The sequence below is a fragment of the Coregonus clupeaformis genome, chromosome 20 (genome assembly GCF_020615455.1).
Source record: "Coregonus clupeaformis isolate EN_2021a chromosome 20, ASM2061545v1, whole genome shotgun sequence".
Taxonomy (NCBI): domain Eukaryota; kingdom Metazoa; phylum Chordata; class Actinopteri; order Salmoniformes; family Salmonidae; genus Coregonus; species Coregonus clupeaformis.
The window spans coordinates 18,458,947-18,603,125 of NC_059211.1; the positions used below are offsets into that span (position 1 = coordinate 18,458,947).

A 144,179-nucleotide genomic window follows, 5' to 3' on the forward strand; every position below is an offset into this window, starting at 1 on the left:
TTCAATAGGTTTTTCCCCTCATCAATCAATGACAAAGCAAAAACAGGTTTTTAGAAAAAACTGAAATATCACATTTACATAAGTATTCAGACCCTTTACTCAGTACTTTGTTGAAGCATCTTTGGCAGCGATTACAGCCTTGATTCTTGGGTATGACGCTACAGGTTTGGCACACCTGTATTTGTGGAGTTTCTCCCATTCTTCTCTGCAGATCCTCTCAAGCTCTGTGAGGTTGAAAAACATCCCCACAGCATGATGCTGCCACCACCTTGCTTCACCATAGGGATGGTGCCAGGTTTCCTCCAGACGTGACGCTTGGCATTCAGGCCAAAGAGTTTAATCTTGGTTTCATCAGACCAGAGAATCTTGTTTCTCATGGTCTGAGAGTCTTTAGGTGCCTTTTGGCAAACTCCAAGCGGGCTGTCATGTGCCTTTTACTGAGGAGTGGCTTCCGTCTAGTCACTCTACCATAAAGACCTGATTGGTGGAGTGCTGCAGAGATGGTTGTCCTTCTGGAAGGTTCTCCCATCTCCACAGAGGAACTCTAGAGCGCTGTCAGAGTGACTATCGGGTTCTTGGTCCTTGGGGACCTTCAATGCTGCATACATTATGTGCCTTTCCAAATCATGTCCAATCAATTGAATTTACCACAGGTGGACTCCAATCAAGTTGTAGAAACATCTCAAGGATGATAAATGGAAACAGGATGCACCTGAGCACAATTTCGAGTCTCATAGCAAAGGGTCTGAATACTTATGTAAATAAGGTATTTCTGTTTTTTATTTTTAATACATTTGCCAAAAAAATAGAAAAACCTGTTTTTGCTTTGTCATCATGGGGTATTGTGTGTAGATTGATGAGGTGGGACAAAAATTACATCAATTTTAGAATAAGGCTGTTACGTAACAAAATGTGGAAAACGTCAAGGGGTCTGAATACTTTATGAATTGCCCTGCAGTTTTGTATGATTCAAAATATACTTCAAACTGTTCAAGACGCAGTCCGGGATCTTAAGCACAACAAATTCGTAACATATTGTTTTAATTGGATTCGTAACATATCATATGAATTGCAAAAAAAAAAAAAAAGAATGTCATGGATGACGTAGTACACAATTGGATGATGTAGCACACAAAAAAAAGGGACCCATTTTGGCTCGTTAGCACCACTTTCAAAACTACTGGAGCATCACTTTAAGTCTATGCATACAACCCTAAATCAAAACATGAATGTGTAAAAAATTATCAGTCAAAACTTTCCTCTCCAAAAACTACTAACTTCTGTGAACTACTATTAGCAACTACTCTATCCCATGTTTAAAAATAGACATTAAAAAAAATATATAATGTCAATAGACAAACTACATTTTTATGGACACAAAACATGATTTAACCTTGGCTAGTCACTATCAATTTAACATTTTCCTTTTTTGGCCCCAAAAATCCTATTAGCTTATAAAAGTAATAAATAAGCCCAGGAAATAAAGTGCAATCTATTTCCTAGTGTTACATATTTACAAAACAAAATCCTGGATAAAGTGAAATCTACAAAACAAAATCAATGTGGCGATTCGTTTGAGTTCCTTCAGAGGGGAAATACGATTTTGCCCAAACATTTCCTTCCTTCAACAGTGAGTGTCAAGGTGCATCCTTGGAAGATATGGCTGCATGAAATGATTCCAGGAAATGTCACTTCCTTAGCTTCCCTTTCTGGGGGTTAGAGTCTACTGCGGTATCCCCAACCTTATCCGAGGCAGGCCTGTCTTTGTGCAAAGCAGCTGTCGCTTCTGGTGCCTTACTGGAGACGTTCACCATGAGAGAGACATCCTTAACCAGCTGCTGGGTGCCAATGTTGTTATCGGTAGAGTCGGGCTCCTGTCTCTCGTCGTCTTCCTCCTCTCCGTCTGAGCACGGCTCCCAGTCGTCCTGCTCCTCACTCTCCGTCGAGCCCTGCACAGCAATCTGAGGCACCAGGGTGAAGCGTTTCACCTCAGTCACCTCCTCGCTGGGTTGGGACATGGGTGTCCAGGAGGCTGCCCGCTGTTGGAGCCGGTTGGCTCCAGGGGCAGTGAGCATCACGGTGAACGTGGGGCTGGTCTTCTGGTCGTCAGGCTCGTCAAAGCTCACCTCCTGCACCGCCTCCTGCTTCTTGAAGGAGTCACGGCGCTCCGAAAGGTTGAGCTTCCTCATCACCACCAATTGCTCTGAGCGCTCCGCTGCCCAGTCCCTCAGCCTCTGGCATCCCCCGTACCCCCCCAGCAGCCTCCCGTGGTCCCCGAGGTAGGAGATCCCTCCGCCGCAGACCCCCTCCACCTCCACGTCCTCGCCCTCGCCCTGGAAAGGCACCTCCAACGTGTGCCTGCGGTGGGGGTACGACTTCTTGTCAACATGGTAGGCGCTGGAGAGCCTCTCAGCCGACTGCACCCTCTTGAGGAGGGGGGAGCGGGGCGGCTCTGCGCTGCGGGGGCGCACACAATGGCGGACAATGGTGGGGGGGGACAAAGTCTTGCCATGGACTGTGTGGAAGGTCTTCGTGATGCCAGGGAGGGGAGAGGGGGAGCGCTGGGGTGACAGAGGCTGGGGGGAGGAGTTGCAGGCCAGGGGGGACGGGGGGATGCTGCTGGTGGACTTGCGGCGGCCCACCTTGGTGTAGCGCTGGATACTAAGCTTGGAGCCCAGGCCATGCAGGGAGCTGGGCCGGATGTGTGCAGCCGGGGAGCTGGGAGAGCTGGAGCAGGGAGAAGTGCTCTGTGGAGAGTTGGTGTCTGAGGGAGAGGTCAATACAGAGTAAGTTTACAGTCTACCTCAAATGGGCTATTGCATTGTCATGGACTAAGACATTTGGACAAATATATATGGCAAGCAAAATGGGGAGATAAAGGTTAGTAGTAACAGTATTTATTTTTATTTATTTTATTTTAGCAGACGCTCTTATCCAGAGCGACTTACAGTTAGTGAGTGCATACATTTTCATACTGCCCCCCGTGGGAAACGAACCCACAACCCTGGCGTTGCAAGCGCCATGCTCTACCAACTGAGCTACAGGGGACTACAGTAGTAGTTTTAGTAGTAGCCTAGTAATACAGTAGTGACTGTAGCCATAGTAGTAATAGTGACAGTAGTTGGCTAGTAGTCATAGTCACAGTTACAGTGCTAGTAGCAACAGTGCTGCAGGAGTGTGGGCCTTGTCTTACCTGCAGCCTGGTGGTCGGGGGCAGGACTGCGGCAGGGGGTGGAGGGGCCAGGTGACATGCTGTGTGTGGGGGAGCCTGGCAGGCTCTCGCTGGACGACACAGAGTGGTGCTGCAGTCCAGAGTTGAAGCTGCGGCTGCTGTGAATCACCGTGCTCTGCTTGGACAGCTTCTTCAGGATGCTCCGCCGCCTAGGTCAGTCAGTGGTTACAAAGAGTTATGAAGGGCTATGAAGGAGTTGCGAAGGGTTTTGAAGGGTAAATAGAGCCATAACATTATTAGTATAGTATGTGATTCACAGCCTGAGATTATTTTTCTGTATGCTGCAACAAAAAAAAACGAATTGAGTATAATTTTGTTTTCTAATTGAACTGGTTGCATGATAATATCTATCAGGGTTAGGTCAACTTGTTTCACGATGATGACAGTAGAGTAATACAAATTAGAAAGGATACTCTGTAACTTATGTTTCTTAACTTAGTCAAGGCTTAGATTTATAACTCCATTTTGAAAAAAGGCAATACTGGTGAGGTATGAAGTTTGTTGTCATCCATGCAGTAGTGTGTAGTGATCTCGATTGAACACTGGGGAGAAATTCACATCAACGGGCATCAAGTTTCTTGGTGTCCACATCACTAAGGATCTATCATGGTTCACACACACCAACACATGCCTCCTCCCCCTCAGGAGGCTGAAAAGATTTGGCATGGGCCCTAAGATCCTCAAAACGTTATACAGCTGCACCATTGAGAGGATCTTGACTGGCTGCATCACCGCTTGGTATGGCAACTGCTTGGCACCTGACCGCAGGGCGCTATCGAGGGTAGTGCGTATGGCCCAGTACATCACTGGGGCCGAGCTTCCTGCCATCCAGGACCTCTATACCAGGCATTGTCAGAGGAAGGCCCAATAAAGACTCCAGCCACTCAATTCATAGACAGTTCTCTCTGCTACCGCACAGCAAGCGGTACTGATGTCTGGAACCAACAGGACCCCGAACAGCTTCTACCCCTAAGCCATAAGACTGCTAAATAGTTAGTTAAATAGTTAACCAAATAGCTACTCAGACTATCTGCATTGACCCTATTTGCATGAACTTTTTAGACTCGTCACATACGCTGCTGCTACTGTTTATTATCTATCACTTTATTCCTAGTTAAATGTACATACAGTTGAAGTCGGAAGTTTACATACACCTTAGCCAAATACAGTTGAAGTCGGAAGTTTACATACACCTTAGCCAAATACATCAAAAGAAATCAAAAGAAATCAGCCAAGACCTCAGAAAAAATATTGTAGACCTCCACAAGTCTGGTTCATCCTTGGGAGCAATTTCCAAACGCCTGAAGGTACCACGTTCATCTGTACAAACAATAGTACGCAAGTATAAACACCATGGGACCACACAGCCATTATACCGCTCAGGAAGGAGACGCTTTCTGTCTCCTAGAGATGAACGTACTTTGGTGCGAAAAGTGCAAATCAATCCCAGAACAACAGCAAAGGACCTTGTGAAGATGCTGGAGGAAACAGGTACAAAATTATCTATATCCACAGTAAAACGAGTCCTATATCGACATAACCTGAAAGGCCGCTCAGCAAGGAAGAAGGCACTGCTCCAAAACCGCCATAAAAAATCCAGACTACGGTTTGCAACTGCACATGGGGACAAAGATCCTACTTTTTGGAGAAATGTCCTCTGGTCTGATGAAACAAAAATATAACTGTTTGGCCATAATGACCATCGTTATGTTTGGAGGAAAAAGGGGGTGCCTTGCAAGCCGAAGAACACCATCCCAACCGTGAAGCACGGGGTGGCAGCATCATGCTGTGGGGGTGATTTGCTGCAGGAGGGACTGGTGCACTTCACAAAATAGATGGCATCGTGAGGAAGGAAAATTATGTGGATATATTGAAGCAACATCTCAAGACATCAGTCAGGAAGTTAAAACTTGGTCGCAAATGGGTCTTCCAAATGGACAATGACCCCAAGCATACTTCCAAAGTTGTGGTATTGGAGTGGCCATCACAAAGCCCTGACCTCAATCCTATAGAACATTTGTGGGCAGAACTGAAGAAGCGTGTGCGAGCAAGGAGGCCTACAAACCTGACTCAGTTACACCAGCTCTGTCAGGAGGAATGGGCCAAAATCCACCCAACTTATTGTGGGAAGCTTGTGGAAGGCTACCCGACACGTTTGACCCAAGTTAAACCATTTTTACTAGGATTAAATGTCAGGAATTGTGAAAAGCTGAGTTTAAATGTATTTGGCTAAGGTGTATGTAAACTTCCGACTTCAACTGTAGCTAAATTACTTTGTACCCATGCACATTGACTCGGTACTGGTACCTCATGTATATAGCCAAGTTATCGTTACTCATCATGTATTTATTATTACTTTTATTGTTACGCGTTTTACTTTTCTATTATTTCTCTGTTTTCTTTCTCTTTGCATTGTTGGGAAGGACCCGTAAGGAAGCATGTTTCTGTTAGTCTACACCTGTTGCTTACGAAGCATGTGACAAATACAATTTGATTTAGAATAGTGACTTTTGAAGTACGACTCTTGCTGGATGTATTTATATAAAATTGATGTGAATATATCATAACAATGGCAATACGGCAGCAATATTCCATTAAATTGAATCAGCACAAAACGTTTTCCCTCACCTGTCCTGATTGTCTCTTCTCTTGCTTTTCTTGCTGCGTCTTGCCATCTTTCCCTTGTGGCTGGTCTTTCGAGCCGGCCCAACCTTAATAGACGTGTTCTCCAATGCTGTAGTCTGAAGGGCCACCTTGCCACCACTCTGTTGGTGTTTCATTGGTATTGATTAAAGTTCTTATAATATCTCCCAACAGTGTTGGTATAGGTTGACAATAGGTATTGGTTTGAGGGTGTGTATTGTTTCTGTACCTTCAGAAGCAGCTCCATCATCTCTGTGTGGACCAGGCCCTGCACTGACTCTCCATTCACGTGAGTGATGAGGTCACCGGCCCTCAGTCCTGCCTCGTGGGCTGGGCTGTCATCTTCAACACTCTAAAACAAAAGTGGTTTATTATTATCACAATTACTCAAAAGTCTGTGTGGGATGATGCCGCCTTTTATTATGTAACTATTGGCTAATTCGGGAGCAGGATACCAAAGGGCACTCACCGAGACCATGTGGTGCACAGTGTAGACGTCGCTGTCGCCCATGTAGACGCGGATGGCCTGCATGGTGAAGCCGTACTTCTTCCCTGAGCTGTGGATGACGATGGGTGGCCGCAGGCTTCTGAGGCTAAGCGACAGGTCACGGCTGGGGGACGAGTCGCGGGACGAATGATTGGACGAGAGCGAGCGCGAAGAGATGGGGCTGGGCTGTAGGCCGCCGGGCATGTCATCTGGAATGGTACACAAAGGATGAGTTCAAGTTCAGGAAACGAGAAAAAGCATGGTGCAATGGTTGAATTTAGAACAAGAGACTGCTCTTGTTTAGCATTAGCTCTGTGCAAACATACCTGCCATACCACACCCTATTCAGCGATATTTGCCTGCTGGGCACTAGCAACCCTGTATGACTAACTTACACTACATATACAAAAGCATCTTCAAATTAGTGGATTCGGCTATTTCAGCCACACCCGTTGCTGACAGCTGTATAAAATCGAGCACCCAGCCATGCAATCTCCATAGACAAACATTGGCAGTAGACTGGCCTTACTGAAGAACTCAATGACTTTCAAAATGGCACCGTCATAGGATGCCACCTTTCCAACAAGTCAGTAAGTCACATTTCTGCCCTGCTAGAGCTGCCCATGTCAACTATAAGTGCTGTTATTGTGAAGTGGAAACGCCTAGGAGCAACAACGGCTCAGCCGTGAAGTGGTAGGCCACACAAGCTCACAGAACGGGACCACCAAGTGCTGAAGCACGTAGCGCATAAAAATCGTCTGTCCTCGGTTGCAACACTCACTATCGAGTTCCAAACTGTCTCTGGAAGCAACGCCAGTGCAATAACTGTTTGTTGGGAGCTTCATGAAATGGGTTTCCATGGTCGAGCAGCCACACACAAGCCTAATATCACCATGCGTAATGCCAAGCGTCGGCTGGAATGGTGTAAAGCTCGCTGCCATTGTACTGTGGAGCAGTGGAAACGCATTCTCTGGAGTGATGAATCACGCTTCACCATCTGGCAATCCGACGGGCGAATCTGGGTTAGACGTATGCCAGGAGAACTCTACCTGCCCCAATGCATAGTGCCAGCTGTAAAGTTGGGTGGAGGAGGAATAATGGTCTGGGGCTGTTTTTCATGCCCCCTTAGTTCCAGTGAAGGGAAATATTAACGCTACAGCATACAATGACATTCTAGAAGATTCTGTGCTTCCAACTTTGTGGCAACAGTTTGGGGAAGGCCCTTTCCTGTTTCAGCATGACAATGCCCCCGTGCACAAAGCGAGGTCCATACAGAAATGGTTTGTCGAGATCGATGTGGAAGAACTTGACTGGCCTGCACAGAGCCCTGACCTCAACTCCATCGAACACCTTTGGGATGAATTGGAACGCAGACTGCAAGCCAGGCCTAATCGCCCAACATCAGTGCCTGACCTCACTAATGCTCGTGGCTGAATGAAAGAAAGTCCCCGCAGCAATGTTCCAACATCTAGTGGAAAGCCTTCCCAGAAGAGTGGAGGCTGTTATAGCAGCAAAGGGGGGGATCAACTCTACTTTAATGCCCATGATTTTGGAATGAGATGTTCGACGAGCAGGTGTCCATGTAGTGTATTTCCCTTCTAAACCGTTACCGCGGAGCCCAGAGGAAGCTCCGATGACATTGGTATTAACCTGCAGCAGTGTTGGGATTAGTTACTTATAAAAAATTGTATTCATTACATTTAACAAAAGTAACACATTACTTTACAATATATACACCACCAGTCAACAGTTGACACACCTACTCATTCAAGGGGTTTTCTTTAGTTTTACTATTTTCTACATTGTAGAATAATAGTGAAGACATCAAAACTATGAAATAGCACATATGGAATCATGTAGTAACCAAATAGCCACCCTTTGCCTTGATGACAGCTTTGTACACTCTTGGCATTCTCTCAACAAGCTTCATGAGGTAGTCACCTGGAATGCATTTCAATTAACAGGTGTGCCTTCTTAAAAGTTAACATGTGGAATTTATTTCTGTCTTAATGCGTTTGAGCCAATCAGTTGTGTTGTGACAAGGTAGGGGGGCTATACAGAAGATAGCCCTATTTGGTAAAAGACCAAGTCTATATTATGGCAAGAACAGCTCAAATAAGCAAAGAGAAACGACAGTCCATCATTACTTTAAGACATGAAGGTCAGACAATACGGAACGTTTAACGTTTCTTCAAGTGCAGTCGCAAAAACCATCAAGCGCTATGATGAAACTGGCTCTCATGAGGACCGCCACAGGAATGGAAGACCCAGAGTTACCTCTGCTGCAGAGAATAAGTTAATTAGAGTTACCAGCCTCAGAAATTGCAGCCCAAATAAATGCTTCACAGAGTTCAAGAAACAGACACATCTCAACATCAACTGTTCAGAGGGGACTGTGTGATTCAGGCATTCATGGTCGAATTGTTGCAAAGAAACCACTACTAAAGGACACCAATAAGAAGAAGAGACCTGCTTGGGCCAAGAAACACAGGCAATGGACATTAGACCGGTGGAAATGTGTCCTTTGGTCTGGAGTAAAATGGGAGATTTTTGGTTCCAACCACTGTGTCTTTGTGAGACGCAGTGTGGGTGAACAGATGATCTCCGCATGTGTAGTTCCCACCGTAAAGCATGGAGGAGGTGTTATGGTGTGGGGGTGCTTTGCTGGTGACACTGTCTGTGATTTATTTAGAATTCAAGGCACACTTAACCACCATGTCTACCACAGCATTCTGCAGTGATACGCCATCCCATCTGGTTTGGGCTTAGTGGGACTATCATTTGTTTTTCAACAGGACAATGACCCAACACACCTCCAGGCTGTGTAAGGGCTATTTTACCAAGAAGGAGAGTGATGGAGTGCCACATCAGATGACCTGGCCTCCACAATCCCCCGACCTCAACCCAATTGAGATGGTTTGGGATGAGTCGGACCGCAGAGTGAAGGAAAAGCAGCCAACAAGTGCTCAGCCTATGTGGGAACTCCTTCAAGACTTTTGGAAAAGCATTCCAGGTGAAGCTGGTTGAGAGAATGCCAAGAGTTTGCAAAGCTGTCATCAAGGCAAAGGGTGACTATTTGAAGAATCTCAAATATAAAATATATTTTGATTTGTTTAACACTTTTTTGGTTACTACATGATTCCATATGTGTTATTTCATAGTTTTGATGTCTTCACTATTATTCTACAATGTAAAAAATAGTCCCCCAAAAAAACTTGAATACGTAGGTGTCCAAACCTTTGACTGGTACTGTGTATATATTTTTATTGTAATAATTGTTTTATCTATACTTTTTTCCCCCCTACCCTTCTACCATCCCTACCCTAAATGGAGTAAACTAACAGACAACAATACTTATACTGCTACTTACAGATATTTTGCTCACACCTACGGTACCTGTAGCTACATGTATTCCTAATTTCCTCTTTCTTCAAGTGCTGGATTTTCACCCACAGTGGTCAATCCACCATCCATTCTGATCTTAACTCCAACACTCCAATGTCTACAGATTACTTTACAATATTAGTTTGTGAGGAAAGTATTGTGTTATACTACTAGTTATATTACTTTGCGTTACTTTCATGAAAAAAACCACACATTCTATAGGAGGGAACAAGGCCGTGTGCACTCTAAAAGAGATAGGCTATTTACTAACTCAGGTCTTATCACTAGTTTGTCCTTTTATCTGTGGTGCTGCTTTCCTGTGCTAGTATACACACCATATATACTGTAAGCCAACCATCTGTACAGATTTCCTATCTTTTCATTCAAAATCTCTCTCTCTAGCTGCCTGTTCTGGTTATAGAGCACACGTACACAGACCCATAGAAATGTATAGAGGGCACACTTGCCACTACACAGGAAAGCCGTCTATGGCCTTTGTATTTGCATTTCTTTTTGCATTTTAGTCATTTAGCAGACACTCTTATCCAGAGCGACTTACAGTTAGTGAGTGCATACATTCTTTATTTTTATTTTTTTCATACTGGCCCCCCGTGGGAAACGAACCCACAACCCTGGCGTTGCAAACACCATGCTCTACCAACTGATCCTACATCCCTGCCGGCCATTCCCTCCCCTACCTTGGACGACGCTGGGCCAATTGTGCGCCGCCCCATGGGTCTCCCGGTCGCGGCCGGCTACGACAGAGCCTGGATTCGAACCAGGATCTCTAGTGGCACAGCTAGCACTGCGATGCAGTGCCTTAGACCACTGCGCCACTCAGGAATCTCGGGAATCTTCTGTTTTCACAGAAGTGATCAATGGCAAAGATCAGAGGTGCACCCTCTATACATTTCTATGGACATCAACTCATCATTACATTTCTCCAAACCAGGGAGATGGTTCAAGATTGACGTCGAAATTGGACGTCTATCCATGTCCTGAGGATGTCGGGAAATGCCTTCAAAACTGGCCACTATGGGCAACAGTGAGCGCTATTACCACCAAGTAGGCTTGGGTTTTGCTAGGGTGTTGTGGACAGAGGTGGTGGATAAGTGTTATCCCATGACTCTGGATCAGAAGTTTGCATGTTCGATCCCAGTCGTGGACACTGGTTTTACATTTTTTGTTTTAACCCTATCCCAAACCTTACCTTAACCATTTGGAATGAGTGCTTAAACTTAACCCTTGAATTCGAAATTTGATGTTTGGAGAAATGGAACGATACAGCACAGCAGGAGTCAACACAGTGTGTCAGAAACACTGAAATTTGACGTTTGGAGGAATTTATAAATTTGATGTTTGGAGAAACGTGGATAAACATCTAATTTTACAGTGAGACTGTGAGAGCTTGTTGCCTTCCTCCGCTTGCTCGAGAACTAAATGAGGAAACAAGTCGAGATCAGATCATGGAAACACGTGCCCGGTAGAGATATGATTCTGAAAGTAACGCACGTGTTGTTTGACAAAGTAACTGTAATAATATTACCCAATTTGAAAAAGTAACCCATTACTTTACTCCGTTACTCATAAAAGTAATCCGATTACGTAACGATTTACTTTTGTAACGCATTACCCCCAACACAGACCTGCAGTGATGATGAGAGACAGGGCGGAGATGGAGGCAGACTTGACGACTTTGCCCCCAAGCCTCTGTCGGTCTGGTGTCGGTCTGTCTGGTGTCTGTCTATCTGGTGTCTGTCTATCTGGTGTCTCCAGCTGGTTCCCAAAGCGTTGGGGGGCCCTGTGGTTCCTGGGGGAAGAGTGTTTCGCCCCGGTGCTGTTGCTACGAATACGGATCCGATGAAGGTTTGACACGACCACCTCAGCTGTAATACACAGGAATAAGGGTATAAATCCAATGGTGACCAAAATCGGCAATGTTTGAAGTATCTTTGCAAATAATTTTGTCTGGATGGAAGCTCACTCTCAACACAAGAGAAACTCTGTGTTTGTGCATAGATTGCTTTTGTTTTGACTGTTTGCCATTTGATTAGTCTGCACCCGACTTAATCCTGAATCCTCCTATCAACAAAAAGCAATATCACACAAATCTGTTTGTTTTTATGAGTAATGTTTCATAAGAAATTAAATATCTTATGTCACATCATGGGCAATAATTCAATTTTTGTTGGTTTCCATGAGGCTGTGCAAACTTGAACAAGAGTGGAGGGGCTTGGGACTGAGCTCACCTTCGTCGTCTGTGGAGAAGGCGAAGCGGGGCATGGTCTCCAGACTGTGGGTGCTGCTCATCACCAGGGGGCTGGTGCCCCTCTCAGAATGGAAGGAATTGGACGAGGCCCGAGGGCGCAGGCTGCATCACATCAACGGCAGTGTCAGTTAGGAGGAGAAGGGGCAATGGTGACACATACTATCTACAGCTAGAATAGTCATTTATGCCGTGTGTACCCATTGGATGCACACACTCTATTCAGCAACATTTCTTAACTTTTCAGAATTAATCATAATTTGATGCACTTTCACCAACTGTTCAGCAGTGCTTCCGATAAGGACGTATTTTAACTCCTACACAGGGAATCCTAACAGAAACAGAGAGCTACAAACTCGTCCTGGCTCTGCTCACCTGCCCCTGCGATCTTGGTGCTGGCGTTCCTGTCTCTGGATGTCTCCTCCCGGGAAGGGTGTGAAACGCCCATCCCAGCCCTCCTTGTCCTCACTGTGGCTGCGGTCTGATGAGAAGCTCAGGTTGGACGGTGTGGCCAGATGTTCTGTGCTGCTGTACACCTGAAAGCATGGAGTAGCCACATTAGCTAGGGTGGCCAAGTTTGGTGAACTTGGCTCCAACAAAACAGTTTTTTCTCTCTCAGAGATTTAAGGAGTTTTCCATTATATTGTTTTTATAAAGAATTGCTCAACAAACTACTAATATTATTGACATTTCTTTATCTGTTCTGTGACAAAATTACTAATATTTGAAAAGGTATGTTCCGAACCTTGCTGAAGCGGTTTGACCAGGAGGAAAACTGACGGATTTCCAGGGAAGACTCTTCATCGTTGGTTTCGTCATCCTCATCTGAGGCCAAATGGTGGTAACGCTCTGAGCGAGCTGAAAACATGAAAACGCAAAATGCGTGGAACTCAGGAACAGGGACCGTACCATAAAATCCAACCAGGATATTTAGTGTATTTCAGGAAAACATATAATTTTCATTAAACATAATTGACTAATGAAAATATCAATCAGCATTAGACAGACATGAAGAGCAAATATCACTACATCTGCAGAGATATACTGGCAATAGAAGGAAATGGATCTTTGTCTTAATAAGACCACTTGTGAAGGACTGCCCATACTGTCAAAGTAGCTGGTGTCGTCCTCCGCTTCCAGTTGAGGGATGAATTCTGCTTTCAGTCGGAGTAGTCCGTTCCAGTCCAGACGCAAGAAAAAGGGGTGTTGTTTGACCTCAGATGCTCCTCCTAGAACAATATATATTTTTTCGATTACGGTCATGTGTGCAAACCTCAGAACAATAGCCAACAGCAAAACGTCAGACTAGGATGTTGGGAAATGAAGACGAGGGCTCGGTTCCAATATCTAGACTAGCAATAGGGCTCTAGCAATAGCATTCTAAGTGGGATACTAGAATGGACATTGGAACGTAGTTGTGTGGTCTACGAACCTGTCCCCAGGCGCTCTAGAGGGCCCTGCCTCAGCAGCCGTGTGATCATGTCCTGGGCGTCTGCAGGTAAAGCCTCATCCCCACCGGGCCAGATGATGTCATCTGTACATCGAGCAAGCACACGTTAATGAGAGGATCTCCACATTGAACACAATTAAAGAAAGCCTATATAGTGTACATATTCCATCAATGGATACTTACCACTGACAACCTGCCCAAAGAGTTCCTCGGGTGTGTCCCCAAAGAAGGGCACACATCCTACCAGGAACTCATACAGGATGACTCCCATGGCCCACCAGTCTACTGGCTTCCCATAGCCCTGTCTCAGTATCACCTCTGGGGCTATGTACTCTGGGGTGCCACACACCTAGAAAACCACACCAATAATATTCAGTTATACCGTAACATTTGCATTCAGATTTTTTTAACACATTGGAGTTTAGTTACACAGTAGTTATGAGATGGTACACCTATACTGGGTTGAGTATTTGAAAGTATTTGACCTATGCATTTGACCCTGGTGTGAGTGTGTGCATGTGTATGTATGTGTTCAAGAAACGTGCCTTGCATTTCGGTATATTGTTTTCCTATGCCTTATTATGGAGCTGAATGTATTTATAGTGAAAGGACATAAAAAGGGTTAAGCGGTTGAAAAGCACCGACTCACCTGTTTGTCGATGAACTCCCTGGTGTCTTTCTCCATGTGACCCTCGTAAAGGTTAGTGGTCATGTTCATCAGGCCAATTCTGGACAGGCCAAAGTCAGTCAATTTGATGTGGCCCATAGAAGTGATCAACAAGCTGCAGGTAGGATGGAGAAAAATGTTCAAGCTAAATTCTCTTCGACTTAAGGTACAGTGCCTTCAGAAAGTATTCACACCCCTTGACTTTCTCCACATTTTGTTGTGTTACAGCCTGAATTTTAAATGGATTACATTGAGATTTTGAGTCACTGGCCTACACACAATACCCCATAATGTCAAAGTGGAATTATGTTTTTAGAAATGTCTACACTTTTTTTTCCCAAAGCTGTAATGTCTTGAGTAAATAAGTATTCAACCCCTTTGTTATGGCAAGCCTAAATAAGTTCAGGAGTAAAAATGTGCTTAACAAGTCACATAATAATTTGCATGGATTCACTCCGTGTGCAATAACAATGTTTAGCATGATTTTTGAATGACTACCTCATCTCTGTACCCCACACATACAATTATCTGTAAGGTCCCGGAGTCGAGCAGTGAATTTCAAACACAGATTCAACCACAAAGACCAGGGAGTTTTTCCAATGCCTCGCAAAGAAGGGCACCTATTGGTAGATTGGTTAAAAAAAAAAGCAGACATTGAATATCCCTTTAAACATGGTGAAGTTATTAATTACACTTTGAATGGTGTACACCAATACACCCAGTCTCTACAAAGATACAGGTGTCCTTCCTAATGCCTAAGTTGCCGGAGAGGAAGGAAACCGCTCAGGGATTTCACCATGAGGCCAACGGTGACTTTAAAACAGTTACAGAGTTTAATGGCTGTGATAGAAGAAAACTAAAGATGGATAAACAACATTGTAAATGCTCCACAATACTAACCTAAATGACAGAGTGAAAAGAAGGAAGCCTGTACAGAATAAAAATATTCCAAAACATGCATCCTGTTTGCAATAAGGCACTTAAGTAAAACCGGAAAAAAATGTGGCCTGAATACAAAGTGTTATGTTTGGGGCAAATTCAGTTCCACTCTACATATTTTCAAGCATGGTGGTGGCTACACCATGTTATGTGTATGCTTGTCATCGGCAAAGACTAGGGAGTTTTTTTGGTAAAAAAAAACAAACGGAATAGAGCTAAGCACAGGCAAAATCCTAGAGAAAAACCTGGTTCAGTCTGCTTTCCAACAGACACTGGGAGACAAATTCACCTTTCAGCAGGACAATAACCTAAAACACATGGCCAAATATATACTGGAGTTGCTTACCAAGACGACATTGAATGTTCCTGAGTGGCCTAGTTACAGTTTTGACTTAAATCGTCTTGAAAATCTATGGCAAGAGTTGAAAATGGCTGTCTAGCAATGATCAACAACCAACTTGAAAAGAGCTTGAAGAATTAAAAAAATAATAATGTGCAAATATTATACAATCCAGGTGTGCAAAGCTCTTAGAGACTTGCCCAGAAAGACTCACAGCTGTAATCCCTGCCAAAGGTGATACTAACATGTATTGACTCAGGGGTGTGAATACTTATGTAAATTAGATATTTCTGTATTTAATTTTCAATAAATGTGCAAAAATTAAAAAATATGTTTTCACTTTGTCCTTATGGGGTATTGTGTGTAGATGAGTGAGAGAAACAAATCTACTGAATCCATTTTGAACTCAGGCTGTAACACAACACAATGTGGAGTATGAATACTTTCTGAAGACACTGTATGTAAAGACGTTTAAAGCCTGTTCTGGACTCACTTGTCAGGTTTTAGGTCTCTATGAACGATGCCGTAGTTGTGAAGGTACTCCAAGGCCAGCACAGTCTCAGCAAAGTACATCCGGGTCATGTCCACAGGAAGGGGGCCCATGTTCTTCAGCAGGTTAGCACAGTCCCCACCTGCAAGAGATAATCAACAGTTATGCTAAAGCTAGGAGAAATCATGAGTGGAACAAATTCGCCTTTCCAACTATACTGAACAATAATATGAACGCAACATGTAAAGTGTTGGTCCCATGTTTCATGAGCTGAAATAAAAAATCCCAGAAACTTTCCATACAGACAGAAAAGCTTATTTCTCTCAAATTTGGTGCACAAATTTGTTTACATCCCTGTTAGTGAGCATTTCTACTTTGCCAAGATAATCGATCCATTTGACAGGTGTGGCATATCAAGAATCTGATTAAACAGCATGATCATTAGACAGGTGCACCTTATAATATAATGGCCACTCTAAAATGTGCAGTTTTCTCACACAACACAATGCCACAGACATCACAGACTGTAGGAATGTCCACCAGAGCTGTTGCCAGAGAATTGAATGTTCATTTCTCTACCATCAGCTGCCTGCAACATCGTTTTAGAGAATTTGGCAGTACGTCCAACCGGCCTCACAACCGCAGACCACTTGTAACCACGCCAGCCCAGGACCTCCACATCCGGCTTCTTCACCTGCGGGATCATCTGAGACCAGTCACCCAGACAGCTGATAAAACTAAGGAGTATTTATGTCTGCAATAAAACGCCTTTGTGGGGAAAAACTAATTCTGATTGGCTGGGCCTGGCTCCAAAGTGGGTGGGCCTATGCCCTCCCAGGCCCACCCATGGCTGCACCCCTACCCAGTCATGTGAAATCCATAGATTAGGGCCTAATGAATTTATTTCAATTGACTGATTTCCTTTTATGAACTGTAACTCAGTATTTTTGTTCAGTATATTTCCATTCCAACATGACAAACAACAGAGTCATGATAAACTTATCGCTTTTGGGGTAGAAAATCATATGACATTACCTTCCACATACTCCATCACCATGCACAGGTGGCGTCGTGTCTCGAAGGAGCAGAACATGGAGACCACAAAGGGGTTCTCAGCGAAGGTCAGGATGTCCCGCTCCACAAACACCTGCTGGATCTGGTTCCTCAGGACCAGGTTTTGCCTGTTGATCTTCTTCATGGCGAAACGCTGCCGAGTGTCTCTGTGTCGGACCAGGTATACAGCCCTGCCAACCACCACAGGACAGGAGCCATGTCATAAAATACCTCCACATTGATAATCCATGACTACAGGGATAGTTCAATCCATGAAAGTGGAATTGTAGTTAATTTTCAATACTTCTCTAAATGTTTACTAACCTTGACAGAAGTCTACAGTTCGCCTTTTAATGTTAACCTTTAACTGACTATAACTGAGGTGACAGAGCGCATTGATTTAAAATCTAATTGGGAGTCCATGTTTTCAGTGATCAGTGTGGTTAACCACTTGCCTGTTTGGCGCTTACCCATAGGCTCCATTACTGATGAGTTTGATGGTTTCAAAGTCACTCTCCAGTGGTTTCCTTCGCATTGGGGTGAGTGCCTGGGGACACTTGTTCTGCTGCAAACAGTGCAAACAATAAGAGAAGTTAAGTGGCAGGCATTATACAAAAGGTGCCGGGGGACCCATTAACCCACTGGTGCCAGTATGACTACATAGCAAGTCTTCCAAATAACGTCATGTAAATAAAGCTGCTATCAGGACTTATGTTAATTGAAAGTTCAGTTTATGTGATTCTGTTGGCAATCTCATCCTAAAAACCTAGTACATTACAGGCAAGCTAATGCCCAATTCACATCGTGACATATTTCATTACGAGGTACGTCATCTTAACGCAATCCCTTTCTGCTACCGGACGGAGAGCATAGGGTTCCACAACGCAAGACAAAATGGAGGAGAGTGTCTCATCTGAGATAGCATTTATTTGGGAGATTGCAAAATAGGACCCTTTCATTCAAGACAGGAAAAACATATTGTTTCAGGTGATAATAAAACATGTTTCGTTTAGTTACTTTTTCCTCAACTTCTTTCTCTAACATTCTAGCAAGTCAAGCTAGCTTACAAAGCAACTAGCTAGCTAACTAAAAGCTAGGCTCGGTTGAAGATACTGTAGCTAGTGATCTCCACCTAATAATTATTATCAAAAACAAAAGTAATTACCATCACAATAAACTAAAACAGTCATATAATAGAATTGGCTTAACAGCCAACATTACTACTAAAATAGTACTCACTTATAGGAATGGGTAATTGTTTAAAAGTTGCTAATTATCCCATAAAGCCATCGCCGAAAACCACATATATTTTCATCTTGTTCTGTGGTTTGGTAACTTCCTGTTCTATTGACAGACTTTGGCTGCACTGAAGACGAAGCATAGTTTGGAAAAAGTCAAAGTGTGCGCCATCCGTTTCGCAACGGAGCCTTGAACCGCAAGGGGGTGCTGCAATACCACTCCGTTGCGGAAGGTTCCCATTGAAATGAATGACATCCGGCGCAATGCAACGGACTGCTCAGATGGAATGTGAATGAGGTATAACTCCTTACCTCCACAGATTCATCAGACTCCAATGTCATTGATGGAGCAGACTCATACTGTTCAAGCTGTACCATATCTAAAAGAGCAGGGTAGAAATATATGATTTAACAGCAATGCATGATATTGATTTGTACTGGATGTCTGTCTCAAGTGTGGGAAATTCAGGTCAATGTTATGGCAAAAGATACACCAATACCTTCGAGGGGGTCGCGAGTCAAGCCCAGTTGGTTGATGATGTAACGTGGAATATCCGTCTTGATGCCCTGGCCCTCCTTGGCATGACCCTCGGCTGCCTCCAGCAGACGATAGAACTCTTCCGGGTCAAATTCCTGCCAATGACATCCAAGGCCCATTAGATTAGATTGGATTAAGGTAAATAAAATCACTTAGTCATGAAAGAGCTTATTGGTGATACAGTGGCTTAAAAACCAGCGACAAAACAGATTAAGAGAGACTGCTTTCCAACGCTCTCGACAGAATCAATCGCATTTCCAATCAGAATGAGATTTTCTCTCCGTCTCACCAGGCACTCGAGCAGCCTCGCCGGTCGGGATATGATGATGAGAATCTTCTTCACCAGCTGGGTGATGACAGATACCTCCTCGCTCTCCGAGCGATCGTACGCCTGAAATGCAAAGCCAAAATGTTGTTAGCTTCTGAACAGAGCATAACATGGAGATGATCAACTCCTCTCAAAAACAGAGGAGCCTTTTTATCTCTTTCGCCATAGCAAGAGCGCAACCACATAGCATTAAAGCCAACATACTACGTCCAAACCAACCTAGCTACCTGCAGCATGACCACAGAATGCATTATTTGCAGACATAGGCCCTGTCTAGAAAAAAACCCTAGCCCCTAGGCACTTCTTTAGATCTGAGAGGACTGAATAAGTAAAATGGCGATAATTCCACCCAAGTGCCTAGAGGAAAGGGGCTACGGGTTGTTCTTCATACTTCAGTGGATAATCAATTCCAGAGAATAAATGACCCCCTCCTTAGGAGCATCTGGCAGAACGCCCAGAATATATTCTATAAATTAAGATAGGAGATGGTGCCTGACACATGCCGGAACCAACCCTATGAACTATGCAACATGTCTGTAAGCAGTATATAAGAGATCTAACGGGACTGCCCCAGGGGAGCTCACTTCAGACCGGTACTTTATGCATCTAAGTTTGACTGTGACCACTCCAGCTTGCTATTAATAAACAATGACTCATTTATTTATTTTAAAAAAACAACTTCCTTTCCTTACCTCTCTACTGGCCGTGGTTAATCCCTACCACATACATGTGAACTCAGGCCCGGTCCTGGTTGATATGCCGCCCTAGGCGAGACCAAAAAATTGCAGCGCTCCTCCTTTATTTTTATTTTATTTAACCTTTATTTAACTAGGCAAGTCAGTTAAGAACAAATTCTTATTTACAATGACGGCCTACACCGGCCAAACCCGGACGACGCTGGGCCAATTGTGCACCGCCCTATGGGACTCCCAATCACAGCCGGTTGTGATACAGCCTGGAATTGAACCAGGGGGTCTGTAGTGACGCCTCAAGCACTGAGATGCAGTGCCTTAGACCGCTGCGCCACTCGGGAGATTGACTTCGCGTATCCCTCTGAAGAATTTCCACGACAACACATTTGAAATAAGACAAATATAAGCACCCACCAAATTATTATTATGTTTTAGTTTGTATACCAGGATCAATAGGGAGAATTGCATTGGCTTTTGATTCACTGTCCTTCTGAGGCCAGTTGCAAGTGACTGGACAGCTGGGCACAATGTACAGACACCAGACCTGGGTTCAAATACATGTATTTAATTATTTGTTATTTAAATACTTATTTTCTGTGTATTTGAGTATTTTCAAATAATGTGGCCGAAATCTACTACTATTTGAAGTATTTTCAAATAATTTCCTATTTAGCCTAATACTTATTTACAAATACATTATTTCAAATTCTCCTACGACCTAGGTTCAAATGCATGGAAGTATTTATTTGTATTTGAAAATACACTGTGTATTTGAGTATTTTCAAATACATGCCAATACTTTCTTGGCGTATTTACAAATACATTCCAATATTCAACTACTTGCATTTTCCAAAGAAAATATCTGAATACTGACTTTTAAATGTATGTGAAAGTAATCGAAATAATTGAAATAGTATTTGAACTCAGGTTTGACACACACACAAAGAGGACAACTAACTACACTGAACAAAAATATAAACGCAACATGTAAAGTGTTGGTCCCATGTTTCATGAGCTGAAATAAAGGATCCCAGAAATTGTCCATACGCACAAAAATATTATTTATCTAAAATTTTGGCAACAAATTTGTTTACATCCCTGTTAGTGAGCATTTGTCCTTTGCCAAGATAATCCACCACTTTACAGGTGTGGCATATCAAGAAGCTGATTAAACAGCATGATCATTACACAGGTGCACCTTGTGCTGGGGACAATAAAAGGCCACTCCAAAATGTGCAGTTTTGTCACATAACACAATGCCACAGATGTCTCAAGTTGAGGGAGCGTGCAATTGGCATGCTGACTGCAGGAATGTCCACCACAGCTGTGGCCAGCGAATTGAATGTTCATTTCTCTACCATAAGCCACCTCCAACGTCATTTTAGAGAATTTGTCAGTACACCCAACTGGCCTCACAACCACAGACCACGTGCATGACGTTGTGTGGGCGAGTGGTTTGCTGATGTCTACGTTATGAACAGGGTGCCCCATGAATGCACAGAGATACCGTGACGAGATCCTGAGGCCCATTGTCATGCCATTCATCCGCCGCCATCACCTTATGTTTCAGCATGATAATGCACAGCCCAATGTTGCAAGGATCTGTACACAATTCCTGGAAGCTGAAAATGTTCCAGTTCTTCCATGGCCTGCATACTCACCAGACATGTCACCCATTGATCATGTTTGGGATGCTCTGGATCGACAGGTACGGCAGCGTATTCCAGTTCCCGCCAATATCTACTCTGGCTAGAGGAGCTCTGGATAGGGGAGCTCTGGCTATGGCTAGAGGAGCTATGGCTAGAGGAGCTCTGGATAGAGGAGCTCTGGATAGAGGCTCTAAACACAGAACAATGGTGCAGTGCGATAACTCTGAATTAAAAATGCAAAACCTGAAATATGTTGCGCATCACAGAAAGACATCTAGCTGGAAACAACCCCACATGAGACAGCCTCAGTCATGCTCAGTGGCCTCCGTGAGGGAAAATCTGATTCATTAAAAAAGCAAGAAGGAAAAACAAAACAAACCGAGGCAATGAGGACGAACATCTGAAAAAGGAGGAGAAAAGCAACGTGTCCTCCTGAACAGATGGGTTAAACGTGGCCAGTAATATTATACACACACGCGTATCCCCAAGATAATGAGTCAGAGAGGACGTTACATCAACAAACGAGAATATTCCTTGGCTGTATTCTGAGGGCCTCCTGATTCAAATGGTGAGTCATCATCCTAGCCTAGAGTTTTTCCTAGCCACCGTGCTTCTACACCTGCATTACTAGCTGTTTGGGGTTTTAGGCTGGGTTTCTGTAAAGCACTTCGAGATATTAGCTGATGTAAGAAGGGCTATATAAAATAAAATTGATTGATTGATCATTGGCTGCACTAGTGAAACCATACAAATAACATGCCATCCAAAAACAACTTATTTATTCCTCAGGGGGTTGACATAATATGCAAATCATAAAACAACTGGATGCCCAAGGGTAGTCTGAGGAAACACATTTTAGACTTAAGTGCTGGCAGTTATGGTCCGATCACACTGATAAACCTAGACGCAAAGATATTTGTGGATATCCCACCTCGTGGAGCAGCTTCTCCAGCTTCTCCTGCAGCTCCACAAAGTAGCGTGAGGTGACCACACCAGTGTGGGACTTGTCCAGACAGTCTCGGACCAGCTCCACCAGCTGGTGCTGGATGAAGCCCAGCACGCCATCGGACAGTGGGAGGGTGCTGTCTGGGGAGCAGGCGGTGACAATATCCAGCAAGCGCTCCTCCATCTGCGCTGTGGCCTAAAGGGATAGCAAACACACACAACATTATACAAAACAAAACACACCTAAGCATTAGTTTAGTAAGTGAAAATAGTGAAAATACATTTCATCAAAGCCTGCAACCAAGTGTAATCCTTCAGTAGCACCCAAACAGGACATGGGAAGACATTTCAGGGTAACCACGGCTAAGTGGTCCTTCTGGAGCATCCAATACTGCTAAATATCTTCAGACATTTTATGGTGACCATGGTTAGTCCAAGTACAACGTTCAGAAAGTCAGATAAGTCAGAGTAATCACATTCCCCAGAAGCAGACAGGAAATAAGCTTTCTGATTATGGCAAATACAAACAGACATTGCTTCCTGTACAACAAAGATTGAGGTGAGAACATGACGTACCTTCGGAAACCGTTCTTTGTAAACATGGTTCATCATGACGATCTCATTATCGAATGAACCCACTGTTCTTCCGGGGCTAAAACAGAAAAGGACACAAAGCTTGTCAATTTCTTTATTCCAATCCAACCAAATGGACTGACAGAGCTCGCAAAAATCTGTGAAGCAGTCGGCAATTGACATTCTTATTGGATGGGTGCAATATTTTGAATAATGGCTAAAATTATCATCCCAAGTGAAGATTCATTGTGGAATAGTGAATTTGCAACATTCTGACAAAGATAAAAACCTAATCCCTTCAAAACATCTAAATCAACACATTTTATTTAGCTTCCAAGCTCATTTCCTGTTTTACTTTGGATTTTTTTTTAACTCTTCCGTATTAGGTAAGACAACAGCTGGTGTAAGATATGGACCACATCTACACTGTCTGTCTGGCCCATGTAACAGACAGACAGGGCCTTTCCTCTCCTGTCTTCCCCCCTAATCTCATCGTCCAAGAGTTAGGGGTACGGAGCAGAAATGCACCCCATCCACATTTTTTGTTGCAATGAAAGAGGCTTCTGTTGCAGCAGATGGCCTGCAGCCTGACCACCACACACTGCAGCTCCGCCCCCAACTTGGCCCCCCGAGAACCTCCAGCTTAGCTGGTCCCCGCAGTGCTCTGCACCCACCCACCCACCCACCCACCCACCCACGCCATGCCACGACAACACAGGGAGCTCGGGCGGCGCATGGTACACAACGCTGCTCGCCTTAAGCCACGCAGTAACACCACGCTCTGCATCCTTCCCTGTCTGTGTAGGCTAATCTATGCTTAATCGGACCCTACGAGAGTCCCACAAATTGGTGCAGTATGTTACTTATTACAAAACAGGCTCATTTTCTACAGTATTATACTGTTATAATAATATATATATATATATATATATATATATATATATATATATATATATATATATATATATATTTTATAATATTATTGTATTAAACTGCATCCCCACTGCGTAGTGGGTTTAGCTAGAGATCAACTTGAGGCATACTGAACATTGGCAAATGCAAAATACTTTGCTTTACTTTGTTACAGGACTGAATACATTTTGACTGTCCACACTGGCAGAACTGGCAGCAGGGTTGGATTGTACAAAGCAGGATCACTAACTAGCTAACTCATTGATTCTGCTTTGTGAAACAGCCCCCAGGTAAGGGGATGTAGATTAATACATTGTCTCCGTTCGTCAGTTCACTGTGTAAACACTCCACTGACTCATGCTCTCGTCCACACCTACAGTTGAAGTCGGAAGTTTACATACACCTTAGCCAAATGCATTTAAACTCAGTTTTTCACAATTCCTGACATTTAATCCTAGTAAAAATTCCGTCTTGGGTCAGTTAGGATCACCACTTTATTTTAAGAATGTGAAATGTCAGAATAATAGTAGAGAGAATGATTTATTTAAGCTTTTATTTCTTTCATCACATTCCCAGTGGGTCAGAAGTTTACATACACTCAATTAGTATTTGGTAGCATTGCCTTTAAATTGTTTTACTTGGGTCAAACGTTTCGGGTAGCCTTCCACAAGCTTCCCACAATAAGTTGGGTGAATTTTGGCCCATTCCTCCTGACAGAGCTGGTGTAACTGAGTCAGGTTTGTAGGCCTCCTTGCTTGCACACGCTTTTTTAGTTCTGCCCACACATTTTCTATAGGATTGAGGTCAGGGCTTTGTGATGGCCACTCCAATACCTTGACTTTGTTGTCCTTAAGCCATTTTTCCACAACTTTGGAAGTATGCTTGGGGTCACTGTCCATTTGGAAGACCCATTTGCGACCAAGCTTTATCTTCCTGACTGATGTCTTGAGATGTTGCTTCAATATATCCACATAATTTTCCTTCCTCATGATGCCATCTATTTTGTGAAGTGCACCATTCCCTCCTGCAGCAAAGCACTCCCACAGCATGATGCTGCCACCCCCGTGCTTCACAGTTGGGATGGTGTTTTTCAGCTTGCAAGCTACCCCCTTTTTCCTCCAAACATAACAATGATCATTATGGCCAAACAGTTCTATTTTTGTTTCATCACACCAGAGGACATTTCTCCAAAAAGTACAATCTTTGTCCCCATGTGCAATTGCAAACCGTAGTCTGGCTTTTTTATGGCGGTTTTGGAGCAATGGCTTCTTCCTTGCTGAGCGGCCTTTCAGGTTATGTCGATATAGGACTTGTTTTACTGTGGATATAGATACTTTTGTACCTGTTTCTTCCAGCATCTTCACAAGGTCCTTTGCTGTTGTTCTGGGATTGATTTGCACTTTTCGCACCAAAGTACGTTCATCTCTAGGAGACAGAACACGTCTCCTTCCAGAGCGGTATGTCGGCTGCGTGGTCCCATGGTGTTTATACTTGCGTACTATTGTTTGTACAGATGAACGTGGTACCTTCAGGCATTTGGAAATTGCTCCCAAGGATGAACCAGACTTGTTGGGGTCTAGAATTTGTTTTCTGAGGTCTTGGCTGATTTCTTTTGATTTTCCCATGATGTCAAGCAAAGAGGCACCGAGTTTGAAGGTAGGCCTTGAAATACATCCACAGGTACATCTCCAATTGACTCAAATGATTTCAATTAGCCTATCAGAAGCTTCTAAAGCCATGACATAATTCTCTGGAATTTTCCAAGCTGTTTAAAGGCACAGTCAACTTAGTGTATGTAAACTTCTGACCCACTGGAATTGTGATACAGTGAATTATAAGTGAAATAATCTGTCTGTAAACAATTGTTGGAAAAAGTACTTGTGTCATGCACAAAGTAGATGTCCTAACCGACTTGCCAAAACTATAGTTTGTTAACAAGAAATGTGTGGAGTGGTTGAAAAACAAGTTTTAATGACTCCATCCTAAGTGTATGTAAACTTCTGACTTCAACTGTAGGTTCTCTAGCACAACACAAAGGGAGACAAGTTAATTAAGAACCAGGCATAACAATGAGATCCTGGTACTGTACAGTCAAATCTGGGTTTGACTTAATACATCGTTTTTGAAGATGTACCAATTTGCATGTAATAACTTCCCATGTCTGACAAAAAAAACAACTCCACAAAAATGTACGGAGGGTGACGATGCATTAAATCTCATTTTGATGATATAGCACATTACAGTTAAGGCGAGGGGTAACGGACGGCTACCTGAGGCTGCGGGAGCGAGGGCGCATGAACGGCGAGGGTCGCACTTCCTCGTCGGTCACGCTCTCCGAGCTACGGAAGTGCTTGAACAGGAAATGGAGCTCGTCTTGAGTGGGCTGGTAGGGAAGCTGGTGCAGGCGCTCCTGGGAAGAGGAGGAGGACTGGAGGAAAATAAGTACTTTTAACATTCAAAAGCCAACACTTTATCCTGAAGGATGGAGGATCTGTATCATAATTAGGACAAGATAACGGCTATTTAATGTGGCTTTTGAGGCTGTGAGTAACATTTTTTTCTGATAATTTTTCTGAGATGAAAGGCACACTCTGGCAGCTCCTGGCAATCAGTCCGATTTTTTACCCCATGGGTCCTGAATAGCAGTAGATCATGGTGACTTGGCGAGCCGCATCTGTGATGCCCCTTTTCTGCCTGCACATAAAGAGGGCACTGAGCATCACTGAAAGGCCTATTGTCCTAGTCTGAACTTGCCGCATGTGCTGAGCTTTCCCTTATAAAACTACTCACAATGGAGGAACACATGGCCTGTTCTCATCTCAGACCCTCATCTAATTTTTTCACCACCACCTTCCTTCTCCTTCAGAATGGAGACCTTTGATTTTTCACTTTGTCTAATGTAATCCTCCTACCGCAGGGATCATCAACTAAATTCAGTCTTGGGACAATTTTTTTCTTGAGCGGATGGTCAGGGGGCCGGAACATAATAACAAATAATTTGAAGTCCAAACATATATAATATTTGGCTAAAACAATTATTTTAAACCTTGTATACAATCACATACAGTGGGGAAAACAAGTATTTGATACAGTGCCGATTTTGCAGGTTTTCCTACTTACAAAGCATGTAGAGGTCTGTAATTTTTATCATAGGTACACTTCAACTGTAAGAGACGGGATCTAAAACAGAAATCCAGAAAATCACGTTGTATGATTTTTAAGTAATTAATTTGTATTTTATATAAGTATTTGATCACCTACCAACCAGTAAGAATTATGGCTCTCACAGACCTGTTCGTTTTTCTTTAAGAAGCCCGCCTGTTCTCCACTCATTACCTGTATTAACTGCACCTGTTTGAACTCGTTACCTGTATAAAAGACACCTCTCCACACACTCAATCAAACAGACTCCAACCTCTCCACAATGGCCAAGACCAAAGAGCTGTGTAAGGACATCAGGGATAAAATTGTAGACCTGCACAAGGCTGGGATGGGCTACAGGACAATAGGCAAGCAGCTTGGTGAGAAGGCTACAACTGTTGGCGCAATTATTTGATAATGGAAGAAGTTCAAGATGACGGTCAGTCACCCTCGGTCTGGGGCTCCATGCAAGATCTCACCTCGTGGGGCATCAATGATCATGAGGAAGGTGAGGGATCAGCCCAGAACTACACGGCAGGACCTGGTCAATGACCTGAAGAGAGCTGGGACCACAGTCTCAAAGAAAACTATTAGTAACACACTACGCCGTCATGGATTAAAATCCTGCAGCGCACGCAAGGTCCCCCTGCTCAAGCCAGCGCATGTCCAGGCCCGTCTGAAGTTTGCCAATGACCATCTGGATGATCCAGAGGAGGAATGGGAGAAGGTAATGTGGTCTGATGAGACATAAATATAGCTTTTTGGTCTAAACTCCACTCGCCGTGTTTGGAGGAAGAAGAAGGATGAGTACAACCCCAAGAACACCATCCCAACCGTGAAGCATGGAGGTGGAAACATCATTCTTTGGGGAAGCTTTTCTGCAAAGGGGACAGGACGACTGCACCGTATTGAGGGGAGGATGGATGGGGCCATGTATCGCGAGATCTTGGCCAACAACCTCCTTCCCTCAGTAAGAGCATTGAAGATGGGTTGTGGCTGGGTCTTCCAGCATGACAACGACCGAAACACACAGCCAGGGCAACTAAGGAGTGGCTCCGTAAGAAGCATCTCAAGGTCCTGGAGTGGCCTAGCCAGTCTCCAGACCTGAACCCAATAGAAAATCTTTGGAGGGGAGCTGAAAGTCCGTATTGCCCAGCGACAGCCCCGAAACCTGAAGGATCTGGAGAAGGTCTGTATGGAGGAGTGGGCCAAAATCCCTGCTGCAGTGTGTGCAAACCTGGTCAAGACCTACAGGAAACATATGATCTCTGTAATTGTAAACAAAGGTTTCTGTACCAAATATTAAGTTCTGCTTTTCTGATGTATCAAATACTTATGTCATACAATAAAATGCAAATGAATTACTTAAAAATCATACAATGTGATTTTCTGGATTTTTGTTTTAGATCCCGTCTCTCACAGTTGAAGTGTACCTATGATAAAAATTACAGACCTCTACATGCTTTGTAAGTAGGAAAACCTGCAAAATCGGCAGTGTATCAAATACTTGTTCTCCCCACTGTATATCTCTCAATTATGCGTGGGAATACTTTGGAACAGATTTACAAAATGTAAATAAGTTGGAGCTGATTTGCTGGTGTTTTTACGGTCTTCATTAAAAAAAAAAAAAATCACATTCAGGCCGAATTGGGCTGCCAGTTGGGGAACCCTGTCCTACTGTCTCATGCAGCACGTTTAGAGTGAAAATGTACTAAGTTTGTCTGTCAGAAACGTAGATGCTGGTGGATTTGTGAGCAGAAGAGTTTGTGTTGGGGAGCAGAGACCTAATCTCTCACCAGTCGCTATAAAGCCCCCACAGTTTTATTCTCTCATATAGAATATTTGATGTTTACGTCTTATTCTGTTACTGCTTAACAATGACCAATATCCGCAGGGTAAGTAAAATATAAGAAGAGGGCATTTGAGTGCGCACCGCTGAGGCACAGGACCATTGATAATGCTCTTTGAAGAATCATATCATATTACAAGCACAAATACAGAACATTAGCTCATCACGTCACACTTGAATACATACATGTACTATGGGCCCATTATCACTGGACATTATCCACCGCAGGCTAGGAGCCAAACATGATGACTCATTCAGGCACATGATTCTTCAAGATGGGATTTGTCCCGTTTGGTCACATGTTCACAGCGTTGTCTTTTTCAGCCTCAGATGCATTTCTTATCCTATTTAGATCTTGTTTAATGGTTTATATGGTGTTGTGAAACTTCATATGGACACTGGGAGCTGGGTGAGGGTTAGAGACTTACAGAGACTGTGGAACTAGGGGGGTTGGTTCCGTAGCCGGAGGAGGGCAGGGACGCCAATGACCATCTTCTGCCTTCCGCTCTGGAGAAAAACAGACACACGTTGTTATGTAACCTATACATTTTCAGATCATATCCCAAACTCCCTTATAACACGTTACGTCTTCCCCGCACTACATTGAAAGCCTTGTGTATTGTTATTACTCTGTTGTTTGTGATGTATTATACATTCAGGGATTTTGTAATGTGTAATCACTATGCACTTGTTACAATGTACAGTCAGGTCCATAATTATTGGCACCCTTGATAAAGATGAGCAACAAAGACTATATCAAATAAATAATACAAATACTGAGCTATATTGTATGCAAAGAAATAGGAAATTATGTGATTTTATACTACTACAATTGCTCAGAGAAATAGATTATGTTTAACAAGTAATCAAACAAATCTATAGAAGATAGGGGTGACAATTATTGTCGCCCCTGTTTTTAATACTCCAGCACCTTCCCCTTGCGAGGATAACAACACAGAGCCTTCTTCTAAAATGTTTTATGAGAACACGTTGGGAGGGATCTTAAGACCATTCCTCCATACAGAATCTTTCGAGATCCTTGATGTCCTTCGTCTGTTCTTATGGACTGCCCTCTAATTCAAACCACAAGTTTTCAATGAGGTTCAAGTCCGGACACTGAGATGGCCATTGCAAAATGTTGATTTTGTGGTCAATTAACCATTTCTTTGTGGTTTTTGATAAGTGCTTGGGGTTATTGTCTTGCTGGAAAACCCACTTGCAGCCAACTGTCACCCTCCTGGCAGAGGCAACCATGTTTTTGTCTAAAATGTCCTGGTACTTGGTAAAGTTCATGATGCCGTTTCTAAAGTCCCCTATATAGAGGACCTGTGTGGTTCTGGTACTCATTCCATTTTCACTTATGAATCGATCTGTGGACACCGTATATCGAAATGGCTTGCATTCAGCGGTAGCCCTGGTTCTCATGGACTCATGAGTGTATCTCTTCCGCCTGTGTGACATAGAATGTGAAATCTGACAGCACTTAAACCTGGGATGTCCCTCCTACCATTTCATTCGCTCTTTCCCTTCTGTCAATCAACTCCTGGCTGAGCCCTACGTCACAGCCACTGACAAAGCACATGCCTGGAACCTTACATCGTACCCAGCAGGAGAGTGGTTTATCAATTTATAGCCAACTTTATCAACGTAATCTAAAATAATTCATAGATTTTAAAGAAAAAACACTTTCTGCATATGGTTCTGTTTTTCCAACACCAAATTCACCACTGGTGTGCGTGGCCAAAGAGCTCTATTTTCATGTCATCTGACCATAGCACCGGTTCCAATCCAAGTAGCAATGCAGTTTATCAAACTCCAGGCGGTGCTATGGTCAGATGGCATGAAAATAGAGCCATTTGGCCATGCACACCAGTGGTGGGTTTGGCGTCAAAACGGACGCATACGCATAAAAGTACCTCATACCTACGGTAAAATATGGTGGTGCATCTCTGATGTTATGTCTATTTTGCTTTCATTGGTCCTGTGGCCAGTGAACGGCATCATTGACCTTAATAGCTCAATATAGCTGCAACATACAGTTGAAGTCAGAAGTTTACATACACTTAGGTTGGAGTCATTAAAACTTGTTTTTCAACCACTCCACAAATTTCTTGTTAACAAACTATAGTTTTGACAAATCGGTTAGGACATCTACTTTGTGCATGACACAAGTAATTTTTCCAACAATTGTTTACAGACAGATTATTTCACTTATAATTCACTGTACCACAGTTCCAGTGGGTCAGAAGTTTACATACACTAAGTTTACTGTGCCTTTAAACAGCTTGGAAAATTCCAGAGAATGATGTCATGGCGTTAGAAGCTTTTGATAGGCTAATTGACATCATTTGAGTCAATTGGAGGTGTACCTGTGGATGTATTTCAAGGCCTATCTTCAAACTCAGTGCCTCCTTGCATGACATCATGGGAAAATCAAAAGAAAAATCAGCCAAGACCTCAGAAAAAATATTGTAGACCTCCACAAGTCTGGTTCATCCTTGGGAGCAATTTCCAAACACCTGAAGGTACCACATTCATCTGTACAAACAATAGTACGCAAGTATAAACACCATAGGATCACGCAGCCGTCATACCGCTCAGGAAGGAGACGCGTTCTGTCTCCTAGAGATTAACGTACTTTGGTGCGAAAAGTGCAAATCAATCCCAGAACAACAGCAAAGGACCTTGTGAAGATGCTGGAGGAAACAGGTACAAAAGTATCTATATCCGCAGTAAAACTAGTCCTATATCGACATAACCTGAAAGGCCGCTCAGCAAGGAAGAAGCCATTGCTCCAAAACAGCCATAAAAAAACCAGACTACGGTTTGCAACTGCATATGGGGACAAAGATCTTACTTTTTTGAGAAATGTCCTCTGGTCTGATGAAACAAAAATATAACTGTTTGGCCATAATGACCATCGTTATGTTTGGAGGAAAAAGGGGGTCCCTTGTAGGCCGAAGAACACCATCCCAACCGTGAAGCACGGGGGTGGCAGCATCATGCTGTGGGGGTGCTTTGCTGCAGGAGGGACTGGTGCACTTCACAAAATAGATGGCATCATCCATTTCTACAATGATTAAATGTCAGGAATTGTGAAATAATGAGTTTAAATGTATTTGGCTAATGTGTATGTAAACCTGCGACTTCAACTGTAGCTACAATAATAGCTCAAATATAGCTCAGTATTTCTATTATTTATTTCACACAAACTTTTTTGCTGTTCTTTATCAAGGGTGCAAATAATTATGGACCTGACTGTATCTGGGCTGATGAAGGACAGATTTTATCTTTCAGAAAATGTGGTTATCAAAATACAGTGCATTCGGAAAGTATTCAGACCCCTTCACTTTTTCCACATTTTGTTACGTTACTGCCTTATTCTAAAATGGAATAAATCGTTTTTTCCATCAGTCTACACACAATACCTCATAATGACAAAGCAAAAACAGTTGTTTTTATAATATTTTTGCAAATGTATTAATAAATAAAAACCACAAATATCACATTTACATAAGTATTCAGACCCTTTACTCAGTACTTTGTTGAAGCACCTTTGGCAGCGATTACAGCCTCGAGTCTTCTTTGGTATGACACTAAAAGCTTGGCACATCTGTATTTGGGGAGTTTCTCCCATTCTTCTCTGTAGATCCTCTCAAGCTCTGACAGGTTGGATGGGGAGCTATTTTCAGGTCTCTCTAGGGATGTTCGATCATGTTCAAGTCAGAGCTGCTGAAAGGATCTCTCTGTACTTTGCTCCGTTCATCTTTCCCTCGATCCGGACTAGTCTCCAAGTCCCTGCCGCTGAAAAACATCCCCACAGCACGATGCTGCCACCACGCTTCACCGTAGGGATGGTGCCAGGTTTCCTCCAGACGTGACGCTTGGCATTCAGGCCAAAGAGTTCAATCTTGGTTTCATCAGACCAGAGAATCTTGTTTCTCATGGTCTGAGAATCCATTAGGTGACTTTTGGCAAACTCCAAGCGGGCTGTCATGTGCCTTTTACTGAGGAGTGGCTTCTGTCTGGCCACTCTACCATAATGACCTGATTGGTGGAGTGCTGCAGAGATGGTTGTCCTTCTGGAAGGTTCTCCCATCTCCACAGAGGAACTGTTGAGCTCTGTCAGAGTGACCATCGGGTTCTTGGTCACCTCCACGAACAAGGCCCTTCTCCCCCGATTGCTCAGTTTGACTGGGCGGCCAGCTCTAGGAAGAGTCTTGGTGGTTCCAAACTTCTTCCATTTAAGAATTATGTAGGCCACTGTGTTCTTGGGGACCTTCAATGCTGCAGACATTATTTGGTACCCATCCTCGGATCTGTGCCTCGACACAATCCTGTCTCGGAGCTCTACGGACAATTCATTCAACCTCATGGACTGTTTTTTGCTCTGACATGCACTGTCAACTGTGGGACCTTATATAGACAGGTGTGTGCCTTTCCAAATCATGTCCAATCAATTTAATTTACCACTGGTGGACTCCAATCAAGTTGTAGAAACATCTCAAGGATGGTCAATGGAAACAGGATGTACCTGAGCTCAATTTCAAGCCTCATAGCAAAGGGTCTGAATAATTATGTAAATAAGGTATTTCTGTTTTAATTTTGTACTTTTTTGCAAACAAATCTAAAAACCTGTTTTCGCTTAGTCATTATGGCGTATTGTGTGTCGATTGATGAAAAAAAAATATTTTAATCAATTTTAGAATAAGGCTGTAACATAACAAAATGTGGAAAAAGTGAAGAGGTCTGAATACTTTCCGAATGCACTGTATAGAGGCAAGGAATGAGAAAGGCATGAAGGACAACAGGATAAGAGAAAGACCTACCTGTCAGTGCGAGCCATGTGGCTGAGGTCACGACAGCAGGAGAGAAGCAAAAGAGAGATTAAGGGTGAACATTTTAAACTGTTAAGGGTTAAGTTGGCATCTTTCTACGGTCTCATGCTTAGATTGAACATGACTGCGATAGTGAGCCACTGACCTGTGACATTTAATTTGACGAATGAAGTCTGACACAATTGGCTTAGGTGTCAGTCTTCATTTGTCTAGCATGGGGAGTACAGGAACTCAACACGAATTCAAAGAGCAAAAAAAAAAATGCTGTAGCACTTATTTGCTCTTTCTAAAAACCAGGGATACGGGCAATAGAAATGATCAGGGGGCTGAAATTATAAGGGTCTTATAATTTCAGTGCAGTGGAGTTATTTTTCAGCCCATATCAAATTTCCAGAGACATTGTGTAAAACCATGTATTTTACTATCAAAACTGGGTTGAAGAAAAATCATATTTCTATACATGTTGCATAACCAATAATGTGATGTGCCTTTATTCTAAATAAGACACTTATTCCCATGTTTTCACAGGATGTATCAAATGTTCAAGACAGCTGTTGCCATCAGGAATCAAAGCCAGGGTTGTGAATAAAGGGATGTTGAGTAACTGCGAGCACACTGCTGGCTAAATACGGTTTTAAAGGGGATCAAAATGAAAGCCTACTAAAAACAAATCTGTCCAGCTTAAAGGATTCAGCATCTCCTAGTTGAACGTTATGACTTTTCCAGCCTGAAAACAGTTTCCTGATGGCAACAGTTGTCTACAGTCTTCAACATTGGGTACATCCTCTTAATGCGAAAACATTGGAATAAGACTCTGATTTAGTATAAAGGCACATCCATTATTGGTTTCTGCAATGTCTTGATTTCTGTGTGGAAACATGTTTGTATGTTTTAAAAATGCCTGATGTTTGCAGGTGTCTGTTCGTATTTAAAATGTTCTTGTATTTATGTTCACCTGCCCGGGGACTTCAACACATATTTTCTCACGTATACTGAGACTAACATTTTTGTCCCTGCTCAAATAAACGTAACAAATAAATGTATTTTATAAAATACACACTTCAATCAACAGTCATTTACTTTATATTTAAATCTCTTCACACACACACACACCTTATCTGAGCAAGGAGGAAGCTAACCTAGCAGGAAGGATGTGATCTCCACTCTGACTCAACCAACCACAGCCTCCAGCCTAGGCCATGGCTCAAAGCTCCCTGCTTTATTTACAGTGCCTTCAGAAAGTATTCACACCCATGGACCTTTTCCACATTTTGTTGTGTTACAGCCTGAATTTAAACTGTATTACATGTAGATGTTGTGTCACTGGCCTACACACAATACCCCATAATGTCAACGTGGAATTATGTTGACACATTTTTACAAATTAATTTAAAATGAAAAGTTGAAAGGTCTTGAGTCAATAAGTATACAACCCCTTTGTTATGGCAAGCCTAAATAGGTTCAGGAGTAAAAATGTGCTTAACAAGTCACATAATACGTTGCATGGACAATAATAGTGTTTAACATGATCTTTGAATGACTACCTCATCTCTGTACCCCACACATACAATTATCTGTAAGGACCCTCAGTCGAGCAGTGAATTTCAAACACAGATTCAACCACAAAGACCAGGGAGGTTTTCCAATGCCTTGCAAAGAAGGGCACCTATTTGTAGATGGGTAGAAAATCTCAGAAAATATATTGTAGACCTCCACAAGTCTGGTTCATCCTTGGGAGCAATTTCCAAACGCCTGAAGGTACCACGTTCATCTGTACAAACAATTGTACGCAAGTATAAACACCATGGGTCCACGCAGCCGTCATACCACTCAGGAAGGAGACGCGTTCTGCCTCCTAGAGATTAACGTACTTTGGTGCGAAAAGTGCAAATCAATCCCAAAACAACAGCAAAGGACCTGAAAGGCCGCTCAGCAAGGAAGAAGCCATTGCTCCAAAACAGCCATAAAAAAAACAGACTTCGGTTTGCAACTGCACTTGGGGATAAAGATCTTACTTTTTGGAGAAATGTCCTCTGGTCTGATTAAACAAAAATAGAACTGTTTGGCCATAATGACCATCGTTATGTTTGGAGGAAAAAGGGGGTTCCTTGCAAGCCGTAGAACACCAACCCAACCGTGAAACACGGGAGTGGCAGGATCATGCTGTGGATGTGCTTTGCTGCAGGAGGGACTGGTGCACTTCACAAAATAGATGGCATCATGGGAAAGGAAAATTATGTGGATATATTGAAGCAAAACCTCTCAGTCAGGAGGTCAAAGCTTGGTCACTAATGGGTCTTCCAAATGGACAATGACCCCAAGCATACTTCCAAAGTTGTGGCAAAATGGCTTAAGGACAACAAAGTCAAGGTATTGGAGTGGCCATCACAAAGCCCTGACCTCAATCCTATAGAACATTTGTGGGCTGAACTGAAAAAGCGTGTGCGAGCAAGGAGGCCTACAAACCTGACTCAGTTCCACCAGTTCTGTCAGGAGGAATGGGCCAAAATTCACCCAACTTATTGTGGGAAGCTTGTGGAAGGCTACCCGAAACGCTTAACCCAAGTAAAACAATTTAAAGGCAATGCTACCAACTACTAATTGAGTATGTAAACTTCTGACCCACTGGGAAAGTGATGAAAGAAATAAAAGCTGAAATAAATCATTCTCTCTACTATTATTCTGACATTTCACATTCTTAAAATAAAGTGGTGATCCTAACTGACCTAAGACAGGGATTTTTTACTAGGATTAAATGTCAGGAATTGTGAAAAACTGAGTTTAAATGTATTTGGCTAAGGTATATGTAAACTTCCGACTTCAACTGTACATTCAGTAATCTTGCTCTGATTTGTCATCCTGAGGGTCCCAGAGATAAAATGTAGCATAGTTTTGTTTGATAAAATCCATTTTTATATTCAAATGCAGGAACTGGGTTCTACAGTTTGACCCCCTGCTGTCTCTGGCTCCATATTTTCTGTAGGAAGCTAATGATCCATCATGTATGACATTCCTGGGAGTATGTAAACTTAAATGTATTATTACCATAGCATTTTTGTATGTTCTTTATAGTTATGTACTTGAAAATGTATAAATTACACCTAGATTCCTACATCACAGTCTGGCCTTTCTCTTGCATTTCAAAGCTGATGCAACAAAACAAAAAATTGAAAACGCATGTTTTTTTGTTTGTATTATCTTTTACCAGATCTAATGTGTTATATTCGCCTACATTAATTTCAGATTTCCACAAACTTCAAAGTGTTTCCTTTCAAATGGTATCAAGAACATGCATATTCTTGCTTCAGTTCCTGAGCTACAGGCAGTTAGATTTGGGTATGTCATTTTAGGCGAAAATTTAAAAAAAGAGTCCTATCCTTAAGAGGTTTTAATGATTTACAATAAGCATTCCAACATCATTTTGTTCTGTCAGTTGCAGAGTCTTGCAATCAGGCATGATGCATTTGTAATTTGGCTGCACCCCTTGCTTTGAAGTGAAATGTTGGCAATGCATTGAGTGTGACATCATTGCTAAACCCACAACAAATGGCAAGAGAGATGCAAGTAAATGTTGAAAGGGAGGAATCAGAGGAGTCAACTCTCTCTCAACCTTTTGTGCGTGCAAGAACGCTGGTCGGTCCGTCGATAATGTCACGATTCGCTGTTCTGAGGTGTTCGAGTAACGTAAATGTTTTTCAAGGGATAAGGACCAATATAGACAGGTGCAAGAAAGGTTGAGAAAGACTGGTCTACTACTGTAAAGTAAATAAGTAGAGGTGGTCTGAAGGTAGGGGAAAATTGCCCTTAGAATCCGGACGAACCCACACAAATAAACATCCAGAGAGCTTAAGTATAACAGGGTCCACATACTAGGGTTGAATATTTTCCAAATGTTCCATCCCGAGAATAAATCACTTTTCTCCCGGGTAACCCGGTATTTCCTGCCAAAACCGGAAGTGTCATTCAAAAGCATTATAAAGCATATACATATGTCTGGATTAGATTAGAGCATTTTATGAGTCCAAGCCCAAAAAAGCCCAAATTATTGTGCCGTTATCCAATAGATATATGATATAGCATACATTACGCATGACAGAAAAACATAAAAGGCCATAGATGTAGCTAGCTATATGCTCTCTTGGGTAAATAAATTAACCTAGCTCCAGTAGGCTAATCTTTTTGAGTGTGAACTGTATTACTGTACTGTATTATACGGACTGGAATTACGCACATCGTTCAAACCATGATAAAGTTCAGAGAACATGCGATTCTGGTGCAGCACATGCGGCCTACAAGGTGACAAGTATAGGCTAGCGAATTAGATTTTAATTTTTAAATATGATAGGGCCTATTTGTATAATCAGTAGGCTGACGCATATATACCTTTCATAATATTTCCCCTAATGTTATTAGCCTACCTCCGCTTTCTCTCTCTATTGCTGCTTCATTCCATCCTCGCTTTCAACAGTTACATGAAATACGTTTTTGTTGTCCTTATCTTCATCATTCTAATGACATCCTTGAATAATATAGGACTAGAATTAGATGCAGAAGGCTTTCACTTCTCCTCACGAAGATTGAATGGTTATGGGTCTGAATAAATAACTGCTATATCCTACTGCCATCTTTCAAACTACCTGTGAGTTCTGTTGGCTGCTGTATTTAACATTCAGCAAAAAAAGAGCTTGTGTTCCTCTTCGAATTGTCTATTGGTATAAGAAATGCACAAAAAAATAAAAAAAAGAATGTCCAGCAAGCTATTCTAGTCTAGCTTTTCCTGCATGGGACTCCAAGAGCTAAGGAGTGTTTTTTTAAAGAGAGGCCAGCAGAGCACAGGTGTGTGCGTATTGCACAAGAGACAGAGGCTATAAATCAGAAGCTTATTATGCATAACCCATCATTAATTACCTAAATATAAGGCTAATACTGCATTGAATGTATTACCTGAAAGAGGTAGGCTAGGGCATATATATATATATATATATATATATATATATATATATATATATATATATATATATATATATATATAGTGGGGGAAAAAAGTATTTAGTCAGCCACCAATTGTGCAAGTTCTCCCACTTAAAAAGATGAGCGAGGCCTGTAATTTTCATCATAGGTACACGTCAACTATGACAGACAAATTGAGAAAAAAAATCCAGAAAATCACATTGTAGGATTTTTTATGAATTTATTTGCAAATTATGGTGGAAAATAAGTATTCGGTCACCTACAAACAAGCAAGATTTCTGGCTCTCACAGACCTGTAACTTCTTCTTTAAGAGGCTCCTCTGTCCTCCACTCGTTACCTGTATTAATGGCAGCTGTTTGAACTTGTTATCAGTATAAAATACACCTGTCCACAACCTCAAACAGTCACACTCCAAACTCCACTATGGCCAAGACCAAAGAGCTGTCAAAGGACACCAGAAACAAAATTGTAGACCTGCACCAGGCTGGGAAGACTGAATCTGCAATAGGTAAGCAGCTTGGTTTGAAGAAATCAACTGTGGGAGCAATTATTAGGAAATGGAAGACATACAAGACCACTGATAATCTCCCTCGATCTGGGGCTCCACGCAAGATCTCACCCTGTGGGGTCAAAATGATCACAAGAACGGTGAGCAAAAATCACAGAACCACACGGGGGACCTAGTGAATGACCTGCAGAGAGCTGGGACCAAAGTAACAAAGCCTACCATCAGTAACACACTACGCCGCCAGGGACTCAAATCCTGCAGTGCAAGACGTGTCCCCCTGCTTAAGCCAGTACATGTCCAGGCCCGTCTGAAGTTTGCTAGAGTGCATTTGGATGATCCAGAAGAGGATTGGGAGAATGTCATATGGTCAGATGAAACCAAAATATAACTTTTTGGTAAAAACTCAACTCGTCGTGTTTGGAGGACAAAGAATGCTGAGTTGCATCCAAAGAACACCATACCTACTGTGAAGCATGGGGGTGGAAACATCATGCGTTGGGGCTGTTTTTCTGCAAAGGGACCAGGACGACTGATCCGTGTAAAGGAAAGAATGAATGGGGCCATGTATCGTGAGATTTTGAGTGAAAACCTCCTTCCATCAGCAAGGGCATTGAAGATGAAACGTGGCTGGGTCTTTCAGCATGACAATGATCCCAAACACACCGCGGGGCAACGAAGGAGTGGCTTCGTAAGAAGCATTTCAAGGTCCTGGAGTGGCCTAGCCAGTCTCCAGATCTCAACACCATAGAAAATCTTTGGAGGGAGTTGAAAGTCTGTGTTGCCCAGCGACAGCCCCAAAACATCACTGCTCTAGAGGAGATCTGCATGGAGGAATGGGCCAAAATACCAGCAACAGTGTGTGAAAACCTTGTGAAGACTTACAGAAAACGTTTGACCTGTGTCATTGCCAACAAAGCGTATATAACAAAGTATTGAGAAACTTTTGTTATTGACCAAATACTTATTTTCCACCATAATTTGCAAATAAATTCATTAAAAATCCTACAATGTGATTTTCTTGATTTTTTTTCCTCATTTTGTCTGTCATAGTTGACATGTACCTATGATGAAAATTACAGGACTCTCTCATCTTTTTAAGTGGGAGAACTTGCACAATTAGTGGCTGACTAAATACTTTTTTCCCCCACTGTATATATCAATCTAGAACAGGATTATCTATATAGATGCAATTTGAATGGAGCTGATGGAGATAGAGAGAGAAAGACTGTGAGAGAGTGCTCGCACGTGCACTGATTTAAAGTAACAATATTCGCGTGATAGGCTGTTTTAAAACTCTGCAGCTGCAATTTAAAAAATTATCATCTTTACAATTAAAAAACAAGGTGCCCCCGAAAGCCAGATGGAGATTGGTGAATTAGATGAGCATCTGATGTTTACATTCCTGTGGCATAGGCTATGCTGCAGCAAATGCAGGCCTACCTGTCACAATAAAAAAGTTACCATGATGAGATGATAGGTCTACATGCATTGTGAACTGAAATGGGCTGTCTGTCCCCACCATGAGCGTTGATGAGTGATCATGCAGAGAGCAGAGAGAATGCTGTAGAGAACCAAGATTTCGACATCTCATATAATTTAACAGTTCAATTTCACGCCATGCTTTCATATAAATAATTTATTATAATTGACTGGTTTCTCGCAGTTATTTATTCCGGGAAAAGGGAGTGGTTAATCTCGGTAACCGGGTTTCCGCCATTCAACCCTACCACATACCTGCGAGCAAATGGGAAGTTGAGGGAGGCACCGGTGGACACATTTCGGGGGCTGTCTATGGGACTGCATGCAGCTGAAAAGAAACAAGGGATGATTACCATCATTACAATTAATTAAGCTTGGATAATAAGAATAGGTAATTATAGCGATTGAAACCCTTTAAATATTTTGAATAAGGATGAGGCAAACTCTATGGAGGCAAGTCTCAGGTACTGTAAGTAGATAGACTGAATAATATCTCAAATAGGTCTGGTTTATGGTGCCAAACATAGTAGCAGTTACCATCAAAGGTCATTAATCGAGAGGAGGCTATGCGCCGTTGTGAAGTATAATTTTGTTTGTCGAGACACAAGAGTTCATTAACATGGGAGCATTTTGCTACCAATTAAACTGTAAACATAATGAACGCTTAGTTGTGCCCTCTAACCAGATAAGTCTCGACATGATAGAACTTGAAAGAGAATGTCTGCACATCTCTGGAATGTAGGGCCCTCGTACATAACTCTATTCATAGGGTGCACCTGCTTGACAACCAGAAGTGATAGAGTGCCTTCAGAAAGTATTCATACCCCTTGACTTAATCCACATTTTGTTGTGTTATAGCCTGAATTCAAAAGTTATTAAATAGATTTTTCCCCATGATGACAAAGCGAAAACATGTTCTTAGAAATGTTTGCAAATTTATTGAAAATGAAATACAGAAATATCTCATTTACATAAATATTCACACCCCTGAGTCAATACATGTTCCAGTAACCTTTGGCAGGGATTACAGCTGTGAGTCTTTCTGGGTAAGTCTCCAAGAGCTTTGCACACCTGGATTGTACAATATTTGCACATTATTCTTTAAGCTCTGTCAAGTTGGTTGTTGATCATTGCTAGACAGCCATTTTCAAGTCTTGCCATAGATTTTCAAGCTGATTTAAGTCAAAACTGTAACTAAGCCACTCAGGAACATTCAATGTTGTCTTGGTAAGCAACTGCAGTTTATATTTGGCCATGTGTTTAAGGTTATTGTCCTGCTGAAAGGTGAATTTGTCTCCCAATGTCCGTTGGAAAGCACACTGAACCAGGTATTCCTCTAGGATTTTGCCTGTGCTTAGCTCTATTCCGTTTCTTTTTATTCTAAAAAACTCCCTAGTCCTTGCAGATGACAAGCATACACATACCATGATGCAGCCATCCCTGTGCTTGAAAATATGAAAAGTGGTACTCAGTGATGTGTTGTGTTGGATTTGCCCCAAACATAACGCTTTGTATTCAGGACACAAAGTTCATTTCTTTGCCACATTTTTTTCAGTTTTACTTTAGTGCCTTATTGCAAACAGGATGCATATTTTTGAATATTTTTTTATCTGTACAGGCGTCCTTCTTTTCACTCTGTCATTTAGGTTGGTATTGTGGAGTAACTACAATGTTGTTGATCCATCCTCAGTTTTCTCCTAACACAGCCAGGAAACTCTGTTTTAAAGTCACCATTGGCTTCATGGTGAAATCTCTGAGCGGTTTCCTTACCCTCCGGCAGCTGAGTTAGGAAGGACACCTGTATCTTTGTAGTGACTGGGTGTATTGATACACCATCCAAAGTGTAATTAATAACTTCACCATGCTCAAAGGGATTTCAATGTCTGTTTGTTTTTTTACCCATCTACCAATAGCTGCCCTTCTTTGCGAGGAATTGGAAAACCTCCCTGGTCTTTGTGGTTGAATCTGTGTATGAAATTCACTGCGCGACTTAAGGACCTTACAGATAATTTATGTGTGGGGTAGAGAGATGAGGTAGTCATTCAAAAATAATGTTAAACACTATTATTGCACACAGAGTGAGTCCATGCATCTTATTATGTGACTTCTTAAGCACAGTTTTACTCCTGAACTTAATTTAGGCCTGCCATAACAAAGGGGTTGAATACTTATTGACTCAAGACATTTCAGCTTTTCATTTTTTATTAATTTGTCAAAATGTCTAAAACCATAATTCCACTTTGACACTATGGGGTATTGTGTGTAGGCCAGTGACACAAAATCTCAATCTAATCCATTTTAAATGTAGGCTGTAACACAACAAAATGTGGAAACAGTAAAGGGGTGTGAATACTTTCTGAAGGCACTGTATCCCATTGATTTAAATGCTAAAACCCACCCCTTTACCGAAGAACCAATTTGTAGAACGTGTAGCTCAGTTGGTAGAGCATGGCGCTTGCAACGCCAGGGTTTTGGGTTCGACTCCCACGGGGGGCCAGTATGAAAATGTATGCTAAATGACTAAAATGTAAAATGTATCCTCCTTTATTTTCTACAATCAGCACAGCATATATCTACAAATGCTTTGAGGTCCCAATGGTAGCGAGACAAATCCAAAATATTGATAGTTGCACTTGCTATGTTGTAGTAGGACAGCCTACTCTAAAACATTCAAACGTGTAAATGTGTAGGTATAGGTCTACGTAGTGTACTACAGGCTACAAAAACAGGCTACATACATTGGAGACAAACTTCTCTTCCTGTGATGGTTCTTACCGGTATGGACGGAGAGTGGGGAGAGAGGGCGTGACAGAGTGGGCGAAGGTGTCCCCAGGCCAAGACTCTTCCTGTTGCTGCTCCGGCAACTGTGTAACACAAACAGGGACAGAGATGTCAGTCACCAGCTACAAAACACTTCAGTCATCCATCTGGCAGTGCTTCAAAACATGAATTAGTTCCGCTTTCAAATAGCAATAGGAATAGTTCAAGTGATGTCATAAAAATGTCTTTAAGCACAGCAAATAAACCTGTCTATGCCAGAGGGGGGAAAAGATAATCAAAAACAGTTTTGTTTCTATTCTGGGAGGGGCAAAGATGCACTGCTTTCAAAGTGAGTAACTGGCTATGACTAGCAAGCAATGGAGGGATTTTTCTGCCATTGAAATCCTTGGGCGGGCCGCCTAAGTGTTTTTTGGGGTTGCCTAAGTCCAAACAGTGTAATAAACAAACGCTGTCTAAACTTGTAAACTTAAACAACTAAAACGAGATAGTATGTAGAAAAGATAACGGATGCATATAATCACCAAAATAAAAGCTAGACCGTCAGAATTGAAATGTCCAAAAACAATGAATTTAGCAGTATTCATTTTGTTATTATGTTTCAGCAAAATAACACAGCATTATCTATGAAATAATGCATAGAATTGCAGGAAACTAACTTTAAAACTGCAAAACTCTCTCTCAAAACTTCAATATAACCAAAATCAACACAATTGCCAATGGCTGTTTTTAATAACTGTGAAACAACAAAATATGAGGGTGAAACACTTGTATAACCAAAAGTCCACAAAAAATCAACCACTTTGAGCACAGGCCTATGTGCATCAACAGAAGGCATACTCACAGACAGAGTCAGACAGTTTATTATAAAGACTGTGAGGAGGAGTCAAGTAAATCATCTCCTCGATTTGAGCAGAAGGGGCACAATAAGGGTCAATAAAGCACAGATGAGCATCACTTAGATTGACCTATAAGAAGAGGCGGCATTAGGGCAGCAAGTAGCCTAGCGGTTAGAGCGTTGGGCCAAATCCCAGAGTCGACAAGGTGATAAATCTGTCGTGTTCCCTTGAGCAAAGCACTTAACCCTATAATTGTTCCAGGATCACCGTTGATAATGGCAGACCCTGGCCGTGACCCGACTCTCCAAGGGGTGTCTTGGGATATGCATAAAACATTTCCAATTCACACATGTGTATTAATACACACTTGAACATGTGTGAAATAGGACAAATATCAAATATAAGCACCCATCAAATTATTATATGAGACTGCCACAGGCCTACCAGATCTAGGATGTTTTGCACAGCAGTGAGCAACCCAAAATTCTACGTGAAACAGGAATATGCCTATTTATTCTGCACAGTCTCATTGTTTTGAATGGCTGTACTTAGGTCATGAATTATTTAATAAATAACTGTTTTGTTCCCTTTTTGTTATAACAGTATTACAGACTTAAACACGAATAACCTATAGGCCTATTTGTTTTGCCTTTTCCATAACTATATTGCAGTCAACGATAAATATCAACAATCAGCACATTTTCTAAGCACTGACCAAGCACTGAAACAAAAACAATGGGGATAAGACAGCGCATAGCATCAATATCGAAACCAAATGGCAGCCAATGAATGAGCGTCAACATCGGCTATGTTATCAGTTACAAAGTAATGACAAACATGTTTTTATCTAGTTACATTGTTTCTGAATGTGTGAAATGGACACAATGTAAGTTGAGGTCAAGCATGCGTCCATCTGGATGGCCATCTGGACCATACACGGGTTATTTCAGAGACTTCAGCAAGGCCAATACAAGAAAATATCCGTAAAAAAAGAATACAAAACACATTCAAAGGAAAATAATTTGCTGCTGTTGAGCTTTGTTACATGCCTACATAAACCAGAACCTTTCCTACCTTTTTGATCGTTTTAGCATTGATCCTGTTACAAAATGAGACTTGTTGTGGGTTGGCACTGCGGTCCAGTAACATGGATCCGACATGGTGGATGTTGTTTAGAACGAAAAAGAACACAAATTCCGATCCAAAATAAATATTTATTTAATCTCCTTCTAGATGGTAGATACAGGCCCCGAAAATGGAAGCCACAAAACCACGGGTATACCCTCCATCGCCGTGGCAGTCTATTGTGTTCCCTAGACTAGCTAGTCAGCTTGGCTATCACCACTTCATTAAACTTCTTCATGACTTAGGAAGACAGCTTTCAGTGCCACCGTCGCTTTATTTTGCCTCATATCCAAGCACCTAGGCCTACATCTTCTGCCTGGATAGTGGTCCCGGTGGACATGGGCTACTCGCTCTGCTGACAAAACTCCATCGTTGACTGATAGCTTACGACCACACAGTAGACTTTTCACTAGTATTCTGTTAGTAGCACAAACAATGACGTCACTTCCGTGTTAATGAGGAAACCTTTCAAATAAAAGCCCCCATTTCAAAACATAGCAGAATCTACACTGAACAGAAATATAGACGCAACATGTAAAGTGTTGGTCCCATGTTTCATGAGCTGAAATAAAAGATCCCAGAAATTGACCATATGCATAAAAAGCTTATTTCTCTCAAATGTTGTGACACATTTGTTTACATCCCTGTTAGTGAGCATTCCTCCTTTGCCAAAATAATCCATCCACCTGACAGGTGTGGCATATCAATAAGCTAATTAAACAGCTTGATCATTACACAGGTGCACCTTGTGCTGGGGACAATAAAAGGCCACTCTAAAATGTGCAGTTTTGTCACAAAACACAATGCCACAGATGTCTCAAGTTTTGAGGGAGCGTGCAATTGGCATACTGACTGCAGGAATGTCAACCAGAGCTGTTGCCAGAGGATGAAATGTTAATTTCTCTACCATAAGCCGCCTCCAACGTCATTTTAGAGAATTTGGCAGTACGTCCAAACGGCCTCACAACCCGCAGACCAAGTGTATGGTGTCGTGTGGCAGAGCGGTTTGCGGATGTCAACGTTGTGAATAAAGTGCCCCATGGTGGCGGTGGGGTTATGGTATGGGCAGGCATAAGCTACGGACAACGAACACAATTGCATTTTATTGATGGCAATTTGAATGCTCAGCGATACTGTGACAAGATCCTGAGGCCAGTGGTGGAAAAAGTACCCAATTGTCATACTTGAGTAAAAGTAAAAGATACCTTAATAGAAAATGACTCAAGTAAAAGTGAAAGTCACCCAGTAAAATACTACTTGAGTAAAAGTCTAAAAGTATTTGGTTTTAAATATACTTAAGTATCAAAAGTAAATGTAATTGCTAAAAGTTACTTAATTATCAAAAGCAAAAGTAAAAGTATAAGTCATTTCAAATTCCTTATATTAAGTAAACCAGACGGCACCATTTTCTTGTTTTTTTAATTTACGGATAGCCAGGGGCACGCTCCAACACTCAGACATAATTACAAATGGCAGTAGGGATGACCAGGGATGTTCTCTTGATTAGTTTGTGAATTTGAAAATGTTCCTGTCCTGCTAAGAATTCAAAATGTAATGAGTACTTTTGGGTGTCAGGGAAAATGTATAGAGTAAAAAGTACATAATTTTATTTAGGAATGTAGTGAAGTAAAAGTAAAAGTTGACTTAAGCCAGTACATGTCCAGGCCCGTCTGAAGTTTGCTAGAGTGCATTTGGATGATCCAGAAGAGGATTGGGAGAATGTCATATGGTCAGATGAAACCAAAATAGAACTTTTTGGTAAAAACTCAACTCGTCATGTTTGGAAGACAAAGAATGCTGAGTTGCATCCAAAGAACACCATACCTACTGTGAAGCATGGGGGTGGAAACATCATGCTTTGCGGCTGTTTTTCTGCAAAGGGACCAGGACGACTGATCCGTGTAAAGGAAAGAATGAATGGGGCCATGTATCGTGAGATTTTGAGTGAAAACCTCCTTCCATCAGCAAGGGCATTGAAGATGAAACGTGGCTGGGTCTTTCAGCATGACATGATCCCAAACACACCGCCCGGGCAACGAAGGAGTGGCTTCATAAGAAGCATTTCAAGGTCCTGGAGTGGCCTAGCCAGTCTCCAGATCTCAACCCCATAGAAAATCTTTGGAGGGAGTTGAAAGTCCGTGTTGCCCAGCGACAACCCCAAAACATCACTGCTCTAGAGGAGACCTGCATGGAGGAATGGGCCAAAATACCAGCAACAGTGTGTGAAAACCTTGTGAAGACTTACAGAAAACGTTTGACCTGTGTCATTGCCAACAAAGGGTATATAACAAAGTATTGAGAAACTTTTGTTATTGACCAAATACTTATTTTCCACCATAATTTGCAAATAAATTCATAAAAAATCCTACAATGTGATTTTCTGGATTTTCTTTTCTCATTTTGTCTGTCATATATGACGTGTACCTATGATGAAAATTACAGGCCTCTCTCATCTTTTTAAGTGGGAGAACTTGCACAATTGGTGGCTGACTAAATACTTTTTTTCCCCACTGTAGATTCTACAGACCCTACTGAGTACTCCCAACCCCACTTTTACATCGGCACAGAGTAGTTTTTTCATATGCAGTGCACATACAGTGAGGGAAAAAAGTATTTGATCCCCTGCTGATTTTGTACGTTTGCCCACTGACAAATAAATGATCAGTCTATAATTTTAATGGTAGGTTTATTTGAACAGTGAGAGACAGAAAAACAACAACAAAATCCAGAAAAACGCATGTCAAAAATATTATGAATTGATTTGCATTTTAATGAGGGAAATAAGTATTTGACCCCTCTGCAAAACATGACTTAGTACTTGGTGGCAAAACCCTTGTTGGCAATCACAGAGGTCAGACGTTTCTTGTAGTTGGCCACCAGGTTTCCACACATCTCAGGAGGGATTTTGTCCCACTCCTCTTTGCAGATATTCTCCAAGTCATTAAGGTTTTGAGGCTGACGTTTGGCAACTCGAACCTTCAGCTCCCTCCACAGATTTTCTATGGGATTAAGGTCTGGAAACTGGCTAGGCCACTCCAGGACCTTAATGTGCTTCTTCTTGAGCTACTCATTTGTTGCCTTGGCCGTGTGTTTTGGGTCATTGTCATGCTGGAATACCCATCCACGACCCATTTTCAATGCCCTGGCTGAGGGAAGGAGGTTCTCACCCAAGATTTGACGGTACATGGCCCCGTCCATCGTCCCTTTGATGCAGTGAAGTTGTCCTGTCCCCTTAGCAGAAAACCACCCCCAAAGCATAATGTTTCCACCTCCATGTTTGACGGTGGGGATGGTGTTCTTGGGGTCATAGGCAGCATTTCTCTTCCTCCAAACACGGCGAGTTGAGTTGATGCCAAAGAGCTCGATTTTGGTCTCATCTGACCACAACACTTTCACCCAGTTCTCCTCTGAATCATTCATTCAGAACTTCAGACGGGCATGTATATGTGCTTTCTTGAGCAGGGGGACCAGTCCTTCATGGCGTAGTGTGTTACCAATTGTTTTCTTGGTGACTATGGTCCCAGCTGCCTTGAGATCATTGACAAGATCCTCCCGTGTAGTTCTGGGCTGATTCCTCACCGTTCTCATGATCATTGCAACTCCACGAGGTGAGATCTTACATGGAGCCCCAGGCCGAGGGAGATTGACAGTTCTTTTGTGTTTCTTCCATTTGCGAATAATCGCACCAACTGTTGTCACCTTCTCACCAAGCTGCTTGGCGACGGTCTTGTAGCCCATTCCAGCCTTGTGTAGGTATACAATCTTGTCCCTGACATCCTTGGAGAGCTCTTTGGTCTTGGCCATGGTGGAGAGTTTGGAATCTGATTGATTGATTGCTTCTGTGGACAGGTGTCTTTTATACAGGTAACAAGCTGAGAACAAGCCAGGCTCTGTCGCAGCCGGCCGCGACCGGGAGACCCATGGGCGGCACACAATTGGCCCAGCGTTGTCCAGGGTAGGGGAGGGAATGGCCGGCAGGGATGTAGCTCAGTTGATAGAGTATGGCGTTTGCAACGCCAGGGTTGTGGGTTCGATTCCCACGGGGGGCCAGTATATAAAAAAAAATTTATTCACTAACTGTAAGTCGCTCTGGATAAGAGCGTCTGCTAAATGACTAAAATGTAAATGTAAAATTAGGAGCACTACCTTTAAGAGTGTGCTCCTAATCTTAGCTCGTTACCTGTATAAAATACACCTGGGAGCCAGAATCCTTTCTGATTGAAAACATGCGTTTTTCTGGATTTTTTTGTTGTTATTCTGTCTCTCACTGTTCAAATAAACCTACCATTAAAATTATAGACTGATCATTTCTTTGTCAGTGGGCAAACGTACAAAATCAGCAGGGGATCAAATACTTTTTTCCCTCACTGTACCTCTGCTGCTGAGGATAAGTTCATTAGAGTTACCAGCCTCAGAAATTGCAGCCCAAATAAATGCTTCACAGAGTTCAAGTGACACATCTCAACATCAACTGTTCAGAGGGGACTGTGTGAATCACTCCCTCATGGTCGAATTGCTGCTAAGAAACCACTACTAGCCCTATTTAGTAAAAGACCAAGTCCATATTACGGCAAGAACAGCTCAAATAAGCAAAGAGAAACGACAGTCCGTCATTACTTTAAGACATGAAGGTCAGTCAATACGGAACATTTCAAGAACTTTGAAAGTTTCTTCAAGTGCAGTCGCAAAAACCATCAAGCGCTATGATGAAACTGGCTCTCATGAGGACCACCACAGTAATGCAAGACCCAGAGTTACCTCTGCTGCAGAGGATAAGTTCATTAGAGTTACCAGCCTCAGAAATTGCAGCCCAAATAAATGCTTCACAGAGTTCAAGTAACAGACACATCTCAAAATCAACTGTTCAGAGGAGACTGTGTGAATCAGGCCTTCATGGTCGAATTGCTGCTAAGAAACCACTACTAAAGGACATCAATGAGAAGAAGAGACCTGCTTGGGCCAAGAAACACAAGCAATGGACATTAGACCAGTGGAAACGTGTCCTTTGGTCTGGAGTCCAAATTGGAGATTTTTGGTTCAAAACGCAGTGTCTTTGTGAGACACGGTGTGGGTGAATGGATGATCTCTGCATGTGTAGTTCCCACCGTAAAGCATAGAGGAGGAGGTGTTATGGTGTGGGGGTGCTTTGCTGGTGACACTGTCTGTGATTTATTTAGAATTCAAGGCACACTTAACCAGCATGGCTACCACAGCATTCTACAGCGATACACCATCCCATTTGGTTTGGGCTTAGTGGGACTATCATTTGTTTTTCAACAGAACAATGAACCAACACACCTCCAGGCTGTGTAAGGGCTATTTTACCAAGAAGGAGAGTGATGGAGTTCTGTGTCAGATGACCTGGCCTCCACAATCACCCGACCTTAACCCAATTGAGATGGTTTGGGATGAGTCAGACGGCAGAGTGAACGAAAAGCAGCCAACAAGTGCTCAGTATATGTGGGAACTCCTTCAAGACTGTTGGAAAAGCATTCCAAGTGAAGCTGGTTGAGAGAATGCCAAGAGTGTGCAAAGCTGTCATCAAGGCAAAGGGTGGCTATTTGAAGAATCTCAAATATATAATATATTTTGATTTGTTTAACACTTTTTTGGTTACTACATGATTCCATATGTGTTATTTCTTAGTTTTGGTGTCTTCACTATTATTCTACAATGTAGAAAATAGTACAAATAAAGAAAAACACTTGAATGAGTAGGTCTGTCCAAACTTTTGACTGGTACTGTATATATATATATATATATATATATATATATATATATATATATATATATATATATACACACATACATATACATATACATATATACACATATATACACATACATATACACACATATATACACACATATATATATACACATACATATATACACAAATACACACACATATGTATATACACACATATATATAAACACATATATATATATACACACATTTATATATATATATATATATACACATATACATGTATATATACACACATATATATATATACACATACACATATATATACACACATATACACATATATATACACATGTATATATACACATATATACACATACACACATATATACATATACATATATACATGTATATATACACACATATATATATACATATATACACATATATACACATACATACAGTGAGGGAAAAAAGTATTTGATCCCCTGCTGATTTTGTACGTTTGCCCACTGACAAAGACATGATCAATCTATAATTTTAATGGTAGGTTTATTTGAACAGTGAGAGACAGAATAACAACAACAAAATCCAGAAAAACGCATGTCAAAAATGTTTTAAATTGATTTGCATTTTAATGAGGGAAATAAGTATTTGACCCCCTCTCAATCAGAAAGATTTCTGGCTCCCAGGTGTCTTTTATACAGGTAACGAGCTGAGATTAGGAGCACACTCTTAAAGGGAGTGCTCCTAATCTCAGTTTATTACCTGTATAAAAGACACCTGTCCACAGAAGCAATCAATCAATCAGATTCCAAACTCTCCACCATGGCCAAGACCAAAGAGCTCTCCAAGGATGTCAGGGACAAGATTGTAGACCTACACAAGGCTGGAATGGGCTACAAGACCATCGCCAAGCAGCTTGGTGAGAAGGTGACAACAGTTGGTACGATTATTCGCAAATGGAAGAAACACAAAAGACTGTCAATCTCCTTCGGCCTGGGGCTCCATGCAAGATCTCACCTCGTGGAGTTGCAATGATCATGAGAACGGTGAGGAATCAGCCCAGAACTACATGGGAGGATCTTGTCAATGATTTCAAGGCAGCTGGGACCATAGTCACCAAGAAAACAATTGGTAACACACTACGCCGTGAAGGACTGAAATCCTGCAGCGCCCGCAAGGTCCCCCTGCTCAAGAAAGCACATATACAGGCCCGTCTGAAGTTTGCCAATGAACATCTGAATGATTCAGAGGAGAACTGGGTGAAAGTGTTGTGGTCAGATGAGACCAAAATGGAGCTCTTTGGCATCAACTCAACTCGCCGTGTTTGGAGGAGGAGGAATGCTGCCTATGACCCCAAGAACACCATCCCCACCGTCAAACATGGAGGTGGAAACATTATGCTTTGGGGGTGTTTTTCTGCTAAGGGGACAGGACAACTTCACCGCATCAAAGGGTCGATGGACGGGGCCATGTACCGTCAAATCTTGGGTGAGAACCTCCTTCCCTCAGCCAGGGCATTGAAACTGGGTCGTGGATGGGTATTCCAGCATGACAATGACCCAAAACACACGGCCAAGGCAACAAAGGAGTGACTCAAGAAGAAGCACATTAAGGTCCTGGAGTGGCCTAGCCAGTCTCCAGACCTTAATCCCATAGAAAATCTGTGGAAGGAGCTGAAGGTTCGAGTTGCCAAACATCAGGCTCGAAACCTTAATGACTTGGAGAAGATCTGCAAAGAGGAGTGGGACAAAATCCCTCCTGAGATGTGTGCAAACCCTGGTGGCCAACTACAAGAAACGTCTGACCTCTGTGATTGCCAACAAGGGTTTTGCCACCAAGTACTAAGTCATGTTTTGCAGTGTGGTCAAATACTTATTTCCATCATTAAAATGCAAATGAATTTAAAACATTTTTGACATGCTTTTTGCTGGATTTTTTGTTGTTATTCTGTCTCTCACTGTTCAAATAAACCTACCATTAAAATTATAGACTGATCATTTCTTTGTCAGTGGGCAAACGTACAAAAACCGGCAGGGGATCAAATACTTTTTTCCCTCACTGTATATATATATATACATATATATACACATATATATATACATATATACACTTACATATATACACATATATATACACATATATACACACACACATATATATTTACACATATATACACACACACACATATATTTAGACATATATACACATATATATATATACACATATATACACACATATATACACATACACATATATACACATTGTCACGCCCTGACCTGGAGAGACTGTTATTCTCTAGGTAGTTTGGTCAGGGTGTGAAACTCTATGTATTGTATTTCTATGTTTGGCCGGGTGTGGTTCCCAATCAGAGGCAGCTGTCGCTCGTTGTCTCTGATTGGGGATCATACTTAGGCAGCCAGTTTTCCTACCTGGGTTGTGGATCTTGTTTGTGTTCCTGTTAGGCTTGTTTCGTGATTAGCCCATAGGACTTCACGGTTTCGTTGATTTTGTTATTTTGTCTAGTTTTTATCCTGTTTAATAAACATGTACGCATACCACACTGCAACTTGGTCTGACCTGTTCCTCAACGATCGTGACAGAAGATCCCACCACCAACGGACCAAGCAGCGTGCCCAGGAGCAGCAGACACCCCGGACACAGGTGGAGGAGCAGAGACTTGGGGGGAGATAAGAGAGGATCTGGCCAAGCATATGGAGGCCCTGAAAAAGATGAGGGTGGTGAAGGAGAGAGTAGCCGATAGAGGACCCTGGGCGAAGGAGGAAGCCCAGGCAGGAGAGGAGAAACGGCGACCCAAAAGGACGCAGTCACGTAGAAAGCCCGAGAAGCAGCCCCAAGACAATTTTTTGGGGGGGCACACAGGGTGGTTGGCAGAGCCAGGGTTCAGAGCAGAGCCAACTCCCCGTACTCACGCTAGGAAGCGTGTGACCGTGCAGGCTCTGTGTTATGCGGAGCTACGCACTGTGTCGCCAGTGCGCCGGCACAGTCCAGTGCATCCTGTGCTAGCGCCACGCACGTGCCATGCGGAAATGGGCATCCAGCCAGGACGAGTTGTGCCCGTCTCCAGTAAGCCTCCTCGGTCCAGCATATGCTGAGCCGGTTCTACGTATTGTGTCGCGCGTGCACAGCCCAGTGCGTCCTGTGCTAACGCCACACACGTACTGTGCAGAAGTGGGCATCCAGCCAGGACGGGTTGTGCCAGCTCTACGCTCCAGACCTCCAGTGCGCCTCCACAGTCCGGTACACCCCGTTCCTGCTCCCCGCACCAAACCAGTGGTGCCTGTCGCCAGCCCGGTAAGCCCCGTACCTGCTCCCCGCACCAAAACAGTGGTGCGCGTATCCAGTCCGGTACGGCCCGTGCCAGCTCCTCGCACCAAACCTGTGGTGCGTGTCGCCAGCCCGGTACGCACCAAACCTGTGGTGCGTGTCTCCAGTCCGGCACGACCCGTGCCTGCTCCTCGCACCAGACCAGTGGTGCGTGTTCCCAGTCCAGCTCCGGTCAGCGGTTCCACTCCGGAGCCAGAGCAGTCCGCTCCACCAGTGCCCAGTCCAGCTCCGGTCAGCGGCTCCACTCTGGAGCCAGAGCAGTCCGCTCCACCGGTGCCCAGTCCAGCTCCGGTCAGCGGTTCTACTCCGGAGCCAGGGCAGTCCGCTCCACCGGGGTCCATTTCAGCTCCGGTCAGCGGCTCCACTCCGGAGCCAGAGCAGTCTGCTCCACTGGTGCCCAGTCCAGCTCCGGTCAGCGGATCCACTCCGGAGCCAGAGCAGTACGCTCCACCGGTGCCCAGTCCAGCTCCGGTCAGCGGTTCCACTCCGGAGCCAGAGTAGTCCGCTCCACCGGGGTCCAGTTCAGCTCCGGTCAGCGGCTCCACTCCAGACCCAGAAGTCAGCCCCTCTCCAGGGTCGGGGCCTCCCACACCAGGGTCCAGACAGGGCTTGGTGCATCGCGGGAGGATTGCCGATCCAGGCCCAGACGTCAGCCCTTCTCCAAGTTCGGGGTCTCCCACACCAGGGTCCAGACAGGGCTTGGTGCATCGTGGGAGGAAGGAGAGGGGAAGCATCGCGCCGAGGTCCAGACCAGACCAGGGGCTCAACGGGGAGGCAGAGAGGGAGAGGTCGTCACGTCCGGGCCGGAGCCGCCTCCGAAGCTGAATGCCCACCCGGACAGGACGACTGCACCGTATTGAGGGGAGGATGGATGGGGCCATGTATTGCGAGATCTTGGCCAACAACCTCCTTCCCTCAGTAAGAGCATTGAAGATGGGTTGTGGCTGGGTTTTCCAGCATGACAACGACCCGAAACACACAGCCAGGGCAACTAAGGAGTGGCTCCGTAAGAAGCATCTCAAGGTCCTGGAGTGGCCTAGCCAGTCTCCAGACCAGAACCCAATAGAAAATCTTTGGAGAGAGCTGAAAGTCCGTATTGCCCAGTGACAGCCCCGAAACCTGAAGGATCTGGAGAAGGTCTGTATGGAGGAGTGGGCCAAAATCCCTGCTGCAGTGTGTGCAAACCTGGTCAAGACCTACAGCAAACGTATGATCTCTGTAATTGCAAACAAAGGTTTCTGTACCAAATATTAAGTTCTGCTTTTCTGATGTATCAAATACTTATGTCATGCAATAAAATGCAAATTAATTACTTAAAAATCATACAATGTGATTTTCTGGATTTTTGTTTTAGATTCCGTCTCTCACAGTTGAAGTGTACCTATGATAAAAATTATAGACCTCTACATGCTTTGTAAGTAGGAAAACCTTCAAAATCGGCAGTGTATCAAATACTTGTTCTCCCCACTGTATATATAATTACACACACACATATACATATATATATATATATATATATATATACACACTACTGTTGAAAAGTTTGGTGTCACTACACTGTATTTCTGATCAATTTGACAGACACCTCACAGGTCCTCAACTGGCAGCTTTTTTTAATTATTATTTTTATTTTAGCAGACACTCTTATCCAGAGCGACTTACAGTTAGTGAGTGCATACATTCTTTTTTTTATACTGGCCCCCCGTGGGAATCAAACCCACAACCCTGGCGTTGCAAACACCATGCTCTACCAACTGAGCTACATCCCTGCCGGCCATTCCCTCCCCTACCCTGGACAACGCTGGGCCAATTGTGCGCCGCCCCATGGGTCTCCCGGTTGCGGCCGGCCACGACAGAGCCTGTATTCTAAACAGGATCTCTAGTGGCACAGCTAGCACTGCGATGCAGTGCCTTAGACCACTGCGCCACTCAGCTTCATTAAATAGTACTCGCAAAACACCAGTCTCAACATCAACAGTGAAGGGGCGACTCCAAGATGCTGACCTTCTAGGCAGAGTTGCAAATAAAAAGTCATATCTCAGACTGGCCAATAAAAATAAAAGATGGGCAAAAGAACACAGACACTGGACTTTTTCTTTGCAACTCTGCCTATTTCAGCCTCCCGGAGTCGCCTCTTCACTGTTGACGTTGAGACTGGTGTTTTGCGGGTACTATTTATTGAAGCTGCCAGTTGAGGACCTGTGAGGCGTCTGTTTCTCAAACTAGATCCTCTAATGTATTTGTCATCTTGCTCAGTTGTGCACCAGGGCCTCCCACTCCTATTTATATTTTGGTTAGAGCCAGTTTGCACTGTTCTGTGAAGGGAGTAGTACACAGCGTTGTACGAGATGTTCAGTTTTTTGGCAATTTTTCGCATGGAATAGCCTTCATTTCTCAGAACAAGAATAGACTGACGGGTTTCAGAATTAAGTTATTTGTTTCTGGCCATTTTGAGCCTGTAATCGAACCCATAATTGCTGATGCTCCAGATACTCAACTAAGGGTTTTCTAATGATTAATTAGCCTTTTAAAATGATCAACTTGGATTAGCAAACACAACGTGCCATTGGAACATAGGACTGATGGTTGCTGATAATGGGCCTCTGTACGCCTATGTAGATATTCCATTAAAAATCAGCCGTTTCCAGCTACAATAGCCATTTACAACATTAACAATGTCTACACTGTATTTCTGATCAATTTGATGTTATTTTAATGGACAAAAAAATTGTGTTTCTTTCGAAAACAAGGACATTTCTAAGTGACACCAAACATTTGAACGGTAGTGTATATATATATATATATATATATATATATATATATATATATATATCTGCTATCCAGCATAATATCCTGCTGCCAGGAGAACGGTAATGTAGACTTCTACAACGCTTAAAATGAATTGTTGTGACTATGAGGTAATCGATGTAGTTGGGATATACCATAGCCGTTCATGGGAAGGGGAGAGGTGACAACGTATTGAAAGCCCCTATTGGCCTATACTACCAAAAGTGGTTTATACCCATTTTCTCATGACCCCCATATAAATAATGTAAAGGTTACTTACTGCCAATGTATTTCCTCTGTACATTTTGGCATCAAATGGATTCATAATTACATTCAATAAGACTTGAATAAAAACATATATGAGATTGGTTTTAGCCTAACCTCATAGGCATAAGCCTATCTGAGACAGTTCCTCTGACATAGGCTTCTTTAATTCATTACATTTAAACTGAATTCCATTCTTGTGTTGAGAATTACAACCTAAGTATCTCATATTTCTAAAAATTCTAAACAAATATCAGTTTTGCAAGGAACTGGGAGATCATCAACATAGGATAACCCTTTTAAACAGAATTATTTTTCACTATAAATGTCATGTTAATATAAAATCTAGCTATGTCAGTAAGTTTCTCAGACCACTCCTTCCCCTTTCCAGATAGTTGCCCTACCCCCCTATCCTTGGTTGGATCCACACCTGACTCAGCGGTGTCAAAGTATACCACAAGTAAACCAGACTTGGTGAGATTCATGTCAGGCAATTAACAGGCAACAATCAAAATGGATGACAGCATGGCTATTTTGACTCCTTCCAGCGCAGGCATTGACTTACACAACTCAAATATTATGGGTGTGACCCTGGTGTCAAGTGTTTAAGTCATTAGGATTTGTTTCACATGCCCTGTGGTCAGAATGAGAGGTCTTAACCATCCACAATGGTAACAGGGTCCTCCTAGAGATCAGACTTTTTCGAAACAATGCAATGTGTTTTTAGGTAAGCCTAATGCACTGTATGTCGACCATGTGTATTACATTGTGAATACATTATGTGGAAATGTTTTTGTTCTGCAGATTTGTGTCTTGTAATGTCTGATTGTTAAATATTTTGCTGTGCCACATCTCTTTGTACGTTCCCAATCATACAAGTCATGCTATCAAAAAAAATACCCACACAGTTTGGTAATGTAAGTGATACAATGTAAAAACGTAAATATACACAGGTTAATGATTTAGGTATGATAATACATCTAAGAGGCAAATGGATAAACCATTAATGATGTTATAGTTGGAGCCTCGTGAATTGTAGCTTGTGGTGTCCAGCGGTGCAGTAAGAATGGCATCTGAAGTCTCTGTGCTAATAGAAAAGGTCAGCCTCTCAAATCAAGTGACACGTTTTTTTTAAAAATACATTTGAGAGGGACTCAACTGTGCGGCATGATAAATCCATTTGCTCAACAGATCTGGTTATTTTACTGGAGATGACAAGCAACTTTAAAGTGTACTTCAGTGGAGGCTCCTCAAAGGAGGAAGGGGAGGACCATCCTCCTCAGTGAATTTCATAAAATTAAAATTGTGAAACATTTAAAAAAGTTATCCCTTTTAGATAAAACTATACTAAATATATTCACGTCACCAAATAATTGATTAAAACATACTGTTTTACAATGAAGGTCTATGGTCTACTATAGCCTCTGTAGGTTAGCACCATGGTGTAGCCGGAGGACAGTTAGCTTTTGTCCTCCTCTGGGTACATTGACTTCAATACAAAACCTAGGAGGCTCATGGTTCTCACCCCCTTCCATAGACTTACACAGTAATTATGACAACTTCCGGAGGACGTCCTCCAACCTATCAGAGCTCTTGCAGCATGAACTGACATGTTGTCCACCCAATCAAAAGATCAGAGAATGAATCTAGTACTGAAAGCATAAGCTACAGCTAGCTAGCACTGCAGTGCATAAAATGTGGTGAGTAGTTGACTCAAAGAGAGAGAAAGACAATAGTTGAACAGTTTTGAACAAATGAATTTCTTCCAAAATTAAGGAGAAGCAACACAGACAGACAGACAGACAGACAGACAGACAGACAGACAGAGATATATAGCTATATTTGGTTGTATTTAAAAACAAACTTTCACTTAGCTAGTGAATGCAGCTAGCTAGTTTAGCGTACCCAAACACCTGGCTCAAACAGATAGGGATGCTATGCTAGCTAGCTTACTATGGCCATCCAACACTGGAACTTTTCCAAGTCAAGGTAAGCTTTTGGTTTTATTAATTTATTGCCACTGGGGCCCATCGGTGTAACTGCTAAACTGCTTTCTGATTGTACACTGTACTGCATGATTGTAGCTAGCGGGTTTACCAACGCGTTATCTCTAGTAGCTATGTTGACTATGATGTGATAAGGATGTAAGCTGTGTGTAGCAGTTATAGCGGTCATGATATGAAGGTTTGGGTTGGAAAGGTTTTTTCGCCTGGTCACAGACAGCTGATGTGTTGTGCTCCGAAGTCCACAAGCGAAGGGAAAAGGTGAGAGGAGGAGAGCGCATAGATAGTTGCGCGAAGGAATTATATATACAACGAGCAAAGTGATCATGCTGTTTTTAAGTGGCTGCTATGAAAGTGAACTGTGTTTGCGTGTGATCAGGGGTGTATTCATTCTGCCGATTCTGTTGAAAAACGTTTCTTAAATGGAAGCAAACGGAACGGGGATAAAAATACCTGAATTTGTCCAATACAAATTCACATTTGCAACTGTTGGACTAATGATTACTCCCTAGATCAGCTAGATGCGGGCAAGAGTGTGTATCACTGTATGTCACCTTGATTACTCAAAATTCTCTACGTTATAAACTTTCATTCATAGGCTAGGTTTTAGCAGCCTCATGATGGGTACAGGGAAAATGTGAGTATCATGTAGTAGCCTAAACCTATCAACGTTTCATTGAGCTGGGTGAATGGAATACGAATGACAGTCATCCATTATGCTGTAATAGAAATAAGGCCATGCTCATAAAAATGTGTATCATCCTCCCTCATCTTAAATGGCACCGACCACCACTGGTGTATTTATTGCTAGGGAGCCTGGGGTCTATTCTGCACAGGAGCAATCAGAGATTATGTAGCTGGACCAGAGATGGGATTTGCTAGAAGATTACAGTTACATTAGGTGTAATTCCAGTGAACTACAAGTAGGTGTCATAATGTGAGGTGTAGGTGGGTTTGAAGTCAGGCGCAGGACACCGAGGATAGTCCAAAATGTTTACTAAAGTCCAAAATGAACAAAGTACAAACACTGTGCTCGGCCACAAAACAAACAAGGTGGCGACTAAGCGCAATTACGCACAGACACGCGTAATTACAACAATGCACAAAACACGACACGAAACACAAGACGACTGGCGAAAACAACACACAACTAATCCATACAAACACAGGGAACTTATAGGACATGTAATCAACGCAAACCAGACACAGGTGCAACGGACAGACAAAAGCAATCGCACATGAAACATCCAACGGTGGCAGCTAGTACTCCGGGGACGGCGAACGCCTTTGCCTGCCCGAACCAGGAGGAGGAGCAGTCTCGGCCGAAACCGTGACAGTACCCCCCCCTTGACGCGCGGCTCCAGCCGTGCGCCGACCCCGACCTCGGGGACGGCCAGGAGGACGCGGACCCGGGCGCGTGGGATGCCCATGGTGGAACTCTGTCAGGAGGGATGGATCGAGGATGTCCCTCCTGGGCACCCAGCACCGTTCCTCCGGACCGTACCCCTCCCACTCCACGAGATATTGGAGACCACTCCTCCGGCGCCTGGAGTCCAAGATGGTCCGGACCCTGTACGCCGGGGCCCCCTCGATGTCCAAAGGGGGCGGAGGGGTCTCTCCTATCTCCTCTTCTTGGAGTGGGCCAGCTACCACCGGCCTGAGAAGAGACACATGGAACGAGGGGTTAACATTTTTGTACTCAATAGGCAGTTGTAATCTGTAACACACCTCGTTCAATCTTCTCAGGACTTTGAAGGGCCCCCACAAACCGCCGACCCAGCTTCCGGCAGGGCAGGCGGAGGGGCAGGTTTCGAGTCGAGAGCCAGACTCGATCTCCCGGTGCGTACACCGGCCCCTCACTGCGGTGGCGATCGGCGCTCGCCTTGTGTTGACGGATGGCACGCTGCAGATGGACATGGGCAGCGTCCCACGTCTCCTCCGAGCGCCGAATCCACTCGTCCACCGCAGGGGCCTCGGTCTGGCTCTCGTGCCACGGTGCCAGGACCGGCTGATACCCTAAAATACACTGGAAAGGTGTTAATCCGGTGGAGGAGTGGCGGAGAGAGTTCTGGGCCATCTCTGCCCAGGGGATATACCTCGACCACTCCTCCGGCCGGTCCCGGCAATAGGACCTCAAAAACCTACCCACATCCTGGTTAACACGTTCAACCTGCCCATTGCTCTCTGGGTGGTACCCCGAGGTAAGGCTAACCGAGACCCCCAGGCGTTCCATAAAAGCCCCCCAGACTCTGGAGGTGAACTGGGGACCTCGGTCGGACACAATATCCTCGGGGACCCCATAGTGCCGGAACACGTGGGTAAAGAGGGCCTCGGCGGTCTGTAGGGCAGTAGGGAGACCCGGCAGTGGGAGGAGACGACAGGCCTTAGAAAACCGATCCACAACGACCAAAATGGTGGTATTACCCCTGGGAAGGGGGTAGATCGGTCACAAAATCTACCGATAGGTGGGACCATGGTCGTTGTGGAACGGGCAGAGGATGTAACTTACCCCTGGGCAAATGTCTAGGTGCCTTACACTGGGCACACACCGAGCAGGAGGAGACATAAAACCTCACATCCCTGGCTAACGTTGGCCACCAGTATTTCACGCTAAGGCAGTGCACCGTCCGACCAATACCAGGATGTCCAGAGGAGGGTGATGTATGAGCCCAAGAAATAAGCCGATCACGAACCTCGAGCGGAACGTACGTCCGCCCCACAGGACACTCGGGGGAGTAGGGTCGGTACGCAGCGCCCGCTCGATTTCCGCATCGACCTCCCACACTACCGGAGCCACCAGACAAGACTCCGGAAGTATGGAAGTGGGCTCAATGGACCTCTCCTCCGTGTCATACTGCCGGGACAGTGCGTCTGCCTTACCGTTCTGGGACCCAGGGATGTATGTGATCTTAAAAACAAACCGGGTCAGGAACATGTTCCACCTAGCCTGACGAGGGTTCAATCTCCTAGCTGCCCGGATGTACTCCAGGTTACGGTGATCAGTCAGAATGAGAAAAGGGTGTTGAGCCCCCTCAAGCCAATGCCTCCACACCTTTAGGGCCTGGACTACAGCTAACAGCTCCCTGTCCCCAACGTCATAATTGCGCTCCGCCGAGCTGAGCTTCTTGGAGTAGAACGCACAGGGGCGGAGCTTAGGTGGCGTGCCGGACCGTTGTGACAGGACTGCCCCAATACCGGTCTCGGACGCGTCCACCTCTACTTGGAAAGGCAAAGAGGGATCCGGATGCGCCAGCACCGGGGCCGAGGCGAACAGGTTCTTCAGCTTGACAAATGCCCTGTCCGCCTCAGCTGTCCACTGCAAGCGCACCGGACCCCCTTTAGCAGAGACGTAATGGGAGCTGCAACCTGTCCAAAGCCCCGGATAAACCTCCGATAGTAATTAGCAAAACCCAAGAACCGCTGCACCTCTTTTACGGTGGTTGAGTTTGCCAATTACGCACAGCCGATACCCGATCTACCTCTATCTCCACGCCAGACGCGGACAACCGATAACCCAAAAAAGAGACGGACTCCTGGAAGAACAAGCATTTCTCTGCCTTGACATACAAGTCATGCTCCAACAGTCGTCTCAATACTCGGCGCACCTGGGCTACATGCTCGGCTCGTGTAGAAGAATACACTAGAATGTCGTCAATGTACACCACTACACCCTGCCCATGCATGTCCCGGAAAATCTCATCAACAAAGGATTGGAAGACTGAAGGAGCATTCATTAACCCGTATGGCATGACGAGATACTCGTAATGACCCGAGGTGGTGCTAAATGCTGTTTTCCATTCATCCCCCTCCCTAATGCGCACCAAATTGTACGCGCTCCTGAGATCCAACTTTGTGAAGAAACGCGCTCCGCGTAATGACTCCGTCATCGTCGCAATCAGTGGAAGTGGGTAACTGTATTTTACGGTGATCTGATTGAGACTACGGTAATCAATACACGGGCGCAATCCCCCGTCCTTTTTCTTCACAAAGAAGAAACTCGAGGAGACCGGAGAAGTAGAGGGCCGTATGTATCCCTGTGCCAAGGACTCGGCTATGTAAGTCTCCATAGCCGCAGTTTCCTCTTGAGACAAGGGATACACATGACTCCTGGGAAGAGCTGCTCCGGTCTGGAGATTTATCGCACAGTCCCCCTGTCTATGAGGAGGTAGCCGTGCTGCCCTCGCTTTGCTAAACGCTAGAGCTAAATCCTCATACTCGGGGGGAATGCGCAGTGCGGGCACTTGGTTCGGACTCTCTACCGAGGTCGCCCCTATGGAAACACTTAGACATCTCCCTACACACTGGTTAGACCACTCCATAAGAGCCCTCTGTTGCCACGCTATGGTAGGATCGTGGGTGCTTAACCAGGGAAGCCCCAACACCACTGGATACGCAGGAGAGTCAATCAGATAGAACTGAATGACTTCCTCATGACCCCCCTGCGTAGTCATCGTCAGTGGTGCTGTGACATCCCTGATCAGACCTGACCCCAACGGCCGGCTGTCCAAAGCATGGACAGGGAATGGAACTTCTACCGGCCGAAGGGGGAATTCCTAACCTAGCACAAAATGCCCTATCAATAAAGTTCCCAGCTGCGCCTGAATCTACTAGCGCCTTATGCTGGGAATGAGGTGCCACCTGTGGGAAACGCACAGGGATGCTCATGTGACCAACAGAGAGCTCTGGGTAAGTGGGGCGCCTACTCACCTGAAATGACTCCCCAGTGCGTGACCTGTTGTCCCCTCTCTCAGAAAACCTTCCCCAGCACCTGGCCGCGGTGTGTCCTCCACGGCCACAGTTGGTGCAGGGGTTGGCCTTCCTCGGGTTCTCCCTCCTCCTCTCTCTAGCGCCAGCACCCCCGAGCTCCATAGGAATTGGCTCAGAGGTGCTGGAGGATGGAATGGACGACCCCCACTCGGGACGTCCGCGGGTGGCCAGCAGGGTGTCAAGCCTGATGGAGATGTCCACCAGCTGGTCGAAGCATAGATTGTTGTCCCTGCAGGCCAGCTCACGACGGACGTCCTCTCGCAGGCTACACCGGTACTGGTCGATGAGGGCCCTCTCATTCCATCCCGAATCCGCAGCTAACGTCCGGAACTCCAGTGCGAACTCCTGTGCGCTCCTCTTCTCCTGTCGGAGGTAGAACAGACGCTCCCCGCCGCCTTCCCTTCAGGTGGGTGATCGAAGACTGCCCGGAAGCGGCGGGAGAACTCAGCGTAGGTGATGGTAGCTGCGTCTATTCTCCTCCATTCGGCGTTGGCCCATTCCAACGCCTTGCCGGATAGACAGGAGATGAGGGCGGAGACGCTCTCGTATCCCGAGGGCGCTGGGTGTATAGTAGCCAGGTATAGTTCTATCTGCAGGAGGAACCCCTGACACCCGGCTGCAGATCCGTCATATGCCCTCGGGAGCGAGAGCCGAATGCCACTGGGTCCCGGTGCTGAGAGAGGAGGACTGGTCGTTGGTGATGGGATAGTGGGCGATGGCGTGGGCACTTCCCTAGTCACCAAACGACTCAGCTTGTTGGACGCCTCGTCAAGGGCGGCCTCAAGTTGCTGGAATAAAATGTCTTGATATCGTAATTGTTCCTCCAGCAACCTGGGTGCCGCCACTGCTCCTGCTGACTCCATAAAGGTGTGTTGTTCTGTCATAATGTGAGGTGTAGGTGGGTTTGAAGTCAGGCGCAGGACACCGAGGATAGTCCAAAATGTTTACTAAAGTCCAAAATTAACAAAGTACAAACACTGTGCTCGGCCACAAAACAAACAAGGTGGCGACTAAGCGCAATTACGCACAGACACGCGTAATTACAACAATGCACAAAACACGACACGAAACACAAGACGACTGGCGAAAACAACACACAACTAATCCATACAAACACAGGGAACTTATAGGACATGTAATCAACGCAAACCAGACACAGGTGCAACGGACAGACAAAAGCAATCGCACATGAAACATCCAACGGTGGCAGCTAGTACTCCGGGGACGGCGAACGCCTTTGCCTGCCCGAACCAGGAGGAGGAGCAGTCTCGGCCGAAACCGTGACAGTAGGGTTTTTAATTTTATCTGAACCATAACTTAAGACCAGTAGAGAGGGATGAGAAGAGATATAATATTATATTTTGTCTGTCTTTATGATATGGTGCATAGTGGGAGGCCAAAATAGTTTTACAGTTGGATGAAGGTCTTGATAAAAATGGGATTGAGTAAAGGGCAAGGAATAGGGGTTGTAGAGATTGAATGATAGTGTAGAGAAAGATATTGATGCACAACTCTTTAGTGTTGTAAAAGAAAGGAATCTTGGTGGTCAAATAAATAATTTAATCAAACTAAAATGAAATTCAACCATATGTAATTTCAAAAACTATTATTGGTATATCACAGTTCCTCTGTGAACAGAACTGAACAACATTCTTGGTAGTTTTGCCAAAGTATCAGGATACAGATATGATTTCTCGCTATACAGTATGTATTACAATAACCTAGTGCTCTACATAGCATGCTGGATGCTGCTTCGGTTTGCCATATCGTTTTCCTTTCCTCTGCAGTGTACCATTGGGGGTTGCCAGGCAACCACCATAAACCAGGGAACCTTTCCTCCAATTGACTTCCAATAGTTAAGACAATTTGTAGCAGCTGCATGTTGCAACATTTTATCCAAACAATATGTATGGTTCAGAGTTTTAACGTTTATCGTTCAACAAATTAGGCAATTTACTGCTTTCATCAGTGAAATTAAATGAGCAAAAATACTTTCCGTAAAGCAACGTCTGCTTTAAAGCTATCTTCATAATTCCTCACAGGAGCTGTTCTCAAGCCACCAGTCCGTTCTATAAAGTGGGCCTGATGCACTTGTGTGGCTGTATGTGGGCTGTCTTTCTTACCTCCAGGGATGTAGGGTTTGTAAGGGGCTGCAGGGGCTGCAGGGGCTGCATGGGCTCAGTAGAGTTGGGCTCTGGCAAGTGGGTGACAAACTGTAAGGCAAGACACGGTCACATGGATCAGTGTGCTGACTCAGCACGGTCGCTGTTGCCTACCAGTGCCTGGGTAATGGTTGAGATACAACCCAACGTTTCACTTTCATTGGCTAACATTATAGATCCGTGATAGACACTCTGCAACTGTTTGCAAATGGCACCAACCCACTTCCCAGCCGTGTTTTGGGATACTTTTTCCAGACAGTACCTGATTGTATGCATAATAGTCTGTCATCGGATAGCCATTTCAGTGTTCTGTACAAGACACCAGATCAATGTACAGGGCATGTCACAGCATGATTTTTTGTTCGCTCGCTGTTTTCAGTCAAAGCAGAAGTTAAATGAACAGACCTTTTAGACCATTGATTACTTTGGCCTGGTTTCCCCATTAATACGGTTATTGTCCAAGTCTAGCTCTATAACACTGGTTGTCTGATAGGTCTAGCCTAATGTCCCAATGTAGACACCATCTGAGAATATAAATATATAGCGTGTCAGATATATACATACCGGTACACAGTCTTATATTTACATTTGACATTTTAGTCATATAGCAGATGTTCTTATCTAGAGATACTTACAGTTAGTGCATTCATCTTAAGATAGCTAGGTGGGACAACCACATATCATAGTCATAGTAAGTACATTTTTCCTCAATAAAGTAGCTATCAGCAAAATCAGAGCTAGTAAAGGGGGAAAAAGTCAAGTGCGAGTGTTAGTTCGGGCGTGAGGAGGTGGTACGAGGGGGGGTGCTGTGGGCCAAGAGACCAGAGGTGGCAGAACAGAGTGCTCGGGTTGGGTTGTATGGTTTGAGCATAGCCTGAAGGTAAGAAGGGGCAGTTCCTCTTGCTGCTCCGTAGGCAAGTACCATCTTGTAGTAATTGTGAGCTTCGAATGGAAGCCAGTGGAGTGTGCGGAGGAGTGGGGTGATATGGGAGAACTTGGGAAGGTTGAACACCAGCAGGCGGGCTGCAGCATTCTGAATAAATTGCAGGGGTTTGATGTCACAAGCGGGGAGCCCAGCCAACAGCAAGTTGCAGCAGTCCAAATGGGAGATGACAACTGCCTGGATTAGGACATGCGCCGCTTCCTGTGTGAGATAGGGTCGTACTCTATGGATGTTGTAGAGCATGAACCTGCAGGAGCGAGTCATTGCATTGATGTTTGCAGAGAATGACAGGGTGTTGTCCAGGGTCACGCCAAGGTTCTTTGTACTCTGGGAGGGGGACACTGTGGAGTTGTCAACCGTAATGGAGAGGTCTTGGAGTGGGCAGGCCTTTCTTGAAGCCTGACAGGTTAGGGTCAAGAAGATCTTTCTGAGAGAGATAGCGAGAGAGTTGGTCAGAGACAGTAGGTTCAAGTGTTTTGGAAATAAAAGCAAGAATGGATACCGGTCTGTAGTTTTTTATGTCAGAGGTAGTTTTTTATGTCAGAGGTGTCGAGTGTTGATTTCTTGAGGAGGGGAGCGACTCTGGCCATTTTGAAGTCAGGGGACACAGCCAATGGTCAGGGATGAGTTGATGAGGGAAGTGTGGAATGGGAGAAGGTCAAAGTCGTCCGCAGAGAGGGAGGAGGGAGGAGGGAGGAGGGAGGAGGGAGGAGGGAGGAGGGAGGGGGAGTGTGTGGAGAACTAAGGAGAGAGGAGAAGGTGGAAAAGAGTTTCCTAGGGTTAGAGGCAGAAGCTGAGTGATAGAAAGTAACTTTAGCAGCGGATACAGAGGTAGGGAAGGAAGAGAGGAGGGAGTGACAGGATGATAGGTCCTCCGGAAGTTTAGTTTTTCTCCATGGCAGCATTTGTCGGACCCCAGTAAGACAAGCTGTCGCCATTGGCGTCGGCTAATGGGGATCCTAATAAATCAAAAAAGCATAGGCTGAGATGAACTCTGCGTTCTTGACCGCAGATCGGAAGTTCCAAATGCTGCAAGAGACCAGGAATTCCACATGGATTGTGTGAGCAGGTTACACTAAATTAGAAGGGTTGCAACCAAGGGGTGGGGAGTGTCTGTAAAGCCTACAGGGAAAGGAGCGAACAGGTATAGAAAACACACACATAGTTGTTAAAGCTACAAAATAGCTAAATGAGATCATCTGAAAATATAACTAGGTAACTGTCTTTGTTTCGGCGACGGTCTTAGTTTTGCGACAAGACCGCCACTGACAGCTGCCACTGAGAAAACAGGTTAGACTGAAGTCCTAACTCTAATTCCCTTGCAGAGGTGAAGAGCACCTAGCCTAGCGCTTAAGAACGTTGGCCCAGTAACCGGAAGGTTGCTGGTTCAAATCCCTGAGCCGTCAAGGTGAATAAAATCTGCCATTCTGCCCTTAAGCAAGGCAGTTAACCCCCAACAACAACTGCTCCCCGGGCGCCGATGATGTGGACATCGATTAAGGCAGCCCCCCCGCACTTCTCTGATTCAGATGGGTTGGGTTAATTGTGGAAGACACACTTCGGTTGAATGCATTCAGTTGTGCAACTGACTAGGTATCCACTTGCCCCGTCCTCACCTCCCAGTAGTAATTGCTGATTGTCTAGGAGAGGAGAAACCACTCTCCCTCCAATATTGCCACTGATTATGAAGACAACAACAGTCAAAAATTTCCCTACCCCTTAATCCTGGTTGATGTGTCATCTGCAAGTTAATAGCAGTCAGCAGTTCACACACTGGGAAGAGAGGCAGCACTTAAAGTAGATGGCCCTAGCTAGCAAAAAGAAAACAACTGATTAAGACAACATTTATACATATGGAGATATCAGGAGTCCTCTAGCTATAGAATAAAGCACACCGAGATGGAGCATCACTCCTGGAGATATCAGGAGTCCTCTAGCTATAGAATGAAGCACACTGAGATGGAGGCTGAGAAGCTGTTCTTATGTTTTGAACATACAATGAGCTCATGCTGTCCTCTGTATTCTATAGTAGGACTGGCACAATTACCTTATAACCGTGTAACCGACGGTTATGGGTGAAGACCGTCATAAAAATAAAATAACTGTCATAACCGTTTTTGTTTGTTTTGTGTAATGAACAGCTGACTGAAGACAGCACGGCCAGGCATCCGTGCATTTGAGTCTGTTTCTGCGATAACATGGACTTTTAACAACGTGATGAAACTGTTGCTCCTTGCTGAAACAAGCAAGGTGTTCTAGCAAACAAGTATTTGGCTGCCTAGGCAATGCCCCCCTCCCTGCAGCAGCAGCACACATATACATATCATCTATTTCTATGGCAGCACATGCAGTCAGGAGCGGAGGAGAACATTTAAAAAGATCTATTAAAAAATAACAATAACCGTCATCCAAAATTCCATGACTGTCACGTCTAATTCCATGACTGTCACGTCTCGTCGGGCTCCCATTCCTCAGCCGGCTCGACGGGCTCCCATGCCTCAGCCGGCTCGACGGGCTCCCATGCCTCAGCCGGCTCGACGGGTTACCGCGCCTCAGTAGAAGCGACCGGTCCTCGGGTCTCAGGAGAAGCGACTGTTCCGCCCCTGGTCCTCGGGACCGTCCCCCTGGTCAGCGTCGTCCTGCGGCTCCTCAGCTGGCTCGACAGGTTCCCTCGCCTCGGCTGGCTCGTCAGGCTCCCATGCCTCAGCTGGCTCGACAGGTTCTCGCGCCTCAGCATAGGCGATCGGCCACCAGGTCTCAGGAGAAGCGACCTATTCACCCCTGGTCCTCGGGACCGTCCCTCTGGTCGGCGTCGTCCTGCGGCTGGAGCCACCAGTTCACTCATCATTATGCACACCTGCCACCATCGTTACTCGCACCTGCGCTTAATTATGGGACTCACCTGGACTCCATCACGTCATTAATTACATCACTTATATCTGTCACTCCCTCAGGTTCATTCCCCAGTCAGCATTGATGTTATGTTTCTCATGTCCAGACGCTGTTCTTGTTTTGTTCTATGTTTATTTATTATTAAACCCTCACCCTGTACTTGCTTCTCGTCTCCCAGTGTCTGCGTAACAATGACAGTCACAGCCCTATTCTATAGGAAGACTTGCTATAGAATCACACCCCCAAAACATCCGCCATCTTGCTCACATGTCAAAATATGCCTGTTCAGCTATAATACTGTAGCACGCTGGCCTTCAGAAGCTGCTGACCCTGCTAGAAGGCTGGCTTTATTGATTTTCATGTACAGATCTGTGCTTTGCTATCACAAATGCACAAAGTTGATATGGTTTTAGTGCTGCTGCAGCAGAGGGCTCTTCAGATCCAGTGCAGAACATAGCACTGGCTTCTGCAGCAGTGAAATGAGCCTGTTGTCATAGTAATAAAGAGAGATGGTTGGAAAACAAGCCTCTGCACAAAGACACTGCACTGTGCTAACTCATAATTACCTATCACTCACAGTCACGCCTCATCATTTCAAAATATTTTTTTCTCACGCCTCCAACCCATCTACAATGCTCTGAATTAGATTGTCCCACATTGTGCGTCACCTCATTGTTAATCGTTAGATTGCAGCTCTCCACCTACTTCATTAGTGCGTGAGGTGTTATGTTTACATCCAGTAGAGGTAGACGTTTGGGGGAGCTGCATTTGCTGCAACACATGTTCAAACCTGAGAGCTCCCATGTTTTGCTTTCATTTTGTGATAAAAACTTTGCGTGAAGCGTTCTGTGAACATGGTGGTCGTTTAGAAAAGGGTCTCTGCAGTGCACTCATGTTGCTCATCATGCTGTACCCACAAAACTGGGGGTCAATACCCTACGCTGAGCCTGTTATCCATGGGAGAGTCAGATTTTTGAGAAAAAGCTCCTACGCTTTATGGATCAGCGTCTAGTGGGCAGCAGGCAGGCAAACAGGCAGCCCCTGGCTACATTGGCTCAGAAAGGAGAGTGGGTGGAAAGAAGAGAACTGCAGCAATGCTAATCCTTTGAAGGAGGCAAGAATCACAGTAAAGCATTTGGAAAATGGGTGCATATTTCCAAAATGACAGACATTTGAGTAGGGAGTGACTGATATGTGAAACACGTGTTTGACACTGGCCTGAATCAAAGCAATGTGACATCTTGACAATAATTCTGAATAGGGCAAATAATCTGTGTGCTGAGGTAACTTAGAAAAATATCTAGTGTAATGTATTTCTGGATTGAATGTAGACAAATTCCTATCCAGTCCACCCCCAACAAAGTGTATGATAATTATATACCAACATCCATAAATTCACCAACATAAATATGCCACGTAGGCTGGCTATAGTAGCTCATCTTGCAGAACAAGCTTAAGTCATTGGTCAAATCTCAATACACAAAGAGACAGAAAAATAGATTAACGTTCTGAGTTCTACACCACGATAATCACTCACTCAACGCGTGTTCAAAACTCCTGTAGCCTACAAACTGAGTGGGTCTCATTGGGAAACACACTAGGTGTCTGTAGGTTCCATACTGCGTGTTCCTTACTGCGTGCCACAAACTGGTTGCAACTGGTAGAGTTGAGAAATACATTGGCACACCACTGTAGCCTGTTCTCTTTTCTTATCAAGCACATAGGCTAGCTTTCTAAAGTAGTCACTCTTTTTGGAGGTCCAATGTAGGCTACTATTAGGGCTTCAATCGCTGTACACTCTTAGAAAAAAGGGTTATTCGGCTGTCCGCATAGGAGAACCATTTTTTGTTCCAGGTAAACCCTTTTTGGTTCCAGGTAGAACCATTTTGGGTTCCACGTAGAACCCTCTGTGGCAAGGTTCTACATGGAACCCAAAACGGTTCTACTTGGAACCAAAAGGGTTCGACCAGGAACCAACAAGGGTTCTTCAAAGGGTTATCTTATGGGGACAGCTGAAGAACCCTTTTAGGTTCTAGATAGCACCTTTTTTTCCCAAGAGTGTACCATATCTGTCACTTCAAATATTCACAGAAAAATAAGCATGATTTCAGTGCATCAGAGTACAGTATAGTCTATAGGGATTGTAGCCTATTATATAGTAGCCTATTATAAAATCTAAGACACTCATGTGATCAGTCCACTAATTTATTATATATAGTCACGCATAGCAACAGTAGGCCCTACATACATGAATAATATAAAATTAGATCTTCCAATGGTGCACTTAGGCTACATTTACTTACCTTAAAATATAAGGGATTTCCTTTGGTTGCCCGACAACATTAATTAATAGTCATATAGATCAATGTGCATAAGTTATACACTATTTAAAAACATGCAAACTTACTCCAAAGTAAGGGAGGGTATTTTCAGCTTGTCTCTCCTCGACTTCATCCTTCTCCGTTGACTGCTGCTTGCACTTCACTTGTCACGGTGCGCCACTGGTGATTTCGCCGACAGTTTCTCTATCATCGTGCGGCGGGACCTAAAAATAACTGTCAAGTAGCTATCGTTTATTGGTGTCTTCAGCACATCGTTGCTAGCACAAACACAACATGTCAATGAAGGCAAACTCAACATAGGTAATCCGTTTCTGAAAAGGCGCGCGTCAAGTGTGTAGTCCAAAGCGCACCAGTGAAGAGCAACAGCGCGGTTGGAACCGTGGTCACCACCAGGGACGGACTGGGACCAGAAATCGGCCCAGGCATTTCTATCACAACAGCGCATTTTTTTCCCTTGAGGCCCCCACACCGGTTGATTTTTTTCTATCAAGGCCCCCATTATTAGCCATATTGTTACAATTTTGCGCAAAAAAGAACAACAATTTAGACAGTCCCACTGTGCTAAAGATGGACCAGCCCATCTGGCATTTGCCAGACTCGCCATATAGCTGTCCCTGGTCACCAGACTACTGTGCGAGTGTAATTGTGACTGTGTTGATCAAGGTAATCAATCGGCCCTGGCGAAGGAGTTGGAAGAGAAAAGATGTCCAAATAAAATATTTATAAATGGTGAGAATGTAAGATTAATTTACCTCCTAAGTTAAAGGGATAGTTAATCCAAATTACAAAATTAAATTAGGCTTTCCTTGCCCTGTAAGCAGTCTGTTTACCTGGCCACTGTTTTAAATGCTAACTTTTTTTCATTTGTGGCACAGAACCAATGCAAGTCAATGGTACCTATATTATAATTTTTTATGCTTTAAATCCAAATAATCTATAGTAACTTCATTGAGTTAGCCTACACAATACATTTTTAGACGCTTTAGGATGATTTGGACATGAAGCACTAATATAGGTACCATTGACATGCATTGGGTTTGTGTCACAAATGCTAAAAAGGTTAGCATCTAAAAGAAAACAGTGGTCAGCTAAACAAAACCAAAGCATGGATTGCTGTCATACCTTGTCCATACACTCTTAGAAAAAAGGGTTCCAAAGGGGTTCTTAGGCTGTCCCTATAGGAGAACCCTTTTTGGTTCCAGGTAGAACCCTTTTTGGTTCCAGGTAGAACTCTTTTGCATTCCATATAGAACCCTCTGTGGAAAGGGTTCTACATGGAACCCAAAAGGGTTCTACCTGGAACCAAAAAGGGTTCTTCAAAGGGTTCTCCTATGGGGACAGTCGGAGAACAGTTTTAGGTGCTAGATAGCATATTTTTTCTAAGAGTGTAGACTGATTACAGGGCAAGGAAACCAATGACATTTTGTAATTTGGGTGAACTATCCCTTTAAATCTATTTGAATTGATTTTTAAAAAACAATGACGTGTGCAATCTGAAATAACATGCAAATTGATGTGCATAATTATAGCCCGGGATAGCCGTCAGTAGGCAATTTACTGACGCACCACACCCGACAACATAATCACAAGCTGTTGCTCAAGATGAGGACTGTTGGTAGCCTATCCCAAAGCTGTTCCAGGAATTCCTCTCAGACTACTATGCTAACACCAGAGTCATATCTACCCTGTATATTAGTCTCTATAAGATTTGTGTGTGTGTGTGTGTTTGTGTGTGCTCCTGTGTGCCCTTGTGTGCAGCGCATGTTTGTGTGTGCGTGTGTGTGCGTGTGTGCGTGTGTGCTGTGCATGTGTGTGCGTGCTGTGCATGTTTGTATGTGCTGTAGATGTTTGCATGTGTGTGTGAGAGTGCATGCGTGCATGCATGTGTGTGCATGTTTGCATGAGTGTTTGTCTGGGCATGTGCGTGTGCGTATGTGTGCTAATTAGGCTTCATGCTTATATCTTATTCTACAAAAATGTAGACAACATTGGTTACTAAGGCAGCACAAGGTTACTGGTGGTTGCTAGGAGCCTGCGCACACTCCAGATTTGACCCTATGCATCTGTGATATTCAAAGCTTGCTTGGAAAGACACATTTTGGAATACCACCCTTAATAAACTCCCCCTCTCCCTGAACATTCCCCCTATGATTATCATAGACTTCAGGAAACAGCAGAGGGTGCACCCCCCTATCCACATCGACGGGACCGCAGTGGAGAAGGTTGAAAGCTTCAAGTTCCTTGGCGTACACATCACTGACAAACTGAAATGGTCCACCCACATAGACAGTGTGTTGAAGAAGGCGCAACAGAGCCTCTTCAACCTCAGGAGGCTGAAGAAATTTGGCTTGGCACCTAAAACCCTCACAAACCTTTACAGATGCATAATTGAGCGCATCCTGTTGGGCTGTATCACCACCTGGTACGGCAACTGCACCGCCCGCAACTGCAGGGCTCTCCAGGGGGTGGTACGGTCTGCCCAACGCATAACCGGGGCAAACTAACCGCCCTCAAGGACACCTACAGCACCCGATGTCACAAGAAGGCCAAAAAGATCATCAAGGACATCAACCACCCGAGCCACTGCCTGTTCACCCCGCTATCACCCAGAATGCGAGGTTAGTACAGGTGCATCAAAGCTGGGACCAAGAGACTGAAAAACAGCTTCTATCTCAAGGCCATCAGACTGTTAAATAGCCTTCACTAGCACATTAGAGGCTGCTGCCTATAGACATAGATTACAAATCACTGGCCACTTTAAGAAATGGAACACTAATCACTTTAATAATGTTTACATATCTTGCATTACTCATCTCATATGTAAATACTGTATTCTATAATATTCTACAGTATCTTAGTCCATGCCGCTCTGTCATTGCTTGTCCATATATGTATATATTCTTAATTCCATTCCTTACTTAGATTGTGTGTATTGGGTATATGTTGTGAAATTGTTAGATATTACTTGTTAGATATTACTGCACTGTCGGAGCTAGAAGCACAAGCATTTCGCTACACCCGCAATAACATCTGCTAAACACATGTATGTGACAAATAAAATGTGATTTTATTGGATTGAATCAAACCACAACTCTCTCTCAAAAGCACAATGTATTAAAGCACTGTCACACATTGACTAATGGGATATTTAGTGTGAAACATTGACAATAGAGGGAAGAACAAGAGATCCTATGTTCACTATACGTTATGAAAATGGAGGGCATAAGTGGAGGGTTTCCTGTTTATGCTTTTCTCTTATTTTGAGAAGCTTGGTGCTTGGAACAGCTAAAGAGAAAAGGTTCCTCTGTTACCATGGTGACAAGGGCTATACCTTCGCCTCACTATTTTCTAACTATCTCTTCGCCATCCGGATGGACATTTAGGCAGAACAGAAAACAGAGTGCAACAAGTGAGCCACAGCTAACGTTGCTTTCATATTCAGTAATGAATTCAATTTAACTTTATTGTCAACATAAACATTTACAAGTAATAAAAACAATCTCAAAAAGATAGGGGTCAAAACTATTGGCACCCCTGTTTTCAATACCTTTCAGTATCTCACATTGGAAGGTAACGGCACTGAGCTTTATTCTAAAATGTTTTATGAGATTAGAGAACACATTGGGAGGGATCTTAGACCATTCCTCCATACACTCTTAGAAAAAAAAGGTGCTATCTAGAACCTAAAAGGGTACTTCGACTGTCCCCATAGGAGAACCCCTTTGAAGAACCCTTTTTGGTTCCAGGTAAAACCATTTTGGTTCCAGTTAGAACTATTTTGGGTTCCACAGAGGGTTCTACCAGGAACCAAAAATAATTCTACCTGGAACCAAAAAGGGTTCTCCTATGGGGACAGCTGAAGAACCCTTTTGGAACCCTTTTTTCTAAGAGTGTACAGAATTTTTCAGATCCTTGCTGTCATTCAACTGCCTTCTTCAATTCCTAACCACATGTTTTCATTGGGGTTCAAGTCCAGAGACTGAGATGGCCATTGCAAAATGTTGATTTTGTGGTCAATTAACCATTTCTTTGTGGATTTCGATGTGTGTTAGGAGTTATTGTCTTGCTGGAAGATCTACTTGTGGCCAAGTTTCAGCCTCCAGGTAGAGACAACCAGGTTTTAATTGACCACAAAATCGGAGATGTCTGCCAGGCACGCAGAGATGTGTGTCGCCACCTGGTTGTCAGAAGAGGGAAGGAGAAAAGGAGTTGAGTGTCATCCACATAGCAATGATAGGAGAGACCATGTGAGGATATGACGGAGCCGAGTGACTCGGTATATAGAGAAAAGAGGAGAGTGCCTAGAACAGAGCCCTGGGGGACACCAGCAGTGACAGCACATGGTGCAGACACAGATCCTCTCCACGTCACCTGGTAGGAGTGGCCTGCCAGGTAGGATGCAATCCAAGAGTGTGCAGAGCCTGAGACACCCAGCGCTGAGAGGGTGGAGAGAAGGATCTGATGGTTCACTGTGTCGAAGGCAGTGGATAGATCTAGGAGGATGAGTACAGAGGAGAGAGTCAGCTTTGACAGAGCGGAGAGCCTCCGTGAAACAGAAGAGAGCAGTCTCAGTTGAGTGAGCCGTCTTGAAGCCTGACTGGTAAGGGTCAAGAAAATCGCTCTGAAAGAGATAACGAGAGAGTTGGTCAGAGACAGCACACTCAAGTGTTTTGGAAATAAAATAAAGAAGGGATACTGGTCTGTAGTTTTTGACGTCAGAGGGGTTGAGTGTTGATTTCATGAGGAGGGGAGCGACTCTGGCCATCTTGAAGTCAGAGGGGATGCAGTTAGTGGTCAGGGATGAGTTGATGAGGGAAGTGAGGAATGGGAGAAGATTTCCAGAGATGGTCTGGAGAAGGGAGGAGGGGATGGGGTCAAGCAGGCATGTTGTCTGGTGGCTAGTCATCACAAGACACAGGATTTCATCTGGAGAGAGAGGGGAGAAAGAGGTCAAGGCATAGGGTAGTTCTGTGTGAGTTGGACCAGTGGACTCAATAGGCTGAGTGAATGAGGAGCGGATGTCGTCAAAGTCGTCCGCAGAGAGGGACGAGGGAGGGGGAGGGGGTGGAGGATTAAGGAGGGTGGAAAAGGTGGAAAATAGTTTCCTAGGGTTGGAGGCAGAAGCTTGACATTTAGAGCAGTAGAAAGTGGCTTTTGCAGCGGATGCAGAGGAAGGACTGAATTCACAAATACACAATTTTCTCTCTCTGTCTCTATGCTCAAAGGGAGTGTTTCTATCGACAAGAAGAAGCATTGTATTTCCCGAAATAAGATGACTTAAACAAACAAACACACACACACACACGAACACACACACACACACTAGGGTTGAATGGCGAGAACCCGGTTACCGAGATTTACCACCCAAAATCACTCCCTTTTCCAGGGATAAATAACTGAGAGAAACCGGTAAATTATAATAAATTATTCATATCAACAGCATGACGTGAAATGGAAATGTCTAAATCTGTCTTCTTTACGACCTTCTCTCTGCTCTCTGCATGATCAATCATCAACGTTCATGGTGGGGACAGACAGCCCATCTCAGTATGGATTGCAGTTCACAATGCATGTAGACCTATCATCTCATCATGGTAACTTTTTGTCTTGTGACAGGTAGGCCTACATTTGATGCAGAATATAGCTTATGCTACAGTAATATAAGGACCAAATGCGCATCTAATTTACACATCTCCATCTGGCTTTTGCGGGTCAGCACATTTTTTTATTGTAAAGATGTATTTTATTTTATTGCAGCTGCAGAATATTAAAACAGCCTATCACTCGAATGTCGTTGCTTTAACTCAGCAGTCTCTCTGTCTCCTTCAGTTTCATTCAAATTGCATCCATAATAGATAATCCTGTTCTAGATATACGGTATATACAGTTGAGGTCGGAAGTTTACATACACCTTAGCCAAATACATTTAAACTCAGTTTTTCACAATTCCTGACATTTAATCCTAGTAACAATTCCCTGTCTTAGGTCAGTTAGGATCACCACTTTATTTTAAGAATGTGAAATGTCAGAATAATAGTAGAGAGTGTCAGTAGTTCCGATGTGGATGTGGTGGAGGAGTCAGGCGCAGGACACAGAGGATACGTCCAAAAGACTTAAATAGTCCAAAGAGCAACAAACAAAACACGACCTCGAAAACAGACGGAGGCGAGGCAATTACGCAAACACGCGTAAACAATAATCCCAAACATAGACAGAGTGCCGACACGCAGCTCTGCACGACAGGCAGAAAATAACAACACACAATCAGACTAATGCAAAACAAGGAACTTATAAGACAAGTAATCAACACACAAATGGACACAGGTGTAAAAGACAGACAAAAGCAATCACACTACGAAACATAGCTAGTACTCCGGGGACGGCGAACGCCGAAGCCTGCCCAAACCAGGAGGAGGAGCAGTCTCGGCAGAATCCGTGACAGTACCCCCCCCCCTTGACGCGCGGCTCCAGCCGTGCGCCGACCCCGGCCTCGGGGACGGCCAGGAGGACGCGGACCCGGGCGCGTGGGATGCCCACGGTGGAACTCAGTCAGGAGGGATGGATCGAGGATGTCCCTCCTGGGCACCCAGCACCGTTCCTCCGGACCGTACCCCTCCCACTCCACGAGATACTGGAGACCACTCATCCGGCGCCTCGAGTCCAAGATGGTCCGGACCCTGTACGCCGGGGCCCCCTCGATGTCCAAAGGGGGGGCGGAGGGGTCTCTCCTATCTCATCTTCTTGGAGTGGGCCAGCTACCACCGGCCTGAGAAGAGACACATGGAACGAGGGGTTAATATTTTTGTACTCTATAGGCAGTTGTAACCTGTAACACACCTCGTTCAATCTTCTCAGGACTTTGAAGGGCCCCACAAACCACCGACCCAGCTTCCGGCAGGGCAGGCGGAGGGGCAGGTTTCGAGTCGAGAGCCAGACTCGATCTCCCGGTGCGTACACCGGTCCCTCACTGCGGTGGCGATCGGCGCTCGCCTTTTGTTGACGGATGGCACGCTGCAGATGGACATGGGCAGCGTCCCACGTCTCCTCCGAGCGCCGAATCCACTCGTCCACCGCAGGGGCCTCGATCTGGCTCTCGTGCCATGGTGCCAGGACCGGCTGATAACCTAAAACACACTGGAAAGGTGTTAAATTGGTGGAGGAGTGGCGGAGAGAGTTCTGGGCCATCTCTGCCCAGGGATGAACCTAGACCACTCCTCCGGCCGGTCCCGGCAATAGGACCTCAAAAACCTACCCACATCCTGGTTGACACGTTCCACCTGCCCATTGCTCTCTGGGTGGTACCCCGAGGTAAGGCTTACCGAGACCCCCAATAGTTCCATGAACGCCCCCCAAACTCTGGAGGTGAACTGGGGACCTCGGTCAGACACAATACCCTCGGGGACCCCATAGTGCCGGAACACATGGGTAAATAGGGCCTCAGCGGTTTGTAGGGCAGTAGGGAGACCCGGCATTGGAAGGAGACGACAGGCCTTGGAAAACCGATCCACAACGACCAAAATGGTGTTATTCCCCTGGGAGGGGGGTAGGTCGGTTACAAAATCCACCGATAGGTGGGACCATGGTCGTTGTGGAACGGGCAGGGGATGTAACTTACCCCTGGGCAAATGTCTAGGCGCCTTACACTGGGCACACACCGAGCAGGAGGAGACATAAACCCTCACATCCTTAGCTAACGTTGGCCACCAGTATTTCATGCTAAGACAGTGCAGTCCGGCCAATACCTGGATGTCCAGAGGAGGGTGATGTATGAGCCCAATAAATAAGACGATCACGAACCTCGAGCGGAACATACGTCCGCCCCACAGGACACTCGGGGGGGAGTAGGGTCGGTACGCAGTGCCCGCTCGATTTCCGCATCGACCTCCCATACCACCGGAGCCACCAAACAAGACTCCGGCAGTATGGAAGTAGGCTCGTTGGACCTCTCCTCTGTGTCATACCGCCGGGACAGGGCGTCTGCCTTACCATTCTGGGACCCTGGGATGTATGTGATCTTAAAAACAAACCGGGTCAGGAACATGTTCCACCTAGCCTGACGAGGGTTCAATCTCCTAGCTGCCCGGATGTACTCCAGGTTACAGTGATCAGTCAGAATGAGGAAAGGGTGTTGAGCCCCCTCAAGCCAATGCCTCCACACCTTTAGGGCCTGGACTACGGCTAACAGCTCCCTGTCCCCAACGTCATAGTTGCGCTCCGCCGAGCTGAGCTTCTTGGAGTAGAACGCACAGGGGCGGAGTTTAGGTGGCGTGCCGGACCGTTGTGACAGGACTGCCCCAATACCGGTCTCGGACGCGTCTACCTCTACTTGGAATGGTAAAGAGGGATCCGGATGCGCCAGCACCGGGGCCGAGGTGAACAGGTCCTTCAGTTTGACAAATGCCCTGTCCGCCTCAGCCGACCACTGCAAACGAACTGGACCCCCCTTTAGCAGGGACGTAATGGGAGCTGCAACTTGTCCAAAACCCAGAATAAACCTCCGGTAGTAATTAGCAAAACCCAAGAACTGCTGCACCTCTTTTACAGTGGTTGGAGTTTGCCAATTACGCCACGGCCGATACACGGTCTACCTCTATCTCCACACCAGACGCGGACAACCGATAACCCAAAAAGGAGACGGACTCCTGGAAGAACAGGCATTTCTCTGCCTTGACATACAAGTCATGCTCCAACAGTCTTCTCAACACTCGGCGCACCAGGGCTACATGCTCGGCTCGTGTAGAAGAGTACACTAGGATGTCAGTCGATGTACACTACTACACCCTGCCCATGCATGTCCCGGAAAATCTCGTCAACAAAGGATTGGAAGACTGAAGGAGCATTCATTAACCCGTATGGCATGACGAGATACTCGTAATGACCCGAGGTGGTGCTAAATGCTGTTTTCCATTCATCCCCCTCCCTAATGCGCACCAGATTGTACGCGCTCCTGAGATCCAACTTTGTGAAGAACTGCGCTCCGCGTAACGATTCCGTCATAGTCGCAATCAGTGGAAGTGGGTAACTGTACTTAACTGTGATCTGATTGAGACTACGGTAATCAATACACGGGCGCAATCCCCCGTCCTTCTTCTTCACAAAGAAGAAACTTGAGGAAACCGGGGAAGTGGAGGACCGTATGTATCCCTGTGCCAAGGACTCGGCTATGTAAGTCTCCATAGCCGCTGTCTCCTCTTGAGACAGGGGATACACACGACTCCGTGGAAGAGCCGCTCCTGTTTGGAGATTTATCGCACAGTCCCCCTGTCTATGAGGAGGTAGCCGTGTTGCCCTCTATTTGCTGAACACAAGTGCTAAGTCCTCATACTCAGGGGGAATGCGCAGTGCGGGCACTTGGTTCGGACTCTCTACCGAGGTCGCCCCTACGGAAACACCTAGACATCTCCCTACACACTGGGCAGACCACTCCATAAGAGCCCTCTGTTGCCACGCAATGGTAGGATCATGGGTGCTTAACCAGGGAAGCCCCAACACCACGGGGTACGCAGGAGAGTCAATCAGATAAAACTGAATGATCTCCTCATGACCCCCTGCGTCGTCATCGTCAGTGGTGCTGTGACCTCCCTGATCAGGCCCGACCCCAACGGCCGGCTGTCTAAGGCGTGGACAGGAAATGGAGCTTCTACCGGCCGAAGGGGAATTCTAACCTACAACAAAATGCCCGATCAATAAAGTTCCCAGCTGCGCCTGAATCTACTAGCGCCTTATGCTGGGAATGAGGTGCCACCTGTGGAAATCTCACAGGAATACTCATGTGACCAACAGAAAGCTCTGGGTAAGTGGGGCGCCTACTCACCTGAAATGACTCCCCAGTGCGTGACCTGTTGTCCCCTCTCCCAGGAGACCCTCCCCAGCACCTGGCCGCGGTGTGTCCTCCACGACCACAGTTGGTGCAGGGGATGGCCCCCCTCGGGTTCTCTCTCCTCCTCTCTCTAGCGCCAGCACCCCCGAGCTCCATGGGAATCGGCTCGGAGGTGCTGGAGGGTGGAATGGACGACCCCCACTCGGGACGTCCGCGGGTGGCCAGCAGGGTGTCTAGACGGATGGAAATGTCCACCACGAACGTCCTCGCGTAGGCTACACCGGTAGTGGTCGATGAGGGCCCTCTCATTCCACCCCGCATCCGCCGCTAGCGTCCGGAACTCCAGTGCGAACTCCTATGCGCTCCTCTTCCCCTGTCGGAGGTGGAACAGACGCTCTCCCGCCGCTTTCCCCTCAGGTGGATGATCGAAGACAGCCCTGAAGCGGCGGGAGAACTCCGCGTAGGTGATGGTAGCGGCGTCTATTCCCCTCCATTCGGCGTTGGCCCACTCCAACGCCTTGCCGGATAGACAGGAGATGAGGGCGGAGACGCTCTCGTATCCCAAGGGCGCCAGGTGTATGGTGGCCAGGTAGAGTTCCACCTGCAGGAGGAATCCCTGACACCCGGCTGCAGAACCGTCATATGCCCTCGGGAGCGAGAGCAGAATGCCACTGGGTTCCGGTGCTGAGAGAGGAGGACTGTTGGTGATGGGATGGTGTAAGAGTGCGTGGGCACCTCTCGAGTCACCAACCGGCGCAGAGTGTTGGACACCTCGTCCATGGCGGCCCCAAGTTGCCGGATCATGGTGTCTTGGTAGCTGATCCGGTCTTCCAGGGATTCGGGTGCCGACGCTGTTCCTGCTGACTCCATAGTTTAGGAGTGTTGTTCTGTCAGTAGTTCCGATGTGGATGTGGTGGAGGAGTCAGGCGCAGGACACAGAGGATACGTCCAAAAGACTTTAATAGTCCAAAGAGCAACAAACAAAACATGACCTCGAAAACAGACGGAGGCGAGGCAATTACGCAAACACGCGTAAACAATAATCCCAAACATAGACAGAGTGCCGACACGCAGCTCTGCACGACAGGCAGAAAATAACAACACACAATCAGACTAATGCAAAACAAGGAACTTATAAGACAAGTAATCAACACACAAATGGACACAGGTGTAAAAGACAGACAAAAGCAATCACACTACGAAACATAGAGCGGTGGCAGCTAGTACTCCGGGGACGGCGAACGCCGAAGCCTGCCCGAACCAGGAGGAGGAGCAGTCTCGGCAGAATCCGTGACAGAGAGAGTGATTTATTTCAGCTTTTATTTATTTCATCACATTCCCATTGGGTCAGAAGTTTACATACACTCAATTAGTATGTGGTAGCATTGCCTTTAAATTGTTTAACTTGGGTCAAACGTTTCAGGTAGCCTTCCACAAGCTTCCCACAATAAGTTAGGTGAATTTTGGCCCATTCCTCCTAACAGAGCTGGTGTAACTGAGTCAGGTTTGTAGGCCTCCTTGCTCGCACACGCTTTTTCAGTTCTGCCCACAAATCTTCTATAGGATTGAGGTCAGGGCTTTGTGATGGCCACTCCAATACCTTGACTTTGTTGTCCTTAAGCCATTTTGCCACAACTTTGGAAGTATGCTTGGGGTCATTGTCCATTTGGAAGACCCATTTGCGACCAAGCTTTATCTTCCTGACTGATGTCTTTATCTTCCTGACTGATGTACGACCCTGCCTTACACAGGAAGCGGCACAGGTCCTAATCCAGGCACTTGTCATCTCCCGTCTGGATTACTGCAACTCGCTTATGGCTGGGCTCCCTGCCTGTGCCATTAAACCCCTACAACTCATCCAGAATGCCGCAGCCCGTCTGGTGTTCAACCTTCCCAAGTTCTCTCACGTCACCCCCCTCCTCCGCACACTCCACTGGCTTCCAGTTGAAGCTCGCATCCGTTACAAGACCATGGTGCTTGCCTATGGAGCAGTGAGGGGAACGGCACCTCCGTACCTTCAGGCTCTGATCAGTCCCTACACCCAAACGAGGGCATTGCGTTCATCCACCTCTGGCCTGCTGGCTCCCCTTCCTCTGCGGAAGCATAGTTCCCGCTCAGCCCAGTCAAAACTGTTCGCTGCTCTGGCACCCCATTGGTGGAACAAGCTCCCTCACGACGCCAGGACAGCGGAGTCACTCACCACCTTCCGGAGACATTTGAAACCCCACCTCTTTAAGGAATACCTGGGATAGGATGAAGTAATCCTTCTACCCCCCCGCCCCAAAAAAAAAATATATATATATATATATATATAAAAAAAAAATATATATATATATATATATATATATATATTCAAAAGTGGTTAACCCACTGGCTATAGGGTGAATGCACCAATTTGTAAGTCGCTCTGGATAAGAGCGTCTGCTAAATGACTTAAATGTAATGTTAAATGTTGAGATGTTGCTTCAATATATCCACATAATTTTCCTTCCTCATGATGCCATCTATTTTGTGAAGTGCACCAGTCCCTCCTGCAGCAAAGCACCCCCACAGCATGATGCTGCCGCCCCTGTGCTTCACGGTTGGGATGGTGTTCTTCGGCTTGCAAGGTTACCCCCTTTTTCCTCCAAACATAACAATGGTCATTATGGCCAAACAGTTATATTTCTGTTTCATCAGACCAGAGGACATTTCTCCAAAAAGTACGACCTTTGTCCCCATGTGCAGTTGCAAACCGTAATCTTGCTTTTTTATGGCGGTTTTGGAGGAGTGGCTTCTTCCTTGCTGAGCGGCCTTGCAGGTTATGTCGATATAGGACTTGTTTTACTGTGGATATAGATACTTTTGTACCTGTTTCCTCCAGCATCTTCACAAGGTCCTTTGCTGTTGTTCTGGGATTGATTTGCACTTTTCGCACCAAAGTACATTCATCTCTAGGAGACAGAACGCTTCTCCTTCGTGAGCGGTATGACGGCTGCGTGGTCCCATGGTGTTTATACTTGCGTACTATTGTTTGTACAGATGAACGTGGTACCTTCAGGCATTTTGAAATTTCTCCCAAGGATGAACCAGACTTGTGGAGGTCCACAATTTATTTCTGAGGTCTTGGCTGATTTCTTTTCATTTTCCCATGATGTCAAGCAAAGAGGCACTGAGTTTGAAGGTAGGTACACCTCCAATTGACTCAAATGATGTCAAATAGCCTATCAGAAGCTTCTAAAGCCATGACATCATTTTCTGGAATTTTCAAAGCTGTTTAAAGGCACAGTCAATTTAGTGTATGTAAACTTTTGACCCACTGGAATTGTGATACAGTGAATTATAAGTGAAATAATTTGTCTGTAAACAATTGTTGGAAAAAATTACTTGTGTCATACACAAAGTAGATGTCCTAACCGACTTGCCAAAACTATAGTTTGTTAACAAGAAATGTGTGGAGTGGTTGAAAAACGAGTTTTAATGACTCCAACCTAAGTGTATGTAAACTTCCGACTTCAACTGTATGTCCAAGCCTACCTCTTTGAGATAATAAATTCAATGCAGTGTTAGCCTTATATTTAGCTAATTAATGATGGGTTATGCATGATAAGCTTTTAACTCATAGCCTCTGTCTCTTGCGGAATACGCACCGCACCTGCGCTCTGCTGGCCTCTCTCTTTAAAAAACAAATGCAGGAAACGCTAGACTAGAATAGCTTGCTGAAGTTTTTTTTCTTTCATTTCTTACACCAATAGACTATTCGAAGAGGGACGCAAGCTCTTATTTGCTGAATGTTAAATACAGCAGCTAACAGAACTCACCAGTGTTTTGAAAGAAGAGCGAACGCGTGATGGTGGTAGGCTATAGCAGTTATTTATTCAGACCAATAACCATTCAATCTTAGTGAAGAGAAGTGAAAGCCGTCTGCGTCTAATTCTAGTCCTATATTGTTCAAGCATGTCATTAGAATGATGAAGATAAGGACAACAAAACTTATTTCATGTAACTGTTGAAAGCGAGGAAGGAATGAAGCAACAATAGAGAGAGAAAGAGGAGGTAGGCTAATAATCCTTAGCAGGACAGAAAAATTGTCCAATTCACACACTTATCAAGAGAACATCCCTGGTCATCCCTACTGCCTCTGATTTGGCGGACTGCTAGATACTTCCTTTGTAAATTATGTCTGTGTTGGAGTGTGCCCCTGGCTATCCATAAAAAACTAGAAAATCGTGCCTTCTGGTTTGCTTAATATAAGGAATGTGAAATGATTTATACTTTTACTTTTACTTTTGATACTTAAGTATATTTAAAACCAAATACTTTTAGACTTTTACTCAAGTAGTATTTTACTGGTTCCCTTTCACTTTTCCTTTCTATTAAATTTCTCTTTACTTTTACTCAATTATGACAATTGGGTACTTTTCCCACCACTGCCTACTAATTATACAAATATGCCCTATTATATTTCAAAATTAAAATCAAATTCACAAGCCTATACTTTGCAGGCCACATGTGCTGCACCAGAATCGCATGTTCTCTCTGCTTTATCATGGTTTGAACAAGGTGCGTAAATCCAGTCCATATAATACAGTATAATACAATACATTTACATTTACATTTAAGTCATTTAGCAGACGCTCTTATCCAGAGCGACTTACAAATTGGTGCATTCAATTTAGGATAGCCAGTGGGACAACCACTCCCTTTTTTTATGGGGGGGTGGGGGAGGGGGGTGGTAGAAGGATTACTGTTATACTATTCCAGGTATTCCTTAAAGAGGTAGGGATTCAAGTGTCTCCGGAAGGTGGTTAGTGACTCCGCTGTCCTGGCAACGTGGGGGAGCTTGTTCCACCATTGGGGTGCCAGAGCAGTGAATAGCTTTGACTGGGCTGAGCGGGAACTGTGCTTCCGTAGAGGTAGGGGGGCTAGCAGGCCAGAGGTGGATGAACGTAGTGCGCTCGTTTGGGTGTAGGGTCTGATCAGAGCCTGAAGGTAAGGAGGTGCCGTTCCCCTCACAGCTCCGTAGGCAAATACCATGGTTTTGTAGTAGATGCGAGCTTCAACTGGAAGCCAGTGGAGTGTGCGGAGGAGCGGGGTGACATGAGAGAACTTGGGAAGGTTGAACACCAGACGGGCTGCAGCGTTCTGGATAAGTTGTAGGGATTTAATGGCACAGGCAGGGAGCCCAGCCAACAGCGAGTTGCAGTAATCCAGACGGGAGATGACAAATGCCTGGATTAGGACCTGTGCCGCTTTCTGTGTAAGGTAGGGTCGTACTCTGCGAATGTTGTAGAGCATGAACCTGCAGGATCGGGTCACTGCTTTGATGTTAGCGGAGAACGACAGGGTGTTGTCCAGGGTCACGCCAAGGTTCTTTGCACTCTGGGAGGAGGACACAATGGAGTTGTCAACCGTGATGGCGAGATCATGGAGCGGGCAGTCCTTCCCCGGGAGGAAGGGCAGCTCCGTCTTGCCGAGGTTCAGCTTGAGGTGGTGATCCGACATCAACACTGATATGTTTGCCAGACATGCAGAGATGCGATTCGCCACCTGGTTATCAGAAAGGGGAAAGGAGAAAATAAATTGTGTGTCGTCTGTGTACCAATGATAGGAGAGACAATGTGAGGATATGACAGAGCCAAGTGACTTGGTGTATAGAGAGAATAGGAGAGGGCCTAGAACTGAGCCCTGGGGGACACCAGTGGTGAGAGCACGTGGTAAGGAGACAGATTCTCGCCACGCCACCTGGTAGGAGCGACCTGTCAGGTAGGATGCAATCCAAGAGTGAGCAGTGCCGGAGATGCCCAACTCAGAGAGGATGGAGAGGAGGATCTGATGGTTCACAGTATCAAAGGCAGCAGATAGGTCTAGAAGGATAAGAGCAGAGGAGAGAGAGAGTTAGCTTTAGCAGTGCGGAGAGCCTCCGTGACACAGAGAAGAGCAGTCTCAGTTGAATGACCAGTTTTGAAACCTGACTGGTTTGGATCAAGAAGGTCATTCTGAGAGAGATAGCAGGAGAGTTGGCTAGAGACGGCACGCTCAAGAGTTTTGGAGAGAAAAGAAAGAAGGGTTACTGGTCTGTAGTTGTTGACATCGGAGGGATCGAGTCTAGGTTTTTTGAGGAGGGGTGCAACTCTCGCTTTCTTGAAGACGGAAGGGACATAGCCAGCGGTCAAGGTTGAGTTGATGAGCGAGGTGAGGTAAGGGAGAAGGTCTCCGGAAATGGTCTGGAGAAGAGAGGAGAGGATAGAGTCAAGCGGGCAGGTTGTTGGGCGGTCGGCCGTCACAAGTCGCAAGATTTCATCTGGAGAGAGAGGGGAGAAAGAAGTCAAAGCATAGGGTAGGGCAGTGTGAGCAGGACCAGCGGTGTCATTTGACTTAATAAATGAGGATCGGATGTCGTCAACCTTCGTTTCAAAATGGTTGACGACGTCATCCACAGAGAGGGAGGAGGGAGGGGGAGGAGGAGGAGGATTCAGCAGGGAGGAGAAGGTGGCAAAGAGCTTCCTAGGGTTAGAGGCAGAGGCTTGAAATTTAGAGTGGTAGAAAGTGGCTTTAGCAGCAGAAACAGAGGAAGGAAATGTAGAGAGGAGGGAGTGAAAAGATGACAGGTCCGCATGGAGTCTAGTTTTCCTCCATTTCCGCTCGGCTGCCCGGAGCCCTGTTCTGTGAGCTCATAATGAGTCATCAAGCCACGGAGCAGGAGGGGAGGACCGAGCCGGCTGGCAGGATATGGGACATAGAGAGTCAAAAGATGCAGAAAGGGAGGAGAGGAGGGTTGAGGAGGCAGAATCAGGAGATCGGAGGGAGAAGAATTTAGCAGAGGGAAGAGATGATAGGATGGAAGAGGAGAGAGTAGCGGGAGAGAGAGAGCGAAGGTTGCGACGGCACATTACTATCTGAGTAGGGGCAGAGTGAGTAGTGTTGGAGGAGAGCGAGAGAGAAAAGGATACAAAGTAGTGGTCGGAGACTTGGAGGGGAGTTGCAGAGAGATTAGTAGAAGAACAGCATCTAGCAGCAGCCACGCGGTGTGAAGCATTTGTATGGCCTGTGCAGAGAGGAGAGAACAGGGATAGACAGACACATAGTTGACAGGCGACAGAAAAGGCTACATTAATGCAAAAGAGATCGGAATAAAATTAACTAAACATCTGGGGAAGCGAGAGGGCGGGGACTCCCTCACTTACCTTTCACTGAAACACTCAAATATAACTCTCCCAACTTCCACTTTAGAAATTATAATTGTTGTAAAACTACAGCGGTTCAATGTTTTCTAGGAATAGACTCTAACTTAGTTTATTTAGCTAGCTAACTTGGTACAGTATTCTTCTGTGATGTCACGCCCTGACTTATGGGACTCTTGTATGTTGAGTCAGGGTGTGGAGATCTATGTTATTATTTCTATGTGCACTTTCTAGCTTTTGTGTTTCTATGTTTGGCCGGGTGTGATTCCCAATCAGAGGCAGCTGTCGCTCGTTGTCTCTGATTGGGGATCATACTTAAGTAGCCTGTTTACTATCATTAGTTGTGGGATCTTGTTCCGTGTATAGGCTTGTATTGTGTTTATCCTGAGGACTTCACGTTACGTTGTTTTGTTGTTTTGTTCGTGTGTTTAGTTTATATAATAAACATGTATGCATTTCATGCTGCGCCTTGGTCTGACCCGTCCTTCAACGAACGTGACACGTGAAAACCGCCCAGGGCACCGTATCCTATGACGCCATAGCTAACTAGCATCCAATAACACACGGTTTAGTACCAATACTTGGTTACAACAAACTACCAATAATGTGTTAACACCCTAAACAGATCATTCATGTCCGTGTCTAGTTCCTTTCATAACGCAGAAATAATTTAACGTTGGCTAGCTAGCACAAAGTCAGTCATGCTAGCTACACAAGTGGACTACACATGTCGGATGTTCAGAAAGTGAAGCTTAACGTTGCAAAATTCTCATTGACTAAAATGATATTGTATTTAGTTGCAACAGTACTGCTAGCTGGTAGTGTTGGCTAGCTAGCAATGGCTGCGATGTTGACTTTGTTTGAAAAACGGTGTCGCTGCGAAACGAATGTAGCTGGCTAAAATGATATTGTATTTAGTTGCTACAGTACTGCTAGCTGGTAGTGTTAATCCAAGTTTATAATTTTAAATACAGTACAGTAATACAGTTCACACTCAAAAAGATTAGCCTACTGGAGCTTGTTTCATTTATTTACCCAAGATAGAATATAGCTAGCTACATCTATGGGCTTTTATGTTTTTCTGTCAAGCGTAATGTGCACTAGCCTATATATCATATGTATTGGATAACGGCACAATCATTTGGGCATTTTGGGCTTGGGCTCATAAAATGTATTTAATGTAGGGCTCATAAAATGTATTTAATGTATGGCTCATCAGGCTCCGGTAGCATCAGGCTTGAATTTTCGATCAAAGCTCTGCTTTTGAATGACACTTCCGGTTTTGGCGGGAAATACTGGGTTACCTGGGAGAAAAGTGATTTAGGGTGCGTTCGTAAATTCACTCTAGAGTGCTACGAGCACTCAGAGTGTGCTCTGGGAGTTCTTAATTCAGAGCGTTATCAGATTGTCTGTTTGTAAATTCAGAGCGTTTCACTCTCGGAGCGTTCAGAGCGCACACTGGACGCTCTGGCCAAGGAGTAGTGTTGATCCGAGCGTCTGCGAGAGTTCTATCCAATTTCAAAATGGCAGTGTCCGTAACGGCAAGATGTGATGGATGTGGCTATATTGATACACTTGAAGTTTTACATTTACATTTTAGTCATTTAGCAGACGCTCTTATCCAGAGCGACTTACAGTTAGTGAGTGCATAAATATATATATTTTTCTTATTTTTTTTATAATTCAACATATTGCCAAATGTAATGGCAAAACAAACCAAGGAGGTAATTTAGTTATGTAGCGTATGTACACTACCATTCAAAAGTTTGGGGTCACTGCTTGAACAGACAGTTGGGTAGCTGTGCTAACATAATTGCAAAAGGGTTTTCTAATGATCAATTAGCCTCCTTTTAAAATGATAAACTTGGATTAGCAAACACAACGTGCCATTGGAACACAGGACTGATGGTTGCTGATAATGGGCCTCTGTACGCCTATGTAGATATTCCATAAAAAATCAGCCGTTTCCAGCTAGAATAGCCATTTACAACATTAACAATGTCTACACTGTATTTCTGATCAATTTGATGTTATTTTACTGGACAACAAAGTTGCTTTTCTTTCGAAAACAAGGACATTTCTAAGTGACCCCAAACTTTTGAACGGTAGTGTATGTGTTCATGAAGATTGAAGATGTATGTAATTTATTACGTTCACTTACTAGGTAAGCTAATGTTAGCTAGCTAGCTAATTTAGCTAATGTTAGCTAGCCAAGGTTCTCCATCCTCTAATTGATCTAGGGGTTGTTATCTTCAACCTAGTAATTAATCAGCCGACAGTAGCCTTATATTGTTGTATTTATTTTTCTTTTGTAGTCTGGATCACTGCAGGAGCCAACCAGTGAGGGAGCAAGGGAGTCAGGGATTCAGGGAGCCAGCGAGGAAACCTCAGCAGTCAGTCAGGGAGCCATTGAGTCAGGGGTAGCAGGGTTCACCTGGGACCAGGCAGCGGTCCTTCTCCTCATTGCACTTTATGAACAATACAGATCGAATTTCCATTAGAAAAAAAGCTGCCTGGGAGCGCATAGCACTAAAAATGCAGAAGAAAGGCCATCAGGTCACAGGCCCCCAATGTGACAACAAGTGTAAGGGCATGTTACAAGTGTACAAGGAGACCCTCTCTAATAGGAGTAGGGTTGATCTGAGCGTTCTGACCTCACAACGGCAGTCATGCACCCAAGCTAACAGGCTAACGATGGCTAGCTTGCTAGCTAATTCCAGACACAAATGAGAGAACATCTCACTCTGACCATTTTACTCGCCTTAGCAGAGCTGGTTAGGCTATTTTCATGTTAACCAGAGCGTTGGTGACTGTAACTGTGCTGCTGGCAACAATTTAATTACGCTTTTTTGCAGACGTTTACTGACACCGGCCACATTCAACGGGTGTTGAGATTTCGTAAATTCATCAGTTATTCTGTGCTCTGAAATCGGAGTAGATAGCCAGAGTGAATTTACGAACACACCCTTATTCTCGGGATCAAGATTTAAAAAACGTTTTGCCCAGTCAAACTGCCAGACTGTTCGAATCCAGTTCAGTTGAGATGAGTCTAGAATTTCTTAGATGATCTATCGTGTGAAATCAGCATTAGCACAATCAACAAACTGCGGTTTGTCATTTTTATACTGTTAATATATAGTCTAGTATAAACTGTTTATACCACTAGAATGAGATCCTTGTCCAAACCAATCACAGAAGTTCAATTTTATCTTCCAGAGCAGTTCCCAGAGTTACTGGCTATCTGGGATTCTTCCAGGAACCTTCCTGACTTTTGACTCCTCTTTGTTGAGTAATGCTTTACCATCATAATTGTCATTTCATACACTCATCCTTTTAGAAACACCAGTCAGCCATGGCCACTGTCAGTATCTCAAACACAACATTTGCCTTGGACTTTCTTTGCACTCTGAGCCAATCGAACTCCGGTAGGAACATCTGCTTCTATCCCCTGGACATCAGTTCAGCTCTGGCCATGGTCCATATGGGGGCCAAAGGAGACTCTGCTGCTCAGATGGAACACACACACACACACACACAGATACACTAGTATGTGGACACCCCTTCAAATTAGTGTATTCTGCAATTTCAGCCACACCCGTTGCTGACAGGTGTATACAATCAAATCAAATCAAATGTTATTGGTCACATACACGTGTTTAGCAGATGTTATTGCAGGTGTAGAGAAATGCTTGTGTTTCTAGCTCCGACAGTGCAGTAATATCTAACAATTTCACAACATATACCCAATACAAACAAATCTAAGTAAAGCAATGGAATTAAGAATATATAAATATAAATATATGGACGAGCAATGTCAGAGCAGCATGGACTAAGATACAGTAGAATATAAAGATCTAGTCCATTAAAAAAATTGGAGGCCCCTTACACTTCAGTGTAGTGATGCAAAAATTCTAGCAAAATGTATAGCGCATAGAATAAAAAAGGTATTGTCGGACATTATTCATTTTAATCAGACAGGTTTTTTACATGGACGATACATTGGAGATAATATAAGGCAAGTACTGGAAACAATAGAACGCTATGAAAAATCTGGGAAACCAGGCCTGCTATTCATAGCAGACTTTGAAAAGGCATTTGATAATGTACGACTGGAGTTTATATATAAATGCCTGCAGCATTTCAATTTTGGAGAATCTCTTATAAAATGGGTTAAAATCATGTATAGTAACCCTAGGTGTAAAATAGTAAATAATGGCTATTTCTCCTAAAGTTTTAAACTGTCAAGAGGAGTAAAACAAGGTTGTCCACTATCGGCATATGTATTTATTATGGTCATCGAAATGTTAGCTATTAAAATCAGATCCAACAATAATATCAAAGGATTATAAATAAAGGGCTTAGAAACAAAGGTGTCATTGTACGCTGATGATTCATGTTTTCTTTTAAATCCACAACTTGAATCCCTCCACAGCCTCATAGAGGATCTAGATACATTTTCTAACCTCTCTGGATTACAACCAAATTATGATAAATGTACTATATTACGTATTGGATCACTAAAATATACAATTTTTACATTACCATGTAGATTACCAATAAAATGGTCTGATGGTGATGTGGATATACTCGGAATACATATCCCAAATGAAATAAATGATCTCACTCCAATACATTTTAATAGAAAATTAGCAAAAGTAGATAAGATCTTGCTACCATGGAAAGGTAAATACCTGTCTATTTTTGGAAAAATAACCCTGATTAACTCTTTAGTATTATCCCAGTTTACCTATTTGCTAGCGAACAGTTTTTTTAAATTATATGAGAAAAAAATATTCAATTTTATTTGGAACGGCAAGCCAGACAAAATTAAACGGGCCTATTTATATAATGAATATGAATTCGGAGGACAGAAATAATTAAATATTAAAGCATTAGACCTATCACTAAAAGCTTCAGTCATACAAAAGTTATACTTAAATTCGAACTGGTTCTCTAGCAAATTAGTAAGATTGTCTCACCCCATGTTCAAGAATGGCCTTTTTCCCTTTATTCAGATTACAACCTCTCACTTTCAGTTATTTGAAAAGGAAATCATCTCCCAAATATCACTATTTCTAAAACAAGCCATAGAATGTTGGTTGCAATTTCAATTTAATCCTCCAGAAACAACAGAACAAATAATGTAACAAATATTGTGGTTAAACTCAAATATACTCGTTGATAAAAAAACATTATTTAAAAAAAAATGTTTTTAAAAGGTATAATCTTCGTAAATGATATCATAGGTAGGACTGGTTGTCATGAGCCCTCTCACTCCACCGGGTTACCACCTTAATTTGTTTCCACTATCTTCCACTCTGCTCACCTCCCTCTCTCTACTCAGCCTAACTAGCTCCACCTGTCCCTGCTCTGCTCGGCTCTAATTACTCTGCCAGCTGCGCTGCATTACCCACTAACCTCTCCCAGTATTTAAGGCCCTGTCTTTCAGCTCTCCGGTGTCAGATCGTCTGCAAAGCTCACACCCGGAACCTGTTTGCTCGCGCTTCTGGCTCACCCTGGTTTTGTGACCCCGGACCTGCCTGTTTTTTGGATACTCTTCTGCCTCAGGAGATCCAGACCTGCTTCTGCCATTACGACTCCTGACTACTCTTCAATCCCGGTAACTCTGACCAGCCTTCTGCCTTGCTACTACGTATTTTGGATTTCCCTTGAACTGTACTGCTGCCTGGTTTCATTCCGCCCTGTTGTGTCTGTGTCTCCCCCCCCCCAGGACTTCTGGACCACCCACCACCGGCTTCATAGGACGCATCGCTGCCACTGGGGGGGGCACAGACCCAGCGCATTGGACGGGATCCCTGTTACCCCTGGAGCCTTCATTCACTCCCTACTTCCCTTTTTCCTTAAGTTTAATAAACTTTCTGGTGTGACGCAATTGTGGTCCTCTGGTCGTCTGTCTGAATCGTGACACTGGTGGAGTTATGTCACACATGCAGCTAACAAAAACATATGGAAATGTCTGCTCTACCCAAAATTACAACCAAATAATTGCAGCATTACCACAAAAATGGAAGAGGAAAGTGGAAGGGGGAAAAAGTAAGGAACTTGTCTGTCGGCCCTGCATTAAAGAACATCATTGGTTAAAAAAATTGTGATAAATAAAAAAGTATACCAGTTTCATTTAAGGACCAAAGGATTGACAGCCATCCCATATAGATTACAAAATAGTTGGGAAGAGATTTTTGACGTACCGATTCCATGGCATAGTGTTCATGAACTGATACGCAAAACGACGCCGGATTCCAAACTTAGAATTTTTCTATTTAAATTATTTTACAAAATTCTTGCTACCAATAGAATGTTATTTATATGGGGGATACAATCTTTCCAGCTCTGCAGATTTTGCTGCGAAGAGACATAATCATTAGATCATTTGTTTTTGTACTGTCCTTTTGTAGCTTGTTTTTGGTAACAGGTCCAGGAATGGCTGAAGGATTGTAATATTTACCTGGAGCTAACCCTGTAGATAGCACTACTGGGTGATCTGAAAAGTCATAGTCAGTCGATCAATAATATAATAATACTTTTAGCAAAAAAGTTTATTTTCAATTTACAATCTGGAGAAACAATGAGAATAGAAGGGTTCAGAACTTTTGTGAAACATCACAGTACAGTTGAAAAATATATGGCAAATAGAAATCCAATATGGATGGTGTTAAGAGATAGATGGGAGGTGTTGAATGGAGCTGAAGGATGGGACTAATAACAACAAAAAACTAATAACAACAAGATAACTAATGTAAAGCATACTGTTTACATAATAAGTATATACAGTTGAAGTCAGAAGTTTACATACACTTAGGCTGGAGTCATTAAAACTCGTTTTTCAACCACTCCACAAATTTCTTGTTAACAAACTATAGTTTTGGCAAGTCGGTTAGGATATCTACTTTGTGCATGACACAAGTTATTTTTCCAATAATTGTTTACAGACACATTATTTCACTTATAATTCACTGTATCACAATTCCAGTGGGTGAGAAGTTTACATACACTAAGTTGACTGTGCCTTTAAACAGCTTGGAAAATTCCAGAAAATCATGTCATGGCTTCAGAAGCTTCTGATAGGCTAATTGACATCATTTGAGTCAATTGGAGGTGTACCTGTGGATGTATTTCAAGGTCTACCTTCAAACTCAGTGCCTCTTTGCTTGACATCATGGGAAAATCCAAAGAAATCAGCCAAGACCTCAGAAAAAAAATTATAGACCTCCACAAGTCTGGTTCATCCTTGGGAGCAATTACCAAATACCTGAAGGTACCACGTTCATCTGTACAAACAGTAGTACACAAGTATAAACACCATGGGACCACGCAGCCATCATACCGCTCAGGAAGGAGACGCGTTCTGTCTCCTAGAGATGAACGTACTTTGGTGCGAAAAGTGCAAATCAATCCCAGAACAACAGCAAAGGACCTTGTGAGGATGCTGGAGGAAACAGGTACAAAAGTATCTATATCCGCAGTAAAACAAGTCCTATATCGACATAACCTGAAAGGCCGCTCAGCAAGGAAGAAGCCACTGCTCCAAAACCGCCATAAAAAAGCCAAACTACGGTTTGCAACTGCACATGGGGACAAAGATCGTACTTTTTGGATTAATGTCCTCTGGTCTGATGAAACAGAAATAGAACTGTTTGGCCATAATGGCCATCGTTATGTTTGGAGGAGAAAGGAGGTGGCTTGCAAGCCGAAGAACACCATCCCAACCGTGAAGCACGGGGGTGGCAGCATCATGCTGTGGGGGTGCTTTGCTGCAGGAGAGACTGGTGCACTTCACAAAATAGATGGCATCATGAGGAAGGACAATTATGTGGATATATTGAAGCAACATCTCAAGACATCAGTCAGGAAGTTAAAGCTTGGTCGCAAATGGGTCTTCCAAATGGACAATGACCCCAAGCATACTTACAAAGTTGTGGCAAAATGGCTTTAGGACAACAAAGTCAAGGTATTGGAGTGGCCATCACAAAGCCCTGACCTCAACCCTATAGAAAATGTGTGGGCAGAACTGAAAAAGCGTGTGCAAGGAGGCCTACAAACCTGACTCAGTTACACCAGCTCTGTCAGGAGGAATGGACCAAAATTCACCCAACTTATTGTGGGAAGCTTGTGGAAGGCTACCCGAAACGTTTGACCCAAGTTAAACAATTTAAAGGCAATGCTACCAAATACTAATTGAGTGTATGTAAACTTCTGACCCACTGGGAATGTGATGATAGAAATAAAAGCTGAAATAAATAATTCTCTATACTATTATTCTGACATTTCACATTCTTAAAATAAAGTGGTGATCCTAACTGACCTAAGACAGGGAATTTTTACTAGGATTAAATGTCAGGAATTGTGAAAAACTGAGTTTGAATGTATTTGGCTAAGGTGTATGTAAACTTCTGACTTCAACTGTGGGTTATAGGTTGAGAGCTCTTGTGAAAGAGCACAGTTAGAAAGATATGGCATACAGAAGCAAACCGGATGGACATCATGAAAATTATCGGAGAGGTTGAGGGTAGAGGAAGTTCAGGAGTAAAAAAAAACAAAATAGAATTATTGTGAAATTGACTTTGTCCATGAAATGTATATAGTAAGTATAAGCTGGAAGTAGAGGCCTAAGCGTTGTTGTTCACTAGTTTACTACAATTAGGGAAGGGGTTGTAGGGTTGGAAAGTAATAAAGGGAAATAGATTTTTTTTAAAGGATATGTATATATACAGTTGAAGTCGGAGGTTTCCACTGCAGTCCCGTCGATGTGGATAGGGGGGTGCTCCCTCTGCTGTTTCCTGAAGTCCACGATCATCTCCTTTGTTTTGTTGACGTTGAGTGAGAGGTTATTTTCCTGGCACCACACTCCCAGATTCCTCACCTCCTCCCTGTAGGCTGTCTCATCATTGTTGGTAATCAAGCCTACTACTGTTGTGTCGTCTGCAAACTTGATGATTGAGTTGGAGGTGTGCTTGGCCACGCAGTCATGGGTGAACAGGGAGTACAGGAGGTGGCTGTGCACGCACCCTTGTGGGGCCCCAGTCTTGAGGATCAGCGAAATGGAGGTGTTGTTTCTTAGCTTGAAGTGGCCACATCCTCTCTGTAACATTAACCCGCCAACAGTCAGCACAGTCCCCTCCCTGACATTGTGGTTTTTGGTTAAGAGGCTTGTTCTTTCCATTGATCTGAGAAAGAACGAGAGTATGCTGACATTTCTCGCCCAACACTTTCATTTACAAGAAGGGTAACTGAAACTGGTTTGAGTAGCTGTCCACGGCTGCATGGAAGTGTTAACAGTCTCTTTGGCCATACGCAGGCTGATCAACCCTGGATGATCACCTGTTTGGAGACTTTACACACTAACTCCCTCAAGGGGTTGTTGAGGCGATGGAGGCAAAGGAACACTGGTTCTTGCAAGGATTTCTGGTTCTTGCTACGGTAATAGCTCAAGGTATGAATATCTTTCTCTCTATTCAGTAACTCTCAGGGGCTTTCAAGTGGCTCTTCGCTCAGCATCAATTCTGTTCAGCTTATCTCCGTGGTGATACACTTATCATACTACCGAAACCATAAAAGACAGATAAGAAGCATTTACTGTGATAAAAGTTTGACATGAGGCGGAAGCTTTTGGTTAGCTTATCAGGACAGGAGTTTGTGACAGGGCTGCTACTGTAAATGATCTGTTTTATTTATCTATTTATTTCACCTTTATTTAACCAGGTAAGCCAGTTGAGAACAAGTTCTCATTTACAACTGCGACCTGGCCAAGATAAAGCAAAGCAGTGCGATAAAAACAACAACAACACAGCGTTACATGTGGAATAAACAAAAACGTACAGTCAATAACACAATAGAAAATAGAAAAATCTATATACAGTATGTGCAAATGTAGTAAGTTATGGAGGTAAGGCAATAAATAGGCCATAGTGTAAAAATAATTACAATTTAGTATTAACACTGGAGTGATGGATGTGCAGAAGATGATGTGCAAATAGAGATACTGGGGTGCAAATGAGCAAAATAAATAACAATGTAAATAACAATATGGGGATGAGGTAGTTGGGTGGGCTAATTACAGATGGGCTGTGTACAGGTACAGTGATCGGTAAGCTGCTCTGACAACTGATGCTTAAAGTTAATGAGGGAGATAAATGTCTCCAGGTTCAGAGATTTTTGTAGTTCGTTCCAGTCATTTGCAGCAGAGACCTGGAAGGAATGTCGGCCAAAGGAGGTGTTGGCTTTGGGGATGACCAGTGAGATATACCTGCTGGAGCGCATACTACGGGTGGGTGTTGCTATGGTGACCAATGAGCTAAGATAAGGCAGGGATTTTCCTATAAGTGATTTATAGATGACCTGGAGCCAGTGGGTTTGGCGACGAATATGTAGTGAGGGCCAGCCAATGAGAGCGTACAGGTCACAATGGTGGGTAGTATATGGGGCTTTGGTGACAAAATGGATGGCACTGTGATAGACTACATCCAATTTGCTGAGTTGAGTGTTGGAAGCTATTTTGTAAATTACATCGCCGAAGTCAAGGATCGGTAGGATAGTCAGTTTTACGAGGGCATGTTTAGCAGCAGTTAGTTGTCCACACATTCTAAGTCAATCCCGCCGAGAGTAGTGATTCTTGTCGGGCGGGCGGGTACAAGCAGCGTTCGATTGAAGAGCATGCATTTAGTTTTACTAGCGTTTAAGAGCAGTTGGAGGCCACAGAAGTAGTGTTGTATGGCATTGAAGCTCGTTTGGAGGTTTGTTAACACAGTGTCCAATGAAGGGCCAGATGTATACAAAATGGTGTTGTCTGCGTAGAGGTGGATCTGAGAGTCACCAGCAGCAAGAGCGACATCATTGATATACACAGAGAATAGAGTCGGATCGAGAATTGAACCCTGTGGCACCCCCATAGAGACTGCCAGAGGTCCAGACAACAGGCCCTCCGATTTGACACATTGAACTCTATCTGAAAAGTAGTTGGTGAACCAGGCGATGCAGTCAGTTGAGAAACCAAGGCTGTACAGAAATACAGATGACGACATGCATATTATTTATTTCCCACTGATAGTTACAATTAGTAGTATTTCTATTAAACTTTTGTAATACCCATTTGTAATTTGGGGATGCTTTTGCAAAGTAACATCTAATATAATATAATATATTCTATTCATAATATCTATTCAATTAACTCGACCCTCTCTGGTGAAAGCAAAGAAGTTGTACAGTAGGGTCTGAAATTATTATACTGACTCCAAAATGACACAATACATTATTTACCATTAATTTCTATTGGGCACAAAATAATCTGAAACACAACCCAAACAAGCTGTACATGCATCTAACATGTTTGTAGAGTCACAAGCTTGATTTAGTTATTGCGTGCTAGGAATATGGGTGTCACGATTCTCTAAAGCAGAACCCAGAAGCAGACCAGGACAAGGTGAGTTGAATGAAGGTGAGTATTTATTTAAAGACTTAAATGTGGAAGCAGGAGAATCCAGGTGACGGAGCTGGCAGTGGAGGTGAGTTGGTGGGAGTGAATGGGCAGATCCAGTGATGTCTCTGAAGCCACAGACGACCAGGAAGCGGTGGAGTGAATGTTCCGGGAGAGTAACTGTAGACAGAGTAAACGAAAGTGAGTTCACAGCAAGCAAAAAGTACAGAACAGCAAAACTAACTCTTAGTAATCTGAGGCTGATACGCAGGCACAACATACTGTTCATGGCTAACGATCCGGCAGGGAATGGATGTCAGGTCAGAGCTTAAGAAGTGGAGAGGTGATGATCAGAACCAGGTGTGCAGATAGCTGATGAGATGCAGGTGCGGGTAATGGAGAGATCTCTCGCCTTGCTTCGTCGCCTGGCAACCAGACAGGGTGCGTTCAGGAAACTCAGGAAAAAAACTCAGGACAGAAAACAGGCAACTCCGGCAGAAACCGACTCAGGAAGCGGGATTCATGACTGTACCCCCCCTCCGACGAACGCCACCGGGCGGACTACCCGGAGCGCCAGGATGGAGGCGGTAGAAGTCACGAAGGAGATCAGCATCAAGGATCTGACACCGAGGAATCCAACTCCTCTCCTCAGGACCATAACCCTCCCAGTCCACGAGATACTGGAAACCCCGACCCCGCCGTCTGGAATCCATGATGCGGTGCATCGTGTAGACAGCACCACCTCCGATCATCCGAGGAGGAGGAGGACGAGGAGGAGGGGGCAACAGAGGACTGAGGAGAACAGGCTTGAGGCAGGAGACATGAAAGGCGGGATGGACTCTGAGCGTTCTAGGCAATTTGAGTCGAACCACAACAGGATTAATGACCTTCTCCACCACAAACGGACCAATGAACTTCGGTGACAGTTTCCTTGACTCTGTCCGCAGAGGAAGATCCCGTGTAGCCAACCAGACCTTATCTCCGACGGCATAAGCGGGGGCTGGAATACGGCGACGATTAGCCTGGAGCTGATACCGGTCAGAAACTCTAAGGAGGGCCTTTCTGGCCCGATGCCAGGTCCGGTGGCAACGGCGAATGTGGGCTTGGACAGAGGGAACCGAGATATCCTTCTCCTGAGAAGGGAACAAGGGAGGTTGGTAGCCGTAAAGGCACTGGAAGGGAGACATCCCAGTGGCAGATGTAGGGAGAGTATTATGGGCATACTTGACCCATGGCAACTGAGAGACCCAAGAGGTGGGGTTGGAGGAGACAAGGCAGCGAAGCGTGGAATCCATCTTCTGGTTGGCTCTCTCCGCCTGACCATTAGATTGGGGGTGAAATCCAGATGTGAGACTGACTGTAGCTCCAATGGCCAAACAGAATGATTTCCAGACAGCAGAAGTAAACTGAGGACCACGGTCGGAAACTATGTCACTGGGCAGCCCGTGGACCCTGAAAACCTCCCTAACAAGGATTTTGGACGTCTCAGAGGCAGAGGGAAGTTTGGAGATGGGCACAAAGTGGGCGAACTTGCTGAATCTGTCCACAATAGTCAGAATGACAGTGTTCCCATCAGAAGAGGGCAACCCAGTGACAAAGTCCAGGGCCAGATGCGACCATGGTCGCCGGGGAACAGGTAGGGGGTGAAGAAGTCCAGAGCTGGGCTGATTGGTACTCTTATTCTGCGCACAAACTGGACAGGCAGCAACAAAACTCCGGGTATCTTCTCCCATGGCAGGCCACCAAAATCGTCTGCGTAGTAACGCCATAGTCCGAGCCACGCCAGGGTGACAAGCCATCTTGCTGGCATGGGGCCATTGGAGGACAGCAGAATGGACAGACTCTGGCACAAACAACCGACCGGGTGGACCGTTACCGGGACCGGGCTGCGTCCGAAGGGCCGCCATAACCTCCACCTCAATCTTCCAAGAAACTGCTCCAACGACGAAGTTCTGGGGAAGAATCGTCTCAGTCTTGGCCCCATTCTCCTCCGTCTTGGAGAACATCCGGGACAAGGCGTCCGCCTTGCCGTTCTTAGAACCAGGTCGTAACATCAGGGAAAAATTAAAACGTCCAAAAAACAAAGCCCACCTGGCCTGACGGGAGTTGAGACGTCTAGCCGATTAAGCAAGATTCTTGTGGTCAGTCCAGACAATAAACGGTTGCTCCGCCCCCTCCAACCAGTGGCGCCACTCCTCCAAGGCGAATTTAACAGCGAGAAGCTCCCGGTTACCCACATCGTATTTTCTCTCGGCAGGCGAAAGACGACGAGAGTAGAAGGCGCAGGGATGGAGTTTACTGTCAGTGGAGCTTCGCTGGGACAAGATGGCGCCAACCCCCACATCAGACGCGTCCACTTCCACGACAAACTGACGGGAAGTGTCAGGTTGAGAGAGAATAGGGGTGTTGGTGAATCGGCTCTTCAAGTCGAGGAATGCTCGGTCTGCCTCAGGATTCCAACAGAAGGTTCTGGTGCTAGAAGTCAGGGCAGTTAATGGAGCGGCCACACGGCTGTAATCACGGATAAATCTTCGATAGAAATTCACAAACCCCAGAAACCTCTGGAGCTGCAATCTCGTACCGGGCTGGGCCCAATCAAGAACCGCCCTAACCTTCTCTTGGTCCATCTTAATCTCTCCCTTGGAGATGATGTATCCGAGGAAGGATGTAGTGTGGGCGTGAAAATCACACTTCTCTGCCTTCACAAACAGGCGGTTCTCCAATAGTCGCTGCAGGACCTGCTTGACATGCTGGATGTGGCTGGAAAGCTCCTTAGAGAAAATGAGAATGTCATCCAGATAAACGAACACAAAAAGACCGATCATATCTCTCAGAACATCACTCACCATACTCTGGAACACTGCTGGAGTATTGGTCAGTCCAAACGGCATCACTTGATACTCTAAATGTCCCATAGGTGTATTGAACCCAGTCAACCACTCGTCCCCCTCTCTGATCCGGACCAGATGATACGCATTGCGTAAATCAAGCTTAGTGAACACAGTAGCACCCTGTAAGGAGTCGAAAGCAGAGCTAATCAAGGGCAGGGGATACTTGTTCTTGACAGTAATATCATTCAAACCCCGATAATCAATACAAGTTCGAAGAGAGCCATCCTTCTTACTCACGAAAAAGAATCCTGCTCCCAGGGGTGATAACGAGGGACGAATGAGACCAGCAGCTAGAGACTCCTTTATGTAGGTCTCCAAGGCTTGGGATAGGCAGCTCCAGGGATCAGATTTATAGCACAGTCATATGGTCGGTGGGGAGGAAGTGAAAGAGCCTTCTGCTCACTGAACACTTCACCCAAATCGTGATATGTTTCAGGAACTAGGGACAAATCTGGGGGGGCAGAATCAATGACCTGACTGGGAACAGAATGGGAACAGGCAGTCTTAAGGCAGTTAGCATGACATTCAATGCTCCAACTAGTTACCTTGCCAGTCACCCAATCGAACGTGGGATTGTGTTCTCTCAGCCAGGGGTATCCAAGAACCAGGGGGGCACAGGGAGATGGCAGAATGAGATAAACTCTGAATGATTACCTGACAGCAGCATCTTAACAGGTTCAGTCCTCCTAGTGATACGTGCCAGAAGACTGCCGTTCAGAGTGGTAGCTTCAATGGCTTCCGGTAATTGCTCCTTGGAAAGCCCCAGCTGTTCCACCAAGTCTGCATCCATCGGCACCTGAATCGATAAAAGCGTTAATCTCCTAAATCTGATTATTGTTCATGAGGGTTGCAGGAAAACGGGGTCTGACAGGGTTATTGAGAGGCTGAAACTGGCTCGCTAAAAGTCCTCCCAAACTTAGCGAGCCGGGCAGTTTAATGGGCGCTGGGGACAAGCGGAGATGTAATGTCCCGGGTTACCACAGTAGAGGCAGCTGTTGGTCTCACATCTACGTTGGCGCTCCTCCTTGGTTAACCCGTGCCGCCCCACTTGCATGGGTTCAGGATCTGGAGGCAGGAACTCTCCTCTAATCTCGTGTGGTGAATAATGACCAGCTCGTTCTGGTCCATTTCCTGACTTGAATGGTAACCGAGTAGATGAGTGATTGGAAGACCCCCATCGCTTCTCCCTCCTTCTCTCTCGGATTCTGTTATCCACCCGAATAGATAACGCTACCAAACTGTCCAGGTTACTAGGCTCAGGATAAGAGATCAGTTCATCCTTGAGTTGCTCCGACAACACCTGATAAAAAGCAGCTTGTAGTGACTCCTCATTCCACCCACTCTCCACAGCCAATGTCCTGAATTCAATAACAAAGTCTGCTACACTGCGAGCTCCTTGGCGAAAAGAGAACAGACGATTAGCTGAGTCCTTACCTCGGACTGGATGGTCAAAAAGCTTCCTCATCTCTGCCGTGAACTCCTGGTATGACGCCATGCAGGTGTCCTGTCGTTCCCATAAGGCTGAAGCCCACTCCAGAGCTCTTCCACGCAGCAGTTCAATTACAAAAGCTATTCTGGCCTTGTCTGTGGCGTAAGAGTTGGGCTGCAGGTCAAAAACGAATCCACACTGCATGAGAAATGAACGGCATCTTCCCAAATCCCCTTCGTACTTCTCTGGTGTCGGAACCTTGGGCTCACGGAAGGAAACAGCTCCAGAAGCGGCAGGAGAGAGGGGTGAAACAAGTGGTGGATTCTCTGCCGGCAAACTGAGCTGAGCCTGTATACTCGTCAGACTGGCAGAAAAGTTCAGAACCGAAAACGCTATCTCCTGTAGCGCCGTGCTGTGTTGTCCCAACATCTTCTCTTGATGGGTAATGGCATGGCGAACGGAGTCCAGGTCCGCTGGGTTCATCCTTGGCCGGATCGTTCTGTCACGATTCTCTAAAGCAGAACCCAGATGCAGACCAGGACAAGGTGAGTTGAATGAAGGTGAGTATTTATTTAAAGACTTAAATGTGGAAGCAGGAGAATCCAGGTGACGGAGCTGGCAGTGGAGGTGAGTTGGTGGGAGTGAATGGGCAGATCCAATGATGTCTCTGAAGCCACAGACGACCAGGAAGCGGTGGAGTGAATGTTCCGGGAGAGTAACTGTAGACAGAGTAAACGAAAGTGAGTTCACAGCAAGCAAAAAGTACAGAACAGTAAAACTAACTCTTAGTAATCTGAGGCTGATACGCAGGCACAACATACTGATGTCAGGTCAGAGCTTAAGAAGTGGAGAGGTGATGATCAGAACCAGGTGTGCAGATAGCTGATGAGATGCAGGTGCGGGTAATGGAGAGATCTCCCGCCTTGCTTCGTCGCCCGGCAACCAGTTCAGGAAACTCAGGAAAAAAACTCCAGGACAGAAAACAGGCAACTCCGGCAGAAACCGACTCAGGAAGCGGGATTCATGACAATGGGACCAAATACTAAACTGTTTGACTACTTTCATTATATAAATCTTTAGGGATGTGAATTGTTTTGACCCCTACCTTCATGAGAAAAAAATAATTACTTGTTAAACAAACAAAAAAATCTGAATATTTGTATTAGTCTAATAATATATAATATAATTTCCTTCTTTTTTTTTGCCTACATTATTGCTCATCTTTATCAAGGGTGTCAATAATTTCGGACCCCATGTATATGTACTACTGAACAGGACAGCAACTCATTGAAATTGTTTTTTTTTTATTTCCTTTATAAAGGGGCAACTAGTAAATGTCCTTCTAGTCCTCTATGCTACAAGAAAACTGAAACAGCTACCACCTATACATGTGAATGGGTGACGTCTGAGTCTATGAAGAATGTAACCTATGAGCTTTTTTACAGGTAAGTTAACTAGCTATGCATAGTTGTGGACTTTCCATAGGGTACACAGACAGAGAAGTGTTATTATGACACCAGGAACACGGCAATATATGAGCAAATTAATAACTCCTAATTAAAGAGCTACCTGTATATACATTGTAACAATTTTATTATAACAAACAAAAAGCAAATATGAGTGTTGTGAAGTATGAGTGTGTGCACATTATATGCATGTCAGTAGTTCCGATGTGGATGTGGTGGAGTCAGGCGCAGGACACAGAGGATACGTCCAAAATACTTTAATAGTCCAAAGAGCAACAAACAAAACACGACCTCGAAAACAGACGGAGGCGAGGCAATTACGCAAACACGCGTAAACAATAATCCCAAACATAGACAGAGTGCAGACACGCAGCTCTGCACGACAGGCAGAAAATAACAACACACAATCAGACTAATGCAAAACACGGAACTTATAAGACAAGTAATCAACACACAAATGGACACAGGTGTAAAAGACAGACAAAAGCAATCACACTACGAAACATAGAGCGGTGGCAGCTAGTACTCTGGGGACGGCGAACGCCGAAGCCTGCCCGAACCAGGAGGAGGAGCAGTCTCGGCAGAATCCGTGACAGTACCCCCCCCCTTGACGCGCGGCTCCAGCCGTGCGCCGACCCCGGCCTCGGGGACGGCCAGGAGGACGCGGACCCGGGCGCGTGGGATGCCCACGGTGGAACTCAGTCAGGAGGGATGGATCGAGGATGTCCCTCCTGGGCACCCAGCACCGTTCCTCCGGACCGTACCCCTCCCACTCCACGAGATACTGGAGACCACTCATCCGGCGCCTCGAGTCCAAGATGGTCCGGACCCTGTACGCCGGGGCCCCCTCGATGTCCAAAGGGGGCGGAGGGGTCTCTCCTATCTCATCTTCTTGGAGTGGGCCAGCTACCACCGGCCTGAGACGAGACACATGGAACGAGGGGTTAATATTTTTGTACTCTATAGGCAGTTGTAACCTGTAACACACCTCGTTCAATCTTCTCAGGACTTTGAAGGGCCCCACAAACCGCCGACCCAGCTTCCGGCAGGGCAGGCGGAGGGGCAGGTTTCGAGTCGAGAGCCAGACTCGATCTCCCGGTGCGTACACCGGTCCCTCACTGCGGTGGCGATCGGGCGCTCGCCTTTTGTTGACGGATGGCACGCTGCAGATGGACATGGGCAGCGTCCCACGTCTCCTCCGAGCGCCGAATCCACTCGTCCACCGCAGGGGCCTCGATCTGGCTCTCGTGCCATGGTGCCAGGACCGGCTGATAACCTAAAACACACTGGAAAGGTGTTAAATTGGTGGAGGAGTGGCGGAGAGAGTTCTGGGCCATCTCTGCCCAGGGGATGAACCTAGACCACTCCTCCGGCCGGTCCCGGCAATAGGACCTCAAAAACCTACCCACATCCTGGTTGACACGTTCCACCTGCCCATTGCTCTCTGGGTGGTACCCCGAGGTAAGGCTTACCGAGACCCCCAATCGTTCCATGAACGCCCCCCAAACTCTGGAGGTGAACTGGGGACCTCGTTCAGACACAATATCTCGGGGACCCCATAGTGCCGGAACACATGGGTAAATAGGGCCTCAGCGGTTTGTAGGGCAGTAGGGAGACCCGGCATTGGAAGGAGACGACAGGCCTTGGAAAACCGATCCACAACGACCAAAATGGTGGTATTCCCCTGGGAGGGGGGTAGGTCGGTTACAAAATCCACCGATAGGTGGGACCATGGTCGTTGTGGAACGGGCAGGGGATGTAACTTACCCCTGGGCAAATGTCTAGGCGCCTTACACTGGGCACACACCGAGCAGGAGGAGACATAAACCCTCACATCCTTAGCTAACGTTGGCCACCAGTATTTCATGCTAAGACAGTGCACGGTCCGGCCAATACCTGGATGTCCAGAGGAGGGTGATGTATGAGCCCAATAAATAAGACGATCACGAACCTCGAGCGGAACATACGTCCGCCCCACAGGACACTCGGGGGGGAGTAGGGTCGGTACGCAGTGCCCGCTCGATTTCCGCATCGACCTCCCATACCACCGGAGCCACCAAACAAGACTCCGGTAGTATGGAAGTAGGCTCGTTGGACCTCTCCTCTGTGTCATACCGCCGGGACAGGGCGTCTGCCTTACCATTCTGGGACCCTGGGATGTATGTGATCTTAAAAACAAACCGGGTTAGGAACATGTTCCACCTAGCCTGACGAGGGTTCAATCTCCTAGCTGCCCGGATGTACTCCAGGTTACGGTGATCAGTCAGAATGAGGAAAGGGTGTTGAGCCCCCTCAAGCCAATGCCTCCACACCTTTAGGGCCTGGACTACGGCTAACAGCTCCCTGTCCCCAACGTCATAGTTGCGCTCCGCCGAGCTGAGCTTCTTGGAGTAGAACGCACAGGGGCGGAGTTTAGGTGGCGTGCCGGACCGTTGTGACAGGACTGCCCCAATACCGGTCTCGGACGCGTCTACCTCTACTTGGAATGGTAAAGAGGGATCCGGATGCGCCAGCACCGGGGCCGAGGTGAACAGGTTCTTCAGCTTGACAAATGCCCTGTCCGCCTCAGCCGACCACTGCAAACGAACCGGACCCCCCTTTAGCAGGGACGTAATGGGAGCTGCAACTTGTCCAAAACCCCGAATAAACCTCCGGTAGTAATTAGCAAAACCCAAGAACTGCTGCACCTCTTTTACAGTGGTTGGAGTTTGCCAATTATGCACGGACGATACACGGTCTACCTCTATCTCCACACCAGACGCGGACAACCGATAACCCAAAAAGGAGACGGACTCCTGGAAGAACAGGCATTTCTCTGCCTTGACATACAAGTCATGCTCCAACAGTCTTCTCAACACTCGGCGCACCAGGGCTACATGCTCAGCTCGTGTAGAAGAGTACACTAGGATGTCGTCGATGTACACTACTACACCCTGCCCATGCATGTCCCGGAAAATCTCGTCAACAAAGGATTGGAAGACTGAAGGAGCATTCATTAACCCGTATGGCATGACGAGATACTCGTAATGACCCGAGGTGGTGCTAAATGCTGTTTTCCATTCATCCCCCTCCCTAATGCGCACCAGATTGTACGCGCTCCTGAGATCCAACTTTGTGAAGAACTGCGCTCCGCGTAACGATTCCGTCATAGTCGCAATCAGTGGAAGTGGGTAACTGTCCTTAACTGTGATCTGATTGAGACTACGGTAATCAATACACGGGCGCAATCCCTCGTCCTTCTTCTTCACAAAGAAGAAACTCGAGGAAACCGGGGAAGTGGAGGACCGTATGTATCCCTGTGCCAAGGACTCGAGTATGTAAGTCTCCATAGCCGCTGTCTCCTCTTGAGACAGGGGATACACACGACTCCGTGGAAGAGCCGCTCCTGTTTGGAGATTTATCGCACAGTCCCCCTGTCTATGAGGAGGTAGCCGTGTTGCCCTCGATTTGCTGAACACAAGTGCTAAGTCCTCATACTCAGGGGGAATGCGCAGTGCGGGCACTTGGTTTGGACTCTCTACCGAGGTCGCCCCTACGGAAACACCTAGACATCTCCCTACACACTGGGCAGACCACTCCATAAGAGCCCTCTGTTGCCACGCAATGGTAGGATCATGGGTGCTTAACCAGGGAAGCCCCAACACCACGGGTACGCAGGAGAGTCAATCAGATAAAACTGAATGATCTCCTCATGACCCCCCTGCGTCGTCATCGTCAGTGGTGCTGTGACCTCCTGATCAGGCCCGACCCCAACGGCCGGCTGTCTAAGGCGTGGACAGGAAATGGAGCTTCTACCGCCGAAGGGGAATTCCTAACCTACAACAAAATGCCCGATCAATAAAGTTCCCAGCTGCGCCTGAATCTACTAGCGCCTTATGCTGGGAATGAGGTGCCACCTGTGGAAATCTCACAGAAATACTCATGTGACCAACAGAAAGCTCTGGGTAAGTGGGGCGCCTACTCACCTGAAATGACTCCCCAGTGCGTGACCTGTTGTCCCCTCTCCCAGGAGACCCTCCCCAGCACCTGGCCGCGGTGTGTCCTCCACGACCACAGTTGGTGCAGGGGATGGCCCCCCTCGGGTTCTCTCTCCTCCTCTCTCTAGCGCCCAGCACCCCGAGCTCCATGGGAATCGGCTCGGAGGTGCTGGAGGGTGGAATGGACGACCCCCACTCGGGGACGTCCGCGGGTAGCCAGCAGGGTGTCTAGACGGATGGAAATGTCCACCAACTGGTCGAACGACAGGTTGGTGTCCCTGCAGGCCAGCTCACGACGAACGTCCTCTCGTAGGCTACACTGGTAGTGGTCGATGAGGGCCCTCTCATTCCACCCCGCATCCGCCGCTAGCGTCCGGAACTCCAGTGCGAACTCCTGTGCGCTCCTCTTCCCCAGTCGGAGGTGGAACAGACGCTCTCCCGCCGCTTTCCCCTCAGGTGGATGATCGAAGACAGCCCTGAAGCGGCGGGAGAACTCCGCGTAGGTGATGGTAGCGGCGTCTATTCCCCTCCATTCGGCGTTGGCCCACTCCAACGCCTTGCCGGATAGACAGGAGATGAGGGCGGAGACGCTCTCGTATCCCGAGGGCGCCGGGTGTATGGTGGCCAGGTAGAGTTCCACCTGCAGGAGGAATCCCTGACACCCGGCTGCAGAACCGTCATATGCCCTCGGGAGCGAGAGCCGAATGCCACTGGGTTCCGGTGCTGAGAGAGGAGGACTGGCCGTTGGTGATGGGATGGTGTAAGAGTGCGTGGGCACCTCTCGAGTCACCAACCGGCGCAGAGTGTTGGACACCTCGTCCATGGCGGCCCCAAGTTGCCGGATCATGGTGTCTTGGTAGCTGATCCGGTCTTCCAGGGATTCGGGTGCCGCCGCTGTTCCTGCTGACTCCATAGATTGGTGTGTTGTTCTGTCAGTAGTTCCGATGTGGATGTGGTGGAGGAGTCAGGCGCAGGACACAGAGGATACGTCCAAAATACTTTAATAGTCCAAAGAGCAACAAACAAAACACGACCTCGAAAACAGACGGAGGCGAGGCAATTACGCAAACACGCGTAAACAATAATCCCAAACATAGACAGAGTGCAGACACGCAGCTCTGCACGACAGGCAGAAAATAACAACACACAATCAGACTAATGCAAAACACGGAACTTATAAGACAAGTAATCAACACACAAATGGACACAGGTGTAAAAGACAGACAAAAGCAATCACACTACGAAACATAGAGCGGTGGCAGCTAGTACTCCGGGGACGGCGAACGCCGAAGCCTGCCCGAACCAGGAGGAGGAGCAGTCTCGGCAGAATCCGTGACAATGCACTGGCAGACAAAGCAAGACTGAGAGTTTGACAGTATAAAGACAAGGCAATATTATCAACTGTAATAAATCCCCAGTCAATAAAATATTAATCATACAAATATCTGTTCAGTGTGTGAACCAAATGTTGCTGTCATCCTAAATGTTTTCAGGCGCTCCAATTCATCTGAAAATAGAACATCATTGGGCAGAGATAGGAAGAGCTATATCTGCGTGAATGACAATACAGTGATCAACAAAGTGCCCGTGGATATATGGGTGGTCGCTTCTATGGGCAACTGGACATGCCAGTCACTCAGAACCTCTGTTATACTTTCTGAAAGAGGTAAATCATTTTTAAAAACTGTTATTCTGTGTAAAATACAGGCTAAGAATCCACAAAGGACTTGACACAAATGACCATGGTATAATTTTAATCCCAAGATTTATGTTGTAATCTTTGCTCTTGTGTAACATTGACATTGCTTTGCTTTCTCCCTGCAGTTAAGTATGAAGCTCCCCAAAGTATGTCTATGTCAAGATCCTCGAGCAATCTTACCCTCAGCTGGGATAACAAGAAAGGTAATAAAGGTGCTCAGGGCTGTGCCTCAGACCTTTGGGAGGGCAGGTGCTCAACAACATTTTTCCAAGATTCAAGAGTTCATGAGAGATTAGCTCGTTTGTTGTGTTACAAGTAACAAGAGAGAAGTAACACAATTATTTTATTTAAAAAACACAACCAATCTGAAAAAGCAATTTCTCATCTGTGCAGTGCCTGAAGGTGCTGTAATAGAGGTCAGGTTCAGAAGACTAGGGGAAACCTCAGGGACATGGGTGAGACCTCTTATTTTCCTTGCAACAATGTTCCCATTCATTATTTACTCATTTTCTGATTAGATAAGTATTTTTGCCTCAATTAATTTGACCTTGTCTCTGTTGGTCTAGAAGACATTTAAGACAGAAGTCAAACAAGGTGAGCTCCTTTCAGTTTCATTTTTAGATCTTTTGAAAAATAAGCAGCCCTTTCATTGAGAAAGTACAGCCCTTTCTGGCATATCCCACATGCAGTAGAGAGACAACACATTATTGTAATGTTTATTTAGTTATTTTACTGCAGTGTGGGTCTCAATAAAATTCAGTATTTGAAAAGTGCAAAACTATCACTACTAGAGTGAGACTTGCAGTAAACCTGTGTTTGTCTATACAGCCATCGTCACACTGGAGAATCTCCAGAACCAATCTGTGTACCAACTGCAGGTCAGACAAAAGTCCAAGCTGGTCAAACATCCTCTGTGGAGTGACTGGACTCCAATCCTGGACGTTCCCCCTGGTGAGCAATGGATATTTAAATAAGCTGTATGTGCAGCAGCCTACAGTGAAACTCACCAGGGTTGAGGGGAATTCTATTTGAAATCAGTCAATTCTGTTCATATATAGATGATGATTGGTAACAGTGGCAAGTTTTTCAATTCATGAATTTAATTTCAATCTACTGTATTGTCAGAATTTTTTATTGACTCTATGCCCCAAGATGAAGACACATTCCTGGCTTTGCCCTTCTAGAATTGATGAGGGTGTACCATTTCTGGTTGTAACTGTCATTTTGTTGCAGAAATCCAAAATCCCCCAGAGGTTAACTGGACAGTCAAGGATTTTAACAATGGTACTCGACTACTCAAGCTGACTTGGGGTGTAAGTTACAAAATGCTACACATTGAAATTTAAGTAACATTCTAGACTCTGCTGATTACGATTAGGCTCGTAATGTGTTTCAAACAGTTGCATCACTTAAATCTATTTGTGTACCCCCTGTGTCTTCCAGACACCACCCTATCCAGTCTCTATGCAGGTGAATTACAACCTCTCTCTCCATATTTGGCCTTGCCTACTAAAGCGAAAGAACTTCACCAATGTCACTACCACTGAGTTCAGTGTTTATGTGACTTACTCTGCTGTCAGTGGTGATATTGTTGCCTTTAATAAGGTGGGAAAGTCATCCCCTACACATATCCTTGTCCCAGCAAAACATCTTACATTTCCCAGCAAGTGTAAGTATGTGTGTGTTATGTGGGCAGCTTGTCTCTCCCTTTTCTGTTTCCCTTCCTCCTTGTTTTGTCCCCTCTTTTTCTGTTGTATCTGTATGTGTGTTTGTCCCCTTTATGTGGGTGTGTCTGGAGTGGATCAGGGGGCGTGCTCAGGATCTGCCTCTCCTGTGCAGCTGCGGGTTGTTTCCAGTGATTCCTGCCTACGCAGCTGCATCCTATTCTCTCATCAACCTGCACTACTTATTCCTGGGCATGGCTCTCCACCGGCGCCAGATCGTTGTTCTTACCAGAGCGGTAACTTGGCTCACCAGTAAAGTTATTTTGTCTTTGTCTTCAGCCTGGCTCTCCACTCTCCTTAACCTGTCGTTTGTTTTGTCTTTAGTTTCGGACATATCTCCCAACCTGCCTGCCTTCCTGCCTGTCGGTCTGCCTGCCTGCCTGCCTGCCTGCCTGCCTGCCTGCCTCAGCCTCTCCTTCCTCCGGAGCCGACTAGCCCACTCTGTTCCTTTACTTCAGTTGTTTTTGGACTAAGACAATTTTAACTTTGATTAAATATTTTTGTTTCTTCCACTCCCTTTGTCGTGTTGTTTCTCTGAGTGCTGGGTTGAACCATAGCCTAACAGAACGATCTGGCCATGGACCCAACAGAGAAACAGCACGGGGCAAACAAAGACAGCTTCCAACAAGCTATCCAGGCTCAAGGAACGTTGCTAGGACAGCATGACCAGTTGATTCGGACTCTTGTGGAAGATAATCATCAACTGCTGAACCAGGTGACTCAGTTAACTACACACGTCTCTAAATTGTCTGTTATCAGTTCTCCATCGCTCTCTGACCCCCAGTTTGATGCACCCCAAGTTGTTTCCTCGGACACTAGGCAGGCTTCGTTCCGTCGGGAACCCCCTGTCACGTCGCCTGAACCGTTCAATGGAGAATTGGACAAGTGCCGGGGATTTTTGCTTCAGTGTGACTTGATTTTTTCGGCAGAGACCACTGTCGTTTTCTACTGATTCATCTAAGGTACATTATGTTCTGGGGCTGTTAAGAGGGAAAGCTCTGGTTTGGGCTGAGGCTGTGTGCTCAGATCAAACTTTGACTGGATTGACTTTTGCTGATTTCTCTGCTAAATTGAAGACTGTTTTTGACCATCCTGACCATGTGGGTAATTCCTCCAAGATACTTTTTAATTTGAGGCAGGGTTCTAACAGTGTGGCAGAGTACTCTATTGAGTTCTGGACGTTGGCAGCGGACTCCAAGTGGAACAATGTGGCACTTCAAGGAGCATTTCTAAACGGTTTGAATGAAGCCATTAAGGATGAACTGGCTGCTCGTGATGAGCCACATGATTTACATTCTCTCGTTTCCCTGTCCATCAAGCTAGACAATCGGTTGCGGGAGAGGCGTCGGGAGAGAGGCGATCAGCCACATCTAGGAGGACGAGTTCCCCAGCCTTCAACCACTCGAGTCTCGCCTCTCCGGAGTCGGCAGCTTCTTGTTCCTGATTCCATCCCGAGCACAGAGGAGGAACCTATGCAAGTGGGTCGAGCTCGACTACCTCCAGCAGAGCGGCAACGGCGCCTCCAGGCGGGTGAGTGCCTGTACTGTGGAGACGCCACACACATTCTGGCTACATGCCCTAAGCGGCCAAAAGACAAGGCTCGCTCGTAACGGTGGGGTCTACTTGCGAGCCCAGAGTTAGATCCTGAACCCATCATTCCCCCGATTACAAGTACCTGTAACCTTACGTTTCCAGAGTCATTCCCTGCCACTCTCAGCTCTCATAGACTCAGGTGCAGAAGATAACTTTATTAGCCACCAGTTCGTTACACAAGCTCGTATCCCCATGGAGCCACTACCTACCCCCATTCGGGTCACAGCCCTTGATGGGCGCCTCCTGCGGAGATAACTCATCAAACCACCCCGTTTCCCTAGTGATTTCTGGCAATCATTGTGAAAGCATTCAGCTAAGAGTTATGTCTGGCTCAGCTACCTCCCTAATCCTTGGCTTCCCCTGGTTGGCTCTTCACAACCCACAAATTGATTGGACACGTCACACCATTCTCAGTTGGAGCACTAACTGCCATTCCGAGTGCCTGAGGTCAGCGGTTCCCCCCACTAAGTGTAACCCAACTCCTCCCTCAGCTCCTCTTGATCTGTCATCTGTCCCCAAAGAATACCATGACTTAGCGGAGGTTTTCAGTAAGGACAAGGCTCTGTCTCTACCACCACATAGGCCTTATGATTGCCCTATTGAACTGCTTCCTGGTGCTCCCTTGCCCTCTAGTCGGTTATACAATCTGTCCCGACCGGAAAGAGAGGCAATGGAGCAGTACATTGGTGATTCTCTGGTCTCGGGCATAATCCGTCCCTCGTCGTCTCCTTTGGGTGCAGGTTTTCTTTTTCGTGGAAAAGAAGGACAAGTCGTTACGCCCCTGTATCGATTTCAGGGGTTTAAACAACATAACTGTTAAAAACAAGTATCCCCTTCCACTCATCAACTCAGCTTTTGAACCTCTGCATGGCGCCACAGTGTTTTCCAAGCTCGACCTCAGGAATGCTTATCACCTTGTCCGAATCCGAAAGGGAGATGAGTGGAAAACCGCTTTCAACATTCCACTGGGACATTTTGAGTATTTGGTCATGCCCTTTGGGCTTTCAAATGCCCCTGCGGTTTTCCAAGCCATGGTGAACGATGTTCTTAGGGATTTTTTGAACCGTTTTGTCTTTGTATACCTGGATGATATTCTTGTTTTTTCCAAGTCACCCGAGGAGCATGAGTCACACGTCCGTCAAGTCCTTCAACGGCTCTTGGAGAACAAGCTGTACGTCAAAGCAGAGAAGTGTGAGTTCCACAAACAGTCTACATCGTTCCTTGGATTCATAATTGAGAGCGGGCAGGTGAAGGCGGACCCCGAGAAGATCCGGGCAGTGACGGAATGGCCCACACCCACCACCCGTAAGCAACTTCAACGATTTTTTGGGCTTTGCTAACTTCTACCGTAGATTCATTAAGGGTTTTAGTAGAGTGGTGGCACCCCTTACAAGACTCACATCTCCTAAAGTCCCTTTTCGGTGGTCCCCTGAGGCGGAGCAGGCGGTAGGGGTTTTGAAGGAACTGTTTTCCACCTCCCCGTGTTGATACACCCCAATACCTCTCTGCAGTTTGTTGTGGAGGTGGACGCGTCGGACTCAGGTGTGGGAGCAGTCCTCTCCCAGCGCTCCCCCACTGACCAAAAGCTTCACCCCTGTGCTTTTTTCTCCAAGAAATTGTCACCCACAGAACGGAATTACGACGTTGGAAACCGGGAACTGCTGGCGGTCAAGCTTGCACTGGAAGAATGGCGGCACTGGCTGGATGGAGCTGAACTGCCGTTTGTGGTCTGGACTGACCACAAAAACTTGGCTTACATCCAAGCCACTAAGAGACTCAACTCACGCCAAGCCAGATGGGCCCTGTTTTTAGTAGGTTTAACTTTATTCTTACATACAGACCGGGGTCAAGAAATGTTAAACCAGATGCTTTGTCCCGCCAGTTTGCTGACCCTTCGGAGACCAGCGAGCCTGAGGCAGTCCTGCCTTCCTCATGCGTCGTGGCGGCTGTTCAGTGGGAGATCGAGTCTCTTGTGAAGACTGCACTTGCCACGGACCCGGGACCGGGTGATGGACCTCCCAACCTACTCTTTGTTCCCGAGACGGTCCGGTCTCAGGTGTTGCAGTGGATTCACACCTCCCGTTTTGCTGGTCACCCTGGGATGAGACGCACGTTGACGCTGCTTAGGAGACATTTTTGGTGGCCTTCAATGGAAACTGACGTTCGGGCTTTTGTGGCAGCCTGTTCAACCTGTGCTCGGGGCAAAGCCTCCCATCAGTCCCCTTCGGGGCTGCTGCTACCCCTCCCAGTTCCCAGCCGTCCCTGGTCCCACATTGCCATGGATTTTGTCACCGGCCTACCCAAGTCTGAAGGTAATGATACTATACTTACCATTGTGGACAGATTCTCTAAATCTGTCCACTATATAGCATTACCAAAATTACCGTCTGCCAGTGAGACAGCGGACCTCCTAGTCCAACATGTATTCCGTCCCCATGGAATACCTGTGGACATCGTATCTGATAGAGGCCCACAGTTTACTTCCCGTGTTTGGAAGGTTTTCTGTTCTGCTTTGGGTGCTTCCGTTAGTCTGTCCTCAGGGTTTCATCCCCAGACCAACGGTCAAACAGAAAGAGCCAATCAAAACCTCGAAGCAACCCTTCGTTGTGTGGCTGCTCAACATCCATCATCCTGGGCCAAACATCTGCCCTGGATAGAGTACGCCCACAACTCCCTCACCGCCTCTGCCACCGGTCTTTCACCCTTCGAGGTTACCATGGGTTATCAACCCCCTCTGTTTCCTGCTCAGGAGAAGGAATTGGCTGTTCCTTCGGTTCAGGAGAACCTCCGCCGCTGCCAGAGAGTGTGGAGCGACGCTCGGGAAGCATTGCTTCGGACCACCGACAGGAACAAGACAACAGCGGATAGGAGCAGGACTCCCGCACCTGTGTTTCATCCTGGTCAAGAGGTTTGGCTGTCATCTAAGAACATACCTCTTCGTACCAAATCACGCAAGCTGTCTCCTCGGTACCTGGGTCCGTTTGTGGTGGAGTCCATCATTAACCCCGCTGCGGTTCGTTTGAAGTTGCCTTCAGCCATGAAGATACACCCTACTTTCCACGTCTCCCAACTGAAACCTGTGTCCTCCAGCCTTTTGTGTCCGCCGGCTGATCCACCTCCACCTGTTCGCCTCATTGACGACCATCCGGCCTACACCGTCAGTAGGCTCCTGGACTCTCGGAGGCGGGGTAGGGTCTCCAATACCTAGTCGATTGGGAAGGTTATGGACCAGAGGAGAGGTCTTGGGTCCCTAAGCGTTTTGTGTTGGATCCTCAGCTGATCACGGACTTCCATCACGACAACCCTGACAGGCCTGGTGGGTCGCCAGGTGGCGACCATTGAGGGGGGTACTGTTATGTGGGCAGCTTGTCTCTCCCTTTTCTGTTTCCCTTCCTCCTTGTTTTGTCCCCTCTTTTTCTGTTGTATCTGTATGTGTGTTTGTCCCCTTTATGTGGGTGTGTCTGGAGTGGATCAGGGGCGTGCTCAGGATCTGCCTCTCCTGTGCAGCTGCGGGTTGTTTCCAGTGATTCCTGCCTACGCAGCTGCATCCTATTCTCTCATCAACCTGCACTACTTATTCCTGGGCATGGCTCTCCACCGGCGCCAGATCGTTGTTCTTACCAGAGCGGTAACTTGGCTCACCAGTAAAGTTATTTTGTCTTTGTCTTCAGCCTGGCTCTCCACTCTCCTTAACCTGTCGTTTGTTTTGTCTTTAGTTTCGGACATATCTCCCAACCTGCCTGCCTTCCTGCCTGTCGGTCTGCCTGCCTGCCTGCCTGCCTGCCTGCCTCAGCCTCTCCTTCCTCCGGAGCCGACTAGCCCACTCTGTTCCTTTACTTCAGTTGTTTTTGGACTAAGACAATTTTAACTTTGATTAAATATTTTTGTTTCTTCCACTCCCTTTGTCGTGTTTCTCTGAGTGCTGGGTTGAACCATAGCCTAACAGTGTGTGTGCATGCACGTGTGTGTGTGTGTGTGTGTGTGTGTGTGTGTGTGTGTGCTTATGCTCTACACCTCTACACAATTATGTTAATTCCTTAAATCAAAATGTTGTTATTTAATTTCCAATTAGCTTGGCCTGATGACAAACTCATCCCATTCAATTATTCGCATGGCTTTGCGAAATCCTGCCTGGAGTGGTACAAGTTAACAGACGGAGAAACACGACCAGAAAAAGTGAATAGATCAAAACTAAATGGAGCCGTGAATGAAAAACTAAAATCTATCAGACTAAGTAAGTAATTTTTTTACAGAATAGGAAATGTCTGTGTTTGTTTTACTGTGCTTTACCAAGTGTGATATACCAAGATATACAGGTGGTATGTCTCTCAAATTAAAGATAATAAACAAGTCTGGTTTTGTTTCAGAGATGGATGACTATGTACGCTACTATTACCTCGTTCACAAACAAACTGATGGAAAGCCACAAACAACAGAGATGTGTCTCATGTATAAAGAGCAGGGTGGTAAGCAAAGCTCAAATAAAATATCTGACTGTCACAGCAATGCTTGATGATGCAGTTCTTCCCTACAAAATAATGCAACAGTATCTAACACAGATGTCTTGTTTTCAGCACCCAGTAAGGCTCCTATTCTTAATGTTAATGTTACAACCAATTCTGCAATGCTGCATTGGAAACCTATTCCTGTGCCAGACCAGCAAGGTTTCCTTACACACTATGAAGTCTGCTACACAAAGAGAAACCAAACAGGTGAGTCCCACATTAAAACTGGTAAAGTCCTCCTCCTAATTAAATGAGTCGATGCTCTGTGGTGAACGTGTAATTTATGTAATTGTGTAATTCATTTATATATATGACTATCACATTTCTGTCTCTTATCAGAGTGTCACAACATCTCAGCATCGAAAACAGAGTACCTTGTTCAAAACCTGACACCTGGGTCCATGTACATCATCCATCTTGCTGGAGCAACAGCTGTCGGCTTAGGACCAAGGACAACTATCCATATCGTGACAAAGCTTCTACCCCAGTCCATTATTGGTAGGAATCAGGAATGTATACATTCTTTTTATGGCACAGACTAGACCAGAGAACCATCAAAAAGGTTAAACTATTTTGAAATGATGTGAGTCCACATGTTATAATTTATTTTATCACTCGTGATTTTCACTTTTCAAATGAGTGATATGAGGATGCTGCCTGCATTATTTTTTCCTATAGCCTCAAGATGCTTATCAAACTCACCAAAATAAAATAAAATAATGATCTTCTTTATCTTTTCCAATAAGGTTGGATCATAGCTGGCATAATTGTTTTAATTGCAATATTAATAACAGTATGCTTGTTTATCATCAAGAGGTGAGCTGAATATATATATATTTTTATAACATCAGATCTTCAGGATTAGCAAGAAAACATAGTCTTTCAGGGATGAATATTTTTCATTTTCTAATAACATCAAAAAGATTTCACACATCATACTAAACAGCATCTATAACTTTGATCTAATTCTAAGACATAAAATAAAGATCTTCCCACCAATACCACATCCTGTGGTCGAAGAATCAGTGAATTATCGAGCGAGGAATCAGGTAAGATCCTTTTTACAATTTACATATTTAGGATTGTGTTCAGACTTTACTGTGCAGAACTCTGTGTTTTCCCTAAATGTCCTGCTTTGTAAGAAGTTAGACATGCACTTTGGTATTTCAAGTCAGAATGCATGCAGCACATGATTGAACTGAAACAGAATTGAAAGTAGACATCACATGACATGCTTTGTTCTTTTACACTAAATCACAAATTATAAAGTACCATAGCTATGATTGAGCCCTGTCAGGCTGCCACCATAAAAGGTAGGGTTAGTTATTGCGTCTACAGAGGTGCTCAGGTCTATATGAATGAATACATTGGTGTGAGGAAAGCACCTGCTGAGCAAGCAAAGCACAATCGTGGTGAGAAGAAACTGCCTTTTGCACTCAGACACCACAAACTTTCCATATATTCAACAAACAATATTGCACCCCAAACTTATTCAAAAGCTGGTTTATAAACTCATGTGAATGAGGTCAACTTTCTTGCATAACGTTTTATAAAACATACAATGCATTCGGAAAGTGTTCAGACCCCTTGATTTTTTCCACATTCTGTTACGTTACAACCTTATTCTAAAATTGATGAAATTGTTTTTTTCCCTTATCAATCTACACACAATACCCCATAATGACAAAGCAAAAACAGGTTTTTAGACATTTATACCAAATTTATTACAAATAAAAAACTGAAATATCACATTTATATAAGTAAAACAGACCATTTACTCAGTACTTTGTTGAAGCACCTTTGGCAGCAATTACAGCCTTGAGTCTTCTTGGGTATGACACTACAAGCTTGGCACACCTGTATTTGAGGAGTTTCTCTCATTCCTCTCTGCAGATCCTCTCAAGCTCTGTCAGGTTGGATGGGGAGCGTTGCTGCACAGCTATTTGCAGGTCTCTCCAGAGATGTTAGATCGGGTTCAAGTCCGGGATCTGGCTGGGCCACTCAAGAACATTCAGAGACTTGTCCCGAACCCACTCCTGCATTGTCTTGGCTGTATGCTTAGGGTCGTTGTCCTGTTGGAAGGTGAACCTTCGCCCCAGTCTGAGTTCCTGAGCGCTCTGGAGAAGATTTTCATCCAGGATCTCTCTGTACTTTGCTCCGTTCATCTTTGCCTCGATCCTGACTAGTCTCCCAGTCCCTGCCACTGAAAAACATCCCCACAGCATGATGCTGCCACCACCATGCTTCACCGTAGGGATGGTGCCAGGTTTCCTCTAGATGTGACGCTTGGCATTCATGCCAAAGAGTTCAATCTTGGTTTCATCAGACCAGAGAATCTTGTTTCTCATGGTCTGAGAGTCTTTAGGTGCGTTTTGGCAAACTCCAAGCGGGCTGTGATGTGCCTTTTACTAAGGAGTGGCTTCCGTCTGGCAACTACCATAAAGGCCTGATTGGTGGAGTGCTGCAGAGATGGTTGTCCTTCTGGAAGGTTCTCCCATCTCCACAGAGGAACTCTAGAGCTCTGTCAGAGTGACCATTGGGTTCTTGGTCAACTCCCTGACCAAGGCCCTTCTCCCCCGATTGCTCAGTTTGTCCGGGCGGCCAGCTCTAGGAAGAGTCTTGGTGGTTCCAAACTTCTTCCATTTAAGAATGATAGAGGCCACTGTGTTCTTGGGGACCTTCAATGCTGCAGACATGTTTTGCTACCCTTCCCCCAGATCTGTGCCTCCACACAATCGTGTCTCGGAGCTCTAAGGACAATTCCTCCGACCTCATGGCTTGGTCTTTGCTCTGACATGCACTGTCAACTGTGGGGCCTTATATAGACAGGTGTTTGCCTTTCCAAATAATGTCCAATCAATTGAATGTACCACAGATGGACTCCAATCAAGTTGTAATTAACATCTCAAGGATGATCCATGGAAACAGGATGCACATGAGCTCAATTTTGAGACTCATAGCAAAGGGTCTGAATACTTATGTTAATAAGGTATTTCTGTTTTTTATTTGTAATACATTTGCTAAATTTTCTAAAAAACTGTTTTCGCTTTGTCATTATGGAGTATTGTGTGTAGATTGCTGAGGAAAAAGTTTTATTTAATATATTTTAGAAAAGTCAAGGGGTCCGAATACTTTGGTGCATTATAGTTGTAAAGCATAAGTATCTGGTGCACGACTTTATGTGTGTGCTTAACTTGAACCTTTGTCCAAGTCATGTATTGATACTGACATCATTGAGACATGGACATCTCAAGTCAGGATTTGATCCTGAATGGTTATCCCTTTGTTTCAACAGGACATGTATGAGATGGAGGAGGTGCATGAGCTGCAGCTACATGACAATTGCAGCCAAGACCCCAACCCTGAGGAAGCAACTGTCCTAGAGGTGTCTGAGACATATGAGTGTGAAGACATGGACGAGAAGTGCCTGGGAGACTCCAGCACCCCAGTCAGTGACCCGCTGAGCCCTGATCACAAGGGCCAGGTGTTACATCTAGAAACCACTGATCCAAGCCAAGGAGAGATTGACTGTGAGGTCACCATGCTGATGTACAGGAACGGTCTGGTCTTTGATATGAAAGCATACTCCACTGAGGATGTCGGGACGCCACTGTAGACATCACTGCGGTAGTACTTACTTGAAGCCTGTAATTATAATGCATGACCCCCTTATTATGGTGTATTGTCATTTTCTATTGGTCCTGACTAAATAACAGCCATTTTGAGTCAGTTGAGAGAATTGACATATTATAAGCCTTATAATAATAGATTATAAAGGCTCATACATGTTTATAACAAGTTATAAAGCATTATATCTGCAGCCTTTATGTAAAGTGTTAGCAACACTGCCCGAGTCTGGTGACTGTGGCCTGGCTGGGCCATTTAGCACTGTCTGTTCAAATGACCAGGCTAGTTCATTAACAGATAATTATTATATTTTTGTGGACGTTAAAATATCTTTAGATACTGTAGATATAAATAGTTTGCGTTGATGTGAATTGATGTCTTTTTTTGTAATATTTTATATATATATATTTTTTACAATAAACAAAAACATACATAGACAAAAACAACAGACAACTTCATTTACATACATTTCCACAACCATTAATGGCATCACACTTGCTTAGACCCACATGTTCCCACCGTATCCACACAAACAAAGAGGTGTAATGGGCTCGCACTCAGAAATATGTTGCATAAAGCTTACTTCATTATTCAATGTTCTTCGTTATTTTCACTGCATCAGACGTTTCAGCTTTACAGCCTTCTTCATTGTGTCCACACCTAATGTTGTTTCTAATGCTCTGCCCCATATGACTTCAAATTGTGTTATGTTGTTTCTGTTTGTAGCCAGATTTTCTTCAATATTTAGATAATAAAGCATTTGATTCTTCCATTCTTTTAAAGTTGGAGTGTCATTTCACTTCCAGTATTTATGTAATAGCTTCTTCCAGGGGCACAACTTTCACTGGGGATGGTGGGGATATGACCCCCCCACATTCTAAAATTGCATTTTTGTCCCCCCCCACAGTTTTATTATTGCACTGTTTTGGGGCGACCCAGTTGATAGTTGATACAATGTTTCAAGATCATTGCAGACAGGCCATGCGTAGCCAATTTGATTGATAGGATATGTATTTTTATCAGGATATTTTCTACCTGCAGGCTGCAATGTTTTTGTGTTGGCTTTATGTAGGTTATTATTATATAGTTGGCAATGGCAATAAAAGTTACTTTTAGATTTGTATAATTTTCATTTAGATTTAGACAGAATGTATTTTAACCACAGACAATGAATTTGAGATACAAAGACTATTATAAATTAAATGAAACTGTTCCATGAAAATGTGCATATGAAAATCATAACTTGCACGCAGATTGGTAGAAATGGTAAGATAAATTGGCACTCCAAGTGGAAAAGGTCGCCGACCACTGGTGTAGCCTATAACTGGTAACTTCAGGAGCATAAGGAGGGTTTTTTTCTTCTGGTTAGGCTATCTTGATCTCTGGCTCCCTCTTGAGTCATTTGTGTGTCTTCATTATTTAATCAAACAGCATGCTTAAAGCGACAGACAAGTTCAGTACATATAGCCTAGTTGATTTTATTAAAACACTTAGGGTATATCTATATAGGCCTATGGAAAAATAGACGTAAAAAAATTTAAGTCAATCGATTGGTCAAAAGAAAAGACTACTCTTGGTGGACTAAGATTTTTTTGTTGTCGGGGGCAGCCCGAGTAGAAATTCAGGCAATTAGCTTTAGATGTCACAAATAATTCTGAGGGAGGACCCCCTACCAGGTTATGTCCCCCCCACTTCTAAAACCAAAGTTGCTCCCCTGGCTTCTTCAATATATGTGCTGAAAATAATATTGTCCAGCCCATTGGGTATCTCACCGCACCCCTATCTGCCGTGTCTTCAAATATACAGATAGACGGATTAAAAGTAAATTTACATTGTAAAACTTCTGACAGCCAGCTTTCTAACTCTCCCCATAATATTAGGACTTCATAGCACTCCCAGAAAGCATGAAGTATTGTGTCAATGTTAGTCTTATACTTAAGACATGATTTGTGAATCTTGTCTCTTGTATAATAAATGATATACATTAGTTTAAACTGGATTAAGCGTACATTTTCGAAAAACTGTAATTCCGTTCGTTATGTTCCAACACTCCCTCCATCTTGGGCCAATATCAGTTCTTTTTAAGTCTTGGTTCCAACAGTTTATATTTTTTCCCAAGAGATTGTCAGTTGGATAGGCTCTCTGCAAGGTTTTGTATATCTTACCTATCATATGAGTATATTTTTCTAACTCAAATAGTATTCCCTCAACATTGCTCTGATGTCCAAAAGGTTTCAGGTTGAAAGTTTGTGATATAAAACTTTTAAGTTGCAAATATATGAAATGTCTACATTGGTCAGTAAAAAATTGCTTTTTAATTCTGTACTGGAAATAATTGTATTTCCTATTACCACGTCATTTACGGTTTCTATGCCTTTTGTTTTCCATGTGGACCAATTTATCAGTGAATTCTGAAAAGCTATCCAAGGATTGTTCCATAGGGGTGTGTTTTTAGGGAATTATATTGGTTCTTGTAGAATGCGTTTCATTTTCTTCCATGTTGTTATAGTGTTCTTAACTATGAAGTTGCTAGTGTTCTAAGCTCCATCCTTTGAAAACAGACACGTGAAAAGATTTTGGGGATGAGCATGCGCATCTTTAATATGTACCCATTGTTCCTCTTTAGTGCATTTAACATACACTGAGTATACCAAACATTAGGAACACCTTCCTAATATTTTTTTTGCCTTCAGAACAGCCTCAATTTGATGGTGTTCTTAATGTTTTGTATTATCAGTGTATGTCACAAGTAAAGGCCTTGGGTGGCAAGTTGTTACAATTCCAAATCTGGAAGGTTAAAACCACCCTCAGATTTAGGGACATGTAAAACGTTCTTATTTATTCTATGAGTTTTATTTGTCAATATGAAGTCTGTTATGGACAAGTATACTTTTTTAAAGAATGTCTTCGGTGGGGTAATTGGTATTATCGAAAACAAAGCTATGCCATTCTAAAGAGGTTTATTCTACCTGTAAGATTTATGGGGCGATTGTTCCATTTAATTAGATCTGCATTCATGTTGTTGAGCAATCTTTACCACTACATGACCAAAAGTATGTAGACACCTGCTCGTCGACATCTCATTCCAAAATCATGGGCATTAAATGGAGTTCTTCCCTTTGCTGCTATAACAGCCTCCACTCTCCTGAGAAGGCTTTCCACTAGATGTTGGAACATTGCTGTGGGGACTTGCTTCCATTCAGCCACAAGAGCATTTCTGAGGTCGGGCACTGATGTTGGCCGATTAGGCCTGGATCACAGTCGGCGTTCCAATTAATCGCAAAGGTGTTCGATGGGGTTGAGGTCAGGGCTCTGTGCAGGTCAGTCAAGTTCTTCCACACCGATCTCGACAAACAATTTCTGTATGGACCTCGCTTTGTGCACGGGGGCATTGTCATGCTGAAACAGGAAATGGCCTTCCCCAAACTGTTGCCACAAAGTTGGAAGCACAGAATCGTCTAGAATGTCATTGTATGCTGTAGCGTTAAGATTTCCCTTCGCTGCAACTAAGGGGCCTAGCCCAAACCATTATTCCTCCTCCACCAAACTTTACTGTTGGCACTATGAATTCAGACAGGTAGCGTTCCCCTGGCATCAGCCAAACCCCGATTCGTCCGTCAGACTGCCAGATGCTTCAGCACTCGGCGGTCCCATTCTGTGAGCTTGTGTCGCCTACCACTTCACGGCTCAGCCGTTGTTGCGCTTATGCGTTTCCACTTCACAATAACAACACTTACAGTTGACCAGGGCAGCTCTAGCAGGGCAGACATTTGACGAACTGGCTTATTGGAAAGGTGGCATCCTATGATGGTGCCACGTTGAACGTCACTGAGCTCTTCAGTAAGGCCATTCTACTGCCAATGTTTGTCTATGGAGATTGCATTGCTGTGTGCTTGATTTTATCCAGATGTCAGCAACGGATGAGGCTGAAATTGCCGAATCCACCAATTTGAAGGGGTGTCAACGTACTTTTGTATATATAGTGTATGTTTCTACCTGTCTGGTGAGCCTATTAACAGTAGGGGCTGTAACTCTGAGCTAGATGCTGGATGCTGGATGTGACATCCAGTATAGCATCCAGCTCAGAGTTACATCCAGCATCCAGCATCTGTCTCAGAGATATATCCAGCATCCGGCACAGAGTTACATCCAGCATCCGGTCCAGAGTTACATCTAGCATCCGGCACAGAGTTAAATGTAGCATCCGGCTCATAGTTACGTCCAACATTCGCCTCAGAGTTACATCCAGCATCTGGCTGAGAGTTACATCCAGCATCCGCCACAGCGTTACATCCAGCATCTGGCTCAGAGTTACATCCAGCATCTGGCACAGAGTTACATTCAGCATCCGGCTCATAGTTACATCCGGCATCCGGCATCTGGCTCAGAGTTACATCCAGCATCCAGCATCCGGCTTAGAGTTGCATCAAGCTTCCGGCTCAATTACATCCAGCAGGATGTAACTATGAGCTGGATGTAACACACTTCAAAATAAGAGTCACCTGATTTGTCATGCCAAAATAAAAGTTATGTGATTTCCAATTTCAAAATAAGAGTCCCTCGATTTGTCATGCTAAAATAAGCACAGAGGTTTTCAATTTCAAAATAAGAGTACATCAATTAGTCATGTATGTTTTTTATGTATATTTTATTTCATTTCAATAGTAATATAAAAACCCAGCGGAGAACGTCAAAACGTTTATTGCCAAGGCACAGATATAAATTAAACTCAATGTCATGCTGTTAACCCACCCCTTTGTTTGTGTTAGCCCAACTCATGTTGGGTTGAGTTTGACCAGAACAGACGCATCTACAGTACCAGTCAAAAGTTTGGACACACCTACTCATTCAAGGGTTTCTCTTTATTTGTACTATTTTCAACATTGTAGAATAATAGTGAAGACATCAAAACGATAAAATAACACATATGGAATCATGTAGTAACCAAAAAAGTGTTAAACAAATCAAAATATATTTTATATTTGAGATTCTTTAAAGTAGCCACCCTTTGCCTTGATGACAGCTTTGCACACTCTTGGCATTCTCTCAACCAGCTTCATGAGGTAGTCACCTGGAATGCATTTCAATTAACAGGTGTGCCTTGTTAAAAGTTAATTTGTGGAATTTCTTTCCTTCTTAATGTGTCTGCATCTATGTCATATCGTTGACTCCCGCTTTAAATGTGACATTGTCTGAAATACATTCCACAAAGTTATTCCAGTCTCAGCCTCTACCCTGGGTGAAACAGTGTGAGCTCAAACCAGATATGTACTGTATTAATAGGCAGAGTGTTTTTGGTTCTCTCAGACTGGGTTCTTGCAGACTGGATTTCAATGTCCCCTCCTTTATCCAGCAGGATCTCCACCTCAACATGACCCACTGTAGCAGCCAGGATTAGAGGGAAAGCTGGGGACAGACAGTTAGATTACTCTCCAAAAACCATGTTCAGCATTAGGAAAAGGACGGGGGAACGGAACACTGTCTCTACTTTTAGTTATTAGAAGAATAAAGGAAAGTAAAGAACCAGCTTCTACCGTAACTGCTCACATGCAGTACCAGTTAAAAGTTTGGACACACATACTCATTCAAGGGTTTTTCTTTATTTGTAACATTTTTTTTTACATTGTAGAATAATAGTAAAGACATCAAAACTATGAAATAACACATATGGAATCATGTAGTAACCAAAAAAGTGTTAAACAAATCAAAAAATATTTTATATTTGAGAGTCTTCAAATAGCCACCCTTTGCCAAGTCCATATTATGGCAAGAGCAGCTCAAATAAGCAAAGACAAACGACAGTCCATCATTACTTTAAGACATGAAGGTCAGTCAATATGGAACATTTCAAGAACTTTTAAAGTTTCTTCAAGTGAAATTTGTCCTTTGGTCTGGAGTCCAAATTTGAGATTTTTGGTTCCAACCACCGTGTCTTTGTGAGATGCGGTGTGGGTGAACGGATGATCTCTGCATGTGTATTTCCCACCATAAAGCATGGAGGAGGAGGTGTTATGGTGTGGGAGTGCTTTGCTGGTGACACTGTCTGTGATTTATTTAGAATTCAAGGCACACTTAACCAGCATGGCTACCACACATTCTGCAGCCATACGCCATCCCATCTGGTTTGGGCTTAGTGGGACTATCATTTGTTTTTCAACAGGACAATGACCCAACACACCTCCAGGCTGTGTAAGGGCTATTTTACCAAGAAGGAGAGTGATGGAGTGCTGCATCAGATGACCTGGCCTCCACAATCCCCCGACCTCAACCCAATTGAGATGGTTTAGGATGAGTCGGACCGCAGAGTGAAGGAAAAGCAGCCAACAAGTGCTCAGCATATGTGGGAACTCCTTCAAGACTGTTGGAAAAGCATTCCAGGTGAAGCTGGTTGAGAGAATGACAAGAGTGTACAAAGCTCGCCAACTGTCAGGGACACCCTTGATTTTGTGGAAATGCACTGCCCCGTTGATCTACATTCAGCTGACTAAGATATTTGATTTCTCCATAAGAATGCCCATTCAGTTCCTGAACTAAGTGGAATTGTGAGTGTAGAGCTCCCTAGGTGAGCCACCCCTTACCTTTACTCGATGAGAACTCAGGCTTAGAGATTCAGTTCACTTCATGGATCTCCTTTCTTGCCACAGTGTGACTGAAAAAACAACAACCACAACCCGTCTGTCGTAGTACTTTATTAATGGGTGACGGGTCGTGGTCATAGCAGTCATTTAGTTATATAAAGGAGTTATTATACACTCAGTGTATTATGTTTGTGTTTGCCTATGTATACTATTTTGGATATTATAACACTTAAGTGTGCCTTTTCAGTGTATTAGGCCTGTTATGAGAGTTAGTGATTATTAGTTAAGACTAAGATGGCACCAGTGCATGTTACTTCAGTATTATGCCCCACCCTTTCAGGTGCCTTTTGGGATTCAGTGAGATTCCACCATTCAGTTACGTAACAATGACGTAGTCATTCATGTGTTACTACTGCCACCTAGTGGTGCTTTAGATTAGTCCCTTTGTGTGTAGTAAACCGTTATAATGATGCCTTTATAGTTTATATTGTAAATGGTGTCAAGTAATATCATTGTATAATTGCTGTATATTATTCCTGGCACTATGCATTCTGCTTCCTCCTATAGGTTAACCACACAGAAGCACTATCACCTTTCCACATCCACAGTTCATAGATCAGTGGTACAGTAGCCTTCCTAGGGATCAAGCCATAGCCCTATACATATTGTGCTGTTATTTACTGTCTGTTCCTTCAGTAAACTACAAGCCACCCATTCACTGTCTTGCCATCATTGCGTTCTGACCGACGCCCAGAGGCGAACACAGGCAAACCAAACATACAAATAACACAGTCTTTAGCCCTCCATTACAAATAATATTTGTAAACTGACCAGAATTTCCTTAGAACTATCTGACACAAACGTAGGATGCACAATGCTTACAATTTGGAGTCTGCAAATGAGCCAGAGAGAGCCAGAGAGAGCCAGAGAGCGAGAGCCAGAGAGAGCTAGAGAACGAGAGCCAGAGAGAGCCAGAGCCAGAGAGAGCGAGAGCTAGAGAGAGCCAGAGAGAGCTTCTCCAATCTTGTTGGACCTATAACAAAGAACAAACAGCAAAACAATATACATGATCAAATGCAAATCTTAGAATCAACTATTAAAGACTACCAGAACCCACTGGATACTCCAATTACATTGAATGAACTACAGGACAAAATACAAACCCTCCAACCCAAAAAGGCCTGTGGTGTTGATGGTATCCTCAATGAAATTATAAAATATACAGACCACAAATTCCAATTGGCTATACTTAAACTCTTTAACATCATCCTTAGTTCTGGCATCTTCCCCTATATTTGGAACCAAGGATCACCCCAATCCACAAAAGTGGAGACAAATTTGACCCCAATAACTACCGTGGGATATGCGTCAACAGCAACCTTGGGAAAATCCTCTGCATTATCATTAACAGCAGACTAGTTCATTTCCTCAGTGAAAATAATGTACTGAGCAAATGTCAAATTGGCTTTTTACCAAATTACTGTACGACAGACCACATATTCACCCTGCACACCCGAATTGACAAACAAACCAAAACAAAGGCAAAGTCTTCTCATGCTTTGTTGACTTCAAAAATGCTTTTGACTCAATTTGGCATGAGGGTCTGCTATACAAATTTATGGAAAGTGGGGTTGGGGGAAGAACATACGACATTATAAAATCCATGTACACAAACAACAAGTGTGTGGTAAAAATTGGCAAAAAACACACACATTTCTTTCCACAGGGCCGTGGGGTGAGACAGGGATGCAGATTAAGCCCCACCCTCTTCATCATATATATCAACGAATTGAGGAGGGCACTAGAACAGTCTGCAGCACCCGGCCTCACCCTACTAGAATCTGAAGTCAAATGTCTACTGTTTGCTGATGATCTGGTGCATCTGTCACCAACCAAGGAGGGCCTACAGCAGCACTTAGATCTTCTGCACAGATTCTGTCAGACCTGGGCCCTGACAGTAAATCTCAGTATGACAAAAATAATGGTGTTCGAAAAAAGCTCCAGTTGCCAGGACCACAAATACAAATTACATCTAGACACCGTTGCCCTAGAGCACACAAAAAAACTATACACCTCGGCCTAAACATCAGCGCCACTGGTAACTTCCACAAAGCTGTGAACGATCTGAGAGACAAGGCAAGAAGGGCCTTCTATGCCGTCAAAATGAACATAAAATTCGACATACCAATTAGGATCTGGCTAAAACTACTTGAATCAGTTATAGAACCCATTGCCCTTTATGGTTGTGAGGTCTGGGGTCCGCTCACCAACCAAGAATTCACAAAATGGGACAAACACCAAATTGAGACTCTGCATACAGAATTCTGCAAAAATATCCTCTGTGTACAACGACAAACACCAAATAATGCATGCAGAGCAGAATTAGGCTGATTCCCGCTAATTATCAAAATCCAGAAAAGAGCCGTTAAATTCTATAACCACTTAAAAGGAAGCGATTCCCAAACCTTCCATAACAAAGCCATCACCTACAGAGATATGAACTTGGAGAAGAGTCCCCTAAGTAAGCTGGTCCTGGGGCTCTGTTCACAAACACAAACAGACCCCACAGAGCCCTAGGACAACAACAACAACACAATTAGACCCAACCAAATCATGAGAAAACAAAAAGAGATTTACATGACACATTGGAAAGAATTAACAAAAGAACAGAGCAAACTAGAATGCTATTTGGCCCTAAACAGAGAGTACAGTGGCAGAATACCTGACCACTGTGACTGACCCAAACGTAAGGAAAGCTTTGACTATGTACAGACTCAGTGAGCATAGCCTTGCTATTGAGAAAGGCCACCGTAGGCAGACCTGGCTCTCAAGAGAAGACAGGCTATGTGCACACTGCCCACAACATGAGATGGAAACTGAGCTGCACTTCCTAACCTCCTGCCAAATGTATGACCATATTAGAGACACATATTTCCCTCCGATTACAGAGATCCACAAAGAATTCGAAAACAAACCCAATTTCGATAAACTCCCTTATCTACTGGGTGAAATACCAATGTGCCATCACAGCAGTGTCACGCTCGTCGGGAAGAGAGGAGGACCAAGGCGCAGCGTTGAATGCGAACATATTTATTTATATAATGATCACACGATCAAAAACAACAAAACGATGACGTGACAGTCAATGGTCAAACACAAACCAACACGAACAAGAAACCACAATGAATGAATGCCTAACGGCTACCTAAGTATGACTCCCAATCAGAGACAACGAGCTACAGCCGTCTCCGATTGGGAGCCACCCTGGCCAACATAGATATACAACAACTAGAACCAACACACATGAAAACTCACACCCTGGCTCAACATACTAGAGTCCCCAGAGCCAGGGCGTGACAAGCAGCAATATTTGTGACCTGTTGCCACAAGAAAAGGGCAACCAGTGAAGAACAAACACCATTGTAAATACAACCCATATTTATGTTTATTTATTTTCTCATTTGTACTTTAACTATTTGCACATTGTTACTGTATATAGACATAATATAACATTTGAAATGTCTTTTGAAACTTCTGAGTGTAATGTTTACTGTTAATATTTATAGTTTATTTCACTCTAATTCACTTGCTTTGGCAATGTTAACATACGTTTCCCATGCCAATAAAGCCCTTAAATTGAAATTGAATTGAATTGAGAGTGAGAGAGCGAGCAAGAGAGAGCCAGAGAGAGCCAGAGAGAGAGCCAGAGAGAGCGAGAGAGAGAGAGAGCCAGAGAGCCAGAGAGAGCGAGAGCCAGAGAGAGAGAGAGAGCGAGAGCCAGAGAGAGCGAGAGCGCGAGTCAGAGAGAGCGAGAGCAAGAGCCAGAGAGAGCAAGAGCGAGAGCGAGAGAGAACATTGATTGGTTTAGGCTACTACATGATACTCTAATTTTCCCTACACCTACCATAAGGTTGCTACTTGCTACAACCTAGCCTATGAATGAAAGTTTACAACATAGGTGCACAGGTCGAGAGAAATTTGAGTAATCAAGGTGACACACATTGACACATTCAATACCGCCTTGCACAATCTTGCCTGCATCCAGCTGATCTAGGGTGTAATCATTAGTCCAACAATTGTGAACGAGAGTTTCTATTGGACAACTTCGGGTATGTTTATCCCCGTTTTGTTCCGTTTACTTCCGTTTAAGAAACGTTTTTCAACAGAATCGGCAGAATGAATACACCCCTGATCACACGCAAACACAGTTCACTTTTATAGCAGCCACATACAAACAGCTTGATCCCTTTGATCGTTGGATAATTCCTTCTTGCATCTACGCGCTCTCCTCCTCTCACCTTTTCCCTTCGCTTGTGGACTTCAGTGCACAACACATTAGCTTTCCAAGACAAACTTTCATATCATAACTGCTAAACGCTACACACAGCTCACATTGTTGTCACCATGTTAGCTAACGTCATAGCTAGTCAACATAGCTACTAGAACTAACGCGTTAGTAAACCCGCTACAATCATGCAGTACAGTGTACAGTCAGCAAGCAGTTTAGCAGTTACACCGGCGGGCCCCGGTGTAGACAGCCTTTGCATGACTGAATAGATTAAGTTACACATGGTGGTTTATAAAAGTAGAAACTTAGCTAGCTAGCTATCATCATCAGCTAGCTAGCTAGCTATGTATGGATTACTGTCTAGTCACAGTCACTAGGCAGGTTTCCATTGACCCAAGTTTATTCAAATCAAATCAAATCAAATGTTATTGGCCACATGCGCCGAATACAACAGGTGCAGACATTACAGTGAAATGCTTACTTACAGCCCTTAACCAACAGTGCATTTATTTGTAATAAAAAAGTAAAATAACACAACAACAAAAAAGTGTTGAGAAAAAAAGAGCAGAAGAAAAATAAAATAACAGTAGGGAGGCTATATATACAGGGGGGTACCGAAGCAGAGTCAATGTGCGGGGGCACCGGCTAGTTGAGGTAGTTGAAGTAATATGTACATGTGGGTAGAGTTAAAGTGACTATGCATAAATAATTAACAGAGTAGCAGCAGCGTAAAAAGATGGGGTGGGGGGGAAGTGCAAATAGTGTGTCTCATCGCTGTCGGTGATCAGGCCTACCACTGTTGTGTCCTCTGCAAACTTAATGATGGTGTTGGAGTCGTGCCTGGCCATGCAGTCATGGGTGAACAGGGAGTACAGGAGGGGACTGAGCACGCACCCCTGAGGGGCCCCCGTGTTGAGGATCAGTGTGGCAGATGTGTTGTTACCTACCCTTACCACCTGGGGGGCGGCCCTTCAGGAAGTCCAGGATCTAGTTGCAGAGGGAGGTGTTTAGTCCCAGGATCCTTAGCTTAGTCATAAGCTTTGAAGGCACTATGGTGTTGAATGCTGAGCTGTAGTCAATGAATAGCATTCTCACGTAGGTGTACCTCTTGTCCAGGTGGGAAAGGGCAGTGTGGAGTGCAATAGAGATTGCATCATCTGTGGATCTGTTGGGGCGGTATGCAAATTGGAGTGGGTCTAGGGTTTCTGGGATAATAGTGTTGATGTGAGCCATGACCAGCCTTTCAAAGCACTTCATGGCTACAGGCATCAGTGCTACGGGTCGGTAGTCATTTAGGCAGGTTATCTTAGTGTCCTTGGGCACGGGGACTTTGGTGGTCTGCTTGAAACATGTTGGTATTACAGACTCAGTCAGGGACATGTTGAAAATGTCAGTGAAGACACTTGCCAGTTGGTCAGCACATGCTCGGAGTACACGTCCTGGTAATCAGTCTGGCCCTGCGGCCTTGTGAATGTTGACCTGCTTAAAAGTCTTACTCACATCGGCTACGGAGAGTGTGATCACACAGTCATCCGGAACAGCTGGTGCTCTCATGTATGCTTCAGTGTTGCTTGCCTCGAAGCGAGCATAGAAGTGGTTTAGCTCGTCTGGTAGGCTTGTGTCACTGGGAAGCTCGCGGCTGTGCTTCCCTTTGTAGTCTGTAATAGTTTTCAAGCCCTGCCACATCCGACGAGCGTCAGAGCCGGTGTAGTACGATTCAATCTTAGTCCTGTATTGACTCTTTGCCTGTTTGATGGTTCGTCGGAGGGCATAGCGGGATTTCTTATAAGCGTCCGGGTTAGAGTCCCGCTCCTTGAAAGCGGCAGCTCTACCCTTTAGCTCAGTATGGATGTTTCCTGTAATCCATGTCTTCTGGTTGGGGTATGTACGTACGGTCACTGTGGGGACGACATCATCGATGCACTTATTGATGAAGCCAGTGACTGATGTGGTGTACTCCTCAATGCTATCTGAAGAATCCCGGAACATGTTCCAGTCTGTGCTAGCAAAACAGTCCTATAGCTTAGCATCTGCGTCATCTGACCACTTTTTTATTAACCGAGTCACTGGTGATTCCTGCTTTAGTTTTTGCTTATAAGCAGGAATCAGGAGGATAGAGTTATGGTCAGATTTGCCAAATGGAGGACGAGGGAGAGCTTTGTATGCGTCTCTGTGTGTGGAGTAAAGGTGGTCTAGAGTTTTTTTTCCTCTGGTTGCACATTTAACATGCTGGTAGAAATTAGGTAGAAAGGATTTACGTTTCCCTGCATTAAAGTCCCCGGCCACTAGGAGCGCTGCCTCTGGATGAGCTTTTTCCTGTTGACTTATGGCCTTATACAGCTCATTCAGTGCAATCTTAATGTCAGCATTGGTTTGTGGTGGTAAATAGACAGCTATGAAAAATATAGATGAAAACTCTCTTGGTAAATAGTGTGGTCTACAGCTTATCATAAGATACTCTACCTCAGGCGAGCAAAACCTCAAGACTTCCTTAGTATTTGATTTTGTGCACCAGCTGTTGTTTACAAATATACAAAGACCGCCACCCCTTGTCTTACCGGAGTCAGCCATTCTATCCTGCCGATGTAGCGTATAGCCCGCTAGCTGTATGTTATCCATGTCGTCGTTCAGCCACGACTCGGTGAAACATAAGATATTACAGTTTTTAATGTCCCGTTGGTAGGATAACCGTAATCTTAGGTCATCCAATTTATTTTCCAATGATTGAAGATTGGCTAATAGGATTGATGGGAAAAAATCATTGCCACGTGTGATGCCACCGCTCCACTCCACAATTAATTCTTAATGCCTACGTCAAGTATAAAAATAATGTTTATTTGCAGGACAAGGATTGTCCTGACTTTCAAGAATGCCTGAATTGATTCACCTTGCTTTTATGGTTGACTGGCAAGTTTCACCATGGTACAGACCGTGGCGATACGTTGGCACATGAGTGTGCATTCTATCTATGCTGGCTTTCGCGGGCTACCTGAAACAGATAGGTGGGACTAAGGAATAAAGGCTGTCGCCAATTTATTAATGCGCAATTTGCCTAAATGGGTAATGGAAACACTTCAACCAGTACATTTTAATTTAACTAGTTTTATTTTTTTGGGGTGTGGCGTCCAGCTGTTTTTATTGACACAAGATAGTTAAATGGAAACGCACCCTAGCAGGCAATTGTTGCATCTATTTTTTATGCAAACTTTCTAAATGTCGACCAAACAATCACTTGACAAGCTACTGTTAAAAAACTCAATTTGGTAGAAACTAAGTTTGGCTATCGAGCAATTAAGCTAGCTAACGTGACCTCAGCTGTCACGGATTCAGCCGAGGCTGCTCCTCCTCCTTGCTCAGGCAGGCTTCGGCGTTCGTCGTCCCCGGAGTACTAGCTGCTGCCGATCGACGTTTCGGTGTTTGTCTTGTTTGGTCTTTATTGTTTACACCTGTTTCCCATTATGTTGGATTGTATTCCTTATATTACCCCCTGTCTCTCATTGGTTCTTTTGTGTGTGATTGTTCTTTGTCATTTCGGCAGTTGCTTTGTGTTACGGGTCTTTGTGTTTTTTCCTCCCTGTTTGGAGGTTTGTTGTTTTGTAAGTTTTTACTGTGTTCAGTAAAGTACGTTGCCAGCCGCTCTGTGTCCTGCGTTTGACTTCGCTGACCGCATACACGTCGCGTGACAGAATCACACACCAAGACATGGAGTCAGCAGGAGCGGCGGTGCCAGCTGGATCAATGGAGGAGCGCGTAACACAACAAGCGGCCATGATCCAGGCTCTCGGCACCGCCATGGAAGGGGTGATGAACACCTTGGAGCGATGGGAAGGAGGAGGTTTGCCCACACCTCCTCCGACGATACCACCACCATCAGCTATACCCATTGCTTCACCTCCGGAGTCCAGTGGGATTCGGCTCTCGCTCCCGAGGGCTTATGATGGCACCGCGGCCGGGTGTCAGGGTTTCCTGCTCCAAGTGGAACTCTACCTGGCAACCGTCCACCCGGTGCCCTCGGGATACGAGAGCGTGTCCGCCCTCATCTCCTGTCTGTCCGGCAAGGCGCTGGAGTGGGCCAACGCCGAGTGGGGGGGAATAGACGCCGCTACAGTCAACTATGCGGAGTTCACCCGCCGCTTCAGGGCGGTGTTCGATCATCCCCCAGAGGGGAAGGCGGCGGGTGAGCGTCTGTTCCACCTCAGACAGGGGAAGAGGAGCGCGCAGGAGTTCGCACTGGACTTCCGGACTCTGGCTGCCAATGCGGAATGAGAGGGCCCTCATCGACCACTACAGGTGCAGCCTGAGGGAGGACGTGCGTTGGGAATTGGCCTGCAGGGACACCAACCTAAGCTTCGATCAGCTGGTGGACATGTCGATTCGCCTAGATACGCTGTTGGCTACCCGCGGACGTCCGGAGTCGGGGCCGTCCATTCCATCCCCTAGCACTTCCGAGCCGAGCCCTATGGAGCTCGGGGGTGCTGGTGCTAAGGAGACTAGGAGAGAGACCAGGAGAGAGGCCGTCCCCTGCACCAACTGTGGCCACAGAGGACACACTGCGGGTCGGTGCTGGGGAGGGTCTCATAGGAATCGAGGCAGTAGGCAGCGCACTGATGAGTCATTCCAGGTGAGTAAGCACCCAACTCACCCAGAGCTCTCTGTTGTACACATGTGTATTAAAGTGGTGTTTCCCGAGGTTTCTCCTCACTCCCAGCATAAGACGCTAGTAGATTCAGGCGCAGCTGGGAATTCTATCGATCACCGTTTCACGTATAAGTTAGGGATTCCTATTGTACCAGTTGATGTGCCCTTCCCCATCCATGCCCTAGATAGCCGCCCTTTGGGGTCGGGATTGATTAGATAGGTCACAGCGCCACTTAAGATGAAGACGCAGGAGGGCCATGAGGAGATTATACGGTTGTATTTGATTGACTCTCCTGCGTTTCCCGTGGTGTTGGGGCTTCCCTGGTTAACATCTCATGACCCCAACATTTCATGGCAACAGAGGGCTCTCAAGGGATGGTCTGATCAGTGTGTCGGGCGGTGTGTAGGTGTTTCCGTAGGGGCAACGACGGTGGAAAGTCCGAACCAAATTCCCACCATGCACATTCCTCCTGAGTATGCCGATTTGGCACTCGCCTTCTGTAAAAAGAAGGCGACTCAATTACCACCTCATCGACAGGGGGATTGTGCGATAGACCTCCAGGTAGGCGCTGCGCTTCCTCGTAGTCATGTGTATCCTCTGTCTCAGGAGGAGACGGCGGCTATGGAGACATACGTCACCGAATCTCTGAGACAGGGCTACATACGGCCGTCCACTTCCCCTGCGTCCTCGAGTTTCTTTTTTGTGAAGAAGAAGGATGGGGGTTTACGCCCGTGTATTGATTACTGTGTTCTCAATCAGATTACAATCAAATACAGCTATCCTCTCCCTCTGATTGCTAGTATGACGGAGTCATTACACGGGGCGCGATTCTTCACAAAATTTGATCTCAGTAGCGCGTACAACCTGGTGCGCATTAGGGAGGGAGATGAGTGGAAGACAGCATTCAGTACCACCTCGGGTCACTATGAGTACCTCGTCATGCCATACGGTTTAATGAATGCTCCTTCAGTCTTCCAATCGTTTGTGGACGAGATTTTCCGGGATTTGCATGGACAGGGTGTGTATATTGATGACATTCTAATATACTCCGCTACACGAGCCGAGCATGTGTCCCTGGTGCGTCGGGTGCTTGGTAGACAGTTAGAGCATGACCTGTATGTGAAGGCGGAGAAATGTCTGTTCTTCCAGGAGTCCATCTCCTTCCTGGGACATCGGTTGTCCGCGTCAGGGGTGGAGATGGATATTGACCGCGTTTCAGCCGTGTGTAATTGGCAGACTCCCACCACGGTGAAGGAGGTGCAGCGGTTTTTGGGTTTTGCCAATTACTACCGGAGATTTATCCGGGGCTTTGGACAGGTAGCAGCTCCCATCACCTCCCTGCTAAGGGGGGGCCCGGTGCGTTTGCAGTGGTCGGCTGAGGCGGACAGGGCGTTTAGACATCTGAAGGACTTCACCTCGGCTCCGGTGCTGGCACATCCGGATCCCTCTTTGGCGTTCCAAGTTGAGGTGGATGCGTCCGAGGCGGGGATCGGTGCTATACTGTCTCAGCGCTCGGGCACGCCTCCAAAACTCCGCCCCTGTGCTTTCTATTCTAAGAAGCTCAGTCCGGCGGAGCGCAATTATGACGTGGGGGACAGGGAGCTGCCAGCGGTGGTTCAAGCCCTGAAGGTGTGGAGGCATTGGCTTGAGGGGGCTAAACACCCTTTTCTCATTCTGACTGACCATCGTAACCTGGAGTACATCCGGGCAGCGAGGAGACTGAACCCTCGTCAGGCTAGGTGGGCCATGTTTCTTACCCGATTTGTATTTAAGCTCACTTATAGACCAGGGTCACAGAATGCTAAGGCAGACGCCCTGTCCCGACGATTTGACACAGAGGAGAGGTCCATTGAGCCCACTCCCATACTTCCGGAGTCTTGTCTGGTGGCACCGGTAGTGTGGGAGGTCGATGCGGACATCGAGCGGGCGTTACGTGCCGACCCTACTCCCCCACAGTGTCCAGAGGGACGGAAGTACGTGCCGCTCGAGGTCCGTGATCGACTGATATATTGGGCTCACACGTCACCCTCCTCTGGTCATCCTGGTATTGGTCGGACAGTGCACTGCCTTAGTGGGAAGTACTGGTGGCCCACCTTAGCTAGGGACGTGAGGGTTTATGTTTCTTCCTGCTCAGTGTGCGCCCAGTGTAAGGCGCCTAGACACCTGCCCAGAGGGAAGTTACAACCCCTACCCGTTCTACAACGGCCGTGGTCTCACCTATCGGTGGATTTTGTCACGGACCTTCCCCCCTCCCAGGGGAACACCACGATCTTGGTCGTTGTGGATCGGTTTTCTAAGGCCTGCCGTCTCATTCCTATGCCAGATCTCCCTACAGCCCTACAAACGGCCAACGCCCTGTTTACTCACGTCTTCCGGCACTACGGGGTGCCTGAGGATATAGTGTCTGATCGGGGTCCCCAGTTCACCTCTAGAGTCTGGAGGGTGTTTATGGAACGTCTGGGGGTCTCGATTAGCCTTACCTCGGGTTTTCACCCTGAGAGTAATGGGCAGGTGGAGAGAGTAAACCAGGATGTAGGTAGGTTTCTGAGGTCCTATTGCCAGGACCGGCAGTAGGAGTGGTCGGGGTATATCCCCTGGGCAGAGATAGCCCAAAACTCACTCCCCCACTCATCCACTAATCTTACGCCTTTTCAGTGTGTGCTGGGTTATCAGCCAGTCCTGGCACCCTGGCATCAGAGCCAGATCGAAGCCCCTGCGGTGGATGAGTGGTTTCGGCGCTCTGAGGAAAAATGGAACGCTGCGCATGTCCATCTGCAGCGGGCTATCAGGCGGCAAAAGGCGAGCGCCGACCGCCACCGCAGTGAGGCTCCGGTGTATGCACCGGGAGATCGGGTCTGGCTCTCGACCCGAAACCTGCCCCTTCGCCTGCCCTGCCGGAAGCTGGGTCGGCGGTTTGTGGGGCCATTTAAATTCCTGAGGAGATTGAACGAGGTATGTTATAGGTTACAACTGCCCATTAATTACCGCATTAACCCCTCGTTCCATGTGTCTCTCCTCAGGCCGGTGGTAGCTGGTCCACTCCAGGAGAATGAGATACGAGAGGCTCCTCCGCCCCCACTAGACATCGAGGGGGCTCCGGCATTCTCAGTCCGTTCCATCGTGGATTCGATGGGGGGTCTGCAGTATCTCGTGGAGTGGGAGTGGTACGGTCTGGAGGAACGGTGCTGGGTCCCTAGGAGGGACATCTTAGATCCCTCCCTGTTGAGGGATTTCCACCGGAGTCATCCGACTCGCCCTTCTCCGCGTCCTCCTGGCCGTCCCCGAGGCCAGGGTCGGCGCACGGCTGGAGCCGCGCGTCAAGGGGGGGGTACTGTCACGGATTCAGCCGAGGCTGCTCCTCCTCCTTGCTCGGGCAGGCTTCGGCGTTCGTCGTCCCCGGAGTACTAGCTGCTGCCGATCGATGTTTTGGTGTTTGTCTTGTTTGGTCTTTATTGTTTACATCTGTTTCCCATTATGTTGGATTGTATTCCCTATATTACCCCCTGTCTCTCACTGGTTATTTTGTGTGTGATTGTTCTTTGTCATTTCGGCAGTTGCTTTGTGTTACGGGTCTTTCTGTTTTCCTCCCTGTTTGGAGGTTTGTTGTTTTGTACGTTTTTACTGTGTTCAGTAAAGTACGTTGCCAGCCGCTCTGTGTCCTGTGTTTGACTTCGCTGACCGCATACATGTCGCGTGACATTAGCTGAAATGTCCGACGGCGGAGTGAAGAAAAACTGTTGGAAAAGTGATGTATCAACCTCTCCACAAGCTATTCAACATTCCAATAATCCCCCACCAGATTTTCTCAGTTGGAAAATCAGCCGTTTCCAGCTACAATAGCCATTTACAACATTAACAATGTCTACACTATATTTCTGATCAATTTGATGTTATTTTAATGGACAAAAAATTGCTTTTCTTTCGAAATCAAGGACATTTCTAAGTGACCCCAAACTTTTGAACGGTAGCGTATGTTAATTCATACCATTGTCACCAATCAACTGCATTACACTCAAAATAATTCGAATTCAGATGCTAATCTGGTTGATGACACTAGCTAGCTCAATTGGCTAGCTAACCAAACCCATTATGATGGTTAGCTGGCATGCTAGCTAGCCCGACTGCTACATCATAAATAATTGATGCAACAATAATAGCTGAGTGTAATTTTAACGAATGCCTTAAACAGCAGTCCAAAACAACATAAGAGCCTGTTTAAATATACATATACACTACCAGTCAAAAGTTTTAGAACCCCTACTCATTCAAGGGTCTTTATTTATTTTTACTATTTTCTACATTGTAGAATAATAGTGAAGACATCAAAACTATGAAATAACACATATGGAATCATGTAGTAACCTAAAAAGTGTTAAACAAATCCAAATATATTTTTTATAGCCACCCTTTGCCTTGATGACAGCCTTGCACACTCTTGGCATTCTCTCAACCAGCTTCACCTGGAATGCTTTTCCAACAGTCTTGAAGGAGTTCCCATATATGCTGAGCACTTGTTGGCTGCTTTTCCTTCACTCTGCGGTCTGACTCATCACAAACCATCTCAGTTTGGTTGAGGTCGGGGGATTGTGGAAGCCAGGTCATCTGATGCAGCACTCCATCACTCTCCTTCTTGGTAAAATAGCCCTTACACAGCCTGGAGGTGTGTTGGGTCATTGTCCTGTTGAAAAACAAATGATAGTCCCACTAAGCCCAAACTAGATGGGACGGCATATCGCTGCAGAATGCTGTGGTAGCCATGCTGGTTAAGTGTGCCTT

At 45.0% G+C, this 144,179-nt stretch overlaps 2 protein-coding genes across 4 annotated transcripts; one reads left to right on the forward strand and one right to left on the reverse strand.

Annotated features, from left to right (window-relative positions):
- Window positions 1–873: 873 nt before the first annotated feature.
- Window positions 874–45,757, reverse strand: LOC121533659 (microtubule-associated serine/threonine-protein kinase 3). 2 transcript variants are annotated; one of them, XM_041839787.2, is made up of 27 exons: window positions 45,305–45,757; window positions 43,389–43,477; window positions 40,869–40,941; window positions 33,646–33,666; window positions 29,245–29,323; window positions 26,097–26,254; window positions 22,918–22,993; window positions 22,328–22,537; window positions 19,017–19,118; window positions 18,690–18,822; window positions 18,502–18,569; window positions 17,422–17,516; window positions 16,934–17,142; window positions 15,902–16,040; window positions 14,112–14,244; window positions 13,646–13,811; window positions 13,445–13,546; window positions 13,119–13,241; window positions 12,758–12,870; window positions 12,388–12,548; window positions 11,996–12,117; window positions 11,393–11,632; window positions 6,345–6,571; window positions 6,105–6,227; window positions 5,861–5,997; window positions 3,194–3,381; window positions 874–2,764 (listed from the first exon to the last, which is right to left on the reverse strand). In XM_041839787.2, the coding sequence occupies exons 1-27, from the start codon at window positions 45,388–45,390 to the stop codon at window positions 1,689–1,691; spliced, it is 4,449 nt and encodes a 1,482-aa protein (XP_041695721.1). In that variant the 5' UTR covers window positions 45,391–45,757; the 3' UTR covers window positions 874–1,688. The 2 variants fall into 2 exon arrangements, with proteins under 2 accessions (XP_041695721.1, XP_041695722.1); XM_041839788.2 differs by lacking the exon at window positions 33,646–33,666.
- Window positions 45,758–98,789: 53,032 nt separating this feature from the next.
- On the forward strand, window positions 98,790–124,647 carry LOC121532744 (interleukin-6 receptor subunit beta). Of its 2 annotated transcripts, none has more exons than XM_041838535.2 (16): window positions 98,790–99,007; window positions 106,629–106,752; window positions 112,244–112,416; window positions 112,575–112,652; window positions 112,843–112,904; window positions 113,016–113,043; window positions 113,278–113,400; window positions 113,683–113,762; window positions 113,893–114,118; window positions 119,839–120,000; window positions 120,134–120,232; window positions 120,341–120,478; window positions 120,611–120,769; window positions 121,018–121,087; window positions 121,245–121,320; window positions 123,567–124,647. In XM_041838535.2, exons 1-16 carry the CDS (start codon window positions 98,944–98,946, stop codon window positions 123,885–123,887), a joined length of 1,983 nt encoding a protein of 660 aa, XP_041694469.1. In that variant the 5' UTR covers window positions 98,790–98,943; the 3' UTR covers window positions 123,888–124,647. The 2 variants fall into 2 exon arrangements, with proteins under 2 accessions (XP_041694469.1, XP_041694470.1); XM_041838536.2 differs by having other exon boundaries at window positions 113,019–113,043.
- Window positions 124,648–144,179: the final 19,532 nt, after the last annotated feature.

What these genes read in the sequence shown, in the direction of transcription:
- LOC121533659 (XM_041839787.2), bottom strand. Translation starts at nt 45,390, where the DNA reads ATGTCGGATCCATGTTACTGGACCGCAGTGCCAACCCACAACAAGTCT. An exon ending in GGGAGTTCATCGACAAACAG is followed by an intron (nt 13,812 to 14,111) that starts GTGAGTCGGTGC and finishes GTGGTTTTCTAG; the next exon opens with GTGTGTGGCACCCCAGAGTA. An exon ending in CTTTGGGCAGGTTGTCAGTG is followed by an intron (nt 13,547 to 13,645) that starts GTAAGTATCCAT and finishes CTCGATGTACAG; the next exon opens with ATGACATCATCTGGCCCGGT.
- LOC121532744 (XM_041838535.2), top strand. Translation starts at nt 98,944, where the DNA reads ATGGAGGCAAAGGAACACTGGTTCTTGCAAGGATTTCTGGTTCTTGCT. An exon ending in ACCTATGAGCTTTTTTACAG is followed by an intron (nt 106,753 to 112,243) that starts GTAAGTTAACTA and finishes AAATGTTTTCAG; the next exon opens with GCGCTCCAATTCATCTGAAA. An exon ending in TACTCAAGCTGACTTGGGGT is followed by an intron (nt 113,763 to 113,892) that starts GTAAGTTACAAA and finishes TGTGTCTTCCAG; the next exon opens with ACACCACCCTATCCAGTCTC.